Source organism: Drosophila willistoni, assembly GCF_018902025.1.
Source record: "Drosophila willistoni isolate 14030-0811.24 chromosome XL unlocalized genomic scaffold, UCI_dwil_1.1 Seg142, whole genome shotgun sequence".
NCBI lineage: Eukaryota > Metazoa > Arthropoda > Insecta > Diptera > Drosophilidae > Drosophila > Drosophila willistoni.
The window spans coordinates 4,992,436-5,136,614 of NW_025814053.1; the positions used below are offsets into that span (position 1 = coordinate 4,992,436).

General features: G+C 37.0%; 9 protein-coding genes across 12 annotated transcripts; 3 read left to right on the forward strand and 6 right to left on the reverse strand.

Moving 5' to 3' along the window:
* Positions 1-16,245: 16,245 nt before the first annotated feature.
* On the reverse strand, positions 16,246-17,088 carry LOC124460555 (proline-rich proteoglycan 2-like). The gene is made up of 2 exons (XM_047011584.1): positions 16,975-17,088; positions 16,246-16,743 (listed from the first exon to the last, which is right to left on the reverse strand). The coding sequence occupies exons 1-2, from the start codon at positions 17,086-17,088 to the stop codon at positions 16,246-16,248; spliced, it is 612 nt and encodes a 203-aa protein (XP_046867540.1).
* LOC6644800 (Kv channel-interacting protein 1) lies at positions 17,015-90,178 on the reverse strand. Of its 4 annotated transcripts, XM_023177021.2 has the most exons (7): positions 90,109-90,178; positions 83,613-84,002; positions 82,781-82,843; positions 24,729-24,920; positions 21,122-21,195; positions 17,768-17,980; positions 17,015-17,391 (listed from the first exon to the last, which is right to left on the reverse strand). In XM_023177021.2, the coding sequence occupies exons 1-7, from the start codon at positions 90,176-90,178 to the stop codon at positions 17,281-17,283; spliced, it is 1,113 nt and encodes a 370-aa protein (XP_023032789.1). In that variant the 3' UTR covers positions 17,015-17,280. The 4 variants fall into 4 exon arrangements, with proteins under 4 accessions (XP_023032789.1, XP_023032787.1, XP_015033432.1 ...); XM_023177019.2 differs by lacking the exons at positions 82,781-82,843; positions 83,613-84,002; positions 90,109-90,178 and adding exons at positions 31,823-31,864; positions 32,166-33,157; XM_015177946.3 differs by lacking the exons at positions 82,781-82,843; positions 83,613-84,002; positions 90,109-90,178 and adding an exon at positions 32,166-33,157 and having other exon boundaries at positions 24,720-24,920.
* On the forward strand, positions 34,027-34,901 carry LOC124460531 (serine/threonine-protein kinase CBK1). Its single transcript, XM_047011550.1, has one exon. The coding sequence runs from the start codon at positions 34,176-34,178 to the stop codon at positions 34,827-34,829; it is 654 nt and encodes a 217-aa protein (XP_046867506.1). The 5' UTR covers positions 34,027-34,175; the 3' UTR covers positions 34,830-34,901.
* An 8,071-nt stretch (positions 90,179-98,249) lies between the features above and the next one.
* Positions 98,250-100,185, reverse strand: LOC6644796. Its single transcript, XM_002067561.2, has 2 exons — positions 99,470-100,185; positions 98,250-99,387 (listed from the first exon to the last, which is right to left on the reverse strand). Exons 1-2 carry the CDS (start codon positions 100,183-100,185, stop codon positions 98,250-98,252), a joined length of 1,854 nt encoding a protein of 617 aa, XP_002067597.2.
* Positions 100,186-103,008: 2,823 nt separating this feature from the next.
* Positions 103,009-103,886, reverse strand: LOC6644795 (protein sisterless A). Its single transcript, XM_023177024.2, has one exon. It carries the CDS (start codon positions 103,817-103,819, stop codon positions 103,160-103,162), a length of 660 nt encoding a protein of 219 aa, XP_023032792.1. The 5' UTR covers positions 103,820-103,886; the 3' UTR covers positions 103,009-103,159.
* Positions 103,887-106,767: 2,881 nt separating this feature from the next.
* LOC6644743 (protein BUD31 homolog) lies at positions 106,768-107,642 on the reverse strand. Its single transcript, XM_002067558.4, has 2 exons — positions 107,419-107,642; positions 106,768-107,352 (listed from the first exon to the last, which is right to left on the reverse strand). Exons 1-2 carry the CDS (start codon positions 107,510-107,512, stop codon positions 107,012-107,014), a joined length of 435 nt encoding a protein of 144 aa, XP_002067594.1. The 5' UTR covers positions 107,513-107,642; the 3' UTR covers positions 106,768-107,011.
* A 287-nt stretch (positions 107,643-107,929) lies between these two features.
* On the forward strand, positions 107,930-115,941 carry LOC6644742 (receptor-mediated endocytosis protein 6 homolog). Its single transcript, XM_023177119.2, has 7 exons — positions 107,930-108,040; positions 109,540-109,707; positions 109,770-109,916; positions 110,433-114,520; positions 114,592-115,440; positions 115,512-115,608; positions 115,673-115,941. The coding sequence occupies exons 2-7, from the start codon at positions 109,558-109,560 to the stop codon at positions 115,811-115,813; spliced, it is 5,472 nt and encodes a 1,823-aa protein (XP_023032887.1). The 5' UTR covers positions 107,930-108,040; positions 109,540-109,557; the 3' UTR covers positions 115,814-115,941.
* A 788-nt stretch (positions 115,942-116,729) lies between these two features.
* Positions 116,730-121,140, reverse strand: LOC6644741 (DNA topoisomerase 2-binding protein 1-A). The gene has a single exon (XM_002067556.4). The coding sequence runs from the start codon at positions 121,018-121,020 to the stop codon at positions 116,824-116,826; it is 4,197 nt and encodes a 1,398-aa protein (XP_002067592.1). The 5' UTR covers positions 121,021-121,140; the 3' UTR covers positions 116,730-116,823.
* Positions 121,141-125,466: 4,326 nt separating this feature from the next.
* On the forward strand, positions 125,467-127,434 carry LOC6644740 (stress response protein nst1). The gene is made up of 2 exons (XM_047011585.1): positions 125,467-125,823; positions 125,917-127,434. Exons 1-2 carry the CDS (start codon positions 125,467-125,469, stop codon positions 127,432-127,434), a joined length of 1,875 nt encoding a protein of 624 aa, XP_046867541.1.
* The last annotated feature ends 16,745 nt before the right edge of the window (positions 127,435-144,179 follow it).

The following is a 144,179-nucleotide window of genomic DNA, read 5'->3' on the forward strand; positions in this document are numbered from 1 at the left end:
AGATAGCTTTCGAAGAGTACAGACGTGTGCTTAAATATATGTCCACTACTGTATTGGCAACACTCATAAGTCAATCGATGAATGCTGAGAAACAACTGCTTACAAATTAACTTTAAAGGTGAATCTAACGTTATGAAATGGGTGGATTCCTGCCCGCAAAGTATGCAATAAACGGGGAATGACCATATAAAAGTATATATATTCTTGATCAGCACGACGAGACGAGTTCAAATAGCCATGTCCGTCTGTCCGTCCGTCTGGATCAACGCAAACTCCTCCTAGACCGTTAAAGCTACAGAAATTTTGCATGTAGGCTTGTATATACTGCAGGCGTTGTATATCTCGGATTCAGCCGGATCGGATCACTATATCATATATAGCTCCCATACAAATGGCAAAGTCACGAACAGTGACTTTTCTTAATAACTTCGTTATTTTCTAAGCTATGATCATAAAATTTAATATTGTTGAGTTAATTACACATATAAACGACTATGCCAAATTTGATCAAGACCGGGTGACTATATCATATAGATCCCAAAGGAACGATCTTTCGCAAGCAGTGACTTTTGTCAATAACTTCGTTACTTTTGACGCGATTGCTTTCAAATTAAACATTTGTTAGTTTAATATATCTGTTAATGACTGTGCCAAATTTGATAAAGCTCCCATAGGAACGATCGGTGGAAAACAGTGACTTTGATTAATATTTTCGTTATTTCCTATGTAGGCCGTTGTTTCGGAAACATTAGCCTTTTTAGCTTAAACGTTTTTCCACTTTGATGGCTATAGGTAAGGAAAGAGTTACCTAAAAAAATGGCAAGGGTATACAAACTTTGACGCGGTCGAAGTTAGCCCCGGCCCTCTGGTTTTTTAAACAAATTTGTAATTTTTCACTTTTTACACTCTTTAGGAATACTTTATAAATAATGTTTGCTTTTAGGAAAATTCATAATCCACTGAACATTTCAAAATTGATCCAAAACGGCATAAAGATTCTATATTGCATAGGCCGAACAATATTATATTTAACTCTCCATACATTAGCTTCTTGTGAGTTTTTAAATAATTATTTACAATGTCTTTTGGAATTGCCAAAAAACTTTGCATAGTTTAATTTGATTTGAAAGTCTTCTGGCCATTTGCCACCTTGACGTGTTGAGGTGTCGAATCACGGCACGCCTTGTGGTTGAGCTAATTTATTATTGTTGTCTTGAATTTTGGCATTCACAGATAAATTGAAACCTGTTGAAATTTCCATTAAAGTGTTAATGGATGTGGGTAGATTGGCAAATTGAATTGGATTTTTGTGTTGGGCAATTGGTTACGTTAACCTTTCAGTCATCAGTCCATCAGCTTAGCAGTTTATCTACCTCGTATCTAAATCAACATTATTCAGGAAAGTTTCACCTCATTAAAGAGACTTTGTATTTACATATCTCGGCCATATCCATGGCCATGTTGCCATGGGTGTCATCCGGATAACCTAGTTCAGTTCATACCCAAATCCGCTTAAGCCAAAACAGAGAAATAGAAAAAAAAGAAAACACACACAAACTTTCCACAAAAACTCAGTAGATTGAAGACATGGGCTGCTATCAGATGGAATCCACTTGACGCCATTTTCCATGTCCATGACCCTTATATGCAAATATCCACCCCGCATATCCGTGTGTGGTTCTCTGTGTGTGTGTGTGTGTGTGTGTATAAATCCTGTACATCTTTTGCTCTGACGCTCTCAAGTGCCTACAAAAGTTGTCCTCTATCCTTTTGTGTGTGTGTGTATCCTGGAAAAAATATTCGAGTAGAAAAAAGTTTTGTTAGTTGCCACCTCTTCAGTTAGCCCCAATCCTAAAAAAGAGTACAAAAAAAAAACTGCACTTTGTATCTGGCAAACATTTACGGTTGGCCATTAGTGTTTTCGTAATTTTGACCCAACTCTGCGTCGTTTTTCTGTTGTTTTCTCGTTTTGTTTTAGAAGAAGAAGTTTTAATGATATAATTTGTCGTATAACAACAAAGCACTTCACCCTGCTCTTTACCCTTTATGTGCACAACTATTTTTGGAACTGAAAACTATGCCAAAAATTTATGAAAATAGCTCGAAGGACCATTGGCTGTATGTGTGAGTGTGGGAGCGATATGTGCGATTGTGTGTGTAAGGGACTGAAATCACCTTTACTCTACTTTTACCTTTCGCTGAACTATATATAGATAGTAAAATATTTAGTTAACGACTAATCTAAAAAGCATCCCAAATTCCTATCAGACCTTACAAATGGTAAATGTCTTTTACATTGAACTGATCTAAGGAAACTAATAAACTAGTCAAACGATATTAAATAACAACGATAAACAAGACTGAAAACACCTTAAAAATGTTAATTTTGAATATTAATTGTAATTTAAACTTTCCACTTAAAAGTTCTTATGTGGCACAGTGGGCAAAATGTAGGTAACAATTTTAAAAATATCGAAATCGGCTAATAATCGTAATGCTTTCCATATACTCTTACAATAATCTTCACATCTAAATATATACGGATATCAACATTGCGTATGAGTAATATTTAAAAAGAATTTCTTTATATGTGTTAATTTTAGGATATTCTCATAAATAAAACAGAATGAGAGACATTCTTATAAACATAGGATTATAAATAAACTAGGCTATTTGAGTAAACATAGAAAATTGTTCACTTCAATTCAAATTTTAAAAAAAGAAATATAAACTTTGAATATTACCTCTGAGTACCGATTATATGGAAGGGTATACACAATTCATGATGACAAACAATTGACCTGTGTCTCTGTTGTTCCAATATGGTTTTTTTTTCTTTCTTTTTCGCCCTTTCTTTTTATATATTTGTGTGTGTGGATTTCTTTTTTTTTTCTTTTCTGACTCTATGGTCCATTGGGGAATTACATTCATGTGCGTGTACATATTTGTCAGTGTGTGTGTGTGTATTCAAGTCCAACTTTACGCCCTGACTCTATTCCCCAACTACAGTTTAGTGTATTAAAGGCGTAACGGCTTAAAGTCTAAAACGATTTTTGGTTTCATCTGGTTATACCATACACTCAGAGGATGAAATGGTATGTTAAAATTTCCAAAATGTATGTAACCCATCAGTGGCAGATCTTTAGGAGGGAATGAGGGAAATATTTACCCCTCAAAATAGAAATTTGACATATAAAACATGTCAATTTACTCCCCAAATATCCCATCCCAAAGGTGATGAGGTTAATCTTCCACTGTTAACAGGTATTAGAGTGAGCCAGATAGCAAATAGCAAGTGGTGCATGGTATGCCAAAGTCGGTGCCGTGACTTACTTTGTTTTCTGTTTTTTGTTTTTTTATTCATTTTTCTCTCTTGTGTTTGTATATTTTTATTTCTCCAAGGAACACGGCTATTTTTGATGATTGGGTCCTTTAAATATAATATAGAAATTCATTCAGTGTTGGATCTGGTTTCATTTCGTACAATCATTATTTTTTTTCTATTTTAATTTAAAGAAACACAAAACCATTCTTTGACTATATGTGAAGCATAATGGAAGCAGAATTTGTTTCCCTATTTTTGTATATATATGTAGTATATATTTTAGACAATTCCACCTGCAGTTGGCAGTTCGTTTGTGTTCTCATCTTCTCCTTCTGTCTCTCTCTCTCACTCTTTCTCTCTCTTTCTCATTAACTCACATTCATATGCAAAAATGTGGCAAGAAAAATGCGCGAAATTACGCAAATGAAATTTACATAAGCAAATTGCTTAAAATAAACATAGACAACGCAAATCCTATGCATGAAATATGCATACATATATACACATACATATATATGTATGTATGTGTTAAATTATATATGTGTTTGTGAGTGTATATGGGTAAGTGGGTACACGCATTATAATTATGTTGACTCATTTCTGTTTAATTAACTGCATGGTCATCGTATTTATAGACAATGTGCTGGGAAACATTTAGATACATACATATAAACTAAATGTATATACATACATATATATATATGAAAGTACATACCTATGTACAATCAGTGAATTAGAATAGAAATCGTAATGGAACAATTGTCAATGATTGAATTATGATTCAGTTTTGTAATTTTATGATTCACTTTGATTTGATTGTAATTGCATGTATGTTCATTTGATTTAATAACCTTAGATGCGTTTTGTTTTGCTAATTAGCATCGATTGCATTGGGCAAAACTAATTCTGCACATATTAGACAATTCTGAATGGTGTTTTACCCACAGTGCAGTGTATAAACTAAACACTCACTGTGTAATTAGCTCGTCTTTTACTGCATAGCCTTAGGTTGCTCATGTTACGCCACGACTTGTCTGTGCTACTCTATCCACTTTCACTTTGCCATTTAAGTCAAGATCATCCTCGTTCTTTCCTCGTAATGCATTTTAATTCGTTTGACTGCATACTGCATTTCACTACGATTTCAAAGGGGGTATATACATATAAACATATATCCTGTGACCTGTGTAGGAACTTGCCAAGAGTATACAGAAAAATCTCTAAAGATTTTGGTTACAATTTTGTGTACCCTCTTAAAAGAGATGATGAGGGGGTCTGAGTATATATTACAAGGGCATTCATCAATAAGCATCTTGTTGCTCAGTAGCAGCAATTACATTGATATCGGCAGACCGTTAGACCAAGAGAGAGATGTGGAGAGAACCAGTGAGAAATGTCAATTGATTTGCCACTTAACACGTTCAACTACTACTACTACCATTTCCCTTGCTCGAATGTGTCTGAGTCAGCATGATAGATTGAATTGCTAACTTGGCTAATTTCAATAAATTTTCTTACCGCTTTCGCTACGTCAATCAGCTAAAGAAGGCGAAATTGCAAAAACGAAGGGGCAAAAAAACAAAGTCATTTCAAGCTTCAATCAAACGTGAAATTGTGTTTAGTGCATTAAATGTCGAAACGAATTCCAAATACAATTCTTAAGTATTCGATTATCGACTTGGCATTTCCCTTTGATGCTTAAAAACATTTGATTTGAGTTCGAAACCTCTTGAGATTCTTAACTTCGGTTTGCTTGTGAAATTCGACATGTTTCATTATATTTTCATATCACATTTTAGATAAAATTGCTGGATCAAAGTTAAAGTTTATGGATCTGCAAAATGTTTTTTTTCTCGTTTATTTACATTTACCAATTGCTTGACTTGGCTTAGAGGGTATAAACACACACAAAACAAAAGAAATCGACAAATCATCGTACTCATATCTTCATCAAATATTGATATATTGCCCCCAAAACACACAAACACACGCACACACTAACACTCATACAGATATTAAGGGAAAACGTAATAAGTCAAAATCAATTGCATACCATTAGGAACCCAGCCACCACCCAAAATGATCGATGTGGCATTAAAATATGCCTGGCATTTGGTCTCGGCAATTTATATAAGTATTTTTTTTTACCCTACACCCCCCCATGACCCACACATAATTCCCCTCCCTTGGCAGCATATTTATTTCCGATATTTGTTCGGCTTGTTACATAAATTTGAAATGGACTTGCCACAATTTACTTCAACTACTTTGGGGTGGGGCATCCTAATGGACCACAACAATGAAATTTGCCATCAAATTGTGGTGGAGATTTCATCAAATCTTTCGTGAATGGAATCGGTCTCTCGACAATTCGATAAATAATATCGGCATCGATTCCGAGTGTTAGTCTTATTAATCTTGGCTATAAAATCAGACATTTTCCAGCAAAAAAACCGTAAATAAGTGGTTAAAGAAATGAGTTAAATTACAATAGATAAAAGTTGAAATGCAATTGAAAAGTTCACCCAACACGAAAGGCAAATGGTGGGAATGTGTCCTAAGGCAGCCACAAGGAATGCCATAAATGTCCAGTCAATGTTACCCACTCCCTACACCCTTCGGCGGGAGGGTCACAGAGGGCGAATGTATGTAGATAGATTCTCATATGAAAAACTTTATTGGGGTGCAGAAAGTGGAGTGGGGAGGTGGCGTGGAAACAACTGCATCAAGTGCAATAGTAACAAATTAGTTAGCTTCAGGCTTCTAACCACATGGTTTGTATTTTTGGGGGGGTATCTCCCCTGCTGGAGGGGTAAAGCTGGCACGAGCCAAAAACTTTTGTCGGACAAGTTGAACAAAAGTCTTAACATATTTTGTAATGCAAAAGTTTTTAGCACAAATGCGACTTAATTGTTGGTAACCGCCAGCGCATTGTCTTCCTCCCTCCCCACCCCAGCACAGCTGCCAGCTTCGTATTGTTCTTCTTGGGCAGTTCAGTTCTGTTTTTTGTACATAAACAGCAGTCACATTCAAGTATTTGCAGTTGTTAACAAGATATTTAGTGATAAGCCAACTAAAATTATGCTCTGAATAATATCATTTCATTTAGCTGATCAGAGGCGGTTGCAGGATAGGGAAATGGAAGAAAAGTAGTCAAGTACTCATCTATCTAAGTAGCAGATTCTTGGCTTCATATATCCATTATATTGGTCTTTGAATCTTTAGTCGTTTAGTTCTTTTGGTCTTTCATTTTCATCTCTTCGCTTTGAAAATTGTACTTTGCTTTTCTTTCATTACTGTCCGTTTCATTTGGGGCTATTGTTAAGACTATAATTGAATTTTCAGTATTTCATTTTCACTTTGATTCGTTTCTTTTGGTCTTGCTTTACGTATTTCCCTACCTTTTGTTTGAGATTTCTTTACTCTGAGATTTCTTTCTCTCTATTGGCTTGGATTTTGTCCTCATATATGATCTCTTTTACGGAGCAGCCTTACTATTTGAGATGAAGGCAGAAATTGAGGTAATACCTAATCCAAATCCGTTTTAAGTATTCAGTTTGCCTTTGACATAAAGTCGGTTATGATCTGAAATTGTAATGCCTATATACTCTTTGGTTTGATTGTTGCAAAATAAGGTAAAACTAAAATTTCAATCTTCAGTTTCAACTTTAATTAACCAGCATCACTTGAGTGGCAATTTTCCAAGGTCATCATATATCCCTTTGGAGAAATCTCTTATCAACACTCACAGGCGGACAGATTCACCCACACCAATGTACACACACACACACTCACACACACACACCTTCAACAATGTTTCAGTGGTTTCCTCTTAATATGAGGAAAACGAAAGGAAAAAGGAAAAGAGAAGTGTTCCATTTCAATTTTGGTTTTGGTTTCGGCTTTGGCTTGGACTCAACTCAACTCAACTCAACCCAAACTTGACTCGAGTTGACTTGTTGTAAGTGGTTTGTCGACCATTCCATTTCATTCATTTCCTTCAATTCCCCCGCCGACGATGTCCTTCTTCGGCTCCACCTAGTCCTAGTCCTAGTCTTAGTCGCAGTCCCAGTCCTTGTCCTTGTCCTGGCCAAATCAATAAGTGTGTGTGACATTTGTGTCACATTTATGTCGAAATTTGTGGCGTTAATGTCTTCAGCATCTTCTTCTTCTTCTATGTCTACGGTTTATGGTGCGTTGTTCTTGTTGTTGTTATTTCTATGGCCATAATGTCCGTATTTATTACAACATATCAACAACGTAACAATGTAACAATGTTTATGCCCATCCTCCCAAAAACTAAGAATGGGTACCCATATTTGGTGTTAAATAGATACAGACATTTTCACTGATTTGTTGAAATGAAGACATAAATAAAAATGCGAACAACTTTTAGTTGAAATCTATTTTCTTTCTTTTTTTGCTGTCCCTTTTGATTTTGATTAAAGACAAAATCAATAACAACTTTACCACAGAGTTTCGGCAAAACGAGTTCTCACAAAAGTTAAGAGCACTTCAAACAGATTTTCATTTATTCATCATTCAATCAAATTTAAATCTCTGTCCATTTAGAATCATATTTCATAGGTATATGAAATATTTGTTAAATCGAAATTTGATTCATTCCAATAAACTGTTCTCGGCCATAAAGTTAAGGGTACTCCGCTCAAAAGGTCCCTGGTTAACCTTTTTTTACGATCATTTGTATGTATTTTCTTTTGATTATAAAGTGCTACTTTGTTTTTTTTTTTGCCATAGGGTATATAATTATGACAAGGAAACTCACTTAATTGTTTCCTCAATGTAATCGTTAATTAAATCACGTTGGTGCGGAAATGAAGTTATTGACAAGCGCACATACAAGGCATACGAGAGAGTGTATAGGGTCCGAACCGTGACGGGACGTGGTCTAATTGCTGGACCTCGACCTGAACGTGTCTGCCTGAGTGTATCCATGCCATGTGCATGTATCGCCTCCATGTGCCATTAAAACCGAACAGGCGAACGTAACGCAACTTTTCAATTTGTTTCAATGTCAAAACTCCAAGTGGCAGCCTGCACACGTGCAGCCAATATCGTGTGGGCCAAATGAGGGCAACAGAGGATAACAGGGCACAAGACATGGGTCAAATGGAGGCGTCAGGGATTAGAACACGAGCCATAAAGCCGCAGCCTGTGCCATGGAAGAATCGTAAAAGTGTTCGAAGCGCGTTTAAGACAAAAAATTTAATACCCTACAGATAGAAGTTAAGCTTCTTCTTAATTACTCGCCAAAAAAAAGAAAGAAAAGGGTGCACAAGGCATAACTTGTATCAAGTTAATAGCAGCAATTAAATTAATGAAAAAGAAAACCTGGTAAAGCAAAGAAAACGTATCAGCCAACATAGCGTATACGTTATTTTGAAGTCTCTATGCATTCTCAACAAAATTTTGAAACTGAATCTGAAATAAAGTAACTCTTTTTGTTTTCTTGTTTACTCACTGATTTCCTGTGGTGCTTTTGGATCTTTTGAGTGATTTTGGATGCAGTCTCTTCTTACAGACTTCTATTAACTAAACTTCTTCTATTGACTCATTGTCAGTGAAATTAGTCGGCACATGCTAGACTTTTTAGGAATAACATCAAAGATTAAGAATCTTATTTTTCAACTAAGAACTCTTTTGGGGTCCTTTGCTCTGATTGCAACATTTGCTATCATCATCGAGTTCACAAACAAACACTTTTCTGTTCCATTTACCTTGTTGTAAGCTGTATTTAATATAATTTTCATATATTTTTAACCGGTTTTCGCTCATTTGGAAGATCCAAGGGAAATTGCGCCATCAGGACTTTAGGGTCAACAACATTTTAAAATATTTTAACTTTTTATTACCCAATTCACATCATTCCAATAGCAAATAATACGAAATATATTGGTAAATTTTATATTGTTTTTATTTTTTTTTTTTTTTAATTTTTTTGTTCTTTTTATTATTTTTTCTTTTGTTTGTAGTTTGTTGATTTTATACATAAGTATTTTTTAACTTCACAAAAAAATCATCATCATTCCGTTTAAATGAAAGTTGATCTGCTTATTTATTTGTTGTTTTTTGTTCTTTATTTTTGGTTCATGCAGTTTGCATTTAAACGGTTTCTTCTTCATTTTGTTTGTTGTTGTTGTTCGTTTTTTTTTGTTAGTTTTAAAACTTTTATTGCACGACCAGTTTTTTTTTCTGTTCTGTTCGTATTGTTTGTTTTCTTCTTTTTTTTTGTTTTTTGTTAAAATGTACACCAAAAAAGATCAGCTAGGCATTACAACTAACGTATATATATATATATATACTTGTGTATATATATTTTAAATATTTGTTTTTATTTTGGTTTTATCAATTTGCAATTGTATTTATAACATTTTGTTTTTCATTTACTCCACTAAACTGGGTTTTCATTTGTTTTTCTGCCATTTCTTCGTTTTCTAGGAAAGTAAAGAGTGAACATTTACATTGATCAATTTGTAATACTTAAAATTCTCGTTTGTTTTGTTTTTTGTTTTTGCGGTTTATTTGATAAAAGTTTCATTTTCCTTGCTCATTTTCCTATATGATTATAATTATTTATATACTTTTTTTTTGTGGGCTCTGCTCCTATTTTTTTTTGTATTTATATTTTTGTATTTCTTTTACTGACAACAATAAAGTTTTGATATATGGTTTTTTATATATTTTGTTTTTCGTTCTTCATATTATTTTTTGTTTTGTAATAAATATTTTCAAGTTCGATTTCATTTTCATTTGCTCGATTTTGCTTAGAATCTAAATGCTACATATGACATGTATTTTCTCCACTAACGAAATCATTTTTTTTTTTTGGTTTTTGTTTTTAAGCACTTAACAAAATACACAAAAAATCATTTATGAAGTTCTCTAAAACGAGATTCTAAAAATACCTTCTAATGACCATTTATCCATTTAGTTTGATTTTAAAAAGCAAACAAAGCCAAAGATAGAGGCTAACTTCGGCCAAGCCGAAATTTCTATACCCTTGAAAAAAGCAACCAAAAACGATCGGTCTCTAGGCAAAACAAATATAGATTCTATATACATATAGCGAATTTTTACAGTTTATTTGTAAAAAGTCATCATAATAAAAGTATTGAACAAACCGTAAACTTGGCCACAGCATTTCATGCCCTTTGAAAAGGAATTCCGTCCAATCTCTATGGTATCCTGAATTGGGTCTCATTCAAGTATCATCAATTTATGCGGGTTTGCGATTAATCAATAAGGTTTTGTTTTATTTCCATTTTCCAACATATTTTATCTACTAGATTTTTTGGTTTGGGTATTGACTGATCGTTTTTAATAGAAACCATAAACGAAGAACCTTTGACTCATTCAAGAATCGAGTAGCTTGGCCTTTGCAAGGGTATTCAAACATATTCGCATATGTTTCTCTTATATTTATGTACATTTATTTTTTTAGCCTTTTTTTATCTTTAGCTCATTTCAAATCAAATGATTTAAAAAAAAGGAAAAATAGTAAACAATAATAAAACCAAGAAAATTGAGTCAAAAGATTATATATATATATATTTTTTTTTTTGTTGGGATTTTTGTTTTTAATTTCAGTACGAAAATTTGACACCTTTTTTTGAAATTTTACAATATTTGATAATTGCTTCGTTTTGTTCTTTGTTTTGACAGTCATGTACAACATTGATAATAACCGTTACTTAGCAGATGATTTTATATGTATATATATATATTTGCGTTTTCTTGTTTTTATTGGTGATAATCTGGTTCATTCAAGAATCTTGATTTGCGACCCCTAGCAATATGTGGATGAGATGTGATCTAAGAAAATAGATCGCATTATCTAATCATATGCAATTTTGACTAGCAACTCGCTAACTGATTGTTCGTGACCATTTTCCAGTACAATTAATCCAAAATGGGAATTAAATTAAATGTTTAAGAAAGTTATTCAATCAGAATTAATGGATTCTCATTAACTTAAATGAATTGTTAGGCAAAAATCTGGGTCACTTGATACAGAACTTTTGGGATATTGCTGTTTGAACTGTTTGTAATTGATTTTAAAACAATTTCCATGTGTTGAAATGTTTTCAATCTATATATTTGGATGTGTAGATATATAATTGTTGTTGTTATTATATTTGTGTGTTTTTCAGTTGTAAAGGGGTCGGGGTGGGTCAGAGTTATTTGTGGGTGAAGAATCTATACAAATGTAGGTAGGTACATATTGCATTTCCATATTGATTTGGCATTATATTGTCGGGCCAGAAGCAGAACACATTCGATCAGAGTGCACACATTCGATCGCATCAGTTTGAAGTTTATCGAAATGTTTATCTGTTCATGGTACGCCTAATTTACGGTAAGGTAAGTAATATATGGTATTTTATATATAGTTTAGTATAGAGGAAACCAATATTTCGAAGGAGTAACGTTTTTTTTTGATTTTTTTCTTTCGTTTTCTTGGGGTTTTTGGTTTTTATATTCTTTCACTTCTTCTTCTTCTTTAATTTAGTAACAATAGATAGAGCTAATTGTAAGATTCAAAGTTGAGTTAGTTGAGTTTAGTTTAGTTTAGTTTTGAGTTGAGTTTTAGAGTGTGTTTAGATAGAAATTTTAATTGCAATTGTGTGTTTTTTTGGTTGTTGGTTTGTTTCATTGTTGTTGCTTGGAATTTTCATTTAACATTTATCTAAAAATAATGCAGTTTTTTGTTTTTGTTTTTTTTTTTTTTGTGTTTCTTCTTCATTATGATATTTAACGGTTTGTTATTTGATATTACAACATTTATTGTATTTCCTTTTACACCTTAATGCAATTTGTTTTTGTTATTCTTAGTTAATTTGTGTTTGATTTTGTTTTTGCAATTGTATTTGTGTTTTGAGTTTGTATTATTTATTTTTGTTGGACACCAAATTGTTTTTGAGTTTTAACTATTTATTAAAGAAAAAGTTTGTATTTCTATTATTTATTTTTTATTTTTTTGTGGGGGGGGGGGGGGTTAGTTAATTGGTGTTTGGTTTTTATTAATCTCCATCTTCATTCAGAGTTTCGGTAGATTTTATTTATTGTTGAATTTTACTTCATTTTGAATTCTTGTTCAATTCTGCTTGTAAAGTTGAAAGCTTTCGTTTTTAGGTGTTTCAGCCAAGGTACAAATTTGCTACAGGTTTAAATATATATATACATCTATATATTTTCTGTTTTTTTTCTCTAAGTATAAGTGGAATTAGTTTTGCAATCTTTTGTTTTTCATTTTGTGTTTTCGTTTTTTTTTTTTTTTGGAAGACTACAGCTAAGTACGCAGCTATATATACATATATATAAACGATTTATATATATACGAGTATATAGAGAGATTCAAATGTTCTCAAAATGCAACAATTTTCATTCTGGATTTTACTTATTTTTTTTTTTTTTTGAAACAGACTGAGAATATTATCTAGAGTTTAGATAGATAGAGAAAAGGAGAGAGAGAGAGAGGGACAGAGAGAAAGCGGTTGGTGGAGAGAGAAAGACTTAGAGAAAGGAAGATTGAAATAGTTTAAAAAACACACACATTGAACTAAATATATACATAATTTATTAATTTATTGTTATAATAATTTTCTTGTTCTTATTTCGTTTCTTTTGTTTACTTTTTATGCCTAATAGTTTTGTGTGTAACTTACTTTGCTAGCTACAAAAAATTACAATACACCAAATATATATAAATATTTGTAGTCGTTTCCGTTTCTCGCTATATATAAACTAACATATTCATATAGATATATATATATATATATATGTATATACACATATTTGCGTGTATACATATCTTTATGTAGTATATGCTTTTAGTTTTTTTCGCTTTGGTTTTTTTCCTTTATTTTTATGGTCCAATTTCTGATTCAAAAGTGTTTTTTTTTCTGTTTACTTTTTTATTTTGCTTTTCATTTGATTTTCTTTGATATTTATTTATGAATTGAAATAGATACAATAGCAACAGCAAAATACAATTTCCTATTTAACTTTGTTTCAGTTTGTATGTTTGTTTTGGGTTTTTGTTAGTTTTTGTTCTTCGTTCAAAAATGACAACAGGGCTAATCCATAGTGTGATTCTATTTGACCAATTTCTGAAAAACCCTTTTGGTCAAATTGTATACCTGTATGTTTATATTTTAGTTTGTTTTGGTCAATAATTGATGGACTGACCAGATGCGCCTCTAAATAAAAGCTTTTCGCATCCTTTCTCGTTAAGCGATCCATCACACCAGAAAATTACTTTCAGAAAGTAGTTTAATTATTGTTTCAAGGTGTGTCATGGTTTTCATGCAACCCAATTGGTAAATGGCCCTAAGAACAGATGCCCGAGAAACAGGCAACTTTTTGTCACCCATGCAGTTTCTAGCCCAGAAAAGTATGCTACAAAAACCGACTGGCTAAAGTTTGTAGTTAATCGAAAACCTTTTGATCGGTTCTCAAAATGTGTTAATCAATCGATCTAATCGTAAAGAATCACACTATGAAAATTTATTGTGAAAACAAGCATTTAGCTTTCCATTTACCATTTTTTCCTCTTCGGCTTTGTTTTTTTTTGTATAAATATAGTACTTTGTTTAATTACACAGTTTCGTTTTTTGTTTTGTTTCGATTCTGCTAGATTAATTTCTCTAATTCTTTTTCTTCTTTATATATATATGTTTTTTGTTTTTAAGTATTTTTAGTTTCTTTGTGTAAAGCTTTCGTTTTTTATCGCGTGCCATGGCATGACTTTTTTTCCATCAAGTGGGTAGACTACGAGACGAAGACTGGGATGGGAATCGGGACTGTTTAGTCACCTAGTGACCACAAATAGTACTTACATCATTGTTAATGAAGGGGATAGGGGGAGGCGGTAGAAGAAAACTCAAGTTCAAAGTCATCGAATTGTAGAATTATCCATAGACACTATATATTTTTCATAACATGCTTTGTCCTGTGGCATGTTTTAGTTGCTTGTTTCGTTTGTGTGTTGTTGCTGTGGAACCTTTCACATTTTCATTTTTATATACATTTGTGTATTTTTTGTTGTTCATCAGTATTAATGTCTATGTTGATCATTTGCAAATTTCATGCGTCTTTGGTGATTTCTTCTTCTTACATACTTGTTGAGCCGATCTGGTTCTTATATTGTTTCTTAAGGCAGCCAGAAATTTATGTTTTTTTTTTGTTTTTAAGGAATTTCAATTCAGTTTCCAATGCAGATCGGACAATTGTATCATAAGTTTGTATATGTATATATAGGCAGCTGTCATGGGCACAATCAGATCATCATTATTTTTGGTTTGGTTTTCGTTTTTGTTACTTTAAATTTTCTTATTAATTTGGCAATTGCCTATTTAAGCGTATGTGTGTATGTGTGTGTGTGTGTGTATGTGTGAGCCAGCAGCAGCATTAATGACAGCAACAGAGAGAGAGAGAGACAGAAAGAGAAAGAGAAAAAAAGAGAGAGAGAGAAAGAAGAAAAAGCACAAAATTTAATTGCCATTAACAAATTTCAATTCCCATGCGTTTGTATTTCATAATTTTGTGTTTTCTTGTGTAAGTAGCTTTATGTATCTGTGTGTCGTGTATTTGTCTGTCTGTGTGTGTGTGTGTGTCTAAGGTGACCAAAAATAACAAGAACAACATCAACAAGAGAACAGCAAAAGCAAAGTCCAAATTTTGATCACTTGAAACTGGATAAACTCATGTTAACAAAATCTGAAAGAAAAATTTCCAAAATGTTTTGTTCCAACTTTTTATGTTTTCATTCAACTGTTTTCATTGAAAAATTGCCTAAATGCAATTTCAGTTAGGTATTTATAAGAAGACATTTTTGATTTTTTATCTAATTTTAAAGCTAAATACGAATTTGTCTATATCCAACTTATACATATAGATAGAAATGCATTCAATCGATTGATTTTATATTTCAAAGTGATCTATAATGTTTTGGCATTGCATTTAGGCATTTTCTACTAAATATTAAACTAATACATAGTCATACACTCTCGCACACACACACGTACATACATTTAAATATAGAAACTTACGCACTTGGCATGCATTTTGTTTTTGTTTTTTTGGTTTTTGAGCAAACTTAAGCCAATTCTATAAATTATTTTAATCGTTTTTTTCCTTTTGGTTTTGTTTTTTAGTTTTTTGTTTTTAAGAGATTTCATCACAGCTAACGTCAAGTTTTTAACACTAATTGTAAGACATTTATAATACAATAAGATTTTTATTCATTTTCTTAATATGTTTATAGTATTTCTTTTGGGGTTTTGGTTTTTTATTTTTTGGGGGTTGAATACAAAAAATGTTTTCATTAGATTTTCCTAAAGATTTCACTTTTTGTTTTCGTTAACGATTTCGAATATATTTTAATAGTTTCGAATGGTTCCATTTTGTTTTTTGTTATATTGTATATATATATCTATGTATATATATATATATATATATTTTCGATTACAACTATAACACATTTTACATTACACAGAGAATTTGATTTTTGGTCTTAAGCTAATCTAATGCAAAAAACCAAAAGAATGTATGAAAACAATTTCCAACGAAAAAAGTATTTAACAAGACATCATTGAAAAAGAAATGAAAAATGAATGACAAAAAATTTAAGAATACGTAATAATATTTATTTAGAAAAACAAACAACAACAACACACACATACATACATACATTTTAATTATTATTTAAATATATATATATATATATATATTCGGACTTATGACAATTTGATTTAAATTTAATAGAGGTTTTTGTTTATTTTTGTTCATATTGATTTTTATTTACTTTTTTGGTTTTCATTATTCATACTCACTAAGGAAGGGGAACGGGTCGTGGGCGTGGGCGTGGTCGTGGTCGAGGATTTAGATGTGGTTAAATTTTAGCAGGAGACACCCTGCTTAGCCACCGTATACCAAGTACTGACAGTTACCAATGACGGAGAATCGGGAGTGCTGGGAAGGAGCTCCCCTTCGTGGGGCGGTGGTGGCACATCAATGCCTAAGGGTGGCAACGGTGGTGCCGGTGGTGCTAGTGGTGGTGCTAGTGGTGGTGGTGGTGGTGGTGGAGGTGGTGGTGGTGCAGCTGCTGGCGGTGCTCTTGCTGGTAATGCTGGTGGTTTTTCCAAGGATTTCACTCGGCTTTGCTGCTGCTGCTGCTGATGCTTTCTCTTTGGCTGACGTTGACGTTGACATTGATTTCTTGGTTTGCCCTTGCTTTTTATTGCCGCTGCTGCATGATGCTGTTGTATCTGTGGCTGCGGCTGCAACTGTGGCAGATGTGGCAACTGTTGCGGATGATGAAAGTGCATTGGCTGTGGTGTGGGCAGATCACCACGGCCCACCTGCGGTCCAACTTGTGGACAGCGAAAGCGTATGGCCTGCTCATTGGCCACATTCAATTCCGGCCAACGTGAACGTGGCTTGCTTTTGTTGTGGTTGTTGTTGCTGTTGCTGGCATTGTTGTTGTTGTTGCAACGTTTACGTGACCTCGATTTTGAGTGCTGCCTTTGGTTTCGACCGTGTGGTCGACAGTGTTTACAGCTTTCCACATCATCATCATCATCTGCATCTCCATCATCTTCATCATCATCATCATCATCGTCGTCGACATCGTCATCCTCTTCATCATTTCGATCCTCATCATCATCTTCATCATCATCTTCATTATCATTCCAATTAATTGTGATTGCTGTTGCTGTGGTACTTGAACTTGCCCTATCCATATCAATGACATGAAGATGTTTGGCAGATGACTGTTGCCTCTGTCTAGAGCTACGTTGTTTGTTGCTTGTCTCTTGTTGTCTGTTCTTCATCATCATCATCTTGTGATTGGACTTACGTTTCTCAGTATCCATCAGCTGATGCCGCCGCTGTTTGCGCGCCGTATACTCATCACCCTTGTCGGTCGGATATGGTCAGAATGCTGATTCAAATACGGACATCGATCTCGATATTGCCTCATCATTCCGACATGCCTCTAAAAATTCCTCCAAAGTCACAACCCCATCACGATTGATGTCCATTTTCTGCACAACACACACAAAAAAAATCCAAAAACGAAATTCATATAATAGTTAAATAAATGAAAGTAAATTTGTCTTTTATGGTTAAAGCATTAAATGACGAGATTCTTGATAAATAATTATGGTAGTTCCAAGGCCAGGGGAAAGAACAAAAGCGGAAAGGGCAAACCTGCCCTGCGTGTTCCGGCAACTCAATTAGCCAAGAGCGAGACAGTGAGACCGCCCCGTTCTCTTCTCTCTCACGCTGTCTGTTTGAATAACTGATGAGTAATTTGATTTGCATAAAGAGCACGAAAGTTTTTTACGTTTTCAATTGGAAAAACCAACCTAATTAGCATTAACATTAACAATTATGATTATGGATGAATGAATTGTGTACCTGAAATATGTGCTCCACCTTGCCCTTGATTTTCTCCTCTTCGGGACACTCGTCCGGTAAACGGCCCATCAGTTCATATATGGCAGTCACAATGTCAGTCATTTCCTCGGGCGTAATGAAGCCATCGCCATTGATGTCATATAGCGAGAAGGTCCAACGCAGTTTCTCCTCCACAGAGCCACGCGATAATATCGAAAGTCCTTGCACGAAATCCTAAAAACGGAAACATAACGATAGAACAAATAAAGTCGGCAATAAATTTTTATCTTTCTTTTAACTTTTTGCTTTGAAATCAAATCTCCTCTCAATCTTATGACACCTTTAACTTTCTCTAGATGCCAGTAATAAATGCATTTAGATAAGAACTTTTCCACAAAGAAGGAAAGGAAAAAGATGACAAAGAGAACTTTCTAACATTTGGCTAGATGGTTGGGTTGGTTGCCTGGTTGGGTTGCCGAAAAAAACCTGCCGCGTGGCAATTATGTAAGTTTAAATTTTTAACCAAGCAGCTGGCAATTTTGTGAAACTTTTACAATTTAACTGCCAGCCAGACCCCTCGTCACCTCCATTCCTCTGCCACACCCCCTATACGTTGGTTTTGGCCATTATTATTAGATTTATACACTGTTGTTGTGCCCATTGGCAATTTAATAATGAACGCGACTGTCATGCAAATCGCGCATAAAGTACCTTGCAACAATATGTGTCAGAAACGGAAGTCCTCCACTTAGTCGTTTTGCACCCCATACACACACACACACACACACACACACACACACACACACACACACACACACACACACACACACACACACACACAGCCGTACTGGGTGTGAATTCGAGATGGGGCTTGCCTTGTTTCAAAAAGGAGCATGTACGTGCCCTATAGTCATTACGATTTCTTTACAGGGGTCATTATTTAAGAACGGTAAATGTCGAGTTGGCGAAAAAACAAAAAAATGAAAGATAAGCCAAAAGGCGTCAATTGCCAGCGAGTGCGTGTGTGTGTGTGTATGCCAGGTGGATGGCAAGAAAAAGGAACCTCAAGATGAGTGCGTGTTGAGCGACATTTGGTAATATTGTTAGAAAAAACAACAAAACTTCAAAAATCACAATTCTGTAAAGTCTTTAAGAGCGGAAGGCTTAAATTCTTGTCTCTTCTTCAATCTTACAATTAGTGCCACCCTGGAAGTATGCAACAAAAAGTTAGAGTCCCATCTTTAATTTGTCTATCGTCTGTCTTTGTTACTTCAAAAATTTGAAATTTGAACCTAAACTCATACAGATAGCAAAGCTAGTGCTCTTAATTGAGAATAATTGAGCGCTTTCGTGTTAAGCGACTTTACACGCAACCATCTCTATTTTGCCTTTGCCTTTGCTGGAAAATTCCTTTTTCACATTGCATGGCTCATACGTATTTTGTTATTATTTGGTTTGTGAACCTTTTGTGCTTTTGCCTTTGCTGGTTTTTTGTTTTTTATCGCGCGACTCAGTTGTGTGTGCCTTCGACAGTGTCTTGGCGTTAAAATCTCCATAATTCATCGTTTCGAATGGCACACGAACGAACCAACCAGCAAACGAACAAACGAACAAACAGTGGCGCATTCTATCTTGCATGGGCATCCAAGGCGTGGCCGGACCGGAAATGAAGTTCATGTTCGGACATTGCAAAGGCAGTCACAGGACAGGCGAACAAATTTGTTATTGCCCTAACCGCGCGCACGATGTTTTTTCACTCTGCTTCAATTCCTTGACTCCTTCTTCTTATTTTTTTTTGACTCTTCTTTGTTTCGTTGTTGTTTTTGCTGTTTCCGTTTTGTAGACAATACAAATTGTATTTTGTTCTTTTTGTGCTGACACTAAAAGAGTAAGAATGCAGTTTATTTTTGATTTTCAGATAGTTGACTTGACTTGAAAGCGAATCTCTAGATGGAAGTCGAAACTGAGAAGGGTTTCACTTGGATAAAGGAATTTTACCATAAGATTCAAGGCAGGCGAAAATCGAAAGTGAAACTCCAACTTCTGATACTAATTATCTGCATAAAATTGGCAAACAATTGAGTTTAACTGGGGGACTCTTCTTCATAATGTTAGCTTTATCTATATACATACTTTTAACAATTAAGAAAATTGTTGCTACAAATCTTTAACCGAAGCATCAGAACGTTGCTGGCAGCAAGTTTAAGAAGCTTCTTGGTCTCTACATCTACTTTAGCTACATTATGAACTTAATGTCAACCCAAAGCCCAAAAAAAGAAACAAAAGTGGAAGAGTGTAAGGAGGTGCATTTAATAGAGCGTTAAAAAACATCTATAGAGGTTGAGTCTAATGAGAAAGGACTTTCATCTCCTTGTTTTTCTCTGTTTAATGCTCTGCACTTTGCTTTTCGCTGTCACTAATAAACCGTAACTAAATGCGCTTACGGCTAAAGAAATTTTCCTCTTGTTGGCTTCTATATATAAAATATATATATTTAATGCTCGATATACTGTTTTGGGGGCTGCGTAAGCCGTCATCATCTCCCCTTCCCGGCCTCAACGATTGACCAACTTTTACTTATACTTTTGATACCCTTGCTTAGAAAGAGCAAAGGGAAATATAGGAATTCAATGTTATCTTATATTTTTTAGTTTCTTCAATGCCTTATTCTTGATTGATAAAGAAAGATGACTTCGCAAGGGTGAACACAATTCGCCATGTCCGAAATTGGCTTGGCCGTCCCCTTTGGTAACTCATTCCAATTCGTTGTTAGCGAAACTCAACGTAACTGTCGGACATATTTTATACTTAAAATGTCTAAAGTAATTTCATTGTACTTAGGGGTCCAGCTTTTGGGTGGAGCTTTTCCCTTGCTTCTTCTTCTTTTTCTTCGTATTTTGTTTATATCAAAAAATTGTTGCCTTACTGCTTCGGGACATCCCCCTGCCCCCACTCACATAAATGTTGGACTTAAGTAAGTAAATTAAATTGCGTAATATTAGGCGTTTTTCCGTCGGCCACTCGCCGCGACTATATTAAAACGGTCGTCGAGACGTTATTTTTCATTGTTTAAATAAATCAAACATAAATCAAATTGCTGACAATTATCGACATAGTAATGCCATTGAATAAGCAATTACTTTTATTCCTTTAACAAAACTGTATTTTAGCTACATGAATTTAAGGAGAAAACGAACTCGAGACTATATATAACTATATAAGTTTGCCAAGTTGTTGTTTCTATTTGTCACTCAATTAAGCTGGAGCTTAAATATGACAAATATATGGGCCATGGCATTGCAGTAAGTTTTTCAAATGAATTTCAGTTTAGTTAGCCAACTTGGCAGATTGGTTTTTAATGGTTTTGGTACTCACCTCAAAGCTAACAATGCCGCTGTGATCCTGATCCAGTGTGTTGAATACATAATGTGCATATAAAGTTGGATTCGCTGTTGTTTTTTGGTTTTTTTTTTTCGGTAAATGAAAAGAAGACAAGACATTTAATGCAAATATTATTTCTCATTTATTTCAAGAGTTTTAAATGTTAAGTGTTTCAACACACACACACACAGAAAGAACATACTCCACAAGCAAAGAGTGTTCTAGCTGAATATCTAAAAGCGATTCTTATTCATGTTAGATATGCCAGCATAAGTATACAATATGAATGTTATTTGGAGCAAGGTCAAAACTTTTATGGGGGTCGTCAGACAACAACAACAACAACAACTACATATATAAAACACACACAAAAAGTTAAACATTAAAAAAAAAACGAAACCAACAGTAACAACAACAACAGAAACCAAGAAACAAAAATGGAGGATTCTAAAAAACTTGCAACAAAACTTTTGCTTTGCTTTTCAGTTTTTGTCAGCCGCAAAAGTTTTCTGTTTATCACTGGGAAAAAGTCAACTTTGCAGCTAATTATGCGTCCGTCTCTTTCTGTTACCCTGTTTGCTACATTTCCATCTTTCATCTCTGTCGCTCTCTGCTCTGGCTGCCGCTGCTGCTGCTGCTGTTGATGATAAGCCCAAGGCAACAAAAGTGTTGCCTACTTATGTGGTTGGGAAAGAGTTGACAATTAACTTTCTTTCGACTTTCATTTCCTCTACCTCAGTCCCACAGTAAGCGATGAAAAATTTCTTTATTACCATTATAGCCTAAAGTAGGCGTTGGTAATGTTGAAAATATGGGCTAAAGAGGCGGGGCTTTCAGAGGAGAAGGCGTCGTGGTTTATGTTTATGACGTCTCCCAAATTCATTCGTTATTTTTTTCGACTTCTGTTTTCTTACTTTAGGGTTTGCTTTATTTTCTTTTTTCCGACCCATTTTATGAGCGCTTACAACATTTACACCTCTTTGAAAAGTTAAAAAAAAAGTCCATAAAAAAGGGGCCGAGCTATGGAGCAAAGCAAAAATCTTTCAAAAACCGTGAAAATATCATTTGTGTTGCTCTGATTTGTTGCTTGTCATGCAAAAGAGCATACAAATTATGCTACAAGCCGTCTTTTTTTCGCTTTGTTTTGCCAATAGAAGAGATGTTCTTGCCCTTTAAAAGAGAAATTATTTCGCCAAACTGAATACGTGCAGACAAGTTATAGTAATGCATCATTCTGCACATAATTCAAAACATAATTGCTCAAAACAAAGAAGAAAAAAAAGAAAACGAAAATTTCATTCATTTTTTCCTTTTGTTTCTTACCCGAAAATAAATCACACGCATACACACACTCACACATACAAAAAATGTGTATTTGTCAAAATTTATTGTCGCCGTTTGATGCTTAATGTATTTTTATGACGCATGACGTACACACACACACACACACGCACACAGACACATTAAGGTCAAAGCTCAAAGGCAACGGATAGCATCTGCTCAGCCGCTGTACACACACACGCACTCTCATTGTGTATGTGTGTGTGTGTGTGTGGAGGTTATTTGTGTACCCTGCATGGACCTATAAGGATTAACTAGACCAACATTTCTCATCATCTCAATGATCCATCAACATCAACCTTGTATAATCCTAAGCCTGTCTCTCCTCTATCCGTTACATACAATGCAAACTTGTTAAAGGGTATTTGTATAGTCGACTTGATTTGAAGCATATTTTTTCTTTCTCATTTCGAGCAAATCAAAAATGACTGCAAATGTGCCATGTAAAAATTGTTATAAAATTTGAGCAAAATTTTTCTTGGCCAAAATACAAGAAACAAGGGGAAAGTCTTGGGGAAAGCAAAACAAAAAAAAACAAGCTGGGGGAATAGCAAGCAAGCAGAAATTCTGAAGATGAAGATGCCTAGAGGGTGAGGAGGGGGATAAAAGTGATAAATCACCAGCTTTGATGATGATTTTTTTTTGCCTTTTTTTTGGAGTTTTCCCATATACATACGTATGTATGTATGTACGTATACGCATGTATGTATGTATGTGTGTGTGTTTGTGTATACTTTTGCTTGCCATTGCGTATTAGGTTTTTGTTTTTAATACCCTGCAACGCATAGGAAATGGAAATTAAGCCGCTTTCATATTTCGGCCAACTATTGCTACCTCAAATTGACTTATACTGCCCCCTTTCACGCCCTATTTAACAGCATTGATCATCCAAATCTAATATTTACCTATCACAGTTTCGCCTAGATAATTCGATCATAAAATAGGGTATCACAATTGTGACACCTCGTCTCGCTTTTGTGGCGTTTTGGTCTGGTTTTTTTGTCATGTGTCTGTTGAGAGTAGGAAAAGCGGCTTATCAAAATAAAAAATGCTTTCATTATTTATTTTTCATCAGATAACCGACGAAGAAGAAAGTTGAAGCATTTCTCGCATGTTGCATGTCTTCTGCTTTCTGTCTATCGGCAACTGCTTTTGCTATGCGTTGCCGCCTTTTGCTTTTGTTGTTGTGGAAAGATTGTGCAGAAACATTTTCCTGCCAGGCAAAATAAGTTTATTATAATAATTTAGTGGCAAACATGTGTAGCAATATATTTTGCTGCCTCTGGGATTAGTTTCATTACAGGACAGGCAGGCAGGAAAAATGTACGCACACACATACACAACAGTCTGGGAGACAATCAGACAGACAGACAGGCTAGGGAGTCAGACGATCATGTGTGTTTTAAGTAGAATTTATTGATGGAAATTAAAGTCAATTCTATTTTCAGCAGTTGCAGTTGATGAAAAGGCAAAGTTAAAGGGCAATGAGGTCAAGTGGGCGACCACGAACGGGTCCGGGACTGAGAATGGGACTGGGACCAGCCCCCATTTCCTTTTCCCCCTTTAGTGTACCGACTTTTGAAACATGATTTTGCTTTTTATGCTTTGCTTCTCTTTTGTTGCCTTTTGCTCATTTTTTGTTGGTTGTACTTTTGCGCTAATTTACTCTGTGCATTTCATTTTTACAAGCCAACTGGGCTCTTCCCCTGTTTGGCATCTTTTGAATTAGACCAACAGCGTCATCATCATCATCTCTCACCATCATCAACATCGTCCCCATCGTCATTATGATTAACTCTGCTGAAGCCTTTAGGTTGCCTTTCATTCAGTTTACTTTGCCTTTGCTAAGTAGCTGTACAACATTTTACATCAAACATTTGGTAGACAATATGTAAAACATATTAGTTGGCCAGTTTAAGACTGAGATAATAGTGCTCGATCTTTGATATAAAGATCACCCTTTAATCTTATCCCTAACCTGATTACCCCGACACGAATATATCTTAATCTATCTTTGATTACTTATCCATAAGAGTAAAATTAAGAAGAAAAACAACAGAAACACAACAACAGTTAGGATAAACAAATGAATACAACCAACTACTGATTAAAACACACTGCAAATGATTAACTAAAACAAATTGGAAATGCTTTCATTATCAAAGCTAAATGAATATAAATACAAGCGTTAAAGTAACTATCATTCACGAGCTCAAGTCACAAAATGTTAACGAAACGAATTATACTGTACCGCACGAACCTCCCTGTGGAAAGAATTGTGAATAGATCACTTTAAAAGTGTCCTCCTTGACAACGCCCGTGGGGCATTCGGCCTTAAAACCGCGATAAATTCGTTTGATTTCGTCCTCAGTGAAACGTGTGGCACGACTTAAAGCGCTTAGCGAGTCGGGTCTATAGCGGGCCGGTGTCTCAAATTCTTCTAATTCGGAATCTGTAAAAAAATGAAAAAGAGAAGAAATTTACTAGTAGAAACAAGTCAAGTTTATAATTTTCGATTATATATTCCAAGTTGTAGTCATTGTTGTAGTCAGTTCAGTTGGTTCAATTGTAAATTTATTTCGACTTGGAAAGAAATTAGTTTCTAAAAGGATATTCCTATGTATGTGCGGGTCAGAAAGAATTCAATGTAAAGCGAACACTGAATGGGTGGTGAGTGGTTGGTTGGGTGGTTGATAATGGGAGCAGCTGCTGTTGGGGAAAGTCGAAAGCAAAGCCAATGCAGCAAACGACTAACACTCTCTCTCTGTGTCAGCAGTTGTCGTTGGCTTTGCTCTAAGTTTTTCATTTGCCAGCTGGCTTATGCAACACACACACAGACACATTCACGCACACATACACGCACAGTGATATACATACATATGTTTATTCTTTCATTTGTTAGCACTTTCACAAAAAAACAAAAAAGAAAGAAAACATAAATATGGCAAAAGTGTAAATAACTTTAATAAATGTGCTGGGTACACAAAGCTACTGCTTGGTCTAGCAAATTTATGGAATATGCTTGAAGATTTATTCAAAGATCAAGCCAACCAAGAAATTATTGACCAATTTCAAACCTATTCAAAAGATTCAACAACGTCTTAAAGAATTTTGGTTTTTTCTTTTCAAAGGCCATGAAGAGGGACAAATATTAGAAATCTATAGAAATAATAAAGCTTGTTTTTTGTAGAATATTCGAAATTCATACTTTTGGAGATTCTCTAGCATGAAGCAAATCATATTAAATTTACCAACTACTCGTATACGTGATATATTTTTCTATAGCATACTTTTTAGGTAAATTGCATTGCAGCCAAATAGTGGCTTATCATGGTTAGAAATGATAAGAAACTAGAAATTAATGTCTTTTGCAGATTAATGATACGCCCAGTTGGAGCTGTTGATTTCTATTAATTAAAATTTGCTTGATTGCTTACTAGGAGCTCTGACTAAAGACTTTAGATCTAAATCTTATGACTTCAACTCTATTTCCATTGTTCTATAATATGATATATTGTATTATAAATGTATTATATATGTAGATAGAGGATAATAGTTTCGGCTTATATTTTTGAACTGATAACTGATATTTATGACAATTAAAGTGGATTCATGAGTTTCTTGCTGGAAGAAGGGTATTCACCATTTGTGATAAATATCTTTGGCTTCTCTTCTTGGTAAGAAATAATGCTGCTGCCTAAAAGTGATACCAAAATTGATGTCAAATTTTGGGGAATGGAGCTTGGGAGGCAACTGATTAAAGAGACATTCTATGATTGCAAACGTTTGGTTCCTAATGGGGCGACTTTCGGAGGATGAGTTTAAGTTATGCATTGCGATAGATGGGTAGATACATATCTTCTGTCGGTATACACCCCCCCAGCCGCCCCCCTTTTGGATTCTGGGTAGCAGAGGAACGACACACGCATATGGAAAAACATGCAGTGGCAATTGCTGTGTGCCCCATTTGTAGCATGAGTACGCATAATAAGTTGCTGTTTATCTCGATTCAGTTTATGTTTATGTTTGGCTATAGCAGCAGCACCACCATCACCACCACCACCATTACCACCAGCAACAACAACATAACTCTTTGTATATATATGTGTGTGTGTTTGTTGGCGCAGGTGTCATGTTTCCGCATCCGCTGTTGCTGCTGCTGCTGCCGCTGCATCTGCCACTCAAGTGCAAATATTTTGCTCGCAACCGCAGCAGCAGCTGCTACCTCTGTTGATGTTGCAGTCGGCGTTGGCGGTGACGTTGACGCCGACGTCGAAGTTGGCCCCCGCTTCCAACCTCTGACATTGCTTTTTATTAGGTTCTGTGTTTCTACCTCAAACTGCAGGCAGGCAGTAAAAATATTTACTTTCGTTCAATTTCAAGTATATGAGTGTGTATATGTGTGAGTGTGTGTGTGTGTGTGTGTGTGTATGTGCGTGTATCGGTGTATGTTTCGATAAGTGCAACCGCATGCAATTTTCGATTTCGTTTTTCATTCTTTTTGCTTCTTTTTGTTCTTGTGTTTGTGTGGGTAAAATGTTGACTATCCATTCTGCATCCATCTCACTTACATCATCTGTCTCCCCCTCTCTCTCTCTCCCTTTCTCACTCTTCCCCTCTTTTGTTGCCTTTTCTGCTTACTTCTGGCTATAAAAGTGCAAATTAATAAAAAAAATATATTTATTTGGAGCCTTTGAAGAAGTGCACTCAATCGAAGCGTACACACACACACACACACATACAGAGGGATAACCACATGCAAATGTCTTTGGTAGTGCACATTTTATTATTTTTTATATCCTTGGGTATTTCAATTTCGTCACAATTCGTTGCAAAAATGTATGTTTGCATCCCATAATCGCTGCAGTCTCTGTATATTGAAATACAGGGTGCTTCTAGATGAAATTAAAAAAAAATGCAATAGATAACTTTACTTCCCTATAATTAAAGCATTACTTTTCATAATACAAACTTTTTACATCAACTACAATAAAAGAATGAAATTAAAAAATAATTTGTTAAATTCAAAACAAAGCTAAAAGTAAAAAGTCTTGAAACGTTTTGTTGTTGGCTCTTAAAAAGGTTGGAAATCAAATGAGTTAACTCGAAATAACCATCTTAAATAATATATATAAGGGCTTGGAAGATGTGTGAAGAAAACTTGGCTATATCCTCCGTATAAGCTATAAGCCATTACGGCTTATGGTCAACTTAACTCGGCACACAAAAATGCACAAGTTAAATCCCATCCATATCATTTTTAACGATTTGAGCAACACTTTTGCAACACTTTAGTCGTTTAATGATGACTAAATGGTTCTGGGCTCTGCTTCCTCTGAAGTTTACCAGCTTTAACTTTATATAGATTATGCCACACACACACACACACACCCCAAACAGACACACATCCTGTATCAGTGGCAACAAATTGAGAACGAACTAAATATATATATATGAGAAAAGTCGACCATTCTATACTCTTTTTGTTCTTCACAGAGTAACTTACATACAAAAATTTCTTTCTTTTCCAAGCGCTTACACATTACTGAGAAATTTGTAAACACTCTACGAAAGTGTGTATAATAAAAAGTAGGTACTTGGATAGCAATGCCACTATGTATGTATGTATGTATGTATGTGTGGTACACCCTTAGTCTTACTCACCCCCTCACCCTGACACTCTGTGGCCCTGATGCTCTGAGACAATGCTGCAACACTTATCTCATTTAATTTCGTATGTGCAACATTTTGTGAAAAGAAAAGGCAAGCGGCCAACTTTGTTGCAATTGTTTTTTTTTATTGTTTTTTCTTCGTTTTTTCGTTTTGTGTTTTGACTTGTTTAATGAAAAAACTTTTTGCAGCTAGTGGCTCTGCCCTTTTGTCTTGTTAGTTGCAATTGTTGGATTTGATTTAAGGGTAACGGCAAATTGGGGGCACACGTTGAAGGAGAAGTGATGTGGATAAAATCAGACGCACACACACACGTACAAAATGCAAGTGCAACTTAATGGCGGCGCGCAGGGGAACAGCGTGTCGAGTTGCTTCCAAAAAAATGAAAAAACCAGAGGGCCGGGGCTAACTTTGACCGCGTCAAAGTTTGTATACCCTTGCAAGTTTTTTGAGTAAAAGGTCTAATATTTGCGAACGAACGGCTTAGGAAATAACGAAGTTATTGATCAAAACCACTGTTCACCACCGATTGTTCCTATGGGAGCTATATGATATAGTCGCCCGATCTTAATCAAATTTGGCACAGTCATTAATAGTTATGCTAAACTGACAAATATAAATGTTTATGACAATTGCTTCAAAAGTAACGAAGTAATTGACAAAAGTCACTGTTTTCGAAAGATCGTTCCTATGGGAGCTATATGATATAGACACCCGATCTTGATCAAATTTTGCATAGTCGTTTATATGTGTAATTAACTCACCAATATTAAATTTCACGACAATAGCTCAAAAAATAACGAAGTTATTAAGAAAAGTCACTGTTCGTGACTTTGGCGTTTGTATGGGAGCTATATGATATAGTGATCCGATCCGGCTGAATCCGAGATATACAACGCCTGCAGTATATACAAGCCTATATGCAAAATTTCAGCTCTGTAGCTCTTACGGTCTAGGAGGAATTTGCGTTGATCCAGACGGACGGACGGACGGACGGACGGACGGACATGGCTATTTGAACTCGTCTCGTCGTGCTGATCAAGAATATATATACTTTATATGGTCGGAGATGCTTCCTTCTATGCGTTGCACACTTCTGACCAAAATTAATATACCCTTTTTGCAAGGGTATAAAAATTAAGAGCGGGGAGTAAAAAAACACACACACACATGGTGTAAAAGCCGAAATGCACTTAACTCATTTTGCAGACCGGACACGCTTAAATAAATTAAAATGTGGCAGACCCTGACACACACACACACACAGATATTCGCTTACAAAAGAAGAGAGAAATGTAAAAGCAATTTGATGCAATTTAATGCACACCCTGTAAAAGTGTACATAAAATTAAGAATAAATGTGAGCGCGAAATCATTGCATACTTTTAGGCATTACTCTGAAAGGGTTAAGAAATTTCCTCAACAATGCATTTATTGTGTGTTTTGAATGAAAAATTATAAATATTTATATTTTAGCATAGAAAAAGGTTTAATAAACTTTACTAAAATGTTGTTTTTCACTCACAGTGGGACAATTTTGAATCTATTTGCTATTTTTTTAAACCTTCTGGTAAGTCGTTTCTTTCAATTTGTACACCCAACCAATATGCCCGTCCTGATATCCAAGGATATTACAACTAAAATGTCCTGAAACTCATGTTTGCTGCCATATTCGCTTGAATGCCTATGAAAGGTGAGAAAGTGTGGCGAACAGCGAGACAAGTAATCACTAGGCAGATGCATGCAGATGTCGAGGACAAAAGAAAATAAAAGAAAAGGGGGAAAGCAAAAGCAAAAAGGATTTCACTCGCTTGTCGTGTTGGGGTCGTCCGTTGAGACTCAAAGGTGCAGGGGGGGGGGGACTCCTTTGGTCCTTTCAAGCAAGAAGAAAAACAAAAAACACATCAAGCGGTAAACATTAAAAATTATACCCAGCAAACAACAAATAATGAAATTATAATTGAAAAGAAAGAGGAAAGGAAAAGGAAAAAATACAACAAGAGAGAGAGAGAGACAGAAAGGGAAAAAGTGAAAAATGTTAAAAAATGAAGACGCCAAGAGCCGACCCTCAAGTGCACACAAAATAAAAGTGGAAAGCGACCACAAAATGCAGACACCAGAAGTCAATTACAACCAGAGCATGTGGGCGTGGCATAATGAAGAAATTATCAAGTGCAATAAAGTAAAGATGAAGATGAACGAATCTATGTATATATGAAAAGCAAAGCAGCAGCAGCAGCAGCTAAAAAGCAAAGCACACAAAGAGAGATGACCTAAGGAGATGAGCCAAGAGAAGATGAATTGTGATTGAGCTGCCTTAAGGCTGCTTAAACACAAAGACAACGACTACGTGGATAGAATGAAAGCAGAGATTGTGGGCGGAGTTTTCCATCTCTTCTGCCAAACGACAGGACAATAAAATGCAGCCAACAAGCACACAAAACGACAAAGAAAAAAAGCAAAAACCAAAAAAAAAAAAAAATGAAAAGGAGTAGTCAACAGGGTCACAGGCCAGGGACAGGGATAGGGATAGGGGCAAGGGCACTGAAAACACAACTACTACTATCAATTTGAGTTGAAACGAAAAGCGAGAGAACGGAGAGAGAATAAGCCAATTGGCAAAAAGCAAATGCTACCAACAACAACAGCAGCATCCGAGGCAAGTTCAATTTATTTTATTACATCTCATCTCTTCACATTTCATCTCTTTGTGTTCTGTCTAGTAACTCTTTGTTCAAGTTGAATTTTACTGTTCGTAAGGACTAGATAAAATCAAAAATTTTGGGTACTTTCTGTAACTTTTGAATTATATGCAAATTTTATGTACTCGAAGTGCCATGTCATTTATTATCCACGCTCTCACACACTACATATATATCCATATATATAATTTGCTCTAAAGTCGGCTAACTTGTCATTCATCAAACTTTTTCAATAAAACTTTCTTTTTTTTTTTTTGTTGGTTTTTTGTTCTTTGTCTGCATTGTCTCTTGTCATTTCGGTCAAACTGAAAATCCGTTGCTCATTTCAAGTCGCTCTTTCCCGTGATCTCCGCGTTGAAATTGGTCACTGAAGCAGTGAAAATGCAAAAGTTTGCCATTTGTTGGATTTGTTATAAATTATTGTTTTTTTTTTAGGGCTGACAAGTAATATTAATTACTTAACGAGGAGCGTCTGAAAAGTCTAAGCTTCATATCTAAGAAATTGAATGCTTCAGAAGTGTTTTGATTTATTAACGAACAAAGGTTTTAAGTTCATTAAGAACGAGCTTTAAAGTTGCTAACTGTGTCTAGCTCTTTTCGTGTCTTTTAATTGTAATTCTCAACTAGTTTTAACGTTTGAGTAATGGTCTGCTAATGGTATAAGCATTAGGAAAATGCATTTGATGTACATGTTTTTGAGCCACACCTCGTAGTTGTCTATGAATGATGTTTGAAGATAAACGATTGGATTTAATAAAAAACTAAAATGATGTTGAATGTTGGCATAACAAAACTTTCCATGGAAATGTATTTTAAAAGCCAATCAAATTATTAACCTTCTTAACTTCAGTTCAAAACCCTTAAGAACAAGGGAATTAAATGTGTCATTTTTGGGTGAACACTCAAAGGATATATTCTCCTTTCAATATGTTGTGGATGATTAGTGGGGGAGCGAATGGCTTAGAGAAGTGGCTTTGCTTACGCTTGGAGAGACAGCCCCAGGACACCAGTAAAGTTGTCAAGGCTATAAAAACGAAGAATAAAAAAAAAACAAGAAAAAGAGAAATACAAATTTAAATACACACAAACAAAAAGAAGGTAAGAAAACAAATGATAAAAGAAATGAAAGGGAATAATTAGTAAAGAATGCAATGAAAACAAAACTTGTAGTCTCAACTGTATAAAAAATAGTGAAAGAGTAAAAAACTTGTCTCGGTCCAATCTGGTCGTAGGTACAGTTGAGGCAACTTTAGGTTACGATTAGTTTTTGGTTTTTCTTTTTTTGGGAGGGGAAATCGTTTATCGGAAATCAATCATCTTCTTACCATTCTGAGCGGCACTGCCTTGAAAGAGATTGCGTAAATAGGTTATGAGTCGTCGATGCAAGGGTCGATGACGATGTCGCGATGATTTTCGCACTGTTTCTTGGCCACCTTCGCCGCCGCCGCCGCCCTGCTCGATATCATCTTTAGGCGTTGCGGATCCGGCTTGCACATCCTTGCCACATTGTGTGGCATCCACAATGATCTCAATGCTACGCTGTGTATTGGACTTTTTGAGCAAATGCTGCTGCTGCTGCTGTAGCTGTTGTCCACTTGTCATGGCAAACGCCGTTGCACCATTATTGCCGCCGACGCCGCCGCCTCCTCCGCTACTACTTCCAGATACTCCCGCACTGGTCGCAATGGTTCCAATTAAACCATCAGCACTGGGACAAGCAGATCCATGCTGTTGATATTGTTGCTGCTGCTGATGGCGATGCTGATGCTGTTGATGCTGATGGAATTGTTGTTGGCGAGACAACTGACCCCCCAAGGGGGGCATCTCATTAACTGTGCCATTGCTATGACTGCCGCGATAGATCAGTTCCGTCTCGTTGGACACCTGACGCAAGGCATGCAGTCCTGTGTGGGAGGCACTGCTTGCCATGCCCGCGGATGCATTTCCGTTTCCGCTGCCATTGACACCCGTGTAATAGGCGCTATTGGGTCGCTGTGTATGCTGTACTTGCGGTCCGGCCATGATCGATGGTCTATGTCTCTCTCTCTCTTTCGCAACCTCTTTCTCTCTCTCTCTCTCGTACTCTCTCCCTCTCTATTTATGGCTTAGTCTTTTTCCGGTGGTTGCTTCTACTTCTGGCTGGGATTTTCTTATTAGTAGTAGTATTAGCAATTGCATTCTGATGGGATTTACATAATTGAAGTTTTCCAGCGTTAGAGTGTAAGCAGGTTAAAAGGCAATTTGTTATTAAATGGTTAAATACGCATTGGCAATTGGCTATTGGCGATTATTGTGGTTGTTGTCATTGTTGTTGTTGTTGTTGTTGTTGTGTGGAGGGGAAAAGAAAGAGAATAATAATACACAGAAATGTCAGTAGTTATAAATACAAACATACAAACACATATACACAAAACTATTTTACAATGCTTTAATTTAATTTGCCAGCAGCCAGCACCGATTGCATATTGATGGGTGTAAGTGTGTGTGAGTATCCATGTGTCTGTGTGTGCGTGCGTGTGTGTGTGTATGTGTATATGTGTGAGTTAAAATGTCTGTTGAACTTTTCAAATATATAAATTGACTAACTACTTTCCACTATTTGTTGTTATTGGCAAGACAATTAATATTAGTAAATTCTTACAGTGAGCGACACATTTCTAGAGTCACCTTATATTGAAAACAGTAAATCATATTTTAAGTTTTATATTTTCTTTTGATTGCCAGGAAGGAATCCTTGATCCCAAGGAATTTCTTTTTGTGGAATGAACAATGAAAAGTTTTCCAATTGTAATGATTATAAGATCATGGCCAGCTATATTTTGAAAATATTACATTTTCTTAAGAATAAAAGAGTTATATGGACTCTCTACCCACAGAGTGAATCAATTTATAATCAAAGAAGACAACATGGACAAGTATAAGTCAAGTTGCTTAAGGGGATAAATGTGTATAAACTAATGAAACAAATTAATCAATCAGTTGATTTTGTCACTCGAATTTCAAATAGAATTAGATTATTTCAACAAAATAGTCCTAGTTCTTTATTCTCTTCTTCATTCTAGTCCATAGCTTTCATATCTATTAAAACTGAATAACACAAATATATATGAAATTTTTTGATTTGATTTGCTATCTTGGTGTGCCATGACTTTAGTTCTCATGGAACATTCAGGCATTGGCATGGAACTGACTTTAGTTTTCAGTTTTGGGGCTAACCTCACACCGAACAGATCACAGTACAAAATTTTCGGTTAAATAAATTTATTTTTATTTTTCCTGTTCCTCCTTTTCGTTTCGGCCCCTCGGTCTTCGTCCTTTTGGCAATTTAAACCGAGATGCCTTGCAACGACGATGGCGATAAACCCTTCAATCCCTTCTACATTGGACCACATCCCAGCAAGGCCTGTGCCACAGCCGAACCGCCAGGCCAGAAGTGCTCACCGTGCTCTCCGAGTAGTGGTCAACAGAAGCAGGCAGCCGGTGCCAACACAGAGCCAACTACGACAGGAGCAGGAGGGCCAGGAACCTCAGCTGTGGGCTCAGGACCAGCAGTAGGCGGCGCCAACGATGATCCAACGTGTCAGCTGAACAAGCCAGTAAGTGCGAACGAATCAGGGACTACAAGCTTAACGCATGAGAATAATCATGGAGTGGCAGGAGGAATCGGAGCCGGAGCTGGAATCGGCGCTTCTATGGCTGGTAGCTCCAATGTGGCTGGCGGTCTTTTAATTGTTGGCATGGCTGGGCCAACAGGCGGTGTCGCTACCATTTATAGCACTGGTCAAATACCAATCGGATCAGCAATGCCGACGAATGCTCTCGCTCCATCCAATGACCCGGCCCAACCAATGCAAGCGGCACAGGCGAAAAAACCAACAAAAGACGATTCCCAATCCCAACAAAAACAGCAGCAACAACAGGGTGAACAGAAACCCTGCCGCACATATCCATGTATGGAGAGGAGTGGCCAACGCGATGGAGGATGCTAAAAATTTTGCAGTACCCTACACAGTACAACACCACACAAAATAGCCCCAAAATAAAACACATTTTTATTTAAATAGTTTTTCTTGAGGTAAGTTGGGGAGGTTACAATCTAAATGTTTACCCCTGGACAGGTAAATGCAAAATTCGTTATACTAAATGAAATATAGACTCATAGGCTCATGGAATTGGATTTGAAGACTCATAGAATCAACTGAGGAAAGAATTAAGACAAGAACCTTTTTTTCCGATTATCAAACGTCTTAACCAAATTAGTATTTCATTTCTTGTCATTAGAAACGGTTCATTCTCGATAAATGTTCAAAAGAAATCGATTTTCCTGCAAAACCTGTTCAAATAATCGACTAATATGTTAACTAAGTGCATGTCCAAGAATCGTTCCCAATAGTTTTATCCAGTTTCTTGGCCTTTTCACAAGGTCAGTTAATAACTTATAATTTTATGTTTTATTTCGTGCTTCAAGTAATGAAAATAATTGCTATAGAAATGTGGTTGCTCTAGAAAACTTGTCCTACAAGTATTTTTTGTAATTTAAACTGGAAGTTGGTGTGCATTTCGTTGAACTCTATTCTTATTCTTTTTCGGGCTATTTGGCAGAGAGAACTCTTGTTACGATAAATTCCCGTAAGTGCATCTTTTATGCGCCAAAGGCAAAGGAAAATGCATCAGAAGAAGCAACAGCAAAACCATGTACCAGGTAGCATGCAGCATCGACAACCGTATTTCAGTTTCAGCTTTTGCTTCACCCACGGTTGAGTCTCCATCTCCATCGCCATCTTCTCGTATCCGTTTCGGGCACCGGTAACGGCACCGGCAACGTATTCAGGTTCAGCTTTCAGCTGCACCTCCTTTCGAGCGTATTGCTTTTGCAAATTCAATGAAGTACAAATTTATTATTTATTGATAGACTTATACAAGTGCACGACGGCATCATCAGTAAACAGGAGAAGCAGGTGAAGCAGCAGCGACTGAAAATGAAGGTAAATTCCTCATTGTGCCTCGCACAAGGATAGGTAGTATATACACACATACGTCGCGTATCCTGAAAACGTGGCCAAAATGGTTGTCGATGTGTAGAGAAACTATTTTTCTTTTCTTTGCACCCTCCCTCTCTCCCATCGTCCCATCTTACTCTCTGTTAACGTGTGCACCTGTTTACCAAATATTATTTATGCATTTCACCCATTTTCATCTGCCAACAACACCAACAACAGTTTTGAGCATTTAATGTGATTTTCTTGTTAAGAAACAACAACCAACAAAAAAAAAAGCGAAGAAAAATCAGAAATGTGTATGGAACAAAACGTAAACTCGCTGCCGCAGCACTTTGCTGGGCTCTTTTCCGCTGTCACTTTTAATTTCCACCTAAATGTCTGACGTTTACTGTGAAGAGTCTGCCTTAAACCCAAAGCCCGGAAGGGGCCCGCCCCCCTTCACATACCCACAACCGCAGACAACCCACCGCCATCACCACTCACCCCTCACCCCTCACCCTTCCCAACCATTTAATGTTAAGCTTTTAAGCTCTTGTTTGTCTCGATAACGAGTTGTATAAAATGATTTTCATTCGTTAACGTTGATACCACAAAATATTTGTGGCAATTGCTGGCAAATGTCTGTGTGTAGGTGCTGGATGTGGCTGGCTGGTTGTGTGTGTGGTTTTCTCACACGAAATTGTTTGAAGTTTATCCTAAATGCTATGAAAATCGTTAACTATCAATGTGCAAAGAATGTTAAGCAGGCCAAATTTTATTTCTGATGCTTTAAATTTGATAAATGTCCTCAACTGCATTCCGAATTTGAATTTCTTGTATGCCCATTACAAAAAAGGTTTCAGGGAGTATGAATTGAAAGAAATTTGCCCCCCAAAGTATGCAATAGACATTATGAATGGTTGCAGGTAATGGAAAACTAAATAGAATTTGTGACGAATCGTTCATAAATGAGATTGTCTGCAAAGTTTTCAAATCATTTTGCTAGCAAATCGTTTTCATTGACAGTCAATCCGTTGGATATATAACAAGTAATTTAATTGAATTGAATGGAATTCAAAGACGACACAAGCATTGATTCATAACAAATGAATGAAATGGAAGATAAAATGTTGGTAAATAGAATAAAAAGAATTTCATTTGTTTGGCTTTATAATTAAAATTAAATTTGACTGTTAAAATAGACTTAATAGGCACAGATAGTGAGGGTATCTGAGAGCTGCTGACTCATCATCTCGTCCCTACAATATGCTTCGTTTCTTACTATCTTCACTTTGCCTCCACGAACCATGATTTACACAATTTCCATTTATCAAGAGGAAGGCTCAGTCATCCACCCCCAGGCCCCCAAGCCCCCAAGCCAACCTACTTGATATCTAGTTCATTTACCATTGTCAACGTATAAGGAGAAGAAAAGTGAAAAGTTTATTTATTGAAATGTCGGAAATGTAAGGCATTAAAAGTGCCGCAAAAAAAAAAAAACACAAAAAACAAAAGCGAATGCAAAAACAAAACATAAATATCTATTAAAATGAGATTGAAATAAATTACTGTTGGCACACACACACACACACACACACAAAGATGGAAAACTGGAAAATGTATCTTTACCTCTCAGTCTCTCGTAGTCTCAGTCTCTATCTGTGTGTGTGTGTTGTGGGAAATGGCCGACAAGAGAGAAGGAAATGGAGGATGAGGATATGGGCTTGGTGGTGGAATGGAAGTGAAGGTCAGGTGGTTACATACATATGTATATGTCTATACAAACATAGATTTCATAACCTAAAGCTGGTCGAGCATTTGGAGTGCAAGACAAACACACTAAACACTTCGATATGAGCCAAAGGAGGAAAATCAACGATGTGAACAGGGGAAATTAAGTGCAAGGCAACCGACAACGACAACGACAACGAGAACGACAACGCCGGCTACAACAACAACGATGATGACGATGATAATGATGATGATGAAGACGACAATGATGATGATGACGATGACGATGACGATGATGAAGATGACAAGCATGCGAGAAACACAACAAAGGAAATCAACTCTGGCATACTCGTTGTTCCTCATCCTTCTTGAAAGCAAAATGAAATAAGTAAGAAAAATAAAGAGAAGAAGAAGAAAAAGCAAAAAGGAAAAGACCTAACGAGTGGGAATGGCACAATGGCAGGCTAAGGAAATGAAGCTGAACTATAAGTATTATAACAATATCCAACAATTTAATCGTCTACGACTTCAATTCCATATGGCGGAAACCTTGAAAACAGGATAATCAACAACAACAACAACAACAAAAGCAAGTCAAATCGATGGATTATGAAGACCAAAAATTACTGGGAAAACCTCAGCTTTTCTTTAACTCATCATTAATGAGGAAGGAATAAACTTTCAAAACAATTTCCAATGGGATAAACATTATTGGAAAAAATAATTAAATATAAAATGAATGTTTTTCCATGTAAATTTAAAGTAAATTTAAGTATTTGCTCTGTCAGTGTATAAAAATTTATCCAGAATCTGAATCGTTCGTTTCGTTTTTTTTTTGTTGTTTGTCATAAATTTGGTTTTTTGTGGTTTAAAGTCTAGATGATCAAGAGAGAGTTTATACACTTTTGCTTGGCAATAAACATTTTGATGGCCATTGCCATTTTTCAGTGACATTTTGCTGGCCAACAGAGTACAGGGTACTAAAAGAAAACTAGAGCATATACTAAAATGAACTGAACTAGCTGCGGTTGGTTCTACTAGCTCTAACTTAAGCGTGCCATCGGGCAAGTCCCAGTGAAATGTCAAGTGCACTTCCTTAACTCCCCTTTCACGGTGCTCTACCACTTCCCCTCCCTCCCCAGGCTCCAATTTTCTTACTACTTATATAGGTATGTGTATATGTACGCATATAAAAACGAATCGAGCTTTTACTTGTGCTTCGCGTATCTATAAAGTATGCGCAATATGCAAACGGGAAGGTAAAAGGAAATTGGATTTTTGTTGACATTATTTTACAAATATCCGGGCACACCACCCAACCACACACACACACACACACACAGAGAGACACACTCACACAATGGACGATAAGCAGAAACGGGCTTTACTTTTGGTCAGTCTTTTTATTATGAGTAGTAATATGAGGGCTGAGGGCTGAAGGCTGAAGGGTGGCTTGTGGCACAGAAGAAGTCGTAAGTGCTTCTCTTCAATTTTTTTCTTTATTTTCTCCTGCTTTTTTTATATTTTTGCTAGAGCCAATCGACAAAAACGAACTTATCTTCTGGCAGCTTCTTTTTGCTGTTCTTTATGTGTTGCACGGAACGCTGATAGAAAGCATATTTTGTTTTCCTATATTTCTTTTGCTTTTCTTTTCTTTTCTTGTGATTTTGCATAATAAATTTTTTGTGGCAATAACGGTGGCATCGAGGGTGGGGGGAAAGATTGACAGAGAAAGAATTCTAGATAGGTCTTTGCATTTTCCTGCGTTTCTCAAGTTATGGTAAAATATGTAAAATAAATCGCATGCTATAAAACTGATAGATACAAGAAATTCCAAAGATATCTGCAAATATGCATATATATATGTACATATCTATATCTGTATGCGAATTAAGTGAATACAAAACCTGTGAAAGTAAGTTTTTTTTTAGTCTTGTGAGACGATATACTTAAATTTCAAGAGATTAGAAGTCATGATGGTGTGGAAAACTAAAACTTTTCATAGAAAAATATTTAGAATATATTAAATTAAAGAGTTGAAGGCAAAATTAAAATGATTAAAGAAATATTAATCATAGCTTTAACTAGGATTTCTATTTGAATATGAATAAATTGTGGCTTACGTTTAATAAACATAAACTCCCAATTAAACTTGAACAACCTTCAAAGAATATAATGTTTAGTTACTTAATGTTTCAAACTGACAATTTGGTAATTAGTAAAAGCAACTAACGGCATTTTCCATAAAGAATTCGAATCCATTTGGTACAGGACATTCACTCGACTCGGCCTTCAATTTTGGCAATTTTATAGTTTTGTTTTTTTTTTGTTGGCGGGAAAGTTGTTTTGAGAAAGTGGAACAAATAAAATGGCTGCCGGGGAAATAAGCTCGATTTATGCTCCTCGGGAATATGCATATGTATGTATATGCATGTGTGTGTGTGTGTGTTAGTGCGCTTGCAGCAGTGGAAAACCAATCAAAATTTGCATGTTTGATTCATTTGATGAAAAATGTTTTGCTGCATGTTGTGTATGTGTGTGCGAGTGTGTGTATATTTTCCCCCTGGTGTGGCTTTATTTTTTCTTTGGTTGCTTGACAAATTGTGTGTCTAAAACAGAATATTTAAACACAAAATGGTCGCAGGTAATTTTCAAGCAAGTTTCAAACCACAGAAACACACAGACACACACACACACACACACACAGAAAGAGTTAAAAAGGATGAAGATACACACATTACACTCATCCTAATTGAGTCGTCTTACACAAGGATACATTTGCAGTTCTAAGCCCTAAGGATTATTGCCAGAACATAGGCGATAAACTTGACCCCACCCCCTCAAAAAACTGCCTTCAAAAAAGAAAATCAAAGTCAGAAACCAAAAGAAACAATTTGTGCAAATATTTTACAAGCGCAAGCCATTTTAGTCAGCATTTTCCCATTGTCTATGTATGTGAGAGAGAGTGTGTGTGTGTGTGCGTGTGTGTGCGTGGGGTTGAGGGTTTGAGTGGTTGGAGTGGTGAAGTGGGGGTCATGTATGTAGGTGGTTCAGTTTGGGGTCGCACATCTGTCAAAGTGCAAAATATCAGGCTCAAGCATCATCGGGATGTGCAGCACGTGAGCTTCAGCAATCTGTGGCACACTTTTCGCCCCCTTCCCCACCCCCCCATCAAAAACGAGAGAACAAAGAACAGAAAAAAACCCCCCAACTTTTCGTGTTGTTGCAAATGATTTGTTGCGGTTAGGTAGTAGACGATTGCCACACAGAGACACAAAAAAAAAAAACGGGGTCACCTGCCATCTGTCATCTGATTTGTCAAACTAAATGGCAACACGCGAGGGCTCAATTGGTTTTCTTTCTCTTCCATTCAATTAAACTTGTCTCAGAGATGTGTTTTGCAATCTTTTGCAGGTTTTAAGAGAGTGTATCAATTAGCCCACGTAACTCTGCAATTTCGTGGGGCAGAAAACAAAGAACTCAATCAGGTTGCCTTTTCCTCTCCCTCTCTCTATCTCTGTCCCTGTCGCTTTCTCCCTTCAAATTGCCACCCAACTATTCGTATTTATGAGTTTGCACGTGTTTCCTGTCTACGCTGTCGCCATTGCCACTATGTGGCAACTTGAGCATCTCTTTTTCGAGCTCTAGCAGGGCACAGAGATACAGAGACGTGGAGAATGGTGGAGCAGAAAAAATACTGCCAAGTGGGTTTTCATTTTCAAGTGTGCAACTGTTTATGTGTGTGTGTGTGTGCCGAGAGGTAAACGTTTATTTTTCAGCTGTTGCTGTTGTTGCACATTCATATATGTTGGTATGTATGTGTGTATGTGTGCCATGACATGGACACCTACAAAACGTTTGGCCTGTCAACAACAGAACCACACACCGAACCCATTCCCCATGCCAATTTCCTCCTCTCCACGACATTTATTTACTGCCCAAAAGACAACTTTTGAAAAAACACAAACTGAAAAACCACTGCATTTAATTGCCTCGGCAAAAAATTGGCAAAAAAGTTTATCAATCAATGTGTGTGTGTGTGTGTGTGTGCATATCATGTCAGAAGTATACTCGTCGAGCCAAAGATGTGTCCTTGTCAACTCCTGGTTGACAATCGCAATGGCAAGAAGCGAGCATTTCTACTTTTCTCATGTCCTCACAAGGTGAGCACAAAATGAAACCAAAACTAGTCGTTTCATTTGCATATAAGCATTTACATTCATTTGTTAAGCAAACATTAAGAAAAGATTTCAATTTAAGAATGAATGAAATGAAAGAAACTGAAAAGATTTCATCTATCTGCCAAAGTTTCCAGGTTTCAGGTTTCCCAGCAAAAACTTCGGTTTGTGCAAACGCAAATCACATCAGCGATCAGCCCGAAAGTATGCCACAAAAAATGTAGTAGAAATTCAGTTGAAATTCAACAAAACAATTGTAAATTTACATTAATGACCTTCTATTTGCTGAAGGCAATACTCAACGATTGCAAATATGTATACATGCCACTTGTATTTGATTTAGTATCGGTTTATACCTATTTTAATAAGGGTTTAGCGCTTAAGGTTCAATTTGTGTGCAAAGCTCGTAAATTAATTATACCCTTTAGGCAAAACAAAGTTAACGAGTATATAGTAGGACAAATTTAGTTTACTTCAGAGCAACAATAAATGAACAATTCTCTCTCACTCTCTCTCTCTCTCTCTGTCTCTCACAATTCCCTTACGTTGTGTGTAGAGGGCATCAAAAAGTCGCTTTTTGTATATATTTTTGTGTCGATATCCCTCTCAATTACTTTCGCCAGTCGATACGTCCAGATGTATACTCTCAGGCACACATTCAATGCATACTAATGAGTTGGACGTACTAAGAATCAGCAATCCTTCCCCATGTAAGCTTAGTAACACTTTAATTGCCTAGCAAAGTTATAAAGGCCATAGTAATAAAATTTATATGGCCCAGTCCGAAGTTCAGACTGCCGATTGCCAAGAATATACATATATAGTGTTGAACAGAAAACGATAAACGATTTTTGGCAACTTGTTAACAACACAAAATCCGGCCTCAAACTTTCGATTTGAGTTTGCTTTAGTAGTGATGATGCTTCTATTTTTTTTTCCTTCTCCACATTAGCTGTAAATGTGGCTAACAATTTAAGTTAAAACAAAACTTTGCGGTTTGCTTTGGGCTTAAGCAAATGTGTTAATAAAGACACCCACACACACAAACACTACTTGGAGGTGCTGGAGTGGGGAGGCGTCGGGGGTGGGGGGGACTTTCCTTTCTCGTGCTACTTTGCATAAATGTAAACGCGCTGCCACAGCTGCTTACATTTAGCAGACATCATTCTGCCTTTCTGTCGTTTCCCTTCTTTGCTTTTATGGAAAGCATTTGAATTAATTATAGTGAAAGTTGTGAAAATAGAAAATGTTTTGCACCTGATGTCTGAGACTGATAGCCAAGAAATAAAACAGAGGATAGCGAGAGGGAGAGAGAAAGAAGGAAAAGAAGAGCATTCGTCCTTAGGGGGGTTTATGTATATATGAGTGTGTCCGTGTTCGTGTGTGTGAGACTCTCTTTCTCCTTTTCTCAACTGAAATTTAATGCGAAAATACATAAAATAAATGGGCCTGGCTAACATCAGTAATACATAAAATTCTCTTTGTGGGCACGCATACAAGTAAATGTATATGTATGTGTGTACCTTTATATGCATGTATATGTTATGTTCAACTGATTAATAGCAAGTGTGCAACTTTATTGTTACAATTGAAGCATTCAAAGTAAGTATACAAGCAGAAAGAGTGTTCACTGTCCATGTAAAATAAATACGACAAGGATTATTCCCTCAAGTGAGCAACTTAGTGTACTGTTTAATCGGATTGTATATAAATATTCATGTTGAATCGTTTTTTGAATAGACAAAATTTGACTAAAAGTTAGTTCTCTCAACTTGTTTGCTATCGTGGTTTTAAATTCTAACATTTTTGTTTGTTTGACTATTTATTTGAGATGCAGGTCTGATTTTCAGGCACAAAACAACTTGAGAATCACAAGATAATGAAGTGAAAGGAATTAGTTTTTAATTCATAAAACTTTAAGCTTTATTATTAGTATTAAGTAAGGAGTTTTGGGTTCTCTATTTATGAAAAATCTTTGGGAAACTATTCGAAAATAAGCAAAACGTTAGAGAGTAAGTTACTAATCAAATATTAAAAATAGTTGGATTAGTTCATAGCATGACAAATAATAGCTAATCTTATATGGGCTCTCCTTTAGAGAACAAGCTACATAGTTCTTGAAAAATTTGAGCAATTTTAAAAGAGAAATTGATTTTATATTTTGCCAGTTTATATCAGCAAACAAGAAATGAAATGAAAACGAAAAAAGTTGCCAACCAGTTGCAGGTGACACAATCAAATTACACTCAAGTTGCTTTCAATCATGAGTTGTGTCAGTCATCGTCTTGTCTTTTAGAGGTCTTGGAAATTGAATGAAATTTGTTTACCCTCCCCTCCTTTCTCAAAATGAGAAAAGAATGAGTGAATGAGAGGGAAGGGGAATGGGATTGAAAGAAAATGCAGATAAACCAAAAATAAAGAAAGATATAAGAAGAAAAGGGGAAAATTAAATTTAAGAGATGGAAACAAACAACAAGAGCATCATCAGCAATAGGAATAACAACTAGAGCAGCGAAGCCAAAAAAAAAAAGAAAAAAAAAACAAGAAGAAGGTTGGGCGGGTTAAAGAGCGAAACCCAATCGCAATCCTAGAGACCCGCACAACATGTTGTTGCTCTGACAATGGACGATGACGACAACGACGACGACGACGACGATGTTGATGAGGATGGCAAATGGCGATGCCGAATGGCTGGCCCACTGGTCCATTGCCGTTGACAGCATTTACAATGAAGGGTGGATGAGATTGAGATGGCATGGAATGATGATCATCACAATGTTGATGATGATGGCATGATGGTGATGGTGTGGAGGGTTCCATATGCCTCCGGTTGTGCCTCCAACAATTTGAATGATGCAAAAAATGAACGAACCAACTGACTAAAACCGAGTTACGGAGGGAGAGACGCAAAGAGGAGTAATGAGAAGAAGGACAGCTTTGGCCTGTCCTTGTTGAGTTTTTATTGCCAACGGCAAATGGCGCCTACAAAATGAAAACATGAAACCGAATTAACAACGAACACACGAACACGAGACGAGAGATGTACAAAATGGCAAACGGAATGGTAAAAACCGGAGACTCGGAAACGTATGGCAATGGCCTCAAGACTTTGGTAATTATCACCGTCGCCCTCGTCTTTATCCTGACTCTGGCTTTGGCTCTTACCATCATCATGCCCTTTGCCAGAGAGAGAGAGAGAGAGAGAGAAAGAGCGAGTGTGTGTCTCTCTATGCCATAGTAAAGTAAATGCTTCGTCATGTGGCCAGGAGCCATCTCCTTTCCCCCACCCCATTACACTCCATTCCATTCCATCCTAATGTCGTTTGGCGTTCGTTGATGGATTTGTGTTATTTCTTTATGCTGTCTGCCATTTGGGGCATCGCCCCCCATCATAAATTGAAGTTGGATTTAATTACAGGCTGCCCCTCTGGTCTGCCTGTGCCTCTTCAGGACGCCCACTTCAGGCGTCAGCTGCGTTTTGCAATGTGAATTTGAAGGCCTGCGTACAGTGGGCTAAGCTCACAACGTATGAATATGAATAATATAAACTACTATATTTGCCCCACTGTGCACGCATTCGCAGCGACCCTCAATTTAAGCCTTTTGTTGCTTTTTTGCCTTCGACAATTATTCAAACCAGAAGCAAAAGCAGAACCAGAACCAGAGCAAGAGCCACAGCCCGACCCAGAGTTTTGCCACTCAGCCGTCCCGCAGCCACAGCCACACCCACATAACACTTAGTCAGGTCAGGTGTAAATGTGTGAGTGTGGAACTTGTCATACCCTATACTCTATTCCGCCTAGATTTTAATCGTCCTTTAGTTGATCCCCTTTTGTATCTTTCTGATCTTAATTAGAACGAAAGTTTAACTTTTTATCTGGAGTCTATAGCAATTGTTTTACCTGGAACGGATTCTGGAAGTGAACTCTAATTTTACTGCAAATATCAGTTTGGATTACTGCAAATACTAACTCAAAAAATCTCTGATACAATTCCATTATAATGGGCAAATGATATATGTATAATAATATGACGAAATGACTTAGTTGAATAGATGGCAAATAGTAAAGGGTATTGGAAAGTCGGTTCAGTGGATCACTTGTGTGTGGGTGTGTGTGTGCGTTTTTTTTTCCTTCTTCCAAGCCACAAGAATGTTGTAATTTCTAATTTCATCTGCAGCTGCGATTTTAATTTTTGTTTTTTTGGTTTTTTTTGCGCTTATTAAAATCACATTTCAGTTCTACCACAATTATTGTGTTCACTTTCTCATAAGTTTGTGTGTTGTTGTTGTTGCTGTAGCTGATGCAAATTGTGCAATTTATTTCCTTTATACCGACGACTTAAACTTTAATCGCTTGGATAATTTGGGTTAAAGCTAATTAGATTTGTCAGAGATGTGAACGTGACTCCATTTATCGCCAGTTAAGCTAAAGCTAATCGATGGCCATTGGCTAAAACCGAGGACTTCCAACAACGGCAACACAAAACTCATAAATTTGGCCACGCGAGCAATTAAAATTTTCTATTTTTCACTTTGCCAACAAATTGCAGTTGTCACGTGTTCGTTTTTCTTCACTTTGCTGCTCTCTCTCTCTCTCTCTTTCTCTTTCCCTCTTTCTCACACTTTCTTTCTGGCACCTTTTTAATTACTTAATTGGCTATTAGCTAAATGGTTACACAGAGTCCAACAGGCGTGGGCGAAAAGCATGTGGGCGTGGCAAATGCTAAACTGCAATGCAAAAAAAAAAAAAAAATAAGAAAAAAAGGAAATAAAATAGCAATTTGCCTTGAAAAGAAAACAAAAAGAATGAAGTACAGATGATAAGGTTACGAGAATGGTATGATCCAACATTTTGGCTCTTGAAGAGATATTTCTGATGCCAGATCGAAGCGCTACAAGAGGGAATTTGCAAGAAACATTATGAAAATGCAAAAATTGTATGCTTTTTACTACATTTTTTCCATTATACTCCAAAAATTCAGTGAAACAAAAGTTCTGGATTGTTGTTTGAGTTGTTTAACTAATTGTGCTGTTGTGCTTAAATAAGTCCGTAATTTAAATCTCATTTGAGTATAAAAATATTTCTGTAGATTTAAAAAAAAACAAAACAAATTTGCAAACCAAGAATAAATTTTAATGAGATTTTGATAACTACCACAAACAGTGAGTAGTCTAAAACTTTTAGTTTAGTTTTTCTTTTTTGATGCTAATGAAATTCCATGCAAAAAGCGAGTCCCACAATGGCCACAATTAGATAAACATTTAGCAAATTAAACTTTTTTAGCATTTTCTGACTGGACTAAGCATATGGACAAAAGTTATTGCATACTTTGTGGGTGTATATTTCTAATCTAATGACAAATTGTTGCCAAATTTAGGTCATATGCAGCTAATTTACTGATTAACCATTGAATCTAATTTAGCCAAGAAACCAATCATACCTGGCCAGACCTTCTACTTATCTTGCTTGGCCATTTTCATTGCATTCATTCATTGTCTCTCTCTCTCTGTGTTTGGTTGGCAATGGCTAGAAGCTGCAGTTGCTGCAGCTGCAGCTGCTGCCTCGATGCTGCAGCTGCAGCTGCTGCCTCGATGCTGCTTAAGGCAATTAAATTTAATTAATATTGTAATTAAGTGCGGACAGCAGAAAGGAAGCAGACACACAGATGCATATGTATATGTATATGCATGGAGTTTTATGTATACAACATGGAATTGTATTCACCTTGTGGCCTCTCATGTGCTCTTTGTGTGTGTTTCATTTGCATTCAACATTTCTGCAACTGAAAATTGCATAAATATGCCATTGAACGAAAAGGACGTTTTAGTAACATTAAAGCAAACATATAACCAATTACTAGATAAAGTGCCATATGCTAAGATATGCAAATAAATTGCCAAAGCCAATACCAAACATGAATAATGAAATTTTGAAATATTTGTAGAGAATGCTTAATCAATTTCGTTTGCTTTAAAATGAAAATCAAATTTTGTCTATAGATGATCAAAACATCGAAAGAATACAGTTTTGAAATGATTTCATTGATTTGTTTCGAAAACCATTGATGAGATATATTAATGATCAATCGTCGTCATGTTTAAGCTTTATGGTGTTGGCTTTAGAGTTACACATTCTGACAACAAATAACCCTAAATAGATAATAGATTCTTTATTTTTGTTTTTTGTTAGTTAATGATAAGAAAAAACTAAAAGCAAAACAAATGACAAATCGACACAATTCGCAATGCTTTAATGAGAGAATCAAGTACAAAAGAAATTGACCCACAACATGCATGACATGTTTAGCTCTTCGCGTTGCTCCACCCGTGCCGTCTCATTCCATATTTTGTTGTTATTGTTGTTGTTGTTGATGGGCAACAGTTTTGCAGAATTTTCTGCGTGGTAGCTAATTACAAGTCACTTCAGTACGTTTCTCTGTTTGGTTTGGTGAAATTGACAGCTAATTGGCATTTGATTAACTCAAACTTAATTAGCTACAAAAACGTACAAAGAAGATTGATATACATACATATATCCCATTTGTGTTTGTTTCTTTTTTTTTTGCCTTTCGTTTTTGTTCACGCTAATTGAATGCAATCCATTAAAAAATATTTTCATAATGCACCCAGAAAAGAAGAACAATAACAAAAAATGCATAGAACGTTCAGCACTCCAAAAATTGTCCTTCAAATTTGACCATGTAAACTCAATTAGAAATGACGACAACTTGGCGACAGTACGAAGGCGACAATGCATAGACAGCAAAGCAAGAGGGAGAGAGAGAGAGAGAGGGGGAGAGAGAGATAGAGAGCGGAAGAGAGGGAGCAAAAAAGGAAGAGATGTGTTAAGCAAAAAGTTTGCGTACATTTTGAACAAAGTTGAAACTTAATTTGAAATCAATTTTAAATAATTCAAAGCATATGGCAAAGCTCTCAAAGTTAATTTTGATTTAAATATTCTTTAAGAAAATACACAAAAAAAAAAAAATATAACTATATTTGCAGTGAGTTGATTCGATAACAAATAAATATGTTTTGCTTATTTTTGTAACCCACAAATGTATGCTAAAAAAAAAATAGCATAACTAGCTTCTAAGTTTTTGACTTGAATTTAATTTAGTAAAATGTATCCAAGCGAAGAATATTTCATATGCGTTTTATTTGCCGCCATGCTCTAACGCCCATTTTTTGTTTTGTTACTGACCCTAGACAATGCCAGGATACACACAGACACACACACACACACACACACCAACAGCAACTGATTAGAACAGCTTAAATATGCTATAGGCTTTCTCTCGCTCTGCCTTTGGACTAGTATTTCGACATTAATCAAATGAGCTAAGCAGACTTAAAAGTCGCTTGGCGATGCGTGAAAGCGCCTTTTGGGCTCTACCTCCGCCTGCTTGATTCATTCAACCATCCATCCATTCATTTATCCAACCACCTATATATATGTACATACATACATACACCAAAAGCTTACCTACCCAGACGAACCATTTGAGTTGCTCCGTCCGCCGTCCTTATAATCCTGATTACTAAATCCTGTGCGTAACTCAATTTGACTGAACGAAGCGACTCATTTGAAATTAATAAATTGCAGAGCCAAGACGCCCAAAATGAAGCCAACAACATCAACTTGAATTAATTATTTGAATTTATTGATTACAGCAAGCCAAAACTGTTTATATAATCATCAAGGCAATTAATAATGAAAATCATTATCATTTCCATTCAAATTCTAATTAGCTCTCTCTATTCAATGCAACAACTATTGATGGATCTATAAGAATCTATGTATTTTGTCTAAAGCTTTTCTCTTTGATTGTAATTAAATGAATTTCCCTGCTATTTCCATTTGCTCTACGCCTCAGTTTTAGTCTTTGTATCTGGTTTGGCAATTGTGTTGCCTATAGAGGGATAAAGCGAAACAATGGCTTCCTTTTTAAAGCTCATTTGGGCAAAATTTGCTTGAGCGGTCTATTATATTCATATTTGTATATGTGTAACAATATAGAAAACAAAAGCATTTATATATACACACACACACACACTCATAATTCCCTTTAGACTCATTCCTAGCAAACAATTGTAGACTTTACCACTTAGTAAAGTGAGTGAAGTATTGCGAAAAATAGATTAAAACAAAAAAGATCTGTTTATCCGACTTCCATATGAATTTGCAAATCAGGTAAGCTTATTCCAGTTATTGACCAAGACAAAAGTGTGGGACCAAGTCGAATTTGTTTAGGTTCATAATGCTAATTAAGCCTATCTAATCGATCGAAATTCCATTGGAATCATTGATTTCAAATTGAATGTATGCCAAAGCCCTTTAAACGTGCCTAGACCAATAGACATTTATCATGTAATCGCAGTGGGTAGATAGCCATATGTGTATCTAAATAGTTCGTTTTTGTCCTTTGACCGTATTTTTTGCTCCTCTGTAAATTATTAAAATTCTACATATGTTTAGTTGAATAGGCATCCAACCCAACCCAAGCCAACCCGAGCCAAGCCAAACCCTAACCAAGACTGAAAAGAAAAACGTGCAACTCGGCGTACCGACATGAACAAACGTATTTACGAGGCAAAAACTTTTACTCCAACTGCTTGAAAGTCTGGTTCTTAAAATGAGTGAGTGCAAAAAGCAAAGAGTGAGCGAGCGAGCGAGAGAGAGAGAGGGATATTGTGTGTGTGTGTGTGTGAGTGAGAGAATAAGCGCTCACATCATCAGGAACATGAATATGCATAAAGCGTAAGGTGGGTAGCCACATGAATTAGTTAAAAGGTTATGAGGCAATGCTCAAAGAAGCCCTTATACTACCATCCTCGTCCACGTCCTCATCTTCGTCTTCGTCGTCATCGTCGTCGTCCTTCTTCTTTATTTTCCTTCCATTATAAAGGTCTTAATAAAATTAAAAAGCAAAGGGAATAGGAAAAAAAGGACGCAAAAACACAACCAAAAAAAGAAAATAGAAAAACAACTTAAGTTTCGTTTGGAAATTGTTTCTTTTGCATACTAGTAGTAGGTATTCAATCTGTCTCTCTTACACTTTATGCCTTGTTTGATATGCAAAATGTTGTCGTAAATGTATATATATATTTATGGAAGAGAAAAAAAACAACATCAAGAATGGACCTTGAAACAGTCTGACAGACTGACTGTCTGTCTGTCTGTCTGTCTGTCTGTTTGTCATTCCCGTCAGCGTGAAGAGTGAATAGTAGAATGAGGTTTGTGTGTTTGTTTTTTTTTTTTGTTTGTTTATTATTTTTCAAGTGGCTCTCATAACATAACTATAATGTTCAACACAATAAATACAAGCAAACAATCAATAAATTTATATACAGATATGACACACATGCGTGAACACAATCAAGAATTGCAACCAATATGCAAAACTAACTTATTGCCCTTATCATGGAGATTGTTCATTTAGAGCTCAAAAAAAAATGAAGTAAGTAAGTCGTCTCGCCGACTTAGGTATACCATACACCAGTAAAGCAAATATTTCAACTTTATTAAACAAATGCATTTTCACATGCTTAGCATAGCTAAGTATCTCGCTCACTCAATCATACGAGCACCCTAGCGCCCCCACCAGCCAACGGCCAACTCCGGCCTTATGGGAAAAACGTTTATATGCATAACTCGACTGTTTTTTGTCCGATTTTGATCAAATTTGGTATTTTGCTAGATATTAGTATTAAATTTAAGTGTGCCAAATTTGATTGCATAAGGTAAAAAAATACGGGAGATAATTAAGTTTTTCAAATTACGCGGGCGGAAAAAGGCGTGGCAAAATTTTTATACATACAAAATGTGTGCATTTACTAAGCGAATATACATACCAAATATGGTGTCTCTAGCTGGAATAGTTTATGAGATAAACGTTTTTTTTAAATTGCGGGGGCGGAAAGGGGCGTGTCAAAAATTTGAAATAAACTTGATCACTCTACATACTATACGAGTCTACATACCAAATTTGGTGGCTCTAGCTCTTACAGTCTCCGAGATCTAGGTGTTCATACGGACAGACGGACACACGGACAGACGGACGGACGGACAGACGGACAGACGGACGGACAGACGGACATGGCTAGATCGACTCGGTTGTTGATCCTGATCAAGAATATATATACTTTGTGGGGTCGGAGATGCTTCCTTCTGCCTGTTACATACATTTTGGCGACTTTAATATACCATTTCACCCTATGGGTGTATGGTATAAAAAAGGGAAACCAAAATGTCAATGCGTTAACTAAATGGGCATTCCTCTACTTATGCATAGCATACTTTGAGCTACCTTATACCTAGTTAGCCCGGCCTTTAGTTAGCTTGTGATCTTGATTTGTCTCGTTTGAGCTACTATAACGAAGGCTATCCTAGGAGTTTAAAGATAGTCTCTCTTTAGCTCTACTAGAGTCTCCAAATGAACTTTCTTAATAGAAATATAAGAAAGTTAATGGCCACTTAATGGAAACCATTTAAACCAAAGTCCATTCATCAGGATGTACATAGAGTGTTGTGATTGCTCGATCGAGCATGAAATGCATTTGATTGATTCGACTAATTAAGTAGACACAAAGCCAAATGTTAAATAAAAACAAAAAAAACATTACAGCAGCCTTCTTAAAAAGTGACATGAAAAATGCATTTGTCTACTTTGTCGCGTTGGTTTTTATCCTCTTTTCGCTCTGTTTCTATCTCGCTCTCTCTCTCTCTCTCTTCATCTCTCTCACTCTCTCTCTCTCTCTCAAAGAAACAACAAAGCTGTAAAAATTTTTGGCCCAATTTGTCCCTGAAGTCAAAAAAAAAGAGAAAAAAAATAATAAAAAAAAACAAATGAAAGAAAGGAAGAGTGAGAAGAAGGGTTTGGTGGGGGTAAGGTAAATAGGAAAGGCACTAATACTCGTCCTCATTTCATTCTCTTTCTTGGGTAAAAGTTTCTCAGGGCCAAGCATGAACGGCGGGGAAGAGAATGGAAAAAAGCGACATAAGCTTATTAAATTCCATAAGGATTTCCACATATTACGACAGCTACTTACGGCAAGGATTAAGCGAACATGCCGAGTGTACAAAGTTTACACACACGACCCCACACACACATACACACGCACGCACGTACACCCAGCCACGAAGAGAAATATTTCAGTTACGGTCATTGTCGGAGGATTTTCACAGAGCCACGCAAAAACTTACAACTTTTCGTTTCGCGTGAACATTTTGTGTTTTAGATTTTGAAAATCATTTTCCAAATTTATTTTAAAAGCCATTAAATTTTAAAAATACTCAGAGCTAACGACATCTGCATTAGTACATGTAAGTTTTTAAAAAGTAAAGAACAGAATGAAAGAATACGTCTAATATTTGCTTTTATCAATCTATTTAATTGTAATTCTCAACTGGTTTTAGCCACTGGTTCTACCATGCCACACGCAGTCCGCCAAACGAATTGTCTTGATATAATTCGATTTTAAATGGGTGTTTTATCGGTTAGTTAATGCCTACAAATATTGATAGTTGTTATATCTGTGGGATTATTTTTCCAATTCCATTTCACTTTGCATGTGCTAAACAATTGAATTTGTACATAATGAATGAACATATGGCAGGCATACGTTGCTCACGATGAGAATTCTCACAGCAGTTCCGTAAGAGGAACACGAAGAGTAGTCTGGATTTTAATGGGTAAGCTAAACCACCCGTAATCGAGGTTGACACCAAGCCATTCTTTGGCCTTCACACACACACACACACACACACACAGAGAGAGAGGTGGAAAGAGAAAAGAAGACAGCCGCTCAGTAGGAGGTCAATTTCACATTCCTCTACTGCCATCGCCCACCCTCAGGGGACTGGAAATGGAACTGGGTCTGGGACTGCGCAAAGCCTTTAAATGTTGACCAAGTCGTTGACACACATGCGACAGTAACCCTATACACCATGGCTCATCCTCATCCCCATCCTCATTCTACCATACTCATTTCTTGACGCCAACGTGGCCCTTGTGCTTATCTTCGTTTCCATCTACCTATGAGCTCAGTGCACTTAGCATGTGTGCTAGTAAATATATGGTAGTAGCACTTACTTAACTCAACTGTACTGCATCTACTAACAATTCAAATTTGACAAAAAAGAGTAAAGAAAAGAAGGATTACTTAATCTAAAAAATAAATGGAAATTTTTGTGGGTTTTTTTTCGCACAGAAAGCTTAACAAAGGAAAAGAGAGGCTTTCGTTAATATTGACAATACATTAAACCAATTGGGGCAATGGTTTAATTAACAAAGTCTCTAGCACGTAAAAATGTTTCATTTCTTAGTGGCTCTCCAGAGATAGACTAGAATGATTCGACTTAATTTCCAACATTGTATCATACCTGAAACACTCACACACACACACACACACACACATAAATACATATAAAAATTATTTATGACACATTTGACGGGCCAATAATTCAAGTTTATAATGGCAAGGCAAACACACAGTGGCAGAGCCAGCGGCAGAGACAGAAAGCTGACGTGCCAGGAGCCTGTCTAATTACTCACACCGCTTAAGAAAAGGAAAAGAAGAAGCAAACCAAAGCAAAGGAAGAAAGTCCCTACAGCGAACCACAAAAACCTTTAAATGAGACAACATAAATTTTGGTCAAGCTATAATTTTTAATATACCCTAGATACGTTTTTCAACTTTGTCAAACTGAAACTCAACTGAACGACAGTTTTGAAGTTTTTGGAACAATTGCCTTGACAGATTTCTCTCTTTTTTATACGTTTTCATTTATCAAGTGTCAGCATATTGCATATACCCCGCCTACACTCGTTTAGGGGTAGGGTATAAAAAGAATGAGCCAAAACTTTTTAGCATTTAATTAAAAGAAATTGTCGAAAGTCCCCAACAGAAGAGCCTGCCAGTCAAGTGTTGGGTAGGGTAGGGTAGGGTAGGGCGAGGTAGAGACGACAGAGTTGACCGAGTTGGGGGCATGGAGTAGGCTGAGCTTGTGTCACGGACTCTTGACTGGCTTTTGCATTTTTCAAAAATTTAGTCACATTCGCGCTATCTCTCTCTCTCTCAGTCACTCCCTCTCTTATGTCGTCCCACTGACTGTCTATAATGGGTTAACAATCGTGACGCTATGCGTTCATCTGCCACCATTTCCGTTTCCTCATCATTGGCATCACCATGGCCATCGTCATTCCATTGCTATGTCATATATATATATACATTAAACAGCTTGATGGCTTGATTTGTCAGATCTCTGGTAAAGCGTGTCACAAGCCTGTCACAATGCAAGACAAGTGACCAACTTGTTTCATTTCAAATTGTTGTGAATATAATTTTTGTGAAATTAATTTATTTTTAATGAATGTTTCTTTTGATTCTCGATTCTTGATTTGATCTGATGAATATATATTTTAACTTTTGGATTGAAGCAATTACCTATTTAATTTTCATAAGCTTTCTCCATCTGTTTACCCGTTAAGCATCTCCATTTCCGTTGCTGACAATCCCCATGCAAAAATTGCCATCCTCCTGCCGCGCCCCCCTTGGCTTCTTTCCGTTGTTTCCCCTTGCGAACACTTTGGGCCACTATCGTGTTGGCCCAGCAGAGCAAAAGCTGTGGCAACATGGCAATTGTTTGGCCCTTGCACAATACAAAAAAAGTTTTCTTATTTTCGCGGCTGTTACATACACTCGTGCTCCATATGTATGTATTGCCCGCTTACCCACCCCTCCGGCCCCACAAGGGTGCTTTATTACAATTTAACTTTACTTTTATTGCAACATTCCTGCTCAATGTTGGCTTTCTGCATTCGTTTGTGCCTGCGGCCAACCAAGAAGAGACCCCAAAGCAAAAAGCAAAAATAAAGAGAGAGAAAAAGAAGAAAAACTCCAAGCCCAAACCCAAACGCAAGCGTAAACCTCAAAGCCAAAGACTGAACAGGATGCTCGAGGGTATTAGCTGGGCCACTACCCACTGCCTGCTAAAGACAGAGACAGACACAGATACAGAGACAGCGGCAGAGACAGACATGGGTTCTGATTATATGTTATATATGTGTGAGGCATAATCGTGTATAGATTCAACCGCAGCTCATTATATCGTACAAAGGTGTTTACTAATGTGGCATAATATAGACTTTCAAATGGATTATAAATAGAAGCCAGTTTTGTGGTCTCAACTCGTTTCATGCATTTCATTACAGGCCACATAAAAAATACAATACCTTGGCCCCGAAATCTAGTAGGTAATTTTACTTAATTTTCCCACATAAGGTCGAAATTTCCAAGCTAATCTAGCTTAAACATATCATATTTATTTTCTAAACTTCAAACCCTTTCAATTTGAAATGTCTATTGAATTTGAGTGGTAGAATATATTAAAATTACTGAATATATTCAAAGTGTAGAAACCATCTGAATGATCATTAGGATACAATTCAAACTGAATGAATGAACGAACACTCGAAAGATTGTGAAGAGTATATATATTTCGGTTTTTGATTTTAATTTGGTTGTTTTCCTGAATATATTTTTTCATATTATTTTTGGACCATTCTGTTATTTTATACGTATCTAACTTCATTTTGCTGTTGTGTTCCTTCTCCGTTTGCCTTTGTCCCTGTCCCTGTCCCTGCCAGTGTCCGTGTCCGTGTCCCTCTGTTCGGTTTTCCTTCTTCATCTTCTACTTGGCTCATGCATATTTGAAATTCCCTTAAAGGCACTTCAGTTCTTTATGCTTTGTTGTGTAGTTGTTGTTGTTGTTCTTGCGGCTGCGCTTTGTGTGTGTTAGTGTGTTGGTGTGTGTGTGTGTGTGTGTGTGCAAAAAGAAGGAAGGAAAAGAAAAATACGCCGACGGCTGTTCAGTGCCATACTTCTCCATCTTATGTCCCCTTCTGGCATATCATTCTCTTATCATCATCAAGCGTTGACGGGCCTCGCCATTGTGGCGACCTTAATGGTCAAATAAGTGTAAGTGTGTGTGTGTGTGTGGGTGTGTGAGTGAGTGTGTGTAGGTGTGCATGGGTGTTTAGTGTATGCTTAAAGTGCAATTCATGCCTGCTCCTGCAATTGTGATGATGGCGCATTTTTATTACCCACCAAAAACTGTATCGAGTTTATAACATTATCTTTTTCTTCTTGACTTTGTCCCAAAACGGTGTGTATAAGTGTGTGTGTTTGTGTGTAGATATGGCCACTTCCGACAACGTGCTTCTTAGCTCTATTAGTAATAATTGCACTACTGAGCAAATTTAGTTGTCTTTTTCATCATCATCAAACCAAATCCGACTTAATATTGCTTCGCGTCCTTGGGCTCTTTCAAGTTTTCCCTGTTTCCTCGTGCCTTGTGCCTTATGCCATCATCTTGTCTTCGTTTCTTTTTCTTGTGTTGGCAAGCAACCACTTAACTTTTACAATAACAGTCAGGTCCTTGTCTCTTAGGACCTGCATTTACCAAGCAATTTTCGGTTACAATAATCTTTCTTAACGAGTTCACAAAAAAGTTAATCGTATACCAAATCAATAAATGATCAAATACATAATAGTAATAATAATTTTATCTTTTCCCATTCAATATTAGAATTTCAATACACATTACTGGAACAAAATCAATGGGAGCACTTTATTAGAACTTTCTGCAGTGCCAGAGACGTGTTCATGCAACAAGACAAAAGAAGACAAAGGAAAGGAAACACCAGGTCCCGACTTAATTACAACACCCAAAATGACCACCTGGAAAAATGTGCTATAAGAAAACCAATTTATTTCTATCACAAAATAAAAATAAATCATTGATAAAGCCAGGACAAGGATAAGATTAAAATTAGTATAGACCAATTTAACAGATTCTCACTAACATCTTAATTTCGTAGTCAGTAGGTGATTAATTAAACCACTAACTGAACTTAAAGTGGTTTATATATATCAAGTAGTTTGTGTGTTCTTTGAAATAATGCAAATCTTAAAGGAAAACAACCAAAGAACAAAACACTCAAGGGCATGAAATGGGATATATGATTGATCAGTGATTTCTATGGTCGTCGCTCCGTAGAAAATTCTTGTCAATTTGCATAAATTTTTAATGTCCTTACTCGAGGCAGTGTCTTTCCTTCTTTTGTATTTTGTTATGCCAATGTGATGCGTTCAAAATGGGTCTCAAATTATTAATTTAATGTTCATAAATTTCATTTAAATGGTGCAAAAGGTTGGCGGAAAAACGACATCTTATGCCATTTGTTGTTGTTGATTTACAATTTGCATTCGTATTCGCATTCGCATTCGTGTTGTTGTTGTTGTTGTTTTCACATTTTTCAGTCAGCAATTTAAAGGTATTTATGTTCACCTGCTTTGCGGTTATCCGCAATTGGTACGCAGACACAACGAATAAAAATGTGCAGAAGGGGAAACAAAAACAAATTTTAATTTCCGCAAAAGGATCAACAAGGATAATGTGCATGTCATGCAGCACAGCGTCATAAATTATGATTGGCAAATTATGAACCGCACGAACAAAGAATACACGAGAGAGAGAGAGAGAGAGAGATAGAGGGAGAAGAAAAATGCAATAATTATTATTATAATACCCTTGCATATCTGGGGTATTATAAATCGACTCAGTTGCTGGGAATAAAAATAATTGATCAGCATTCGATATCAAAGGAAATTTTTCATGTAAAATCCTTGAGAATTTCTGTAGTTAAATAAATGGATTGAATTATCTGAAGAGTAAATTGGAAATTGAAGCGACGGCAGAATGTTAATTTGGTTTAATTCAATATTTTATTATCTTCATATTCATTCTTAGATCCTCATAAGAAGCTCCATTTCACTGTCATTGAGCCTATTCATTCTCGATTCACTACCTGTCAATAATAGTATCCAAAAAGTTGTTTCACAATTAGCAATTGCCTAAAAAAATTAAGTTTAAACAGTTGTGAAAATGGCAAAGAAAAATGCAAATTGCTAAGCCATTTAATAAGGCGCTTAATGTAATTAAAGCAAAAAATTGTTGGGGAGTCTGAGTCTGAGAGGAGGGGACGGCGACAAGGAGGGTAGAGAGGATGGTGTCTATGCATAATAAAACAATGCCAAAGTGGCAAGATAAAAACAGATATAGAACACAAAAATGAAATAAAGGAAAAGGCAACAAAAAAAAAAAAAAACCAAGAACGAAAGAGAAAAATTTGAAAAGGCAAACAATGAAAATGCCGCCGGCTGTGCAGGAGCAAGAAGAGAAGCTTTTCCAAAATGAATGAAAACGCTAAATGAGCAAAATGAAGAAGCGACCTCAGACGCACACACACACACCACCGACACACAGGACCAAGGGGAGCAGAGAAGAGGAAAAAATATGTATACAGGCTCCAAAAGCATAACATAAAATGTTTAAATATTGTTACTTTTTCCCACTCCCAGGCAACGCTTAGTTTGTTGTTTTTCTTTTCCTTCTTCTTCTTCTTCTTCTTGGCTTATTGTTTGGTGAGTTGAGTTTATCAAATGCTTTTGATCTCTCAACTCGTCGCGCCTTGTCGTGGTCAGTGGAAGGCAATTCCTTGGCACGCGTCCTTGACGCCATTATCAACAATTTCACTTCATCTTGGTGGCTTCTTTTTTCCTTTTTCTTTTTCTTGTTTTTCTTGTCCAGACATCGAGGTTTATCGTTTGAAAGAGAGAGACAAATAAAAATGGTCTCTTGTCTTGCCTTTTTTGTTGTTTGGAGAACATTTATCGTTTTGTTTGCATCTATTGGCTGACATTTTTTGTTTGTCAATTTGTTTCAACATCTTGTTGTGGCTTAACCCTTGGCTAACAAGCAAGAATATTTCTCAACATAAAACTGCAAGTTATTAGTAAATTAAGCTGAGTCCCCTTTCGATCCACCTGATAAGCCTTTATCTTTTCTTTGCTTCCTCTGGCTAGTTTCCCTTTAAATTGAATGAAAATCTACAAATATTTTTTGGAAAATAGGTTTGGTTTCAAATTCGTTTTTAAGCTCAATACTTTACTAAATGCTTTAATTTATAATATTTAATAAAACTTTGCAATGCGCTAAATTGATCCGCTTCTTTTGTTCATCTGATTTATTCCACTATAAAACACTTAACCCGATTCTCTCTTCTCTTCTCTGCATTCTCTCTTCTCTTCTCTTCTGTATGGAGGATGGTTAAATGAATAACGATATTCGTGGCGCAACTTTTTAGTGAGTTTTTGTGTGTTTAAATGCAAAAGCACTAAATATGCAAATTTAAAAAAAAAAAAAAAAATGAATGAAAATTTCAATTATTTTTCATTTGCATTTATATAGTGTATGTATATTTTAACGGTCTTTAAAAATTTTCGCCTATTATTCAAGAAGAAGTTAGACCATTCTAATTCTCTCTCCCTCATTGTGGTGTGTCTGTGTGTGTGTGTGTGAGTTAATGTTCTCTACAATATGCTTCTCAGTGCCTTGGGAGTTGAACGTCGCGTTGCCATTGCCACTGCCACTGCCATTGCCATCGTCATCTCCTTTTCCATCTACTTTCCGAATGATTTTATTATATGTTGTGTTCCAGTTTAGTAAAAGTTTTTTTCTTTCTTGTTTTTGTTGCTTTTTGCTATTTTATTTTTATTTTATTTCTGTCCCCAATGGTTTTCTAGCCCCCTCCCCCAATAAAAGCAAAAAAAAATAAGAAAAAACGTTTTCTCTTCCCCTAAACGCGTCCTAGTCCTCGCTCCCTCTCTCTCTCTCTCCCACACACTTGCCTTTCATAAGTTTATTATTTATAATCCTCATTCGAGTGCGACACTTTTATGTATTTGTGTGTGTGTTTGTATATTTGATTGTGTGTGTGTGTGTGTGTGTGTGTCTGTGTGTTACCAGTTACCCAAAGCTTTTATATCGTCCAAATGGTTTATTAACAATTTGCTGTGCAGCCTAAAAGCAGGCATCAACAAATTTCTACATTTTTATTTCTCTTTAAGAGAAAAACACTTGCAGAAACTCACATATACAGTAAATATTATACATACACATTGTATTTTGATACACAGTGGAAGACTAACTTTAACTAGTTCCGATTAAGTGGAACTAGCTCTGCCTAGACATATATAAAATTAATCCTATTCATATTAGGCAACTAGCTAATCTAAGCTAAGCTTAAGTCGTCAAATTTTGAAATTTATTAAAACTTAATTTACTCAATAATTCAATAAAATTCAGACCTTAGGTTAAATTTTTTGGTTCCCTAAATATGCATATATATATTTATTATATGAGCAATGTATCTAATGCCAGTCGCAGATTAGGGAGAGAGAAAGAGAGAGAGAGAGAGAGAGAAAGAGATGGAGACTGGCTTAGCTATTGTTTCGAAACGTTTTTACCTTTTTTTTCTTTCTATTTTTGTGTGGCAGGATTCTCTTTTTCTTTTCTATAAATAAAATTGGACAAATATTGCGTGTGGCTCTTATGAAGCCAAAATTTCACCCCTCGGTGGCAAAAGAACATGATTATTTCATGTAAAAGGTAATCTAATTGCTTATCGTCAAAGTCCACAAAGCTTCAATTGGACCGAAAACAAAAAAAAAAAGTAAAAATAGCCCAAGTATACAGAAGAATGCCCTTTACTTTCGTATGAACGGAAATATGATCACGGAAATGTCTTGTGAAAGAGAAAAACAAAGCAGAGTCATTGAAATTGAATTGAGCATGAAGATGATTTTCAATTAAAAATCTCACTTCAGGTGTCGTGTCAAAGATTTTGTTCCATTTAGTCAGTGAAACCAAATTCTTTCTCATTTAGTATGAGAAAGTTTTCCATTGGTCGTATAAAAGTTTTGCCAGCAACATACAGACATAGGTACATAAAAATAGATATTGCTTTAGGAATTATATTAATTAGTGTAAGTTACTTGGCCAAGGCGGATACGGCTTGACCTCTATCTCATCCTTGGTTGTCGTTCTCAGCTTCAATGCTCTTTGGCTTTACATTATTTTTTTTTTTTTTTGTTTTTTCGCCCCATTTTCGCATTAAGTTAATGAGCAAAGCAAAAAGTAAGAAAAAGAGAAAAAAATAAAACAAGAGGAGGCAGGGGGATTGGGGCAAACGGGAATTTACTTTTAATTATGTTGTAATAAAGTTATTTTCTTTCTCTCTTGCTCTCTCTCTCTCTCTCGCCCTTGCGTCTGTTTTCTGTCTCTGTCTTGGGGGTTCTTTCTTTCTTTCATTCTGTGTTTCTGCTGCTTTTTCTCCCATTCAACGATAAAAATACTGCAGCATACTTAACAGCGCACACCGAGAACAAAAGAACGCGAAATCAGCGCGTCGGGTCAAAGCGTTGAGCATTTATTAATTGACTGGCTCAATTAAAGCAAGTAGCGTAAAAAGCACAAAAGTTAACAAACCAAAAAAGCAGCGAAATAAAAAAAAATCAAAAATTTTAATAAAGTTCCTCGGCGCAAGGTGAAAATGCAGCAGATGGCAAAAATGAGGGCAACAAATCGAAAATTATTAGCAGCAAGCAGAAAGAGAGAGACAGAGAGAGGGCAAAGTCAAGTTAAATAATTATTGCTAGTCGAATGGGTTTTTAATTTTTTTCCCCGCCGTTGCCAAATGTTGGACAAAAACTCATAGTTGTGGAAAAAATTGATTATGAATTCAGTTGCATCTCTCCATCGCTCGCCCTATTGGACCAAATCGACCGAATTTGCCCGATACGAACATAGATGAGCGAACATTTATCGCGGAATAGTTTTCACGTTTTTTTCCATTTTTGTGCTTCCTACTTTGGTTTCACTTCATCGGAATTGAATACCCAGCATTTTTTTTTCTCTCTCTCTCTCTATTGTTTTTTGTTTGCCGTGTTCTATTTTCTAATTGACTTGTTTGCTTTCGTCTATTCAATATTTCATGGCGTGGTCAAACGGTTTTTGTTTTTTTCTGTTGGCTATTTCTCTGTGTCTCTCGTTTTCTCTGTTGGGGTGTGATGGGATGCTACGGGCACCACCTACAACCGCCACATACAAAACTTTGACCTTGCCTCATAATTTATGCAACCACAGAAACCACAACACTGCAATTTGTTAACGAACCGCCACAGCTGCATAGCCCTGAATGAATGGAGTGAAATGTTTCTCCATATTGAGCAACACAACCAATGAAGTGACTTAATCAACCAAAATGACCAAAGACTTATCTTAAATATCTCACAATGCCAAAAAATCCCCATAGTGCCAAGTGTAACTGTCTAATTCAAAAAATCATTATTGATATATAGCTCTCTACATGTGTGTGTGTGTGTGTGTGTGTACTTATTGATGAAAAGTTATTGCAAAATGGTTTTTGTCTCTTCTGATTGGAATTTATGTTGAACCTTGTTGAAACTATCAAAGCAAAATGCAAAAAGGGAAAATGGAAAATGGCGATAATGCCAAAGATGAAAATGCTAATGCAGTAACATCATTTTTCTCAACCACACACACACGCGTACACACACAATCGCACACATAATGTAATTTGAGGGGCGCAAAAAAAGAAAAAAGAAAAAAAAAACTGAGAACAACAAAGGAAAATTTCTCTATCATCTCATTTGGAAAGAAGTGTGAGGAGAAGGGGCTCACACCCTCGAGCTCGTGCTAATGGCAGAAGCCAAATTAATGGAAAATTATATGCAAACGATTTTTCGTTGTCGTTGTTTTTATCCTTGGCTTAATCATATCCTTCCTATGTAAACAGCATACATATCTATATCGACAAATGCTCTTAGGCCATAAGTGCCTGGGTAACTGAAAGGGCGTTAAGATCGAGAAGGCGTTTTTACTCTGACTGACTTTGACATTGTAATCTTTTAAATCGTAATTAAAGGTTAAATCTTAATTAAATGTGCTTTGATGATGACAATGATAATGATGATGATGCTTTCCTTTAGCTGGAGGCTCGACAATGGGGTGTAGCCATCTCATTCTTTTTTTTTGCACTACTCCTCACACACACACACACACATACAAACCGACACCCCGACAGACAGTCTCTTTGACTTTGTATATAAATCCAAAAACTTATCTGCAGCAATAAATCAGTTTTAATGCCTCGTTTCTCCATTCTTTGCAAAGCTTCAGCCCAAGGACACAAAAAAAAAACTACTATTCGGTGGGTGAGCGGGGAGGGGGGAGATTCTCGACAAACGAGAAAAGAGTCAACTCAACGGATTTTCATCGATATTTATTGGAAATAGGATAAAAGACAACAACAAAAGAAAGAAAAGTGTCGATGCAATTTGATATCTGAATAATTTACAAGCGATAAATATTGCTTACATTGATAAATAAGCCGCTGAGTTTTGTCTTATAAAAATTACAAGAATTTCCTCCTCTCTTTTTCACCCTCTCTCTCTCTCTCTGAAATAAAATGCAATAAAAACGCTACAAGAATAATATTTGCATTATTTCGCTACGCACTGCATAATGTAGTCAAAGGGATTTCCATAAAATTTGCAGAAAAACAAAAATGAAAAGCAAATATTTTTCTCACAAAGGAAATAGAATACATATTGCAAAAACAGAAAGTTAAATTTCAACATTTTTTCATCACATCAAACTCTGCAATAGTTAAATAAAAATAACAGACGACAAAACTTTGCAAATATTAGAACAAAAGTTGAAAGCCAAGAAAGAAAAACGAAAAGGTTTAAGCCAACTGTGGTCATCCAGAAGTTTGTATACCCTTTTGTTCCCGAAAGGGCGGAGTAACGCGAAGTAGGTTTCTTTTTTTATTTCTGAACAAGAATCTATATACTAAATATGGTCGGTCCAAATGAAAAGCGAGAAAAGTTATAATGTTCTATAGATGGCAGCATCGACATCCTTTTCGAGAGACTCATGGGGATTCTATGTCAATTAGGCCAGATTTTTCCAAGGGCCAGACAGGGTCATGGTCCAGGGTCCAGGGTCAATATACATTATTGCAAATTATTCTTCTTGAGGGCAAGTTTCAAATACTTTGCCCAATAAGCGGCAAATGGTGCTAGATTTTCATATTATACAAATGTTTTAATTTGAGCTAGCTCAATTTTAATTTGTTCTTACACATCTATATATTATTCTATGTTGTTTAGGTTGTTGTTGTTGTTGTTTTTTGCAAAACTTTTGAAATTTTTATGGTGCAAGTTTATTTTAAACTTTTTCTGCCAGCCGCTGCTATGCCCACAAAAAAAAAAGGAAACCAAAAATTCACAAAACAAAAATGAAAATGAAAATAAAGGAAAAACTTGGCAACTGATTCCCGCGGGCGTGTGCGACAGAGACAAAGAGCAACAGAGATGGCTATATATGGAAGGACCGAGATGGAGATGGAGACGGCAATGGAGCAGAAGTTGGAGATATGGTGAGACTAAAACTTCAGACTCAGCAAGGAGAAATTTGTTTTGCGTATTCCCATTGTTTTGCAGTTGATTTTTTGACGCACTTCGTCGTTGCTTATTATGTGGCACACATGCCCAAAAGTGAGCCAAGTATTAGGAGAACAAGTGGGGAGAAACAAGTGAGTGAAAAGTGGCACAAGGTGGGCGACAGTGGGCAGTGGGCGGGTTGGAGTGGTAAACTTTTTTAATTAAGGTAGGAATTCACACTGAGCTTGCTGCTGTCCCAGAAGCACTTGAAATCGATTTGACTTGAGTTTACTCTTACCAAATTCCCCAGAGTTCCCGCAAAGTCCATACATATTTGATGTCTTGCAAGTTTGCCAAGAAACTTTACTGCTTTAGTTAGCCAAATCCTTTTAAATGTATATGTCTACACATTTTTTTCTTTCGTTTCCCCATGACATTTATGCAAACTATTTAAATTGCCACCTTATCTCAACCAACTAAAAGAAAATTCATTTCTCTCTCGAAACTAGTCACAGAAAAATGATGAAAATTTTGAAATGAAACCTTTGCCTAGGTCAATGTTTGTTTTAGTTTTAGTATTGCAATTTAAATTGTGAAAACTGTTAAACTACTGATGGCCATGACAATTATTGCTATCTAGTTAAGCAAAAAAAAGAAAATAAAGCTGCCACAAAAAATAAAAAAATATATATAACTAAAGCTAGAGAAAGCTCTGATAATGACTACAAAGTCGTCGACATGGTTTTATGAGCGGAAAGATACGCGAATGACACGCAGCATATTGTGTAGTTTTTACAACCCAACAGAGAGAGAAAGAGAGAGAGAGAGAGAGAGAGATAGACTAGAAGACGCTAGCTACATAGATATGTGTATCTCTCTCTCTTTCTCTCTCACCCTGTCTCCCCCTCCCACCCCATTCGCGCGCCCACTCAGTAAACTTGACAACAGATTGACGCCAAGCCAAAAAATGGGTTTCGTGTCTATTTTTAGAATTTTTCCCTCTCTGACAAAGCAAAAGGAAAAGTGAGGGAAAAAGGACTTTATCCTGAATATGTAATTTAACGGCCCAGGTTTTTGCTGGTTTTTCTCTTATTTTTTGTCATTTTTTGTTTTCGTTTTTATTTTTTCCTTTTTTTGGTTTTTTGTGCGTGTGTGGACCATAAAAATGAAAATAGAAGAGAGGACACATTAAAGTTTTTGTCAAGTAGATCAGAAACTAAACTTGAACCAAACTAACTTAAAGACTTTCAAGTAGACTTTTTCGACTCACTTTTCACTAGTTCTCCATCTCCACTCTCTCCCTCTCTCTCTCGTTGCCTCTCTGTGTGTCTCGCAGTCTTAGCCGCAGTCCTTACACTCTCTAATTAACTGCGTTGCGAACTTTGCCAGTCGTTTTGGGGCAAATATGTTTGCCTTACTTGTCCTCTGCTGTGTTCTGTGTGTGTGTGTGTGTGTGTGTGTGTGTGTGTGTATTTTTGCAGAAGAGGCCAAAGCGCACTCGAGTGCAACTAACAGCTAACAGCTAAGTAATTTCAATTTGAAGCGCTCAACGTCAGCTTTGCCACACCACCCAGCAGGAGCAGGAGCAGCAGCAGGAGCAAGAGGAACTTGAGGAGAAGCAAAAGTAGGCCCATCAGCTCAGCTCAACCAACCAGCCAACTTGTACGTACACGTACCGACTACGTACTATGTACTACGACGAGTATGTGTATCTGTATCTCTGCCGCGCAATGCCTGCATATTAAAATGCTGTCAAAATTGCACGGCTAAATGTCATTTCATTTGGCATTGCTTGCTCTCGTTTTCCATTTGACTCCCATTGCCATGCCATGCCACGCCATGCCATCCCAAGCCACGCCCCTCCTTATACTCGCATTTCCCATATGCATCCAACCATACATACATGTATGTATGTATGTGTATGTGTGTCGTATGCTTCGCTCCATTTGTCGGCTATTTAGTCCCTTAGTTTATATTTCATTCACATTTGAAGGATTCTCCAATAAATCTATATAACCACAAATTTGAATTCGTGAATCGTAAATTGAGTAAATCAACAAATTATTTTCAAAAATTTAACAACGATGACAAGTTTTTCAGTGAGATTAAGGACAATTTGGCGAACCGTTTATCAGATTTGATAAATTCTTTGCCATTTAATCAGATGTAATTGATTTAATTGAACTGATTTTAATAAATTAAAATTTATAATATTTTTAATGTCATTTAATTTTTATTTGCCAATTGATTTTAAACAAAATATTTTACAAAATTTTCTTGTAAATATTGTTGATGGTGCTTGCCATCGTTTGACCCAGTTTGGTTTCCAAAAAAAATAATGAAGAATTCACCTCAAGCCGGCTTAAAAGTCTGTATCTATCTAAACCTAAGTTTTTATGTTTATTTAGACTGAAAAACGTTTAAGAAAACTTAAGTAAAATTGCATTAATTGATCCCTTAATCTTATAAAACATTTAACTTTTTCTACTCTATTAGACAATTTCCTATAAATATTGAGACTATTTAATTAAATATCTTTCAAACTTGTAAATACATTTCCTTTCAAGCTAATTCAAACACAATTGACTGAACTTTGAGTTAAACAAATTTGAAAATGGTTTGTTGCTCGCCAAAAATAGAAATCCTTTCAATATTTCATACTACTAAGTCTTTTGAATCGTTCTTAATGGTCAAACAACAGCGCTATGCATATCGAAATGATACTCAAAGGACATTAATCTACACAGGAGCCTGTCAAATGAGGCCAAATGAGAAGGGATATATATTATTGAAATCAGCCAGCAGAGCCACCAGAAATACCACTCTTCGTTTCTCCCCCCGAAAGCATCCAATAGACATTTCCGTAGATGTCTGCTTCCGCCGAATCCAAGTGAATGAATTCTCCTATTTTCTGGCTTCTTGCTGGTTACAATGTGAACGAACTCAATCACTTAATAATTAACAAGTCCATTTACTTACATCCCATCCAAATTCAAGAACTTTTGCTCTGTAGTCGAACGAAAAAAAAACCCATATACATATATATATATATATAAACAGTTCATTGTAAAAGCTCAAATTTATCGATTTTCGATTTCTCATTCCATCTCTCCGCTGGTTTCTCTCTCTCTCTGTCTTTCTTTCTCCCCCTCTCTCGCATACACATGCTCTCTAATTCAAATTTGTGGCAACACATGTCGCTACATTCCACAGCCAAGATACGGAGGGCGTCTGGTAAGGCAAATGTCAAAGGGGAATCAAGGCTACAACAAAAAAAAAAACATACTAAAGGAGGAAAAACGAAACGCAAACGAAAAGGGAGAAAAAGAACGAAGGAAAAATAGCAGACAACAACGAAAAAAAAAAAGAGACGACGACGTTGAAAAAAGGACAATACGCTCGGCAGCCTGTTGAATGTCGAAAGTAACAACTGACTGACAATGAAAGCCATAATAACGTGTCTGTGTATACATGCGAGAGGTTTTGCCTGCGTGAGTGTGGGGGTGTGTGTGTATAAGTGCGTGCGTCTGTGTGGGCGCCAATGTATAGCCTACTTTTTTGGGCCAAATAGTACACCATTCGATTTGCTCTAATGATTGCATTGCTGGGATCAAACAGACATTCATCCACACACACACAGACACACTAATTGACTTTCAATGGCAGCCTGAGGGGCCTGTTGGCCTGTTGTGTTTGTGTGTTAGAACAATTATGCTGCTTAACTTTGCTTATGCATATGATTTGCCTCATTGCCAACAATAATGATTATAATGGACCAGCAACAGTAACAATTAACAGGCCTTTTTTTTTTCTTTAGGTACACAGGTACATACATGTGTACGTGTGTGCTGTGTGTTTGTGTGTGTGTGTGTGCAAAGCGATGAATAAAAAAGCCCTTCTAAGCCGCAATATTTGCTGTGTCGGCTGCAACAAAAACTTATACAAAATGGGAACAAAACCAAAAGATGATCGACCCTAAACATTACCTTTGAACTGATAACAATCTGACACCTAAACCATTTCTATTTGTTATATTAAACTATTTACAAGACAGAAAATAGATAATGTGTGTTAGATCTCAATTTTTTTTTCGATTTTTTCACCCTTTAACAGAAAGAAAACTTAAACTTTTTTCACATACATCAGTTTTTTGCAATTTCCTTAAAGTTCTTATAGCCTTTCGTTCTGGTTAGAGGGTATCTATTCAAAAAAAAAAAAAGGAAGTGAAAAGAAGAGAAAAAAGAACCGACAACAACAAAAAACACACAAAAACAAACGAAAAGGGATGCTGCTGTGTGAGAAACTACACCAAACAACAGAGAAAGCAACATGATAAAGGCACAAAAATCAATTTTTTGTGTACATTTCTTTTTCTCGCTTGGTTTTTTTTTTTTTTTGCGTTCCAATTTTGTGTACTGCGTGTGAAAGTAACAACAAAAGGCGAGGAACAACACACAAAAAAATGCGTGCGGTTGCGGATTCTTCAAGTTACATACATAGCACAAAAAAAGTAGAAAGAAAACTAAAACCAAAAAACAAATCCACGAAATAAACTTTGACGGAGTTGAAGTTGATATACACTTGCAGTTCCTAATAAACTCTGAGAAAAAGGACAAACAGCTGATAAAGAAGTCGGATCTACTTGATGCCAATTTAAAATAGAAAATCTTATGATAAGCCCCCAAAAAAGATCCGATACTAAATTCTTAAATACTCTATTTTTGTTGTCTTCCAAATCGTATAAACTTCGAAATGTACATATTTATATGCCTTTTGCACATTGTCGATATACCCATTGCAGTTAGGGTAGGCAAACGAACAAGAATTTGCACTAAATATTTTGCATTTTTCAAAGCATTCGCCTGGAAATGAATACTTTTTTGCCTGGTCACCAACAAGTTGACTCAACGTTTATTTAAAATCTAGACTGAACAAAATAGATAAATTGACAAAAATTTAGTCTGACTCTAAAATCCGTAACTTGGGAAAATTTTTAACCAATTTTCCAAAGTGATATGTCATATTTATTTACCCATTAAAATTCAATTTCAAAATTGAAATGTTAGTTATTATACCATACACCCATAGGGTGAAATGGTATATTAAAGTCGCCAAAATGTATGTAACAGGCAGAAGGAAGCATCTCCGACCCCACAAAGTATATATATTCTTGATCAGGATCAAAAACTGAGTCGATCTAGCCATGTCCGTCTGTCCGTCCGTCCGTCCGTCCGTCCGTCCGTCCGTCCGTCCGTCCGTATGAACACCTAGATCTCGGAGACTATAAGAGCTACAGCCACCAAATTTGGTATGCAGTCTCGTGTAGTATGTACGCTTATCGAGTTTGTTTCAAATTTTTGCCACGCCCCCTTCCGCCCCCAGAATTTACATAAAACTGTTTTTCTTAAAAAGTATAGCAGATAGAAACATCAAATTTGGTTTATATACTCGGTTAGTTAGCGCGCAGAAAATAATTGTTCCAACTTTTTGCCACGCCCCCTTCCGCCCCCGAAATTTACATAACTCTGATTTTCTTAAAAACTATGAAAGCTACCGACATTAAATTTGGTATGTAAGTTAGCTTAATAGACGCGCAGATATTGACTATTTCAAAATTTTGCCACACCCATTTCCGCCCCCGAAAATTAAACAAAACTGATTTTCTCGAAAACTAACAAAGCTAAACTCACCAAATTTAGTATGTATATTGGCTTAGTATGCGCGCAGAATACATATATTTTAATATGTTGCCACGCCCACTTCCGCCTCCAAAATTTAGAAAAAACCGATTGGCTCTTGCAATTTTTTGACCATCGTAATCAAATTTGGCAGACTAGTAAATCTTATCTATTTCTATCAAACTACCGAATTTGATTGAAATCGGACTAGAAACACACAAAATATACGTATGAACGTATTTTGCTACGCGATCCATAAGGGCAGAATTGGCCGTTGGCTAGTGGCGGCGCTAGAGTGCTTGTGTGTTTGTAGAGTGAGCGAGATAGCAAATGGTATGAGGCATGTTAAAACAATTTAGTAGACATACATTTGGTTTTCGAAATTTTAAATATTTGTTTCACCTGGTGTATGGTATACCCAAGTCGGCGAGACGACTTACTTACTTCATTTTCTTTAAATATAACACAGTCCAAATTAATTGAGATATAACCGTGTAAAATGGGTTGGAAATCGTCGAAAATACTGTCGGACGAAGACAGCAGATAAACTAAAAACGTAGCTTTCAAAATTTTAATAATTTTGAATAATATATTGCCTCAACATCAGTTTGATTTCTTCAATTATTTATTTAGTTTTAAATATTTAAGCCAGTTTTCTAACACAATCCAAAATTTTCTGTTATTTGATCATTAGTTTTAAAACCATTTTTTTTAGGATTTACCCTGCAAATCATATTGACTTTTCACATTACCAAAAAAGATTTTTTTAAGGGTATCTAAAAGTCGATATTTGCTTATTTTACACAGAATCTATTTTATTTTGTCTAGTGCTTTGATTTTGATTATTTTAGAGCAATGCACAGACACTTTCTGGTTTTGATTTCTTCTTCCTTCTCTCTTCATGTGCTAGCGGGGGCCACTCATTTCCCTTCCCCCCTTTTGTTTTTACCCCCTCTATTGTGCCGTTTAAAAGGCAAAATGAAATTTATGCCGACATTGCCTATATTTATAGACGCCTTCCACCTGTCTTGCCAAAAATCACTTACGAAATTAAATTTCATGCCGCCGCGGCCTGTCGCTTTCAGTTTCTACACTTTCCTGCTCTTTGTTGTTTTGTCATTTCTCTTGCTCTCTCTCTCTCCCTCTCTCTCTCTCTCTCTCTCTCTTTTTCCGCCTATCATTTGTACTAATCAACACCAAACATTTTATTCAAATTACAAACACATTCAATATTATTGCTAATGTTTTTTAGCATCTTTCACATAAAATATATTTCCATTTGTGTGTGTTTGTGTGTGTGCGTGTGCATGTTTTTCCGATTAATCAGATTCTAATCTGCATTGAGTAGATTTTCCAAAATTAAAATAAACAAAAAACTAACAAACCAGTCTAAAATTAAATTAATTGAACACACAAGTTTATGCAAATGGCTTTTTAAATTGAAACTTATATTGACTTGTTAGCTAGTTTAGATCAATTTTGGTTGATTTCAAAATGCAATTATATACCCTAGGCACAAAAAAACAGTCACTATAGTTCTATAAGCATTAGAAATATTGAGAATATTTTGAATATTTGGTATTAATTGAGTGTATTCATTGTTGACGTATCAACCACTTGGGAATTTTAAGTGTAAAGCTTCAAAAAAAGCCTTTCTTACTTATCAAATGCAGGCATCTATTCAATATTTATAAACAATATATGCATAGAAGAATGAATTCATAAGGCTGGACCAATGAATTCCACTTCAGGCAAAACTGCCTGCGGGAATGGCTTTGCCCTCCACTGGCCACGGTGTCATGCAATCTCCCAAAGACCTATTCTAAATGTATTTTATATTCAAATGTAGAGTATAGAAATCTACTCTCCTTTTTAGTCACAAACTCTAACTAGTTTCCATACATAAAACATGTAATATAACTAAATAAAATTAATATACTTTATAGATTTAACTTTGTGTGCTCTGTTCTAACAGTTTGTTTCATTCTGATGTGAGGGGATAATTATGTTTGCAAGGCTCACAGGAGTCCCAATTTTTGCTTAGTCAACTAAAGTCAGCAACAGAAATGAGAAAGACAGAAAGAAAAAAATTGTCTTGTTTTCGCTTTTATTTCCTTTTTGTTTTTTAATTTAATTTGAATAATGTAATTTCTTCATTTCATCAGAATCAACATCCTGAGAGAGATTTGTAATTCAGTTGTATTGCCTTTTAAATACCCTTAAAAATAATTTAGATATTTAACTTAGCCAAAATAACTGCCCCGAAAAGTAGGCAGCAAATCAAATCAAAATCATAAGCACGAAAATTTAAAAATAGTCAAAATTTGTTCCCATCTGATCGAATATATATACATACGTATGTACATACATATAGTGGCAAACTGCTCACAAAAATGTATATACCCATTTGACTGAAACCGAAATGTAAAGTAAACGAAAAAACAAACAATTTTATTTCAATAAAATGCTTTCTGGCAATGCCAACAAATTTAAATTTCAAGAAATTAGTCAAAAAACAAATGGCAACAACATGTTAGAAAGCAAATACTTGCAATGTATATACAATGAAAATGAAATAATTAATTAAAAGAGGCCAAGATACACAGACTTGTATGTACACACATACATACAAATGTCTGTCGAAATGGGAACGACAAATGGAGGAATTGCCACCGAGACCACTCAAAACATAAGTGCATTATTTAATGTAATTTATTAATGCACATACATTTAATAACAAGTTTAAGTTCCATCATCATCTTAAAGTTTGAAATAGCAAAACAAATCCAAATTTCTTTCCAAATGTGTGAAATTCCCCAGAGAAATGTTTACATATTTTCGGAAATGTAATTGAAATTGAACGGAAGAAGCAAAAAAACAAGCAAATTTTAGATTACTCACTTTGCATCAAGAGTAATAAGTAATAAAAAATAGAGAGAAAGAGAGAGAGGAGTTAGTCTTAAATACATTTTTAATACAACTTAAATGTAGTTTGATTTTATGCCCAATCATCTAAGCTAAAATTAACTACAAGCCTAATATAAGATGAACTTAGAGGCGGATCTTCTTCCTCCCCAAGAACCAAGTTTTCCTATGAAAATGATTAAACTTCGATCGATCCAAGAAGAAAACGGTCTTTAAAGGAGACTTGATCGATAACATGATTCTTCTTTGTAAATCTAAAGTGAGTAAATGCTAAACAGTTGTGAAGCCAATTCGGAGACAGAGGAGAAGCCGCTTTATGTTATGCTCGCCATTGTAGAGTCCTGTGACCAATTTGAACTTCTTTTTTGTGGAGATCACGCCTTGTGAATCCCCGAAAACGGACGATAAGATATATTATGATCTCACTCCATTCTCGCTTCTCTCTAACGCTCAATTAAGGGAACTTACTTTGAAGGACCAAGGCGAGAATGGCTTTCATTTTGAGTGCCTCTTTTTTCTATCTCACTCCATTCCAAGGACATCATTACAAGGAGACAGCAACTTTGTTCGATGGAATAAATGACAAGCTCTCGTCAACTTGGGTGACACTTCTCGTTGCCCTGTTCACCACGCCCCCCAACCATCTTCTTGTAATGGCTTTTGTGAAATTTCTCTATCTTAAAATTGGTTTTCAATTAATTTGATTTAAAAGCAAAGCAGGGCATACAAATTCGATGGATACCCTGTACCTGTAGTATAATAAATCTAATTAAAGTTGCCAATGATTCAACTACTTAAAACAAATCAGACAATTATCTAATATATAGTGACTACTAGGTATATATAGCCAGCCTCGTTTCGTCTAAATCCAAGCTTAAAATGTATACAAAATGTCACCAAATCTTTTGTTATTGTTTTTAGTTGTGGGTGATTAATGTAATGTTATTTTGTGTTGTTTTGTTTTTTGTGTTGTTCTTTGTTTGTTGTTGGGTTTTTTATTCGGTTTGGCTTTTATTGTTTTGATGCACTCGCTAGCTGTAGTAGTATATATATATATACATATATGTATGTATATGTGTGTGTATGTAGTTGGCTTTCATTTTGTTTATATTGCACACACATGGATCATTAATTATTTATTTGTTTGGCTACTCACCGACAGTTGTTGTGGCCGCAAATCAATCAAATTGCTGGAAGGTTGATTTTACTTTTTTTTCTTGTTCGTTTTTCGATTTTATTTTCTGTTGTGTTTTCTCTCTCTTTCTCTCTCTCTCTCTCTCGCTCTCTTTTCTTTTATTTATTTTTTTTTTTTTTGGTATATTATGTTTTGTTTTTAGGTTCTTTCACTTGTCGATTTGATCAATTCTTTTAGGTTTTGTTGCTGTGATTTATGGGCAAGTGAGTTTATTTATTTAATTTTCTATTGGCATTTTTTTTTTATGTGTGCATTATTCATTTGATTTAGTAATTAATTATATAAATTGCCAATTGTGATTTACGTGAAACGAAATAATAAAATACCAAAAAATAACAAACATTGCAAAATATTGGCATTTTATATTGACCCTAATAACTAAATAATTTAAAGAAATTGAAATCTCTCTTAAGTCCTCATTATATAGGCAATTTTCATATTAAAATTTATGTCTTTCTAAACTAGTTAGAAATTTGTAAAAATTTCATAGTGAATATTAATGCTCTCTACGAAAAATGTAAAAGTTTGTTTAGTTTATTGTATCTATAGACAGAAAGCATCACAGATCTTATCTAGTAGTATATATCTCTTTGATCAGGAATAAATTTGTATTTAATGGCGCTATAGGAGAATCAGTTTAGATGGCTTTATATCTAAATTTCAATCGATGGAATTCATTTTTCCTGGAGTTGATGGGATATATAGATTTTAGAGATTCTAAATTTAACAGTTTTTGGAGCCTTTCTTTACGGTCATCTATCTTTGATGCTTTAAAGATATGAATACGATCACAAAGGGTTGTTACCCAGTTTCGATTGCATTTTAGGCTTATCTCAATATCCTCGCCCAAGAATCCTCTACTGTTATCATGCAGATAAAAATGTTTGAGTCAAAACAGAGAAAAGTTTTCATTAAACTGCGATATGTTTGGTAATCATTTGTTTCAGTTGTCTATAATTTTAATTAAATAAAAATGATGCCAATGCAATGCAAGCAAATTTGAGAAATATAAACTGCAATGTGCCAATGGCAGGGCATATCAACGTCATTGTCAACGTCATCGTAAACGTCATCGCCATCGTCATCATTATCATTGAAATTGGTAAGCAAATTTCTCTTTGTATTTATGAACATAAATATTGGCGAGAAATTGCCATATGTGGCCACCTTACAATTTTACACATTACACAAATTACACATTTAATTTTCATTTCATTTTTCGTTCGAAAAGCGTCTGAAAATCAATTTGTTTATGCCCATAAAGTCCATAAGAAATGTACCATTTAGAGAACTCTGTCTTAATGAATGAAACGTTCCGAAAGTGTATATGTATGGGTGTGTGTGTAGGTGGGTGGAATTGTGTATTGTTGTTTGTACGTATCAAACACATGATAAAAATCACCGAAAAATTAATGTTTATTGATTGCATAAGGTAATCATCATTTTAAGGTGGCAATTTTATATTTCAATGTGGTATTGTGTTTTGATTTTCTTTTGTGTTTTTTTTTTTTAATGGGCTCTCCGAGTAGTCATCAGCCATCTGTCTCTGAGGCTGTGAGTGTGAGTGCTTTGAATTGGGGCTATAATGCGAAATGGGTTTATTTTTCTTTCTTGTCTTACAGCAAATCTATAAATTGCTTGAAATGCTGTAAAATTCACCATTACGTCGATAATTATTGACTTTCTAAAAGGGGAATCCTAGCAAATTTGGGAACAAACAGTAAATTAAATTAAAGTTTTCTATAATTACGACTCATCCACTTGGCTTTACCACTCAATGAAAATAGAACCTAACTGGAAGCTGATATCTTCATCTTATTCCAGTATTCTAGAATTCTAAAATGACCTTGAGAATGCTCAAGCGAAAGTTTCATGTATAGTTTTAATTCAATAAAAAGTAGGGGAAAAATTCCAAAATTTTAATAGTCTCTCATTAAATTGCATTTTCTTTATTATAATGTGATATGAAGACCATGTGGCGTATACGTAATATCGCTATGATAGAATAAATCAAAGGCTGCTGTTTCCTCTGCCCACTTGTTTAGTTTTTAGTTTTTTGTTTTCGTAGAACTAAACCGGAATTTTTATTTCCCTTAAATTAAATTCTTATGTTGTTTTTCTTTAATATAATTATTGCAACAACATGGCAAATTGCAATTAAATGTTTGCAAATGTATATGAATGTAGGTGGCTATGGGTATGTGACTGTGTGTGTGTGTGTCTATGGGTGTGCCTGGTTCTTTCTTTCGTTATTTACTTGTTTTGTTTTTTAATTAAAAATTGAAACCGAAGCGCCCATGCAGCTTAAATATTTAAGCAGGGAAACAACAGCGGACAGACACAGGCCCCACATTTACACACACACACACACCGACACACACGCACACACACATGGACAAGAAGCGAAGTTTGGAAGGACGCAAAGGCAACATTAAAGAAAAGTCTGTGGTATATATGAGGTTTCCATTTGGCCATTCGCATTTCTACATTCCTAGATTTTTAGGTCTTTATTTTCGAGTCAATCGTAGTCCTAGTATTTTTTTGGTTGTTGTTATTAGTGCTGATCCTTTACGATCGGAATGATCATTGTGTTGCTATTCAGGCCATTAACAGTTTGAGCAATGATCAAGGATGTCTACATATACATACATACATACAGTAGGTACTTTATCTAGTCGGTGATGCTTTCTTGGTCTGAGCGAGTACACAAAAATGCTTAATTAAATATGCACAGCAATTTGCGTTATCTTCGGTGAGGTTGTGGTGGATGGGGGGAGGGAAAAGAGGTGTTGCCTCTCACTCTCATTCTTTTTCACATTCACTTTGCTACTTTTATTCTATTTGTTTTTGGGTTTCTTTCGTCTTATTATTTTTTTTTTTTTTTGAAACCAAACAAAGGCAAAACATAATAAAGTCTCCGCACACTCACGCACACACACACACACACACAAATAAGCACATGAGTGTAAGTTTAGGTGTTAGCAAATGGATTAAACATTGGGGAATTAACACTTAAAGCCCGAATGGACAACATCCAAGCAAATGCCTATCCAAATTGCGCGACGCTCAAAAGTATGCTATATAAAATCTGAAGTTTTTATTTCTCATAGTCAAATCATTTTAGTTTTTGACTTGAAAACTATTTTATGAATATTATTATTAACATTTCACTTGTCTATCTAGTCCAAACTTGAAATTTTAATTATAGTTTAAATTTTCATCACTTTGATGCACTTTTCAAGCACTTAATAGAAAAAAAAATTGAAACTTACACCATAAACAATTTTAATATAATCTGTTGTTAAAAATTTATTTCCTTCTCCTGAATTAATTTGTATTTCTCATATAATTAATTTTTTTCATATATATTTTTTTTAATTCATTAATTTTCATAATTTTTGCATAATTTTGTAATATGTATTTTTTTCGAATTTCTTTGTTTGATAATTTTTTGCTAGAGATTTTTTAAGAGCCGCGCCAAAAAAAAGACACCACCAAAAAAAAAAAGTTTGGAACAACAAACACGTTGTGCTGTCGGCAAAGCTGAACGAGAACTGAAATCAGTTTCGAGCAGCGGCAATGAGACGACAACTTTTTCGGTTTCAGTTTCGGTTTCGGGTTTTTATATTGCCAGCTGCTGCTTCTGCTGCTGCTGCTGCTTTCCTGTGTGTGCTGTCTGTCGGTGCATTTCGTATCCATGTCGTTCTTCATTTTATCGCATGAGAGAAATGACCGAGCCACAAAGATGCGTTGGGGGAAATTTTCCCTAAGCAGTCGACCGACAAGGAAAATTTCCCAACGACTTGTCGCAGCAGCGACGGGACACAACCGCCGAACAGCTGCCTGGGGGCCTCAATTTGATGAAAAGAGAAAGAGTGAGAGAGACCCAGAGAGAGAGAGAGAGAGGAAGAACGTGTGTGCGATAAAGAGAGAAATATCAGCAAAATCTACAGCCACAGCGTAAAAATGGCAACGAAATTGTGGGCCTACCTGTTGCTTAGCAACTGAGCCAAGAGTAAGAAAATGAAAGTGGAAGTTGTAGTGGGAGATGGAGATGGAGAGGGGAGGGCGAGCGCGAGTGGGAGTGGGAGTGGGAGAGAGAAAGCTGTAGCAATGAAGCATCATTATAATGCCCAAAAATAAGAAAATACTGAAAAGAAGCCAACACACACACACAAGTTATGCATAAATGAGAAAGGGCCAAAATGGCAAAACTGGCAGAAATATATCAAAGATGGCGCACAATTGTCATTTCCACAAAAACGGTTGGACAATTTGTCAACTATTTACATAAATACGCTTGATTTACTTTGAAGAGGGTTAAATTAAATAAATGCCATAAGCCCCTACCACCCCTTGCCACTGTCTCTCTCTCCCTTCCTCCCTTTCCCTGGTTTTCATTGTAGCATATTATCCATTTAATTTTTTATTTATTTTTCTTTAATGCTTACAATTGTTTGTAATGACAAAAAGGCAACAAATGACAAAAATCAGATAATTTACAAATAATTATACCTATAATTTAAATAAATTTGCCCTACAATACGTAAGCTAAATATAAGAATATAAATTATATAAATAAATACACATTGTTGTCTATCCAAAGTTATATTTGTCTGGTATGATTTAAATAGGTTTTTGAGAATGAATCAAGAGTGTGAGTGTGATAAATCAATTGCAAATCATATTAATGATTTGATAAGTTTTTATTTTTGAATTGAGGTTGATGCCTATTTCCCGGGCATTTGATTGAAAGATGGGCGGATTGTCTATATAAAGCTATCAGCAATATATATTGCCAACAAAAAATCAAATATTTATATAGAGAAACAAACTAGTTACTTTTTAGAGTTGGAAACAAACTAGTTTATTTTTGCTCTAACACTCAAAATTGTCTGCAGACTATTTTGAAAGAAAGATTCTTAAGAATGATTCAGTAGTTTGATATTTAATCCCATAAATAAACAATTCGATAAGAAATATTTATTGTATTTCAATTGAGAATTTTACGTATTGATTAAATTGTTATATATTTTGGTTTCCTTTTTTTATAAATTAATTTTGGTTACTAAGAATTTTGTAGTCTCTAAAGAGTATTAAAAAGTCAGTGGACTTGAATTGCAATTTAGAAAAAACTTTTTAGTGGCAACAAGTTGGTATTGGATGACGAGTCAAATGTTTAATTAAACAATTATTGAAATTCTATTTCGTATGTATTTTTGCTTTCTTTTTTGTTTTTTTTTTTGTTAACTCAGCTCCTTGTTATTTTCCATGTTTGAATTTGAAAGGAGACTGAGTACTACCGGAATGGCGAATGCCACTCGAAATGGCAAATACAAACAAACACACACAGCACACGCACACAAAGAATCAGAAGCGGAATTCCGAATAGCGAAAAGGTGAACTAAGTGAAAGAGAGAGGGACAGAATGTTAGTAAATGGGAGAAGGACGAGACAGAGTCAAAGGCATCCTTCGATGTCGTACTTGAATTTGTTGGCAAGTGGGTGAGCAAGTGTAAACAGGAAACGTGATATTTGACAGATGAGTGTAGATATTTAGATACCAACATAAATACTACTTATGCCTGCTGCTGCCATCCTTATGCCTTCTCCTTTTCCCCCCGCTTTTTCTCTCTCTCTCTGCCCCTCACCATTCGACCCAAACTTTCTCTGGCTTTCTCTCCCGCATTCATTGTATTCATGTCTCCCCGGTGTCTTATTGATTTTCTGCTATAGCTTTCACTTTTTGCCCAACGCACACACATACGCACACAAACACACACATACACACACACACACACATCGAGAACGAAGTGAACAAAATGAGATGGATACCAAGTCAGAGACAAAAAAGAATTTAAGGGTGCAAAAGAATCGAAATAAGCAAATATTTTGATGGATTAATGCTTTTTGTTTTTTTCTCCCTTTTTTTTTTGTATTTTCCTCCTTTGTTATTGTTGTTGCTATTGTTTTGCATTTTTGGTTGACTAACAGCAAACAAAACTAAAAGTGTGTGGAAATATTTCCTTACTCGAATAATATTTTTGCAATTTATTTTCTATTTATGTATCCAAGTTGTATGTTTCATATTGGTCATAAGGGTCAACAGGGCGTATGAATGATATTAACAACAGCTCAATTGTCGACATGAAAGCCACACACATACACACACACACATACACAATACACACAGTATCAATCTCTCTCTCTCTCTCTCTCTCTCAAGTGATTTCAGTAGTAAGTCAAAACAAATTTTGTAATATCCTTTGCAAGGTTAAAAGAAATGAAGTAAGTAAGTCGTCTCGCCGACTTTGGTATACCATACACCAGTAAAGCAAATATTTCAAGCATTTTCACATGCTTCTTACAAGCATATCTTAGTATCTCGCTCACTCAATCATACGAGCACCCTAGCGCCCCCACCAGCCAACGGCCAACTCCGGCATTATGGAAAAACGTTTATATGCATAACTCGACTGTTTTTATCCGATGTTGATCAAATTTGGTATTTTGCTAGATATTAGTATTAAATTGAAGTGTGCCAAATTTGATTGCATGAGGTAAAAAAATACGGGAGATAATCAAGTTTTTCCAATTACGGGGGCGGAAAAGGGCGTGGCAAAATTTTTATACATACAAAATGTGTGCATTTACTAAGCGAATATACATACCAAATATGGTGTCTCTAGCTGGAATAGTTTTTGAGATAAACGCTTTTTTTAAATTGCGGGGGCGGAAAGGGGCGTGGCAAAAATTTGAAATAAACTTGATCACTCTACATACTACACGAGTCTACGTACCAAATTTGGTGGCTCTAGCTCTTACAGTCTCCGAGATCTAGGTGTTCATACGGACAGACGGACGGACGGACGGACGGACAGACGGACAGACGGACGGACAGACGGACATGGCTAGATCGACTCGGTTGTTGATCCTGATCAAGAATATATATACTTTGTGGGGTCGGAGAAGCTTCCTTCTGCCTGTTACATACATTTTGGCGACTTTAATATACCATTTCACCCTATGGGTGTATGGTATAAAAAAAACAAAACACACAATTTTCTCTTCACACGCAAATATTTTGCTTTAAGCCAAATTTTAAACAAATATTGAAGTGAAATTATTACACACACACACCCAATTAATTCTCAAGTCGAGCAACATCTAACTTCAATTACAAATACAATTAAAATCAATTGTTAAATGAAGAAATATCAAATTTATTACGTATACGTATTTTGACAATTAGATAAATATCTGAAAATTAGTAATTCAAAGTGGAATACATTGAATCTAATTAGGCAAAAAACAGAAGAAGAGAGGGGGATAGTGTGGGCCAGACTGTATGCCAATTGATACAATATGAATATTATATAAATCGAGTCACCAAGATTTCCATTTTTCTATTTAGAACTTATCAAGTTTTGGCCTTAATATGAGATGAGAGTAACGTCTCTAGTTTGTCTCATTACAGAAAAGATTGGCAAAGTTTTCTTAAGCATTATCCCATTGCAAAATAGTTGTTAAGCAAATCGCTTTGTTGGGTTTAGTATTTCCATTGCAGAATTCTTGTTCACCTTCAATTTTCCTTTCACCTCTTTCCACACTTTTCTCAAGCTTAAGTTTTCATTAATTCACTTGGCATTGTGAGATGCATTTAAGTAAAAGCAGAAAAAAATACCCATAAAAACCACAGTCAGAGATTTGAGGAGAGAAAAAGGTAAATCCATTTTCCCTTTAATTTCCTCGAATGTCACGCAAAATAGTTTTTCTTTTCTCGTTTGCTTCCCATACATTTTCTTAATAATACTTATGGATTAAGGGAAAATTGTCTAATGCAAATTAGTTTTCTTTTTTCTATTCGTTTTACTCACAATCATAATAGTCATATCGATCCGCTTCGCTGGGATTATTGCTTCCCATGATTATGCCAAAAACTGCAAAAATTTTGACAAATGATAAAAGAAAATGGTAAAATATGTAAACAATTTAATAAAGCATTGAACAAAGCAAATGAAAACAAAAAAAAGAAAAAAAAAAGAAAAAATGAAAATGAAATTAAATAAAAACATAAATAAAATCAAAGCAACTCAATGAACATTTCGGTCAGAGAAGAACAAAAAAAAAACTGAAATGAAAATAGACGCTAAAAGGGTTAAATGGAAATCCGATCAAAACAAAAATAGAAAGAATGAAAAAAACAACAACAAAAAGAACCCCCAACATTGCCACAGATAAATTGAGTTTAAATTGAAGCGAATTGAGTGGGACTAAGAGTGGGTGGCAAAAGGTGCGAGTTGGAGCCTGAAGGTCGATGGTTGAGGTTGTTTCTGTGGGCGGGCAAAATAAGGGAAAATAATTTAACTGGAATCAATCAAAGAGCTGGCAAATGCAAATTGTTTATACCCCCTCAAAAGCAGTCATTCAGTTTCTGTTTGGTAAGTGTATGCACGAAAAAAAAAAAACACAAAACACACAAACTTTTTCCCCTCAATTATAGCTTTTCCATATTATTGTATGGGATTCTTTTTTGTTTTTGTTTTGGTTTTATCTAGAGAGTGAAAGCTTTTCTTGTGTTTTGATCGCATACGGCTTAAGATAGGTTCGAAAAAATCAGGATACCACAAAATGCTATCGAAACTTGAACTCGGAATGAAAAAGAAGTCACAAAAAACAAAAAGCAAATTAGCAAAATGTGGTTCTTACATTTGGCAAAACTTCGACGAATCCGATGATAACACGCACGATAGCGGGACAATTGCTGTTGCTCCTGTTGCTCGATGTGTAGGGAGACGTTTTGTATGCAAATTATTGGAGCCAATGGAGCAATGCGGCACCGGCTATGACTGCGACTGCGACGGCGACGTTCCAGCAATGGAATGGCCACAAAGTTACTTTGCTCAACTTGATGTTTTGGACTGGCTGGAACGATTTGTGATTGTGTTTGTGTTTCCGATGATGATGTATCAATGTTGATGGTGCTATTGTTATTGTTGTTGTTGTTGTTGTTGTTGCTATTGTTGGTGTTATCGGTGGTGTTGTTGTTGTTGTTGTTGTTACTAAAAATGGTAACAACATTGACCATGCCAGGCGTGGCTGTAAAATAAACAAAAGTTAATTAGTTTAAACAAGTCCAAAACTTCTTTACGTAAGACCAACAAAAAAAACTAAATGAACCTTGTTTAGGAGAGTAAAAACTCCATGACTTCAACTCCATGATATTGAAGTACTTATAGTATAGTGAAAGCAAAGGAATTCTCTCTCCAAAATCTGTCAGAGATACAGCCCAATGAACTTGCAAGCTTAAGCTTTGTTTTCATTTTGGCTTCTACTTTGCTGTGATTCTCAAGTTGTTTTAACACTCAATAAATGCAATATTAAAGTCTTTGTGTAAAGAGTGTGTAAGGCAAGCAACTTGCTTACCTTTTGACGAATTAGAGAAAAATAAACGTAAGCATTCCATAAACTTTAAAAAGCCATCAATTAAATTTTAAGAGTTGCTTCATTAGTTATACAAAAATTAAATCTTAAGCCATAAACAAAGAATTTAGCACCCACTTATGACCCCAAAATGCAACACATTTGATTTATTCATTCGACATTTATTTTTCGCCACATTGCTCTGCCATGAGAGCAATTTAAGATGTCGATTTGTAGATGCCCTGTAGCAAAAACTAATCCGTTTTCTAGCCACTTCTAAACATTCAATGCTTCTTATCTCAATGGCACTCAACGGATCAATAAGCCAGATGCACTATCGGCCTAGAATCAATTTAGATGACCACTTATTGAGAGCTCCTAAAACGGTTTGCTTAGAAAGGGTATAAATATTTGTATTGCTGGCATTTGGCCCTTCTTGGCCAAAAAAAGCATTGGCTAATTTCACACTGGCATGGTGCCAAACCTCAACAGCAAACTGCAAACTGCAACTAGCAAAGGCGACGACGACTGTTGTCGTCTTCTGGTTCTGGTGTCTTGTTTGTGGTTGGTGTAATCTTTTTTGTTCTTGGTAATGTTTATTTGTTGCATATTTTGTTGCTGGGGCCAGAACCGACGTTCTAATGCTCTCGAAATTCTAGTTGTAAGTGCAAAGTCAACAATTGCATTGTAAGATAAATTACAAGAGGTGGTCAAATTTCGATATTTTTTTCGATAGCTTTGATAGTTTGTTTAGCCATTTTCATTATTGAAAATAAAACTGTTTAAAACGTTTTTTAAATTGCTTATCAACGTACTCTCTTTTTGGCAAGGGCATGATCATACAAAAAAAAAGAATCATAGAAGCTTAACATGCCAGAAAGTTATGTTGCACATGTATATGTATGTGTGTATCTATACATACATATACATGAATTGAGATTCAACCGCCTGTTGCCCATCAGATTCCAAATTTTTCTGATTCATAATTTATGAAAATTCTCAAGTGGCATTTGAAATGTTTACATCGTGTATTTTTCCCCAAATAATCAAAATAAATATTTTGTTTATAAACCTTTTTTTTCAATTTTGATTTTCTTTTGTTGAGTTAGTTTTTTTTTTTTTTCTTTTCGTTTGTGTTCTTTTCTTTTTTTTTTTTTTTTGAAGTAATTTATTTAATTGTATTGTGGTCATTGGGCAGGGACAAAGCAAATTATTTCCATCGTCTTTTGTACTTATATTTATTATATGTTTACTTTGTTTTGTGCTTTCAATTTTACGCTTTTGCTGGCAGCAGCAATTGGTTATTAAAACAAACGGCTTTAGTTTTAGGATTTTACGCACAATTTCCGGGGCCGAAAAATGAAAGCCATATGAAAGCGGTTTCTGTTGCCCCACCCGGGTAGCGAGGGGGAGGGAGAACACGCACATACACTCGTATGTAGAGCAAAAAGTGAAAACGGCAAAAGGGAAATGGCAAATGGGGCGAAAATGCAATGCAACATTTGGGCCAACATCCATTTACTTAGTAGCAAATTGTGTATATTCAGACATTTTCATAAATATTGTACAAATATGGAATGTTGGAATGGCTGTATATACATATGTATGTGTGTGTGTGTGTGTATGTCAAACAAACAAACACATTGTTGACTAAAATAAAAATAAAGCCATACAATTTCTAAATACATATATTATATTATATAAACGTTAAATGTTTACGCTGGCTCAAGAAATTCAATAATAACAAATTGCAAAAACTTGAATCCAACATTTGACTCTTTGATTTAGAATAGAAAGCCAAACTTTTGAAGTCGTTACTTCTCTATCCCTATCCCTATCCCTATCTCTCTCTCTCTCTCTCTCTCTCTCTCTCTATCTATCTCTCTCCTCTCTCTAGGGTTATTGGTATCTCACTCCAGTCAAACACTTTGCTTAAATAAACCAGTTCAGTCTTGCAGTCTTTGTTTTGTTATTTATTCACTTACTACCCACTACTCATTGTTGATTGATTCAGTTATTCGCTCGCTTACTTAGTTCTACACACTAACAACAGGAATTTATTATGATTATGATTGAAATGGTTGGCAATTTCTGATTATTGTGTTACACATTTATGATGAAGTCATCCAAACAGATCAGTTTCTACTCACATGCGGTAAAAAACTAAGAGCCTTCTTTTTCTTTCTACAAAAACCGATTACCGATCAAGCAACAACTGAACGAGTGAGTCGTTTGAGTGAATTGAGAGGAAATTCAGTTACTTAATGAAAGGAGTTGCTTACACTTGGCAATGGATTTTCATATATCTTACTTTTGTTGGGTCCGAAATTTACTTTTCTTTTCTATTTGATATTTGGGCCATATTTGTTTTTAACTTATTGCCTCATCCTGAGCAGGCAGTTTACTATGTCGAATGTCGCGTTTGATGCTTTTTCTGTTTTGATCTAAGTAAATCATTTATTATTCAAAATGTATGTTTGTGTGTGTGTGTGTGTGCGTGAGTGTATTGTTGTCGCAACACTGCGCACATGAAACTCATTTGCACTCAAGTGCTGAGGCAGCTAATTTACGCCCCATTAAATGTTAGACAGCAAAAGCCTTAAATGAGCCCGACAATGAGCTGAGAGAATAACATTGTCAACGACATTAAATGGGCTAATTGTTATTTTCTTTTTATTATTTTTCATTTGTTTTCTTAACACTTGTATGCGCGTATGTATACATACATACATACATACATATGTATGTGCTTGTGTGTGTGTGTGTGTGTGTGTGTGTGCACCTAAAAGTATGCTAGATATATTCGTTTAGTTCCATTTGAATTGTTTTTTGTAGTTAACACAGTCATTAAATTATTCAATTCAATTATTAAAAACGCCTGCCCAATGTTCTGCAACGCTAAACATTTGATTTTTCATTTTATTCTCTAACTTATTGTTATTGTTATAGTCTTTGTTGTTTATACCCTTGCAGCAGAAGGTATACCAACATTTGTATATATGTATCTATTCTTGATCAGCCTCAAATTGGTTTTCAAGAATTCGCAAGAGTATATAAAATTTTTGTATAGTTTTGTGGTTTTTTTCTGTTTTCATTTTTAAATTCAAAATTATCTTTCTATTCTAAACAAAAAAAAAAAAAAAATTTAAAATTTCAGCAGAAATTTACCCATTACAAAAATCGCATAAAATTCGCCTACAAACGAAGGCCAGAATACAAAATATTTATATTAATGAAAAACTGTAAACTGCCATACGAGTATATAGCTTTCAGTTCCAGATCAGATTAGTTGGAATGGGTTGAGATGAGATGATCCCAAAATATGTATAAACAAAAGAAATAAGACAAAACAAAACAAAACATCAACAACAGCAACAAGAAAACAAAAGAATCCATTTTTGTATGCATTAGAGAACATTTTCCAGATATTGTTTAGATTTTGAGAGACTTTTGCTACGTCTGCTTGAATGTTCGATGTTTAACCTTTCAATTGCAATTTGATTGGTCATAAACATTTCCGATTCATCAAAAACCAAAGAAAAACAACACAAACTGTTTCAAATGGCAAGTCAAAAATGGAAAACAGTTTGTTAATCATTTACAATTTAACAGCCAAGTTAATTACTTATTAAGTTTATCTATAATTGTCCATTCAATATATAAATTAAGCATCTAGATACGCTCTCGGAAACAAGTGTTTAGGCTAAGAATATTAAAACTGATCATATACAAATCTATTTTGAAACCAGTTTCTGATTAACATAAATGATTATTCTTTGTCGAAAGAAAATGTAAACCCAGTCACGACTCTTCTCGTTTGATCAACTTCGAGTCTTATCAGAGTCGTCTTTTTAGTAATTTTTTGCCTTCTTTTAAAAAAAAATCATTTTTAAATCAAAGAGAGGTATAAAAAGCCACAATTACTTTTCTTTTTTAAACGACAACACAGAACTCAGAATCAAAACTTATCCGTCTAGACAAATCTAACATTTTTTTCCATTGAATCTATGGAAATTTAACCTTAAATACGCTTAGTCATCTTAGTGACTATTTTGATATAAGAAATTTCTTAAATTTTTTCAATAAAATTTGTTGATAATTTTAATTAAAATTTCTCGGTGTATTCCCCCATGGAAAAAACACCGAAACCATATTCACATTTATGAATGTTATAAAAAAATGCGCCAAAGTTTATGGGAAAATATTGCGAATAACAGGAAGAAAAACCAACACATGTGTTCGAAATGAAGAATGCCCAATTAATTGGTCACGAAAAGAGCATAGAGAATGTTCGGCTTATTCAGGGGGAGGGGTAATGGGATTTGTTTGGAATATCCCATATAAATAGTTGAATGATAAACGACACTCACTCACTCACAAAAGTTGCGTCATAAATGAACCATTTCATTTGAATGGTCATAATAAAAAGGCCCAACTTCTCCTGCTTCATCTATTAACAATTTTTGTACGATTTCCATTTCCAGAGGTCTAATATTCTTGCTGTTGTACAGACGCTTTGTTCACTCACTGTACTAATTAGTTCATATTATTAAGACCCATTTTACTCATCGAAGTCATATGAAAGCAAACATTATCATCACCTAGATAGACACATACGGAATCGGCTATAAACAATAACAAACAATTTTCGTTTTTTCCCTTTTCTTTTCATTTTATTTTATTTTTTTTTTTTTTTTTGTTGTGTGGAAAACAAATAAAGATTTGCCAATTTCCGTTGCAATTTCAACCAAAAAAAACTGCAAAGAGGGGGCAAAGAAGTCGTTAAAAAATTTTTCGAAATCTAGTAAAGACAAAAAAAATTTCAAATGAAATTCCATTGCCTTCAAGTCGCCTGCTCAATACTCTAACAAAGAGACTCAATACGTTTGAGTTAAATAGTTGCCTTAGTTAAAGATTTTAATGTTAATCATTTTCAGACAAGTTCTACATCCGCTGAGAATCGGACATGGCCGGGACGACGGGATGACGATTTGGCAGGTGTATACAAAAAGAAGGCAAGGGTATTTTATAGACCAAAGAAACATACCATATGTTTAACCTACATACATATGTAAAATAGGTTTTTGGGATTATGGAAAATTTCATGATTGTTTATTTATTTTATCAAATTATATGGATATATACAATATATTATTGCCTACTCATACAATATACATATAAATATATATATATATTATTGAAATTGCCTTTAGGCCATGAGGCCATGTGGCGGTTAAATGCGAAATCAATGGCCCCCGCTGCCGCCATGGGTGGCCGGCCTATACTTAAAACGGAAAAGGGGAATTCCTTTTCGCTCTCTCTCTCTTTAGACTCCAAAAAAAGAACAGACAAAAAAATAACAAATAGCTATATAAACATAAACTATACAAAGCAAACCCAAACATACAACAAACAACAACAAAATGTTTTTGAACTTTTTATTAAATTGTTTATCATTCAATGCATATTTATGTACCTATATGAAGTTGGTAAATGAAGATCAAGAAATCTAAAACGATACAATTTCCTATATATGTACATATGTATATGTGTTTGAATTTGAACAAACGAATCGAATGAAATTGATAGATTAAAAGGGCTAAGTCATCTTTTGTTTTGTTTCGTTTGTTTTTTTTGCTTTGCGCATTTCTGAAATAGAGTCAACTGCGCAGTTGAAAATTAATTTATTAAGCTACAACAATTTGGCCATAATTTCAATTTGGCTACTTCAATTTGAGTTAAGCAGATAACTCAAATCAATTAAAGAGAATTATTTACTTACACATTTCCACAATTTCAGCAGGAACTGTCTCCTCCATTTCCATTTCCATGACATTTAATATTTCAGGCATTATTATTATAATTGTTATTTGTTTAAATTTGCATATTTATGTGCATATTTCAGATACATTTATATATATATATATAGATATATAGGTATATATTTAATATATATCGAGCTACATTTTCCGCATGCAATTTGACTGCATTTCACTGGCTAAATTTAGCCCAGCGAAAACAAAAAAAAGAAGAAAATACATAAAAATAAACACATACACACACACACACCATCAAGTATTTAGGTACTAGTAGTAAACAAACTATTAAAATCCAGAACAAAAAAAAAAAACGATTGCAAATTTTTGGTCAGTTTTCTTTTCAAATTTCACAGATGATCTTTATATAGAAATAGATCCTTTGTTTTTGGACACTTTCTAGAGGATTGTTTGGTTCCAACTTCTTGGTAGTATATTTAATTTTTTGTTTGCCTCCGGCGATTTTGGCTATATCCCGAACAACCAGACGTCTGTTTGCTTTGACGGCGCTCCGGTCAATGTTTTTTTTTGAGATCTTTTACTTTCCATTTCGTGCTTCAGCGCACCTACACAGTTGCTCTCAAACTGTTGTCCATAAGAGAGATAGACAGAGAGGGAGAGTGAGTGAGAGAGAGAGACAGAGAGAGAGAGAGATCAGGTGAAACTATAAAATGATCTTATGATACATATAAAGAGCAAATAAGAATGAGAGTGCATTGGTTCCAGATTTGCCTAAATGCAAATATGTAATTTTTGGCTCACAGAACTGGCAATTTAGCCATTTTATGGACTGCTCTCTGTATTTCAACACAAAATTAGATGTTTCCCCCTTCGTTTCGTGCCTTACAAAACATTAAGATCATATTATTCGATAGGTTTTTTTGTATTACATCCGATTGTTCTTGTCCAGTCGTGACTATCGTGCTCAACTCAAGTGTCACCACCAACAACAAACTTTTGGAATATATTCAATTCATTACTAGAACATTAGTGGTCATTGCTGAGTATATGCCTTATAGAAATCTGTGAAATGGGGGAAATTTATACGCAATAAGCAGTTCAAGAATTCACTTTTTTAAGTACAGTAGAATCCGGTTATAACGACTCCGCTTATAACGTCCATCGGGTTATAGCGACTAAAGTTCGATGAGTGATTGGTTGGTCCCAATACAAACTTTTATGCAAGGGCCTCCGGTTAGTACGTCTTCCGGATATAACGACGAAAATCGTCGGTCTCTTGAGCGTCGTTATAGCCGTATTCTACTGTATATATACAAATTTTAGAATGTCCCAAGGATAAAGTACAATTGTCGAACCAATCGTTGTTTATAGACAATTTTTAAGTTACATTGAATAATTTTCCAGTCCATCGCATATTTTTAGGGGCAGCAAAAATTCTTGAGCTTTAAACTTCTTAAAACTCGTTAAAATTCACATCAAATCTCTGGCTTGAGGTCAAACTTAGCATGGTTTTTCAAAAGTATTGTGTATTTACCGAAATATTTGTTGCTTCTGTTGGTGGCCATTCGATCTGTAAATAGATCGTATTCATTCTTGACATTCATTCATTCATCATATATTTTGGATGTTCATTTATCACAATGCACAATATATCATTTCAGCAGAATCATTAGTTATTTCAACTAAAATTTAATGAAATAATTAATGAGCTAAAATAAATTTGAAAAATATTCGTTCCAGATTTTACTTGTCACTTCAAGCATTAACAGCAATCGGATCACAACCCACGCAAGAGTATGTACCCCACACACACACACACACACACGCACACACAGACGGAGTCATCATCACCGACATTAGGTCGGAACTAGTATATCCCCAGCGATTAATTTGGAAACGAATGAGGCAAGAATTAAAGACATTGCTGAATATTAGTGAATATTTCAAATGGCAATGCGAGGTCATTGCGGCGGCAATGCAAACAAACAAATCAACAAAACGGTTTCGGCTCGTTTCTGACGCCACCGAACTAAACTGAATAACTAATTGAAAATTTTTATTCTCCTGCGACGTCACAAATATCGATGATGATACCCAGTAGAATAGCCTAAGTAGAGTTGATGTGATCCAAAGTTCTCCCAAAAGTTTTATTGCCTACTTTTAGGCACGTAAAAAGCGAATCAAATAAGATCAAAACCAATCCATAAACTAAAATAATCTAGTTGATCTTTCTTAAGAAAACTAAATGAGTTTCAGTTAAAGAATTTAATACTAAAGAGTATCAAGTGCTTCGATCATACCCGACGATTCGTATATAAAACCAAATTTCAATTACCATTTAACGCAAATGCAGGCCACAATAAATGAACATAATTTTTCACTATCATGGAATAATAAAATTTTTTTTTGGGTGCTCCGTATTATTCAACGTTGCGTGTGTGTGTGTGTGTGTGTGTGTGTAGGCCGATATGTATTTGTACATACATATAAACTATATTTTAAAAATAGACAATCCAAATGAAAATTCAACAAAGTAAAAAAACCAAAAAAAAAAAAATTCAGGTGTCGACTTTAAAATACCCTTAACATAAAACTAAATAAAAAAGAAACTGTTTTAATGGTGACCCCGATGTAAAAACTGTTTTTACACAATGCTTTACCATGGTCATTAGTTTATCGACAATAAAAAATCTTTTATGACTTGAGCCACTTTCAAGCATTTTCATTTAGTGGGTATATCAAAATGTAGAAAATATATATATATATATTTAGACATATATACTCACCGCAAAAACAATAACAAAGTACAAATGAAACGCAAAAAACAAAAAAGAAAAACCAAAACAACAATGGACAACAATTATTTGATATATGCCTTAATTTATTGCCCCTTTTTCCGAATTGTCCAAAATGTGCAAAATGCGTTGGCAAAAATTGGCAATACGCTTGACACTTTTTTTTTCACTTTTATTCTTTATTGTTTGGTATTTTTATTATTTTTATTTTTATTTGGTGGTGCCTTTTGTATTGGATGGGTGAATTTTAAGCCACAGAAAAGCAATTAACAAATGCAAATTGTTTTCACTCTTTTTTTAGTTATGGCCAAAACACGCGCTTCGCGTACCGATCGCTGGCAAACTGAATGACCAACAAACAAAAAATTTTTAATCAAATTATTTAGCGATGCTGCAGCCGCACAAAATTCACAAAAAGAAAGAAAGAAGAAAAAAACAGATGAAATATCTTCTCATTTATGCCACGCGCGCGCAATATTAAATTGAATAAAATCACTTAAAAAAAAAAAAAAGCGAATCTTTTGCGTTTTTGTTTTTTATTATCATTAGTTTTTGGGTCTTTTAGTCAGTGTTTCGTACTGTTCTGTTTTTGGGGGTTTTCCTAGTCTGGTTTTTGCTTAAATTCTTTTACGGTTTTTTTTTCAGATTTTTCTTTGTGTGTGCTTCTGTGTGTGTGAGTGGAAGAGTGTGTGTTGTTTTCCCGAACACGGACAAAGACAGTGCAATACTGAAGAAGGCATCGCTTCAAGCACAATCAGAAGCTGGACCAACACCAACACCAACGCCATCAACAGCCAACAGCAACAACATCTCCCTCAACAAAAAGAAAAGAACAACAACAAAATTCTTAAGAATGTTTCTTCTAAACTTTCTCGACTTATGCATACCCTGCATAAATATATACACCAGACAGGTGTTCATAACTTCCCAGGTACATCTTAATGTAAGTAAAAAATTTCTAAATTTAGCATAAACTCTTAACTGTAAATATTAGTCTCACAAATCAAATAAATTTAACTAGTTCAACTCCATAAATCAAGGGTGGCCACGGAAATTTAACTTGGGAGCCGGCTCTTTACCGGCAGAGGCTGGGCAGAGAAAAAGGTCACTTTTGCGAGTCGACGCACACAAAAATTTGTGTGCCTCGAGTTTTATGGCGGGTCATAAAACGACCTTTTTTGGGTCGAGCGAGCGATCGTCGTCGAACTTGTAGGCAGAGAGACGGACAAGTCCTGAATTTGGCGGGGAGGGGGAAAAAGGTCGCGATCTCGAGCTCGCAACTTGATCAAAAATCTCTATTCATTGCCTATCGCATACTTTAAGGGGCAAAGTTGCCCCATTAAAAAATCTTAAAACCGTCTGTGGGTGTAGTCAAGTTGAAACCTCGACATCTAACTTCTAGATTTCTGCAGTTAAGGCTAATTATACAGTCTATGCCAAATTTATAGGTTCACCGTAGTTAACAATATCTTTCTTTTTACTGTATAGGTAAAAACTGTTCTATTTTGAAGTTAAAATTTAACAATAACGATAAAGAAGGAATTAACGAAAGTGTGACAAAATTTAAGGTTATGATATTTCTCTCTCTTTTCCCTCCCTTTCTCTCTCTCACACTCTCTATTTATTAAAAAATCTCGATCTCGATCTAAGAATACTAATAAGAAAAGCGAAAAATACTAAACTATATACTTCAGTTCACTAAACACTAGATTGACTAGTTCTAATATTAAGCCAAGTGAAGTAGTTTGTTATCTAAATATACATATATCTACAATTGGTTTCTTTCATTCTTTGTAGGGGGTCTCCCCCTCCCCTACCCAACATTACATTAATGTATCGACAAATATACCCTTCTCGCATTGTGCATGAACACAGGGTATAAAGATAAACAAAAGTTATGAGTTGGAAATAAACTAAAAATTTTGATGTTGCGGCACGAAAGGCGTGCGCCGCCGTTCGCCTATTTCTTTCTCATTTCTTAGTCTTCATTTGGTTTAATTATTTGTTGTTTTTCTATTTCGTTTCATTTCGTTTCTGCCACTCTACACGCATGTTTCATGTTTCGGCTACAAATTCTTCTTGTTGGGTGGCCTTTTGATTTTATTTATTTTTTTTTTTTTTTGTATTTTTGTTTTTGCCTTTCATTCGTTTCAATTGCATTTTGTGTTCACGGAAAATTGAATGCAGAATTAATTGAGTGCAGATTTTCTCCCCTTTTTGGTTGGATAATTGCATTCGCGCTTAACACAGTGAAGCGAGACGAGAGCAAAAGAGATAGACACAGAAGGAGGGAAAGAGAAAGCCCAATAATAAATTATATTAGCCAATTTAAATAGTTAGTTTCTTTGCATAGAGATTTAAATTCAATTGTCTAAAATATGCATTAATTTAATTGAAATTCGTAATAATTTTAATTGAAATTTTCATTTCACACGCCTAAAATTCAAATAGATTATTAAATATTTAACCATATCAGTGATTTATTAAATAAAATGTACATATTTCTTTTTTTAACAAAGTGACCTATTCTCAAAAATTCTAGGAATAAAATTGTGACATTATACGAATTCTTTGTATGGTATTATTTTATTTGGGTTTTCTTTTAGAGATTTCTTGAATTATTGGCCTCTTCTTGTACATACGTATGAACATATATTGGTATGGGGTATGAGAGGGAGGCACCCATCGAGAATCCAATAAACATATATCCATATTATCAAAATATAAGCAAAGTTCAATCAAAACCAAATTTTCTTTAATCTCTTACCCCCTGAATTTTATTTTTTTCGTTTGTCGGGGGCCACTTGACAGCTCATCATTGCCCCATGATGATGATGATGATGATGATAATGGTGATGATGATGACGATGACGATGGGGAACCAGTGGAAAGGAATCCAGAATGTAGATGACGGCAAAAAGGGGCCTCCTTTAAGGCCTAAGAAGCAAATATTTTGCACTCGGTCACATTTAGACGTGACGAGCATGCTGATGAGACTGAAAGCCAATACTGAATTCAGAATGAATGGAAACCAAGAGAAAGACAAAACAACGATTTTGTTGTGTCAATGTCAATTTGATTATCTCGTTAAATGGAAAATTGAAAATCATGTGCTCCCCATCACATTTATGAGGTGCGTTCTAATATATTTGTGCGATATTTTGATTTTTGTTTTGTTTCTGTTTTCAATTTACAGTGTTAGAAATGTCTTCAAATTTAATATGTCAAATACTAAAGAAGAGTCTATCCTCAATGCCGAGTTCTTTTACAGAATTTGATTATCCTACTGATGATCTATTTGAAGATGTTTTCACTTTTTTCAATTCTTTTATTTGCTTTCGAATCGTTTCAAATCTAAGCATTGAGCACGGGAATGCATTTTAGCCATGAAATTACCAGAGTGTGAATAATACCATCAGCTCCTAGCCAACCCAACCCAATCCCAGTAATTTGCAAATTTATCAATTCGTTAGCAATCCCTTTAGCCAAAAACCATGTCCGTTTTTAGCTAGCTTTAAATTTTGATTCAATTGTGTCATGTAAGCGAAAAATGGCAAATCCATTCACGCCTAAAAGCATGCAATGCAAATGCAGAAAAATACATGACTATGTGGCACTATATAGCACCACTTTATACCACTATATATGTATGTATGTGTGTGTGTGTGTACCAAAGGCGGTTGTAATTTCTAAGTTTTGCCCCTAAAGTATGCTATAGGCGATAGAAGAAATCTTTTTTCTTTAGAACAAAAATCATTTTCGTGTTATAGCTTTTAAAGAGTGTATTTGTGGTCCGTTGCATACTTTATGGGGCAATAGTCTCCCCATTTCACATTGTTAGATGCGCCACTGGTTTGCCTGAATGTACATACAAACATTTCTCTATGTATATTCATCGAGTGCAATGGGCGCTTCAACGGAGCAGCTGGGTTTATATAATTTAGCAATGTTTAACAATGGATATATACACCAAGGCAATCGAATTGGAAGTCACCAAAATTTTGCAGTTTGTGTATGTGGGCTGTCTCTTGCCACACCCCCTCGCCACCTCCTCCCCAACCATTCACACCCCGTTCAAAATGTTCATTACAAAATCCCACAAATTGTCTACAGTCTTCATTGACTAAACAAACCAATAAGAAGTTTTGCATAGACATACAATACAAGTGAGGGGACACAATGAAGAACGTAGAGTTTGTTTAACTTGTTGGTTTTTAAAGGAAGTCAAATCAAATGCTAATCACTGGGTCATTCCACTAAGGTATTGACTGTAGTTCCTTCTTGCCATAGTTCTCGCACACGAAATGACAATTAAATCAGCCAGAATGCCAGGCAATGGCAACGACAACGGCAACTCATTTAAACATTCAAATGCGCATTGCGAATGGAGGATGGGGAATGGAGGATGGAAAACGGAGGATGGAAAACGAAGGATGGAGAATGGCGAATGGCGAATGGCGAATTGCGAATGGCACATACAAACACACACATAAACAATGAATTGCAGAAGCCTTTCGTGACTGGCAGCATCAACTGGGATGTCTGAGTAACTGGGGAATGTGACATTTTGGTTGCAATTTCGACACTCCCCCGTCCCTCGCCCAAAATCAAATGCTTAACTCATTTGCAAGTGGGATGATTATTTAAGCAGCAGCAATGTAAATTTAACAACATTATCAATGAAGCATTCATTGTTTCAATTAAATGTCAATGCACATAAACAGCTATTAGATAAATCATCACACATAAATATATGTTTTCGTTTTTCAAATCGAGTCCAAATTTATTTTGAAGTGACAAAAGCCATTCAATTGAGATATTTCTTTTTGAAATCATTTAGAAATCGACCAATATCTCTATAATTCTTAAAAACTCGTAACTTTGCGAATCTGTAATTCTAGCATTTCTTGAACGATTTCAAAAAGTTTTGTCCTTAAATTTGTACACCTCCAACTATGACAATAAATCAAATCTATTGATCAAGCGCGACTAAAGTAGAGTCATTATAAATTAAGTCATTTATTATCTTTACATATTAATTAAGTCTTAATTTAATCTGAGTTTATTTCAAAAGAATAAGTTTAAGGTTTATTAGAATTAAAAGTTTACGGAAATTCGTATCAAGATTTTTGTCTTTTATTCTTTATTACTTTAGAAAATTAAATTTTAGAATATTGATTTAGTTACTTTATTTTAGGAACTTATTATGTGGAACTTACTAAGTCTCTTCAGCCTCAAATCTGGCAGACCAACTTGCTATAGGTACACATATTTTTGATGTCGTTTTACATCAGTTCATAAACTTCTTAGTTTCTCCAGGCATTTGCTAAAGGACTCTTCTGAAAGGTGGTTCAATCGACCAAAGGTCGAGTACTTGATGTGGGGTATCTAAAAGTCGTTGCCTTCACCTTCACGGTGATGCGCTGCCAGGCATGTTCTAGCAGAAATCCCAATAGGCCAAACAGATTGCCACACACCACCACATAGAAGGCCAATTGCAGATCCTCGATAGTTAGGACTCGCACAACATTGTCATCGGCATCGGCTTCGGTCATTTTGCCACGCATCTCAATATCTACTTGAGACTTTTGATCCTTTATCCATTTGGCGATGATGCCAGCACTGAGGAGACGCAGAAGCAAAGCGTTTATTGCATCCTCCCAAGGTGCGTCCCGTGGCATAACATACGAGATGGTGTAATATTTCGGACACTCGGGTACTATCCAAATGCGACGCATTAGCATATAGTGCGATGACTCGAGCATCAGGGATAGATAACGGGATACTCCCGCCTTGCCGCCATGCCGTGCCACATCGTCTATGACATCCGCATGGAGATCACGATTCCATGATAGCTTCTTATTCAGACTGGCATAAAGTGGCGATGTCTCGCTAAAAAATAGATCATCCGCCATTGAGGTATACTTATATACCACCTTGAGGCCGCTGTCATCGAGATCCTGCAGCGTAACAATGTCACGATAATGCAGCGGATGTATATAGACAGTGGCCAGACTTGATTCGAATATGGCACCAAATATGACACTGACCAAGCACAATGAGCCAATAAACATGCGTTCCGCATAACTCTCCGGCAATTGGGACAAATTTACACGCACCCAAACGACCCAAGTGTCGACCACAATGGCCAGAGCCTGCTGAAATAGCCGTTTGCCATGGACTCTGACAATATTTAGCTGCAGATTGATTATGCGCAACACTAGCCAAATTAGGGCACAGACAAAGGCCGATAAAATGAAACCCAACCAAATGTCATAGCCAACGGCAAAGATCGGCAATATCGATTGGGGTATACGGCTCGCCTTGGGCACATAAATGCACAATTCATCATCGTAAACGGCCACCGTAAAGTCCATAAACTGCTGCACCAAATAGTCCTTGACAAAGAATCCCGTTAGGCAAATATCCAAACCATCTCGTATAATTGAACCAATTGCTCCATTATAGCTGCCATTTGCACTGCGTTCACTAGATAAAAAGGGAAAATAAATATACTTTGGTTGCCCCTTAAAGTATGCCACAGACAGTCAGGATAGGTTATTAAGCATACCCAAAATAATTCTTATCCGGCTGTTGCAGCACCATGGTGAAATTCAATCTCTCCTGCAGCATTTGAGCCACCAACCAATCGAGTCCAGTGACACGAACCAGCAAACCAGTCTCCTTGTCTATTTCGGGTCGAGCATACACCGACTTGAACATCTGGACACGCAAAGGATAACCGCGCATATCGTGAAACAGTAGAGTGGGTAAGATCTCATCTCCTGCATAGGATACAAGTCGACCGAATCCATTGTCTATGCGGCCGAATGGATCGTAAAACCAGATGCCATATGTAGTTAGAATATAACGATTATAGATCTTATGCTGGGTCCATTGCAAACGGCAACTTTGCTCCAATAGCATCAGCTCATTCGGCGAGAGATCCGCACCAGTTTCTTCGAGTATATTGAAATAGATGCCGGCCCGACTAGTCGGCATTGGCGTACTGATGAATTCCGTTAGACTTGTGACCATGGCTATGTTTAAACGATTATCTGGATTCTGTTCTGGTTCTAGGTCTTGATCCTGCTCCTGCTCCTTGTTAGCCAACCGATTTTGTTCGTTTAGCTGCCATTCCTGTCCCATTTGCACAATAATAGGCAATTGCGAGTGATTTAGAAACCATTGCACATATATATTTGAGGCATCTGCATTGGTGCGTAGACGTACATGCAATTGGAGGACATCTCGAGTGGGCATAATCATTAAATCATTCAATTCCATCAAAGTAAACCGAGATGAACTTTCACTCCATGGGAAACCAAGAATTAGCAGCAATATTGAGTGGAGAGTGGACATGCTCTTACAACAGTTACAACTTCATAAATGAATCAGAAACAGAGCACCCTCAACAGAGGTCGCAGTCAAATGGAAAGGGCCCCACTCTTCCCCTCTTCTCTGTTCCAGCAATCCACCTTGTGTGTATTTTGACACCTGCAATTTGGCTTGAATTTGTGTTTACTTGAGCGTAATCAGAGACTCGTTATGTGTCAGGAGGTCAGAAGGTCTTTGAGGTCTCTCAGCTCCTAAATAAACATCCCATTGTGGCATATGAAATTGTGCGCATTCGTTTTGTCAATTGTCATTGCTAAATCAATACACACACACCCACACACACCCACACACACTCACCCACACATACACCCACAAGTGCCATTTTTCCCCCTTATCCATATATATTTTAATGTAAACACACACACACACACCTCACAAGAACTTCTCTAAGCCATAATGATGGGGAAATTCATGGGAATTCAATTTTTAAAACTCATAACATTTCCCCATCCCATAAAACTGACTTGTTATTATCACAGTTTATTTATTTTTATTAATAATATTAAAAACAAGACTTTTTTCTAGTCCAGAAGGTTTTGACGCCTTTTAAAATAAGTTTACTTATTGCAGCTTCTTTGGGTGTGCGAGATGTGTTTATAAAGTATGTAAAATATTGCCAAAAAGATATTCACTCTTTTGAGTCTACTTATCATTTTTAGTTAACTTAATTATCATCTTATTTTGTCTTCTATTTAACTAAACCTTCCATGTTCAATTCACATCAAAAGATATCGTTAAAGTGAAAAACATCTCTTACTAACTAAACGAATTGCACACACCTGGAAAGTTTCTGTTCTGCTTAAATTACTATATATATTTTCAGGTAAGTTAAACTAGCAATGCAACAAAGATCTCTTGATATTTGATACTTAAAGTTGACATTTTTCACGTAGCTGAAAGTGAGTGCGCTTCGCATGAAGTGCTCTTACCAATGATGTTGCCCTTGTTGCCATTGTCATTGCACATTGCCCGTGGCATCATAATATTAACTGACAAAAGAAAAAACTTCAATTTGATTTTATCGTTGGGTCATAAAACCTTTGGGCACGCCCATCATTTCTTTGATGCACTTCATGGTTAAAACTTTTGCCATTGAAAAAGATTCCGTGCATCAAATTGCATCCTATATATATATATATATACATATATATATATACCCACACCTGCTAATATATTTGCCATATATTTTCTCTTTCTTTTGCTAGGGCACACCTGACGATTAAGGTAGGCGAAGGGCGGGGGGCAAACCAAGTGAAGAGAAGAGAAAAGAAAAACCTTCAACTTATAGTCATGGTGGCCAGAGTCTGAGCAGCTTCTAATGCGATGAATTGCTTTTTCAATTTTCCAATTTATTTTTCATTTGGAAAAACATACACACACACACAGACACACACTGTGGTCCACACAGACAATGTGAATTGAAAAGAAAAGTGTAGACATTGGAGTTTATTGATGGTTTTCGCTATTGCACTTAACATTGCTGATCGAAGGATGGCACACAATATGACCACAAATTGGGCAACACGAAAGTGAAGACAACAACAATGTATCAGCATGAGGCCCATAGCTTAAATCCATGCTAGACATCGACACATTAGATACCCTAAGGGTCAACTTAAATGTTTAAAATTAGATCCAAGTCGAATCTTAAATAGGTCACCAATAAATAATAATTGACTCACCTCACGATTACTGGCAACGGAAGTCACTTCACCACGTTATGGATACGCTATACAGAGATTATCTGCTTCTAATAGTTTCGCATTGCATATAACGAGATTTTATTCGATACTGCTTAAGGGATGCAGTGGGATGGCATGGCTTCGGGGTTGCGGGTAGAGGGAGGTCTGGGGGAATGCGATGCAAAAATAAGTAAATACTTAATAAGCGCGAGATACAATCATGCTGGATTTGTGCACGGCATCTGCACCTAGGCAACGTAATGCAACGCCAGCTCAACGCAAATGAACTGAACTTAAACCCTCTTAAGCCCCATCAACATTTGTTGCTCCTGCTCCTGCTTTTGCTCTTGCTCCTGCCTAGCTTATTGTAGCTGGCCTTCTATGGGATTATAAGTATATATGTGTATGCATATTTTATATATATATATGTATGTATATATATTTATTCAATACACAAACGTCGAGCACATAGGTCATCAGCTAAGTAATTGATAAATGGATAAAACGGAATAAACCACATATTATTATAAGCACTGTCCATAATGATAAAAACGTGTAGATTGAAAATGATCAGACAATGAGAAGCATTATTACTTATACAAATAAATTTGAAACCTTGACACCATCAGCAGCCTTTTATTTTGTTCTTTTCTTGCATCATTTCATCAGCCATCACGTATACGCACGGTCAGCCAACTAAACTAATAATGCTCCGAATTTTACTTATATATTTGGATGACCGTTAACGAGTGTTGAAAACATGCGAAATCTGCATTTCCACTCAATAATAAGATTCATCGTATTTTACACAATTCTTATTACTTGAGAAACAAATATTTCGATGTAAAAAGAATATTCGTCAAGGAATTTCCCATTTTTGGCGTGAATAGGAATAATGAATAAATCATATCCCTAATGTACAGAAGGGTTTAGCTTCTATAGTCGATTTATGGACAATTTATTGACCTTTGTTTTGATTGATAAAATCTTTTCAATGTTATTTTCAAATTGTATTTATTTGTTTTTGGTTTTATCAAGTTTTGTTTTTTCTTTAATACTTTACAAACTATGCATAAAATGTAATCAACAATAAAATAAAAAAAAATATATATAAACTATATAGTTAGAAAAACAGACTGAATTTCTTGTTTTGGTTTCGTTTAAACTGGTTGAACGGTGGCTCACTGGTCCATTATATCCGCTGAGCCGTTGCACTGATTCACTCCAAAAGTCTGACGCATGCGTTCCAAGGCCACTCGATTGAAGCCTCGTGCCAGGAGCTGTGTCTCCGCCTGGGCAATCACCTCTCGCATGTAATCCAAGACTCCGGCGCTTTCGTTCAATTGACTGCAAACGAACTTGTGACGGAAACGTAATTTGGCCTTTTTGATTTTGTTATTGTAGCGGGATTTGCGACAGGATTCCGCCCGCTGACGCTGTGCATCATCGCGGGAGCCATGTGATCTGCTTTTCTGTGCCGTGGGTATACTGGTCGCGGATGGGCTGCTGACCACAGCTGGTGATCGTCGTTCCACTACCACTGGATTTTCAATTAACATTTGATCCACATAGCGTTGCTCCTCGTCGGCGTAGTGCGTCTTTAGATGCTGCAATTCCAGGGCCACCAATTGATCGATTTGCTCCGGCTTGTCATGATGTTGGGTATGCTGCTGCTGCTGATGTAGATGATGATGTTGTTGATAATACCGATGATGTGGCATTGTCTTCTCCGTGCGATGGTCAGCAAAAGTCGAACCAGATGCCAGCTGTGTATAGAAATTCGGTAGATAAAGATTTGCACTCTGTTCCATCTTGTTATCGCTTTGACGTATGTCGACCATCTGATGAGCATTCAACGAATGCTTTCTACTTTTATACAAACTAACCTAGGCCTAGTTCAGGTCAGGTCACTTGTATTATACATTTAGGTAGATTAGCTTCTTAGGTAGCCGACCCCTTTTTTGTGAATCAAGTTTTATGATCTTGTTTGTGCCCACATATGTATGTATGTGACATACCTATCGTCCTATAGGGTGGCTGGGTGTCCTGGTTTTTCCCAATGCAAGATGTAAACAAATGGATTAGCGACAGGTAAGATTATCCAAGAGGGCATAATATGACAATTGATCTTAGTTACTAATGAAACACTTCTTCTTGTAGACCACTAACTAACATAAACACAAATTGAACTGACGAATTGATTACGAATTAATGTTCGCAAGCATGTCCCGACATGTCAACAAATCCTTTGGCAGTTATTATCAACCAGGACCTCAAAAGAATTATGTTTGCGTTTTGTTTTTAAAGTTTTGCTGATGATTCAGCATGAAAATCAGTTTCCAAACAAACAAACTTTAGTGTTTTCTATAATAATTACCACTGGCTCTCCGCTCGATTCATTCAATGTTGAAAATATTCACAATAGTTGTGATAATATCTTCTAAACGATGCACTTTTCTTTCGAATATATGTATAACCCACAGATTCCAAGGGAAGATATAGCCTCTTATTGGCCATAATAACTTTAGCCTGTCAAACTCCACGATTATCACATTTGGAGATGTTGGATCTGTTACCTAGTTGTGTATATTAAAACATCTGCCAATTGACCATTTATCCTAAAGACCTGCTTTCTTGCCAGATGTTTGTTAAAGATTGAAAACATGACAACTAGAATTTCCGGCAAACTGTTTATTTATTTCTACTGACCTACTGTAATCCAATAATTTACCTCTTATAGCAAAGGTTTACTGACCTGCTATAATCTGTTAATTTACCCTTTTTATTGGTGGACAAATCCCTTTTCCGGAGGCAGTTAATTTAATGGTTCAAGTCCCTGGATTAGGTAAACAAGACATAACATGCATGATAAATATCCAAAATGACTATATGACTACCTGTTCGACCCATGCTTTGGGTTGAGCCCCTAAACCGATTTTTAGTTTAAGGTACAGTTTGAAATACAATTGCCTTATCATTTCAAAAGGTTTCGAGTTTTCTTATCGTTTCAGAAGACTTCGCGGCGGGGAAGCTGAAAACTCAAATAACTGTGAGTTGGATTAAACTTGAAAATGTACAAGTGTAAATAGTTACTTACTATTGTCTCAGTTTCCTCTCACTCTATCAAATAAACACTACGAGGGCCGCACAGAAAGTTAGAAGATTTTTTTAAGAATATATTATAATAACATTTCAAATGAATTCAATAACCTTTTTACAGTAGAATTGAGATAAAACGAAATCCGAGAACATGGTAATACCAAAGAAGCACACATTGGATCGTCTAGAATGGGTTCTCCAAAGTCAATCTAACCTCACAAAAGTGTCAACTGATCTTCAAAGTGAATCTAACCTCACAAGAGTGAGATGAATGAATTCCCAAGTGACCTATCTTAAAAACGTTTGAAACCAAATCAATTAGCGGTCGATTTTGAGATTCTAAAAAGCATTTGAACCCTATATAGAAAACATCACATCACATTCAGAGTGTCCAAAAAGATCTTGAAAATGATATAAAAACTTAGGAATAACAGAACTTCGAAGAAACTCCTTGTTTAGAAATTCGAGTTACCTTTGTTTTCAATAATTTTCAAACAAATCAGTTTGCCATTGAAAAAAATGTATCCAAGTTGGTTACGAAGATTTCTTCAAGTTTGTTATAACAAAATTATACTTCGTATGGGATATATGTAGTCAATGATCTTGTATATTTTATAGTTTTATTTTTTGACTATATATATTTATATATTTTGGATACATATATATAATAATGGTGCTCCGACGAGATAACCCATCCAGTTCCAGATTGAAGAAGTCCTCGCCAACGGTACCGTCATCTAAGCTTAACCCTAAGCAGTTATTGAATATAAAATTGATTAACTTATATGGTCGCTATGAGTGCCTATGGGATATTGATCATAAGAATTTCTTAGTCGGTGCCGCAAAGATGAGGATTTGGTCCGACATTGCACACAAACTGGATCCACATGGCGGCATTTCTACGGGCTTTTGCCGCCTTCGTATGCAGGAGTTACGCCAATATTATAACTATTTGAATTTGCAGAAATTACGCACTTTCAAGCGACGCCCATCATCGCAATTCACTCCTCTCTGTCTTGGTCACTGTCCACCTGCTGAAAGACCCTTGTATCTGTCATTAGCGAATGAGGGTCGTGATGTAGCCATGTCGGGATGCAAATACGATGCGAAGCATTCTGAAGAGCTATTGCCAATGGATTGGTGGGAGTTTGCCTTTAGCTTTCTAGACAAGAACTCTAAAAAACATGCAAACGAAGACGTTGACCGCAATATCAGATACAAGGGAGAGTAAGGTGTCTTGTTAGTTAGTTTCTATATGGTTAACATGTGAATCGAAAATATATATTTTTAACATTAAGACATTGATTTTGTATATAGGGCTAAGTTGCTGAGGGACCACGTCCTCAATTAGGCAAAAGAAATTGATTTTCTTTCATTAAAATATGTGTATGTATTGAATTGTAGTTAAGAACTTCAATCTTTAGCGTTGACCAATTTGTACGTCATCACATTATATAAAGGTTCTTTCAAGAGCACTTCTCTTCACATTGAAAACCTGTCATTGGCAGAATATTTTCGTTCGTTTCAAATTCGTTTATACAAAAATTCATTAACAACGGTCAATTGAAGTGGCATCGAGTGCCAGGACAAAAATAAACATCCAGTTGACAATTTATTGCGACGACATTGATATACCCTCTATTAGTACTGCTATGGAAGCGGCGTATGGGTTATAAAAAGAATATTACACTTTAAGTAGACTCCCATTTGCTGGTAGTTTATTATATTTACATACTCTTAGGAAGCCACGATCTTAAAATTCGATGTACAAAAAAAAATAGAGAATAAATGAAGTAAAAGTCAATAACAAAAGTCATTGTTTGTGTGTGTGTGTGTGTGTGTACCTAAAATCTATATGCTATAATGGATATATTGGGGTTAGAACAGCAAAAGTTCTTGTTTTTTGTTTTGGCTCTCATTCTCGATATCCAATATTAGCCGGAACAACCCCGACATCCACAATGTACGCACTCCACGATGCGTCCTTCTTCCAGTTTTGACTTGGGCACACGGCAGATGCAGTTGGTGCCAAAATTTGTATCACGTGTTTGTATGCAACGCAAACAGCATAGACTCTCATAGCCAGATTTCTTCCACTTGGCTATCAGATTGCCATCTGCAATCTTCTCCTTTAGACAGTAATCATATAACTCCCGACTGATGGCCTTGCGGCGATAAAATAGATCATAGATGTAACGTGTCTTTTGATGATGAATTTTGAAGATTGGCCACAACGATTCTGTTATACGTTTGCCCTCGTGCGGCTCTGTTTCGGCTAGAAAATTAAAATGTAAACGTTTAATATTAATATTGTGGCATCATTCATTTCCCATTTACTTACCTTCTCGCATTTTCTGCTCCAATTCCTCGAGCGTTGGTTCAATCAGCTCCCAGCCATCTGGAGGTGGTTTACGGCTACGACGCACTTTCGGCATTTTGTTTAAATTGTTGAATTATTATGTACTTCAAACAAAAAAGTTGATTTCAGAAAAAGAAAAAGCAAAACGAAGCACAGCTACAAAACAGCTGTCGCTAGCGTTGTGAGTTTGCCGAAACTAGTGACGGACGATATTCTAGTGACTGCGATAACAAAGTCACAACAATTATATCGAAATACATATGGGCCAATTTTTTTATTTTGTCTTAATTTAAATTTCACTGACATCTGTCAATAAAAACAAGCAGGAATAACAATTGTTGTTAATTATTTATAAAACATTTCGTGCAATTTTTAAATAAAAACAACCAGCACAGAGTTGCATTTATTATACAATTCAATTGCATGGTTGCGATTTTAATATTCGCTGACTATGGTCACACTGTGCGTTATAATTTATTGCCTTCTTTTTTTTGTTGTAATTAGTTTAGTTTGTTAAGGTCTTTAATTTGTTAAAAGTGGGAAAGGGGCACATTAGTTTTGTAAAATACGATAAAAGCGAATTAACAAAAATAACGGGGCCAATGTAAGTGAATTCAAATAAATGTGTAACAACTATGTGATAGTGCTCCAGGCGCATTTACTCGCCTCATTCATTCATTCATAAGTCTGCGGCTTTCACAACACAACGACAGCGACAACAATTTGGCCTTCGCGTACAGTGACAATCGCCCACACGCTTAAGTGTTTTGGTGGGTGTGGGGGAGGGGGATGTGATTGTTGGGGAGAACTACGCTTGCAATTTTCCCAATAATAATTTCAACCATTACCCCTCCACACACACACACACACATCTGCATCACTTTGATAGATTAGAAAACAACAATGAGGAAGAGGAACTAGGAAAGGGGAAACTAGGGAGATAGCCCTCCCCCCATTTATTTGGCATATATATATATATATATGTGTGTGTATATGTAGGGTGTGTTTGTGTGTGTGTGTAATGAGCGCAACAAATCAGTTTTTGTGTTTGTTGTTATTTTGCACATTCCTCACTTTTGTGTGTTTCAATTGTTTCAATCCGAATCCGAATCCCTCACATCTCACGTACCGTACCATCATTTATTCATTGTGTGTTCAACTATACTATATATCCCAGTTCCCTCTGAAAACCGTCAACCCAAGGTATGACCCATTATTGTACTTGGTTTTTATCTGTTAAACGCCTGCTTAAGGCGCTGATATCAATACCTGATAATAATAAAAATAAAATTTAAACATTTACTTGTGTTTAGTTAAAATTGAACTTCAATTCAAGTTCTTCTACCTCTTTTAAGCCATCTCCACCTCCTACAACACTCGCAGCCCTTACAAAGTAACAAGTGAGCGTTAATTTCAGTTCAAATATTGATGGAAATCGAGAATTTCCCTTGTTACCTGAGATAAAACACAAGTTTTGTTGGTTATACTATGCATATACAAGACAGAGGTCTACAACTGATATCGGTTGTGGCGGGGTATATACCCTTCTATATGGTCATGGCATGTGGTATTAAGATTTTAGCAAGCAAAACCGTTTATTAATTATGAGGGTATTGTAAAGTCGGCTTGCTAGACTCTCCCCATTTTCCATACTACAATGTACTCATGTCATTCGTATTCTTTGTTTAAATAATTTTACAACAAAAAGCAAAAACATTAAGTGTTACCCGCACAACAATTACGTATACGCCAAAGTGTCTTTTTGTTGGCAACCTCTAAACTGGGGGAATCTCTCTTGAGTTCCAGTCTCGCTTTGATCGTTAGCCGAGTATAGTTCACTTTGTCATCAATTACCTTCCCATTCGACGCCCCCTCTAAATTCTAATTGTTGTTAACCAATAAACAAATCAATTTAACAAAATGTCAAAGCTCCGATTTCATGTGACGACACCCACAAATAAATTTTTGAAAACTAATATTATTATTAAATTGCTCCATTTGATATGCTGCGGGGGTCAATTCACTTAACCCAGTTAAAAATGCAAAATTGTTGCTAATATTTATATGCTTCTTCGTTGTTGTTCTTTGTGTGTATTTATGTAGCCAGCAATCGGCTGCATTATGGAGCCCACTGGAGCTGCTGATAATCTGCTAGAGATTATGGATCTGGCACGAACCTTAAGACAGGAGCAGCTCTTTATACAGCATGAACAGGCAGCCTTTGCCCAGCTGACTGGAGCACTGGAAACGAATGCCGGGACCATAACCAAGGTGAATATCCTTATTTAGCCCATAGAAAGATCATTCGTTAATATTGTTTATTTGCATTACAGTTGGCCTATATCTGTGCTCAGCAGAGACAAAATTTGCATGATCTACTGCTGACACGTACAGATCATGATCCGTTTCAATGTTGCCGACGTGCAAGTGCCTATGATAATGTAGCCTTTATGGATGCGAAACAGGTCTTACCCTATGAGGTGAGTGTACATACAAAATGTATGAAAAATGATCGCAAAATATTCAACAAATTGTTGATGAGGATGATTCAGCTCATTAATCTAAACAAACATATGACGTATAAATCAAACAGAAACTGAGATAGTTGCTAAGTAACTTGATAGGAGAGAGATACCCCACCCACACACACACATATAAACACCGATTAAAAGTAAACATATTTTTATGTCTGGCTCAATCATGAATAAACAAATATTATTGTTATTTTAACAATAATTTGTATGTGTAAACAACAATTTCCCACAATTATCTGCTCAATTAGATCATCAATTGGTTGTATCTCTCAAATATACTTTCGAATGAATGTTTGATATTATTTTTCAACCTAATGACTTTGTCTTTTTTTTATCGGGGCAAAATCAAGACAGAACGATATTGCATTATATCACATACCTCAAAAGAAACTTGATATTTTGCCAAGTCTTTTGAGCTTCTTATATCATCATAATTATATGTTACTTTCATTTCTATTACAGCATGCTCTGGCATACGAAGATCTATTCAATTATCTATATAACTCACCATATTTGCTGGCATTGTCACTGGCCACAGCAGATCGTTTGACCCTGCTATCGACCAGTCAATTGAGTCAGATTGTCAATATCATTGGGACGGGTCTGTATGGCAATGCCATCAATACAAAGGACGTTGAGTTGCTATTGAAATTATTGCGAGAACTGATCGAAATACAATTGGTTAGCAGTGAGCAGCCACGTCGTTTGCTGCGCACAAACAGCAGCTCCTTTGCCCGGCTCTATCACAGACTGGTGGAGTCTTTGTTTTCGGCACGAATATTCCTAACCGCCGCCCTGCATGGCCCCCTGATGGGTGTATTGAGTGAGCATGAGATATGGCTAGATCTCGATCCAAATAAATTAATGCTTAGCTTTAGTCAAGCGGAAAGACAACGAAGATTCGGAGATGATGCTCGCGATGCCGATCAGCCGAATGAACAGTATCAAAGGAATGTGGCTAGATTCCATGCCGAAACACTGGGTAAACTGCATTCGCATTGTCAGGAGTTTGTAAAGAGTTTACAACAAAGCTGGGCTCTATTTCCCAGCTCATTGCGCTGGCTACTCCAAACTCTTGCCCACCAACTGCGGCAGACGCAACGATACCAAGAATTGGAGATAAAGGAACTGCTCACCGATCTGGTATTCACACATTTCATTTGCCCGGCCATAGTCAGCGCCGATCTAATGGGCATTATCGATGTGAATGTCAGTGAACAGATGCGTCATAATCTTAATCAGATTGTCCAATTGATTCAACGTCTGGCCCTAAGTGAAGAGGCCGGCGGCAGTGATTTGGCCCAATTAATTGAGCTCTTGATGTTGGGTCAAACAGGAGAAGATGAGGATGTTGTAGCCATATTGCCGCAACAGAGTGACTTTGAGCGCAATCAATTGGCGATTAATCAACGTGAGCTTGGACAATTTGTGGACTTCTTTCGTTTGCTACTCAGCCAGGATGAAGTCTATGTCATCTCAGTCGATGATAGGCAGAGATTGCAACGTATTTTGGGACGAATACCGAAACAGCAACCGCAGCCGGACATTGCGACCACCGCAGAGAGAAGCATTTCAACAAGTCCAGAGAAATCCAGTGGGAAACGTTCAAACTCAACGAGTAATGGTGGCCTAATGCGTCTGGGCAAGGCCACAAAAAAGAAAATTGCCAAAGGCATGAGTTTCTCCACCTCTCACAATCCAACACCAGTTTCCGTTCCGGTTACTGTGGCTGTGGCTCCTCCCACACCGCTTCCGATTCCAATTCCATCCAGCACAAACAACGATTCTAGTGCTGGCAACCTTGGAGTGTCGCTATCCTCGAACGGTGATATGGAGCAATTATCTTCTCATAGTGGCAGCAATACCAGCCTCAGCTCGTGCGGAGTCAGTGGCGGAGGGGCAGCAGTTCCTATCGATTCCGTAAACGATCATTTGCCCGATGAGCCAGTGCTAATGTTCAGTATTTACAATGCCTCGGCAAAGAGTAAACTAAAGCCATTAACCGAGGAGGAGGTATTGAAAATGAACTCTATTGGACCGTCGGCTGAGGTTGGACTGGATCAGTTGTTGCCAGCTAATGTGGCTACGGCCGCGTTGGCTCCATCTTCATCGAACAATGATGATGTTAGCAGCTTGGAGGCCATGCGAAGGCCGCAAATCAATGATGATGCCTCGATTGGTATGTCCGATAATCTGGAGGCAATTAGCGAGGCTGCCCATTCGGTGGCCAGTTCATTGGATCTGGAGGAGCAACAAGATCATGATCACGATCCCGAAAATGAGGACAATCTCTCCGACATGGTATCGGCCAATGTTTCGGGAAGAGGCACACCCAACATAAGTGGACGGGATACGCCCTCATCGCAGGTTACCGAAGGTGATGGCGGCGGTGGCAGCAGTGTTGGTGGTGGCGGCGGTGGCGGAGGCGGCGGCGGTGGAGTCGCTGGCCAAATTAGCCGTAGCCTTGCCGTGGCCAACCCTCAAATGCAAAAGATGCTGCTCTCAAAGGCGCGATCAGATATCGAGGATAAATTTTGTAAATTTGAATTGAAAAAATTTGAAGGCGATGAAAATGTGAGCATTATATCGGACACCTGGTCGACAGATGTATTGGCCAGTGACTCGGAGAATACCCTCGATGCCCATGAGCGACAGGATCGGGATCGAGATCGCGATCGCGATCGGGATCGTGATCGCAATTTCTCCACTCCTCTGATACCGTCTGCAGTCATTCTGCCAGGTGATCACAATTTTGTGGTCGAAGTTCTGGCCCGTGCCAGTGGGGATCAGCGCTCGGAGAGCAATTGGAGCACCGATGTCCTGGCAAGCGATTCGGAAAAGTTGGCCGAAATCGATACGGATGATAATGTAAGCATAACAGCCAAATCGACGCCAGCTGCCAATGGAGAAGATGACGATGATGATGATGACAATGACATTGACGAGGAGGAGGAGACCCCGGGCAGTGGCAGCGGCGGTGAAGGGGAACGCAGTCAAGAGGATTCGGCATTTTTTGATGCTGTCAATCTTTATGATGATGCCCACCAGCAGCATCATCATCATCATCACCACCATCACCATCATCACTATCAGGGGGCATCATCGTTGGCCAGGAGTTCAGTGCGCACCAGTTACCATGTCCTTGGAGGCGATAATAACTTCCAGCAGCAATACAAATGCAGTGCAGCCGAAGCGAGTGGACGCAAAACCACACCCTTGATGGGCACCTCATGTATGCGGAGGCAGACATCTGCCGAGAGCAGCATAAGTAATCAGAGCCTAAATCTGGATGAGTTGCCAGCAGCGCCGCCAAAGCATCATCATAAGAATCATCATCATAAGACGCATCATCATAAGAATCAGCATCATCAACGAAAGAAGAAGCAGCAACAGCAGCAACAACAACAACATCGAGATCTCATTGATTTTAGTGATTGCAGCGAGGACAAGGAGCAGGAGGAAGAAGAGTTGGAGGAGGGAGAGGATGGACATGTTAAAGAAGATGATGAGCAGCCGCCCGGTTTGGTTCAACAATTGCTTGATGTCATTGGTCTTGAATGCGAGTCGTCAGGTGGTAATTCATCCAATGCCCCAGTCGAGCATCGTCGCATCTCAATGGAGCAGCGTACAGCCATTGTGGATGGGCGACGTAACGGCATATTGGCTGGCAGTGGCAATGGATCTGCGACACGACGTCATCAAAGTTTAAACTATGAGAATCACGAGATTATGCTTAATTCAATGATATCCAAAACGGATGATGATAAGCAAGAGCATCAAAAGAAACAGCTGCAGCAACAGAAAGAGAAACAATTGCGACAGCAGCAGCAAGATGAAATCAAAATTCTCTGTTCGCAAACACAGCAGATGCAATTGAATCAAGTGGATCAGGATCAGCAGGCGGCGTCAACATCCACATCGGCAGCGGCATCGACGTCAACAGCAGCAGCAGCAACAACATCAACAACAGCAGCAGCAGCAACATCAACAGCAGAGACAACAACAACAATTATTGCCAGCAATTCATCATCATTGTTTAAGCTACCAATTAAACAAACTGGAGCTATACCAAAAAGCATTAGTTTCGATGCCAGTGCCGATAAGGATAATGCCCAATTACAGCAGCGACAACGTGAGCGTGATAGAGATCGCGAGAGAGACAGAGATAGGGATAGAGACAGAGACAGAGATAGAGACAATCATGGTGCTGGCATATTTAATAAACTTAAATTGGGTATCTTTAAGAATCGTCGTGGCAACACTAGCAAATCGAGCACTTCCACCTCGGCCAATGCCAATGCCAACATCAATCGCATATCAAGCATTGATAGCAGCCGCAGCGTTAGCTTTGATCCCAATGCCGCCTGTGTTAGCTTTGCCACACACAACTACTGTGATAGCAACGAGGATATTCTAGCCAAATATAGGCGTAAAGTGAGCAGTTCCAGTGAGGCAACCAATTCTGATTCCACTGGCAATGGCCATGGCATGGCGCCCAATGGTGTTGTAATTCCAGTGACCAGTGCCCTAAACAATCACATCAATGGCTGGTAAGTTTTGTTTACTGCTCTCAATCATAGATTATAGGCAATCAAATTTGACAACTTCTCTTCTATTGTAGTCAAAATCCTGGCATCGGTTTCAGTACGATGAAGCTCAAACTTCGCACAGTTCTATCCAAAACTGATCTTCATAGTGGGGACTTCCGACAGGCGACTCTGCGCTCTTTGGATGCCACACCATTGCAGACATATCTGCAGATACAATTGGCCCAGTGCATCAGTTTGCAGCGATTGCCCCAAATCTCCCATGTGTCGGAAGCCCTGCGTTGTTTGGCCCAATTGGAACGCTGCCAGCATGCCCAGTTGTTGGCCGAACTGCAACGTGATCTGCAGCGTAGGCAAAGCTATTTGCAATATCTGATGCGTCATCGCCAGCAATTGCTGCTGCGTACAGAACAGCTGGATCAGCTGGAGGATCGTTTGCGTGGCGAGGCTAGAAGTTGTCAGCGTTCTCTACTGCAATCGTTGGTACGTCTTCATTTGGCTCGGTCGCGACAGCAGGACAAATTGCAGTCCTTCCTCACCGAATTCACCAAACTGAGCGCCATTAGCGATGAGCGTCTCGAACTGGTCGAGGAGTTTGTCGATAATTTGCTGCAGGAATTGCTAGTGAGTGCTCAGCTTCAGGACGATTGGCAACGGGATGCGGCACGTTCGGCCATCGAGAGATTGGTGCTGGAGCAAATGTACGATCAGGTGATGTTCCCCAACGAAGAGATGGATCTGTCTCGCGATGCTGTGCTTTCGGCCCACATTGGCAAACTGCAGCGAGTCGTTCATCCAGCCCATCCGGCTCTCTGCATTGCCCAGGAATATCTCGGCGAGGCTCCATGGACATTCCCTCAGCAGCAGTTGTGTCACATGGCTGCCTACAAGACGCCGCGTGAGAAGCTCCAGTGTATTATCAAGTAGGTCCACATGAGAGAGATAGAATCGAGAGAATTGATTGACTAAAATCACATATTAATTGCCATTCCAGTTGCATCTCCAGCATAATGAGCCTGTTGCGGATGTCCAGTGGCCGAGTGCCTGCTGCTGATGATCTGCTCCCTGTGCTCATCTATGTAGTCATTATGGTAAACTATTTAAATCGTATTATAATTTGGTATTTTACTATATTGGTATTTTACTATTTTACAGGCTAATCCTCCCTGTTTGCTCTCCACTGTGGAATATATCAGCTGTTTTCTGGGTAAAAAACTTGATGGCGAAGATGAATTCTATTGGACATTATTTGGCTCTGTTGTGAAATTTATCAAGACTATGGACTATTTAGAATAGATTTATTCACCTTCTCCCTTTATCATGTTCTCTTCTTCTTCTTCTGTCTATCTATGATATTTGTTTAGGTTTAAGTTTAAAGAGAAATATTTGTAAAATATGTTAAAAAAAAAAAAGAAAAAAACCAATCCCGTTTTATCTTATACTATTTATATACATACATACATACATACATACATATATGCCGTATACTATTATCATTATTATTATTATTATTATTTATTCCGAAATGCTCCCCCCCCTTACTTCCCTTCTAAATACATGTGTTTTTGTATGTACGATATTAATGTGAAGAATGAAATTGAAATAAGAAACAAATTGTTACATTTTTTTTTGTTAATTTAAGTCACAAGAAGAAGCTCCCTTCCAAAATTATCCTACGGCAGTTCAGATATATATTAGAATGTGTATATATATGCATATATCTCTATATAGAAAGAGCAAATAAATCTATTCTTATACCACTTATATACATATATATATAAATATATGCATGTATCACACACACTGTTTAGCTTCACTTTATAAGCATGTGTCTTTTCTTTTTTTTTTATTATTATTATTATTAATATATACTTTTTTATTTGTATTTTCAAATATAGGAAGAAAAACGAAACTAAAATTATTCCTTATTGTGTCGACACAAAAAAAATAAAGTTGAAATAAGAACAAAAATCTATATAAATCTTCAATCCGTCTATGACTGGTGGGAGATAATTCTGAAATATTTTAACAATCGCATTCGCATTTAAATTGCCTTTTGCAAGAAATTTCTTAGAGGAAACTACTAAGCTGGACAAATTCCGGACATGGTGGACAGGAGTAGCCTAGATTATGGACTACCAAAGGTTAAGCAAAAGAAAATTAAACATTTTTATCCATAAATTTGAAATGCTTCTTTTTTGGATTTTATTTAGAACATTAAACAAAAAAAAATAAAACGAAAAATCTAGATATGCATAGTTCAGAATTGATATAGATGTAGATATTGTCTGTACAATGTGTTCACTTCACTTGAGAAGATATTTCTCAAAGCTGGTTTCCTTGCCAGTCATGAGATATGCATTGATGGCCAATTGGTTCATAATGGGTATTTTACGTTCATGCAAATATTGATAGTCCCGGCTGTCCAGGGGGGCCTTCTTCATATCGACAAAGCAATGAGTGGCTGTGCCGGCCACCGGATCATCGGCAAAGGGTGAATGTGGCTGTACGATTGCAGCTCCGCCGGCGCGGAGAACATTCATCAGGGCGCCCATTTGTTGGCTGGCCAGACTGAGAATGATTCGATAATTATTGAAGGCATTACCGCCAGACGAACGGGAACGATGTATGGCCACAGCAATGTTTTGCTCCTCGGGTACAAGTTGGGGCAAATTATGGGCACTCGGATTACCCCACTCGAAGAGGTTTTCGTCTAGGAATTTGCCTGCGGCATGGCAATGATCGATGTATTGAATGTGCAGGATCCATTTGCCGGCTGCCAGACAGCCAAGCATTTTCTCACCGCGATTGGGACGCTCACAAATGAGATGAGTGCAGGTGGGATCATAGTTGATTAGATTCTCGCATATTTCGCCGCCCAGATTACGAATGCGATCCATTAGTTGATTTCGCTGGTCGTCATCAGCTCCGCAGGAGATGCTGAAGCGGTGCAAAGTTGGTGCAAGGCTAGAACTAGAGGACATGGACGAACGTCTCTGCTTGCTGGCATTAAATTCAGCTGGATCACGCCACTCCACCACGTTATCCTCCGAGTTGAGGGCAAAACCCTCGGACTCAAAGGGCTGTACGAAATGCGCCGACTCCGATTCCTGGGATGCCAGATGAGAGCCATGACTACGCTTGAGACTATTGCGGCGTAGATAATCAGTTAACTGCTTGACTTCTGGCGAATTTGATGTGTCCATGGGTTTGCCAGCAGCAGACACGGATACAGAAACTGGTGCTGGAATCGGTGCGGCTGTCTCCTCGAAGCTAATCTTGTCGAAATCAATGGTGCTCCCATTGGGACTCTGTGTGGCTGGAACGAATTGCTGTTGATTTCTGCTGGTGTTGCCACCGATGCTCGAACGGGAACGCAGAGTGGGCGAATCAAAGTTCAATCTGTTGGTCATTTTACCTCTTGCTCTGGTTTGGGGCGTTTGCCTGGGCTCAACTTCAGCCGACTGCTCTTCATGGCCATCGTAGGGTATGCCCAGAGTCTCGCACGTAATCCGCAGTACCCTTTGCCGAATCACTGACAACGGCGTGTCGGGTTGGATTTTCTTAACAGGCAGACGCCAGCGTCGCTCAAAATCATCGGCCATGCGTTGCTGGAACTCGGGCGTTAGGCAAAAGTCGGGAATACCGGTGGATGGACGTGGTCTTGAGACCGGGGTGCACACCTGTCGCCGTATACGCTCCAGTTCGGGTGTCTGATTGGAGCGCATCTCTTGGATTATCTGGCGAACGCAATCCTTCTCCTCGTTGGTGTCCAAACGTTCGATGAACTGCTCCAGGAAACTGAAATTATAGCCACTCTGTGTTTGCGACTGGCCGATGGGAGTACGCGGCGAGCTGGAGGACGGTGGAGTTGCTGAATTGGCAGAGACCGGACGAGGATTGTGGCCAGCCAATTCGGAGACACGAGGATTACGCAACGGCGTCAATTCAACTGGCGGTGGAGCCATTATGGGTTGATTCTCCGCCTCTTCCTCCATTGTCTGTTCGTTAAGATTTGTTTTCGGCCCATCCGAGCGAGTCGATTGTTCACCTTGATTGTTTCGCTCCTTCAGCTTGGGGGATTTGGGGAAATCTTCGGTACTTTTGCCCACCAGATATTTTGTATAGGGCACTTTTTCACCAAGGTTGGCGCATTCTACAAGCCAAGCCGAAGTAACAATTGGAAATTTCCATTTAATGGCTCCCCCATATTTGGAACCTTCGGCTGTTGGGCACACCAATAGAGGCTGCTCCCTTTTAATAAACGTCTTGTTCACTTTGGCGCCCATCAGTTCAGCAATCGAATTGATGAAATCTCTCTCCAGACCAGCATAGATAGAGATAACAATGGTCATGCCCTCCAAAGGTTCCCGTTCCACTTTAGCCGGCATAGGCAGATGATAGTATTCAATGGGCACCAGCTTGTTCTGTTTCATGCAACTCTCCACAAACAATTCGGTGACCACATGACGTGCCTGAATGGGCAAGCTCTCTGGATGAAAGGCCACTTCGAAGCTAACGATGGCATAGTCAACTGCATCCGTGAAACTATTGGACACCAGAATACCCTGGGCCGATTCGCACTCACTCAGTATTTGGTTATAGAACTCGGCATTAAACGAATCCTTGTGCACATACACAGAGATGCCCGAGAAATAGTCAAGCTTATCAAAATCAATGGATAAAGTGCTGGCACTCAGCTCTGGCAATGGCAAACCAGATACAGATGCTGCCGATGCAGCTGCTGCCAATGGAGCAAGCTTCACTGGCAACTGCGTGGAACTTGCTGCCGGCAATGGAACAGCCGGTTCATGATCCATCGAATATTGACCTAGCAGGGCACCAACTGCTGCTTCCTCTTCTTGTTCCTCTTGCTCTCGGCTTGGAGGATCCACGGAAAAGAGTTTCTTTTTAATTGGAACAGCTGGGGCGGGCTGTTTGAACGAATGATTCATGGTGCGCAATGTTCGCTTGCTGGCTGGTGAGGCAATATCCGCTGCTGCGGCTGCAGCCTCATCTGGTGGTGGCCATGACACACGATAGTTAACCTCGTCGACCATACGACCAGCTTTGATGCTATCCAATAACCAATCGAGTTGCACAACATGTCCGGTAATATTATTCCGCTGCCATTGCTGCATTTCCGCCTCATCCAATTGACCGACAATAATGTGAGAGATGCCATCATTTATCTCATCAAAACGCGTAGCTCCGCCCGTGTTGAGAACACGATTCAATTTCTCTCGCTCCTCCATGCGGAATCCACTCAAATAGACACAACATCCATCCAGAAAAGTGCCCGCCTGTTTGGCCTGACGGGGACATATTTCGGAAAGTACAGAAATGTAATTCTTGTTTGCGTTTATTGCCTTTTTAAGGAGATCAACTTTGGCCGGGGAACTGTAGCTATTGCTGGGCAGGCTGCTTAGTGTCTCATTCACAGTGGTCACATCGCTGAGCATGCGACGCGTGGATGGTCCGGAGACGAAACTAATTCTCGATATATCCGAGAGTTGAGTCTGATCTGCTGCTGCGGCGGTTGCGCGACTCTGCTTGGTCGGTGTGGACACCTTTTTGCCAGCACGCACTTCATACTTCTTGGTCGGCAGGGCATAACCACGCGCGGCACTGTCGTAGATCCATTCGGGTGATAGTACGTCCTTTTTGAAACGCACTGCCGCCTTATATTTATCCGTATCCGTCTTGGATTGATCGGTGATGACAATATCCACGACTTGGGAACGAAATGCACGATGATAGATGCCGCCATTATCATTGACCAGACGCATTACCTTGTCCTTGCGTGTTGAATCCAAGCCGCTGCACGTTATATTGGCTCCAAAGAATGTGGGCAAACGATAGGATTCGAATTCATCGTCACTGGCCTGTAGGAACTCCTTGCCTTTGCGTCTGCTGCGATCCCAGACGCACTTCACCCAATCGATATGCATCACAGGGATTCCATTTAAAGTGGCCTGCTCGTATTTATTCGACTTAATGGTGTTCGATATCAAGTGTGTAATGCGGGAACCAAAACTCTGAAAATAGACGCCACCCATGTACTGGATCAGTTTGCTTAGCTCCTCCTTTTCTGAGGGCGAAATGCCAGTGGCCGAAATTTGCAGATCCCGCATAGCTGTCGTGTAGATGACGTTGCTGCCCATGGGAATGGGCTCATCACGGCGCAAGCATCCCACCAGGCATGGTGGACCCAAAATCAATGCCTTTGTCATGGACAACTGCTCGAAGAACTCCCCTTCGAAGTGGACCAAGACAAAGACATCCTTCTTAGTTAGATTACCACTGGCTATCAATGGATAGCCCTCGCTGGGCTTTATCTCTCGTATCTGTGTCTCGGCCAGCTGTTGCCGCATCAGCTCCAGGGCAACATTAAACTGATCCACTAGCTCAGTCGATGCAGAGGCTGTGGAATCATTGGCACTGGATTTCCCGGCCTTCAAATTGTTCACGAAGTAAGCACATATGGTCTCATCCAGGCTCATGTTGAACTTATTCGCTGAATATTTTTCTCCGTTGGCCAATTGAACAAATAATACAGATATCTCTTTTTTTGTTGTTATTTTACATATTTTGGCGCGTCCCCTAGTTGATAGTGATGGGAAGTTAGCGACTTATCGATAAGTATCGATTAAAGTATAAAGCTTTTGTGGTTTAATTTTTTTTTTGTAGTTAATTTTTAAGCACAAGTTTTTCTAGACTTTATTTTTTTGGTTTTTGACACATTTAGCACGGGGCTACATTTCAAAAATTGATTGAGAGACAGCTAAATCTAACTGCGCAACGATAACAGCAATGTGTTGCCAGATGTTTAGAATTAAATTTGTTTATTTTATTAATTGTTTTTAGCTTACCATCTATATTGTTAAAACAAAAAATAAAAAATATATAAATATACATAATTAAATAAGTACGTGGATTTAAAATATTTCACCAAAATCAACGTTCTTTTTGCCACACTCTGGCAACGTCATTTTCAAGTCCTTGTGTCGTTTACCAGCACTGGACTTTTTAAATTCTTAACGATCAATTTTGAAATTGCAGTAGCAAACAAGTAACCGTCTTTATAACTGCATTGATTGGCCTAAGCCGCCATTTTGTATGTTCATATGCACCTATAACTGCAGCATCCAAAGTCATACACAAACACACACACACACACACCTACAGAGATGGGCAGACTGCATTTGGATTGGCTTGCAGTTATATACATACATATGAAAAACTAGTTTATTTATACGTCTTTATAAATGTATGTTTATCAAAATAAAAATCTATAATTCTTCAACACTGCTAAAAAGTTTGATGGGGGAAACAGCTATTCTTTTGTAAATATATAAAAGAAATATTACTTATGTTAAGATATGTTATATAAAACGATGAACAAGATGCTTATGAGTCCTTAGACGAAGGACTTATCAGCTGTTTAAGAATTTTATTAAATTTTACACTTTTCGATAAATATTTTTTAAATGTTTCTGCAAATATAATTATTTAAATTAGAAATATAAGGTTTTGTTCTACTGCTTTTCTTTCTGTGCGTTTGAAATAAAAGAAACAAAACAACTGTTAAACGATTAACAGTTAATTTTGACACATTCCGCAAATATTTCTCATTATCATCATTATTGTCAACAGCAACATCATCATCATAATCTTCGTTGTCGTCGTCGTTTTGGCCATCATGAATATCATTAAAAACAACTCTCACATATGACTTATTGATTATATTGCTGATTATATACAGCAAAAGGCAAAAAAAAGAAGACACATTTTTTTGTTTCTTCTTTTTTTGTGTTTAACCAAAAATTTAATGCACGAATTAATTATAAATTCCGTTGGTGCCCCGCTACGATGCGAAAGTGGCCAACATAAGCAGCAGCAGCTATTTAGGATGACAACAACAACAACAACAACAAAAGCTAATTTCCTACGTTTGGGTCAACTTTTCCAATTTTATTTTCATAAATTGTTAAATTGTTGATAATTAATTTTAATTTTTTTTCCTTTGGGTTTTGACTTGAGCCAAAAATTGAAATTGTATTTGTTCCTTAAACTAAATGCATTTAAAGCTGATAAAGAAAGTCTTTCACACTCAGATTCAGACTCATACTCACCTGCAATGCAAATTAGATGAAATTAATGTATGTATGTATTTGTTACATTCAAAGAGCCCCGCCTCCGTCACCTCCCACTACCAACAAACATACAAACATTGTGCGTGTAGTTTTTTATTATAATTTAATTCTAATTGCGTATTTATGGACTTTCTTGGTGCGTGCGTCAATTTCTATTAGAGATCGAGCAACGAGACCACTTTTCCTCCACATCAGACCGCCCTCTCTGCCACCCCCGTCCATCCATCCATTCATCCATCCAAACGTCCATCCATCGCATGCGAGTACTAATGAACAGTTAGTACCAAACAATTACGTACGGCGAGCTATTCAAGAAACTGAGAAAAGGAGACACAAAAATGGAACGATCCAATATGAAACTTTCGTGTTTCTATAGATTAAAAATTATTTCCCCCTTTTTATTACTATGTGGAATTTAGGATCTACCCTTTTGAAGGTCTACTTCTAGCATAGCTTTTGATTACTGAATCAGTAATTTCAATTAATCCATATTTCCATATTAATTCATTTTCTAGCATAATGTTCCATTATAAAGAAAACTTTCAGCACTAAAACTTAAATATTGTAAATAATTTTGATAAGAAATCTTCTTTGTTACTTGACTTGAGAGAGATTAAGCTTAAACTAGAATTATTTTTAAGATATATGTATTTTAAGAAATAAGGTCAAATTTGAAAATTGTTTTGAAATAGCTAAATTGAAAAGGCAAGTTCAAAGACTTTTATAGCCTTTTTATATTTTGCTTAATGGATTACAATTAAGATTGAAGTTGATATATAAATTCTAAGTCGATTCGAATAAGTAAGCATAGGCGTACAATTTCTTCACTCACTGTGCGGCAATCACGATTTGTGTCATATTTGGACAATTCTTTGGCAATGTACATATGTATGTAGTTGATGATGATGATGATGATGGTGATGATGATGTTGGAGCCCATTCCCCCGTCGACCCTTCAGAGGCGGGACAAACCGGGAGGGGGATAGGTACAATTGGATACGATACGATCGCCGCAAAGTGATGGAGAAACAGTGCTTGATGGTGCCTGATTTGTGCTCTGTCTGTGTGTTTGGGGATTTCTGTGTGTTGCATGTCTGCACGCGCAGCAACTACCACGACGACGACGACGACGACGACGATGATGGAGTCGATTGCCTCTTGCCCCAGCCTTCAGTGGTCAGAAACCTGCTACTGGCTTGTAAAAACCCGGAGAAAGAGAGAGAGAGAGAGGAAGATGGAGTTGCTGGGGAGTGGGAGTTGACTGACGATCAGAGCGACACCTTTTCCATACAAATGTTCTGTGGACTTTATCCAAATAGCTGAGCTGAGCTGAAGCTGCCTGCCCCAACAAGATGTTTGTGTAATTTAATGGCCCTTTTATTTATTTATTTTGTGTCTCTCTCCCTCTATTTCTCTCTATCTCTCTCTCTCTCTGTCTTTGATTTTGGCTTTAATCTTTCATTGCTTCATTTTGTTCTTTTCTTTTCTTTTCAATTATTATTCAAGTGTGCGCCACATTTCTCTCTGTCAATTTTGATCTTCGGTTAAGATTCCTCTTGACTCCTCCAACTATTCAGTTTGTTGTTGTTGTTATTTTACAAAATTTATGATGTATCATTAGCATGCAGAAAGAGTGAACAATGTCGCCCCGTCTTGCCCCAATCCCCGTCCCCCTTCGCCAACCTTAGACACCTGAGACCCATCAAAACGCCCTTTTATGGGCTTTGCTTGTGGAGAGATTTGACATTTAGCACTGACTAAATTAAATCAAGCAACCAAATCCGTAGTCCGGGGTCAAGCGTTCAGTTTTCGTATGCAAAATAATAATAAATTTATTTTATTTTCGGTTTTTGTGGACTGTCTCATTCATTTTGGCCATGTCAATAAAAATTTCTTTTCGTTTCTATGTCTTTGTTTTTGGACAAAGGTCAATTTCGTTTTTAAAAACGAAAAAAAAATAGGAGTATCAGACTCTACAAAAAGCATTAATATAGTCAGCATTTGGATTACTTTTGCGATTTTTCTATATATCACTTAAATTTGTTATAAATTATTATTGTTTTCTTCGGTTTTTTTTTTGTTTTTTAATTTCTCCTTCCTGTTTTCAAAAAATTTTTTTGCTCTCCAACTGATTTGCATATTTCTAGACCGATTAGTAACCAATGGCTATAAATATTATTTGGCTAATGATTTATGGCCAACATATTTATCATTACATATAAAGATCAAGATTCTATTCTCAACTTTATAACATAACTTTCTCAATTCGTAGTGAAACTTTCCCCGTTTACCCCGCTATAAAAAGGGCCTTATCGATTCATAAATGACCCCAAAAGCAAAAAAATAACTATCTAGCCAAATGTATCTATGAATATATGTATATGAACGAGGCCCTTTTTTGACCACTAACAACAACAAGAACAAGCAGAGACGGGCTTTCTTAGCTGTGAGGTTACATTTGGGTTATTAATGATGCTTAGCCAAAAAGAAAAAAAAAAACCATTGACCTCTTGGCGAAAACGAGTTTGATCAGAAATATAGAAATCGCACGGATGAAAAGAAAGCAAAAGAGTCTCTCAATGCGGGGATTGCGATGAATAATTCAGAATTCGAGGAAACCGTTTTTTGTTTCTCTCTCTCTATCTCTGATTCTCTCTTTCTTTTCATCTCTATTTTTGGCAATTAACTTTGGGTCAATAGGTCTGATCTGTGGTCTAGAGCTCGCTGGCCAGCGAGCTAATATAAGTTGGTGCTTGAACCTAAAATCATGTCAGTTTAGTTTAGTTAGTCGCGATGAGGAATACTTGGTGCGTCGCATTGACGCTAATCGGTTTGGTGGTCTATCTGAGTGTGGCCTCGGCAGAGACCAGGATCGAGGTGGATGAGAATGGCGATGAGTATGAGGTGAAACGTTTCTTTATCCAGGGCAGGCAACTGGCTGGCGAGGGCAGTCAGGGTCAGTGTGTGGTGACAAGACGTAAGCGTTCTAGTCGTTCCATGGCTTTGCCCTCCAATGTGGCGGTCAGTTCGCAGCAATTGAAGGTCTCGGCTCTGCCAGTGGTCGGTCAATCATCAAGTGATCAAGTCGGAGTGGAACATCGTGAGGGTTTGCTTCAATTGACCGAATTGGATCAGAACAAACATCGTTATGTGACTGTCAAATTGGCTGATGTTGCTGAAGACGACGACGACGACGACGACGACGAGGATGATGATGCTGATGCTGATGATGATATGGAGGAGGCGTCCAATGATGACGCTGATAATGATGACGAGCAGGAGGATGATGACGATGAGACTGACAATGTTGATGTAGTGCCCGGTCAGGTGGCCAAGGCTCAGACATATGTGCCAGCTGCTTTGGCCCTGCCTCTATCGCAGACCAGTGCGTCGGCCCATCTGCCACAGGGAGTCAGTGTGGTGGCCAATGGCGCTTCTCAGGCCAATGTTGTGGCCGGAGATGCTGGCATTGTGGTTGTCCAGTCGCATCAGCCGCCCAAGGTCAATCCCGATACTCATGCCGTATTCGAATTGAAGCCAGTCCGTCAATCCGAATTGCAATCGAGTGTGCCAGCTTATCCGTATCCGTTTGTTCCCAATTGGCCAGGCGACGACGATGGGGATGACGACGACGAGGATAATTTTGATGAGGAGTATGTGGATGATTACTATTATCATCGTGGTGATCTACTGGCTGATCCTTTGGGTGAGTATGAAGCTGAAATCTATACCGAAGAGAAACCCACTACAACTTCGGCCATTTGGAGCACAGATGGCGATGAGGACTATGTGCCGGCTAATAATAATCAGCGGCCCATAAGGAATAAGCAAAAGACTAAGAAGAAGAAGCAGCAGCAAAAGAACAAGCGCAAGCAAAATCAAAAAGAGAATCAAAAGAGAAGGAGGACACAGCAAAACAAGAGGAAACAGGATGCGCCCATGAAAGAGGATACTCAAATGAATGAGAATGGAATGGAACCAGTTCAAGAGCAGCAGATCAAGAAGAAGAAGACCCAGCAGCAGCAGCAGCAACAACAAGAGCAGGAAATCTCACAGGATGAGCACGAAACTAAGCCATCAAAGAAGCCAACTAGTTCCAGTTCCAGCGTGGAGCCAACTAAAAAGCCAAAGAAACCTCGTCCCTCCAGCAGCAGCAGCAGCAGCAGCAGCAGCTCCTCCTCTTCATCTTCCTCTTCCATTAATAAGCGCAAGCCAAAACCGCAGCAGCAGCAGCAGCAACAGAAAAAGAAACGCAAGTCTCGCCCCAGCAGCGGCAGCAGCAGCAACAGCAGCGTCAATAAGCGACGTCGCCGTCCTAGCTCCAGCTCCAGTTCCATTTCCGGTTCCAGTTCATCACGTCCCATTGGCGGCTATCGACGTCGCCGTCCTTCGTATCAATCATCTCAGTCGACTTCACAGCAGCAGCGTCGCCGCCGCCAAAAGCAACGCAAGCAGGATGAGAAACGCCGCCGCCAACAGCAGCGACGCCGCCGTCTTCGCAAGCAGCAGCAGCAGCAGAATAACCGTAATCGCCAATTCTATGGCAATGAGCCCATCATCAATTGCATTTACATCAACAAGGACTCACCCACCACCACCACCACTCAGCGTCCCTTCTGGAACATTCTGGGCCGCGAGGCGGGCCAGAAGGGCGTCGATCCGGTGGCCCAACAGGCTGCCCTTCAGGCCATCCGCCGTAATGGCGGCGGCAGTGCCGATTTCGGTCATCGCAAGCGCACCAATCTGAGATTCGTGGCCTAAAAGTAGCAACGAACGATCTTAGTTTAAATATTTATTGTCCTATTTATTTGCATTTTTTTTTTGTCATACATATTTTTTTTTTTTTCTCTGAATTAATTCAATTAAATATATTTATTTATTTTTGTTTTGTGGTATTAAGTTTTGTTGTTGTTGTTGTTGCATATTTTTGGGGGCTGTACAGGTGAGTGTAACTTGAATCTCTTCTCTTGCCACCAACTAACACTCCCAATTCCCATTGTCACGTGTCCTGTAGCCACCCCCTTAACAACAAAAAATAAAGGAGACGGACTAGTTTCTCCGGATGTATGCCTGACTGCACACAGTTGCCTCTGCTTGGGTGTGAGTGTGTGTGTGTGTGTGTGTGTGTCTGTGTGTGTGTGGGAGGGTCATCAAGAGAATGTGTGGGAAAGAGAAAGAGTTGAAATGGAGATGGACATTCTATATTGTATGTAGTTAGTAGTCGAAAGCCTGACCCTAAGGCATTTCCTTGCCAAGTTGCATACTTTTGCGACTCACTGTCGACTCCATCGATCGATATTCCAGCCATGTCCAGGGCCCAGCAGCCTTTTCGTTTCGTGCCAATTGCGGTGGGGTAAAATACAACAAGAAAAAAAGTATCTAAAAGATACACACAAACTGCCAACAAATTTCACATTTGGTTTGCTTCACGTCTTTGCCCAACGGACAACAAAAAAAAAACCAAAGTCTAAATTGTCATGGAATAAAAATAACTTGGCCATTGTTATGTAATCGTAATTTACTTTGATTTCTCTTACCCCCAAAGTCCTTTTTCCTGCTGGTGACTAAGTTAAAGACATGACATCTTATTTAAATGTTAGATTAAGAGAATAGTACTTATAAACTTTGTTGCCATAGAAATGTTTTGGTTATTGTTTTTAAATATTCAATCAATTGTTACAAACTTTTTCTATTCTCCCCTGCTCCTTGTCACTTCTCTTTAATTCAGGGGCAAAACTAGAGTAAATTTGCTTTTTGTTTGGAGGGTGGTTAGGACATACATATACTTATATCTAGTCATCGGATACCGTGTGACAATTTTTTGCGTTCTTATTCTCTTATTGATTCCTGCAAATGTTTGGACAGCTCTCTAACGGGTCCTTGAACTCTTCCAAGAAGATTTAAATGGGTCCTGTGTCTCGTGGCTCGTCACAGCTGGCACATCGTTTGGAGGAGTTAACAGATCTTAATTTGTTTCTGCGGACTCCCTTCTGTTGTTATCTCGCGCTCTCCTTAAGAAGTGTGCCCCACTTTAGTATTGACTTACCCTGTCCCTCTCCCTCTCCCTCTCCCTCTTTCTCATTCTCTCTCCCTTGTGCTAACTGATTTATGACCTGGCCAGTTAGCCAGTTGTCCAGGATCGTCAGTTTTAAAGGATCTCTGGCAACCCTTGATATGTGGTACGAGGTGCAGCAGATGTTTTTTGTCTTCTTTTTTGTTGTTCCTTGCCCTAGTTACGCAATGATTTCATATACAGATCCTTTTGCCACATTTTCAAAATTGTTGTGGGTGTGTGCTCGTAAAAATAAAAAACCAAAACTAAACGAAACGAATAAGAGGGAGAAAAAAAGGTGCGTCTATTTAGTTCTAATTGGCTTAGATAATTGAACACGATCGATCGGCTGTTTGGGAAAGGGAGTGGAGGGGAAACTAAAGGTGTTGAGAACATTTACTTTAAGAGATTTTTCGTTTTTAATAGATTCACAGCTGTCTGACAGAATCGTTTCGATTCGATTTTTTTTGGATGCTGGACTCAAAAAAATAATAACCAAAAAGAGAACCCCGTTCATCAAGTTAATTATAAAGCGGCACACGACTTGGACTTGGACTTTGACTTGGACTTGGCAGTTGAGCGGGGATCCTCTTTGTGATACTCAGCTGTTCCTGTTGCCCCTAACTTGGCGCTAAATTGGAGTCAACTGTGTCTGGGCACGAGCCACACGAAAAAAAAAAGAACAAGAAACGAACTAACCGCAGAACTGTGCAGCTTGCATCTGGGGCAGGTAACCGGGCATCACTTGAAAACATCCTACACACACATATCATCCTCATCCTTGACTGCTCAACAGCTCAACATGATGTTGCATCGCTGCGGATCGCATCGCATCGCATCGCTGCGATCCGACCAACAGATGCAAAAACGGGGCACGTGCCCCTGTTTCTGTTTTTGTTTTCGAGCCCTATATTCCTATATAAATACCTGTTCCTTTGCTCCCTCGTAGAAGCCTCTCGCTAACTATTCCTGTTTCTCCTTTGCTCAATTTACGACACTTCATGATCATGTTGCCAAAGATGCATTCGCGTGAGGGAACTCGCATCTCCTTTTTTTTCCTGCGATGCACCTGTTTCTTCTCCATTCTTTCTTGTTATTTTTAAGGATTGTAACAAAACGGACAAAAGGACAGGTTCAATGCACTAGGGAGAGAACTACCTACAGGCAGTGGCAGCAGCATCTTTTATCGATCTCAGATAGAAACCGGTCAACGAGAAGACATTAAAGGGAAGTTCTGCTAATTCTTGACATGATATCCTTTAGTTTGGCTTGGAGGATATCTGATACACTCTTCCCACTTTCTGTATTTAAATGATAGACCTATGAATTCTATTTTAATCTAAACTCATATAACGTTGTCAAGTAAATCTACTTGTAAATACATATTTAAGTAGATTTAAACAAAAATCAATTAGTCCATTTGTTAGCTTAAGGCCTAGTAGCTATAGCTAGTAAGAAGATTGGCTTTAATTTACAATCACTGCCCAATCACAGTATAAATAAATAAATAAATAAATAAATCTATCTATAGAAAACTTCTGTAATCATTGCTTTGAGTTCGAGTTGGAGTAGTTATTATGATAAGCAAACATAAATACTGAAAATTCGCTTCCTTCGCTTGTAATTCGCAACTAGTTTAAGGGTTACTGATTAGTAGCCAACTTTGTCTAGTAATCAAACTAAACTACTAACTACCTGATAAGAGCAAATTGTGTTGTATCTAGAGAGGATCTTTAGTAGAATTTTCGGTGGTAACTATGTGTGTCCAACTGACGTTATTTTTAGGGCCAAAAGAGGAAAGACATGTGCATGACTGCTTAATCTAATTTAACTGCATTGTCGGGGACGAGAAAACAAAGAAGCAACAAAAATTGAAAGAGAAAATGCAATAAAAAACAAAAACCACAAAAGAAGCGAAAGAAGAAAAATAAAGGAAAAACCTGCGGGAATGCAACTGCGACTGCAGGACAAGATAGACCCGCAATGCAATTAAACAAAGTGATCATCATGATGATCAAGATGATGATCATAATGATGATGATGAGGGTGAAGAAGAGCGGGAACATTCAACCGCAGTGCACCACCGGAAGTGCAGATAAAGATAGAGAGGGAAAGGGAGAGAGAGAGAGAGCGAGCAGCCGAGACAACAGGGCAATGAAGAATTCAAGTTGGCCAAGTCAATTTGGGCGCCCCCGAGATCAGGCCAAAAAGACACGGACAACAACGTCGGCGCATCTTCATTTTGTTGCTGCTGCTGCTGCTTCTGCTGCTGATGTTGCATTTCGCGCTTGAGAGGGCACGTGCCCCTGTGCAGTCGACGAATGAACCCACATGACATTTACCTTACGTTTTTTTTTCGTCTTCTTCCTCTCTTACTCTTTCTATCTATCTTCTCGCGTTTTCTTCATTCCTTATGTCTGCCTTTTGCCTGTGCCCCTGGACGTGGTCATGGACTTGGGACTACTGCCACATAAACTATCCAAAGTACACTATACAAAATACAATTAAGCATATGCCCTCAAAAGTGCATCATTACATCCATCATTACAATGAATAACAACTTTGGATCGAAAGATATATTCAAAAGATATTTGCAAAATTCCTTAAACTTTGACTAGTTTTTGATGATAAATTCCATAGTTTTTACCAGATCTATTTCCATATCTTACGATTCCAATGCAGAATAGATAAGAGATATTGGAAAGAGATGAACCTGACTATGTAGGGTCTGTTTTTGTCTTCTATTTCTTAGACGGATGATCGAAAAAGTTTTACTTGAACTTAAGACAACTAACTAACTGATTGTAAGGGTATATATTTTGTTATAGCTTGTGATGCAGGGGATATCATCATGATGATCATGATCACGATCAGTACTTTTTGCGAGAGCTTGGGCCAGGTGTGCCGGGGCTTCTTGCGGATCTAATCAACTTACCACGGAGGACAAACAGACAGTCAGACAGAAAGACAGAAAAAGTGAAGTGAAGTCTTATAGGGTAGAAATTGTATGCCACCTCCCCCGACATAAACAAAAAAAAAAAAAAAAACTAAGAAAGAATCCACATGCAATGTCAACAACAACAACAACAACAACGACAATTGTGTTTATCAAGATGACACCGACGCCTTACCAGAAATGGAAATGGGAAAATAACAACAAAAACAACAACACTTTTCGGTGCAGCTGGTCAATTTTTTTCTTCTGTTTGCCGAGGTGGTAATTTGTAGCGCTTCTTCTTCTTCTTCTTCTTGTAGAGCAACGCTTCAGCAATTCAGTTGATATGTCCTCAATGTAATCTCTGGCCTAGGCCATACGCATGCCTAACGTCAGCTGGAAGAGTTAGGAACTGGAGCTGGAGAAATGTGGTGACACGAAACGTAACGAAACGCAGCGATCCTGCAGTTAATAAGCCACCAGCCATTCAACCAGCCGAGGGCCAGCAGCGGGTGTCTTGGGCCGTTACATGCCGCGACTATGGCTTATCATTTTGAAGAGACACCAAGAAAGAGAAAGAGAGACCTTTTCGGGCTGTCTTTGGAGACGGCTGTCGTCTTTGCTCGCTTCGCTGAGCAAATGGCGGGAAAAGCGTCAAAATATCCGCACCTGGGCTACACACGCTCTTATCAGCGTTTAGGAGGAAGAGTTGACTGTCGGCCAATCAGTCAGCCACTCAGTCAGTCAGTCAGTCAGTCAGTCAGGCAGCCAGTGCAAAGCTTATATGCGGGTGCGTAAAGCTTCGAAAAGGGAATAATTTAAATGAAATATTCTAATATCAGTCGACGACTTGAAAAATAGCCTAGACTAGCCCTTAAGCGCTGTAGCCTCATCACTTCCTCTTTGTGATGGCGACCCTAGCTTTTAGGGCTTACAGGGTATTAAATGAGAGTAAAAAAGGCGATAAGCTTTGACTTCCAGTTGATCGTGGGAACATTTGTACTTGACTTAGTTATCAGAAGGTGGGAAACAAAAGCAAAAATAAATAATTTAAAACAACATTTTTCCTAGCATCTAACTAACATAAAGACCAAAAGGTATATACATACATATACATATATGTAACTCTAAAGATCTGATGAAAATCAGTCAAATTTTATGACCTAAATTGTTCTTCAATCCAATTTAGATTGGTTAACTAACTAATTAGCAACAAATTTGTATCTATCAAAATGAAGAAAACTCACTTATTAAAACATTGAAAACGTTAAATTCCAAAGTTAAACCTAATCATTTCTATACTTTTACATTTAGATTTAAATAATTATTATTGGATAGCTGAAAACTCAATTTAATCTAATATTTTCATGAAACAATTCCATGACGTTTATATGGTTATTTATTAGTTAGTTATCATCAGGTTCAGATTAATTGCATTCCAATTAGCATATCATGGCATTTCATTTGATCAATCACCTCACATTAGGGAAATTCTGAATGTACCCCAGCAGTGACCTTTGACCCTTGAATGTTGGCTCTTTAATGCTTCATTTTTTTCATATTTAATTACTTAATTTTTCATGCAGTTTCATCAGGCCAAGCCCAAGAGGCGAGAACACACCCCCTTTAATAAAAAAAATGTGTGGATTGAGATGAGACTAACCAAAAGTCAAACAGACCAAACAGAATTCGGAAAATGATGGGAAATGGGAAATCATGTGGCGGGTGATGATGACTTTTAATGCAATGCCACAGGGGGGAGATGGGAGCGAGGGTTAAGCAAATGTTTGGCATTTTATGGGGTGGACACAATGCCGGATTGAGTCAGTGCGGGAACTGGGCCCAAATATTAGAGTACGTTGTCTTAATACAAGTTAGAAGATCCTTTTTCATATGTGAAAGTTAGAACATGAATAAAAATTTATCGAAAACTGGAAAACCTACAAAGATAATTTTAATTATAGGTAAACACAAATTTTTGATTCAGCTTTATTTTAATACTTTGCTATTCCTTGGCATCTTTTGTCTCACTTAGAAAGATAACTTAATAAATAAATTGACTAGCATTTCAATATAAAATTGAATCTAAAAGCATTGAAATAAGAAAATCACTTTAAAAAATTGTTTAAAATTTGTTAAAATTGCAAAATCGTAAATTTAGGAGTTTTTTAGAATTTTTCAGAATTTTTTCAACTTAAATAAATGAAAAATAAATCAACTTTTCAGTGATCGAAAATCTTTTTACATTTTTTTTGTGCGGAAATTTGCGGAGTCCCTAAAATCAAGTGGTAGTATTCATAACCCTGCTATATGGCTGATCCAGCACTGGATGGACAACAACAACAATACCAACAAAAAGGTGTGCCATGACCTGGCACACCCACAACTCATCCTCCCTCATCCCTGCTCCATAATAAGCAAACAGCAGATTAAAAAGCATCTGCACTAACAGTTTCCCTGTCCATGGGTTGGGTCCTTCCTTCGAAAGGATAATCCCAAAGGTTTTGACATTTAAATGCAGACGCTAGTAAATTGCATTTGGCACGCAAAAACCCGCAGGATGACTTTGTCTCCCAAAGACAAAGAATGACATTTCAAGAAGCACCAAAAAAAGAAAAAATACGTAAAAGGCTATGACTTTACATCACTTTTGTAGGTGCTGCATAAATGGGATTATTACTTCACTCACTCTCTACAAAATATTTAGTTCACAATTTTTTATGCAAGCGTCTAAGCAATTATTTAAGCCATGAAAAAAAAAACAAAAAAAAAATCGTGAGTAAAGTAAAGCAATAAGAAAGGAGAAAGAGTGGCGAACAAAAATGTAAAAGGCATCAGTAATAAGTAAATTATCTTATGACATGAAATGCTTTAGACACAAAGAGATATAAACATCAGTGTGGAAAGATATATATCTAAATACTTTCAATTTCAATAGACAACAAGCAAAAGATAAAGCTAACAAAACTAAATGTTTGCCAATGAACAACTCTAAGAGAGAAAGAGACTTAAGACTCATGGAACATCTTTGATACTAAAACAAGTTGAGACTTACAATGAGAGTTGCAACTTATACCAAAGGCAAAAATAACTAATAATTAAAAGCTGCATGGAAAAAAGTTAAAAATTCGAAGAAAAAAAAAACCAAAAAGGAAACTAACAACAGCTGGTACCGTGTGATTGCCGCGAAATATGTTTATCCTACTTGAAAAAGGGAACTAGTTTTCCGTTAGAGAACAGAAAACAGGACATGAGAGAGAGCTTTATTCTACTCTATATAGTATTTGGGGTGTCCTGTCCCATTCGGGGGTTCTGTGTCCTACATGACATAAGAAAACAAAAGACAAATAACAAGACAATGGACCAAAGCAAAAGAAATCCACACACACACAGAGACACAAGAAGGCTAGAGAGAAGGAGAAGTGACCAACGGTCAAATTCGATTTCTTCTTTCTCAAAAAAAAAAAGTTCCCATCACCAAACAGGACACTGGTCAAATAGATGAAGGCGCATCCCAACAACAAAAACCAGAGCAGACGCAAGAAGAGCGCGTAAAAAATGCAAATGAGTTCAAAAGTTTTGCCTTTGGTCTTTGAGGGGGGGGAAACTAAATGGCTTGACCATTGTCCATTGCATTAGGGTGGGCCAATCAGCCCAGGCCATGCCAGGCCAGACCTTCTCCTTTACCCTTTCCCCCTTCTCCTACTTTTTAGGTCAATGCAATTTCCTTGTTCCCCTTTGGTCTCTGCTCTTATTGTAATGAGTTGTTTCACCCCGTTTCACCCTATTCAAATGATCCGAAGACGAAGACTTTGAACTAAGATTGCATTTGGTCAGTTGTGATTCTTGTTTTTGCCTTTGCCCCGATTCGTACGGTAAGTAATTTACGGCCCCTTTTTGCTTGATCCGGTCGACCTCATTTGAATATTAGTTGGGTTGGACATCATCCAAATGATCATGAGATGATCATCATGATCTTGGCCTGCCTGTGAAATTGCCCTGACATTCTCACATCCTTAAGTATTACACGCTTGACCAAACGGCCCGCCTGGTCCCGCTAGGCCCTCTAACCCCTCTAACCCTGCATTTTTAGGTCTGAACTCATATTTCATTTTGGTCGAATGGTCGGGTGGTCAGTTTGTAGCAACTTTTTGCGGGACATGCGTATTACAATTTGATCCGGCATCTTTTTTCTTCTTCTTCTTCCTCATCTTCTTCTTAGTTGATTAAAAATTTGTTTTATGACTGCGTAATTTTGTTGCCCCCTACCCCTTGTCCGGTTGCCCTGTTTTTGTTTTTACCTTTCGGGCCGTTAAGACTTTTAATTTATGGGTGCAAATGTTAACCCTTTTTCTTCTCTCGGGTTAATGAGAGTTTGATCTGAACTTTATCTTTGGTTTTTCGCCTTGAATTATCTTCACTGATTGTGAGTGCATATATGTATTTGACTAGCAACTACTTATTTGCCGATTTTTATTGGAATTATATGACTTTATAATGGAATTTCGCTGACAGTTGCAATAAACCTTAAGGGAAACCTTAAAAAGTAAACCGTTAGTCAGTTAGTCAGAGATAAACTAATTTTAGACGATATTTAGCTAAACAACAAAATAAATATATCATATGTTTCTTTCGTTTTCCACATATTAAAAACAAAATATATATCTAAAGGACTTTCTGAAAAATAAGTCAAAAAATATAAGGAATATTATGAAAAATTCCTGTTCAATCTGTTTAATCCTTTCATTCTAAACCTGGCAACGATCTGACTTAAATAGAATTATTTTGAATTAATTTTTGTATATATCTAAGAAAGAGACAAAGAACTCATCTTTATGCTAAAGTTGATGGTTCTCTGTTTTTTTTCAGAAGCAACTCGTTTTCAATTGAAACGAGGTCAGTGACTCAAGTTAAAGGAAGAAAGGCCTCTGGGGAAGGCAGACAGACAGGCAGAACGGGCTAGTTCGAGGACTCGCAGGACCCTTTCTTAAGGCGCGCCGTAACGGTTTTCCATTCAAGCAACCAAAATAAAACGAACAAGCGGACACATCCTGAATAAGATTAGATCAGGCGAAACTCAATCATAGACTACTTGATAAGGATGCCATGGCTTGTCATTGGTCAGCAACTCTGAGAGAGATATTTTTTTTCTGCCATTTTTCAGAGGATTTTCCTTTATTATTTTGCCACCCCAGTTGAAGCATCTCGAAAGATGAATCAACAAATGGGTGAAAAGTTCACCCATTTTGCAGACCATTTTAATGAAATAATTTCCTAAAGATCACGATGGAGATCAGAAAAGCAGAAAAAAAGGTTGAGATCGAGACCGAAAGAAGGTAATTTTTCTCATTTTAATTAAAGGTAAAAAGTTCAGCAAAATGGACAATGGTCAAAAGGGCATGTAGAAACTACCACTGCAACTCGCTTTTTTGGCTGAATCACCCTTAAGACGAGAGTTGAAGGAGCAAGCGAAAATGTATAACAAAGAGGTTAAGCCGCTAAACTGGTTTCATCTGCCTGTTCACCCCTCTCTTGCTTCAGCAAAGGTGAGTCCCAGGGGCGAAAGTAGAGCAAGTCAACGTATTTTTTTGTATCAGACGGGATCATCAGGATCAGCATCCATAGGAATAACATCTTTGATCTATCTCATGCCACCACAAGATGCGTGTTAAAATCCTCTCTCCCTCTCTCTCTCCTTCTCACCCTACCTTTGACCTGTGTCATTTTGAGGGGTGTGGATGAATATCCCGCATAACGATTAATTGTCTAACCTTTCACAAGAGAGATTTCCATGCACATTGTAGGTCAACCAATTAGTCATATGAGTGGACAGCCTCATCTCATCTGATCTGATTTGATGCGATGGGAAGCGATGAGGTGACGAATTCATCTCAGCCTACCTACCTATGCATTTCTTCTTCTACCTCAATATGAAATATTGTCCCTGCATCTAGGCAATCCTTTATTTCTTAACTAGCTCAAGATGTAAAATTGTTTTAATTCCTTTCAGTTGAAGACATCTTGAAGATTTTGCTAACTTAGAATCCTTACAGCATCAATGGACTTATGTATAGTTGTATCTTATCTTACAATTAGTGACTTGGCTATATTATTTCTTCTTGTTGTTGAGAAATGAATGAGGAAATCTTTTTCCTTATGAAGACTGATTTCCCCCTTAAATCACTCGTTTTGTTTGCACAAAGATATAGACTTGAGCACTTTTGACTTAAAGTAATTGATCTTTTGTTTCGAAGAGTAAAACAAGAATCTTAAATTTGTTATATTTATGAAAGAAAATGAAAAGAAAATTGGTTTTAACTGCTGGACAGTGAAAGGGACCCCATTTACACGGCTTAGTAAGTATTATTAGTATTTATTGTCAAGATTGAGTTTCCCCCCATTAAAGTAAAAGATTTTCTCTCAAAATTGTTTGAATTTTATTAAGGATTTTGATTGAAGTTTATTAGCAATAAATCCTGAAGATCTTTAGATTTGTCTGGCTATGAAACATTCGTTTCCAATACCATCAATATTGACTTATGGAAAGTCTTTAAGCCTAGAAGGTCCAGTGTTAACCATAGGCAACATTTTAATAGGCATATTGGCAGACGAAAATCTATGTTGATGGCTTAGTAGATTAGACGATTTGCCTAAACAATCAGTTTGAAATCTTTTGAACTCATTTAGTTTACTTTGACTCATGAGTGAATAAACAAGAGAACTTTGAAATATTCTTGGCTTGGAAACTGTAATGTTTTGTGCCAAGAAGTTCATATACCTGGCTAAATTGCTTAAATGGACAACTTCAAGACACATCTGACACCTAATTAAGTTAGTTTAGTTTAAACACATTTTGATGTTTTTGTTGTTGGGCATAACAAAAACAAAACGAGACAAGCTACAAGTTTGCTCTGGGTACCAAGTTAAAGACGCTTCTTACTTAACGGATATAACTGACAACAACAACAACAACAATACCAACAACAATGATGACCACCGTCCAGTTCGGTCAGCTTTCATCTAAAAAGAAAAAACAAAAAAACTAAAAAACGAAAAAAAAAAATATATGTACGGAAGGTACAATATCTTTTATGACAATAAAACCATATAACGAGTGAATTTTTTTTTGGTGACATGACAGCAATTCTCTCCCTCACTCTCTCTATTTCTCTCTCTCTCTCTCTCTCTCTCTCACTCTCTCTGTGTGTCTGTGTCTAGGTCAAAAGGTGCTGAGAAAGAACCCAAAATGAAACGACCAGCCCGACAAAAAAGATGCTGAAATTTGTTGTGGAAATTTTGGGGAAACTTGTTTGTTAGTTTTTGGTCTTTTGTTGATGGGATTTTTGTATGTTGTTTGGATGTTGAAATCCAAAAAAAAAAAAAAAAACAAAAACAAAAAATGAATTCCATAGCGACTTTTGAGTAATGTGTAACAAGACTTTGTTTTAGTTGTATTCAAAACTTCAGAAAATATCCAGAGAAAATGTTGCTTATGCATGAATGTTGCTAGACAATGATGCTGACAGTCGGACATGTTGCTAGCCGCAAAAAAAGTTGGCTAAAGTTTTTCAAGATGCAGTCTAAATCTAAAATTAATATTGAGTATTATTAACATTTAATCATTGCCATGTTTTATGATAATAATATGACTGAAAAACCAATGACTATACTATATGGCAATATTGCTAGAGAAGTCGATTATGATCTAGAGTATATATTTATATATATTTGTGTATGTAGAGAGGAGAGTTTAGAGGAAATCAAAGAAGATTGTCACAGTTTCCAATTCCAGCTAAAAACGGAAACTCATATAAATTTTCCACAAACATTTCCACCCGGTAGTGATTTAGTAAGTGTTTCTTTCAAACTCGCCCTCCCCATTTTTTTTTTCCATTGTACAAGTATTTGCAATTTCCTCTTAAAAAGCGAGAAGTGGATGCAATTTTTATTATTATTAATAGTTAAACAAGATGCCGGCATTGCAAATCAAAACATGCAATGCAATGCAATGGAAAATGGACGGAACAAACACACACACACACACACACACACAAAAAAAAAATAGTTGCACCATTTTCAATTATGAAATTTAAAAACATTTTGTGTGCCTTGCTGATTATATAAAAGGTGCAGAAGACGAAAAAGCAGAAGAAGAAGAAGAAGAAGAAGCAGCAGCGTAAATCATAAAAAAACTCACCCGAAATGCAAGCGCATCGTTAGTTTTTTTTTTGTTGCAGTTTTTGTTTTTTTTTTACCAGTTTTTTTATATGCCATTTTTATACACTTTTCCATCAAGAGTCCAATCAGATTTCAGCACAATTTGTTTTATTGCTGTGAGAGTTTGATTCTCTACACAAATGTAGAGAATTTTGGAAACTTCAATATTTTTGGAGAGTTTCGAAAAGTTGGAATAACTTTTTGAAGATTTTTGAGGATTATTTAATACTATTGGTAAAGTTGCAGACACTTTTAGAGAGTTTTATACATTTTTTGAAACTATTTTGGAAAGTTTCGACTACATTCAAAGAGTTGTGGAGATTTTTGAGAACTGCTTAGATAACCTGTGATGACCATTCAAGACCTTTAGAGAGTTATGTAAGCATTTGAGTGCTTTTGAAGATCTGTGAAGACCGCTGTGAAGTTCTGAAGATTGTTTGGAAAATTGTAGATACCATTTGGAATGCTGTTAAGATATTTGGCAAGTCCTGGAGACTTTTGTAGTATGTAGAGAGAATGAGACACTAAGTAAGTGTCCATGTTATGAAGATAACTTTTTTGCTTCACTTTAATTCTATTCTAAACTTTAATTTCATTCAACTTTAATTTCATGAATTGTCTCTAATGGTTATGGGGAGACTTTTTCTGAAGTTTTTTGTTTATATTGCAAATTTGAGGGTATTCAAAAAGTTAGCCTAGTCAAGAGGTTTTTTTTTCGTAAATTGCATCGCCGCGCGTGCCGCCAGCCAAACGCCAGTTAAAAACTATTGTTAGCTCATGGCTAAAATTGTGCACTAGTATGTAGATGATGGATGGGAGGGATGGACGAGGAGAAGGCGTTGGAATGGAAGCGAGGCGGACGAGAGGGCTGGTCTTTTGGGCTGGCTGTTGTTTTTATTAATTACACGAACGAGCAGCAGCAGCCGCCGCCGCCGAGACGAGGCGTGGGCGGTGGATAGAGGTGGGTAGAGGTGGTGATGGCGATGGTAGTGCTGGTGCGGGGGCGGGTGCGGGTGCGGGTGGTGCAGTCGTCTTTAAAGTCTTCGCTTCTGTTGGTTGCGCATGCGCCACAAATTTGTTGCATTTACGCGAGATATTTATTATGATTTCGTTTGTTTTGTTGTTATTGTTGTTGTTGTTAGTTGGAAAATTTAAAAAGGAAGATTGCATGTGATGCGGTTGCAGATTTGTGCAAAGAAACTTGAATAAAAGAAACTTGAACAAAGTTTCTACATAGTCTCAGGAAATATGCATAAAGACGAGTAAGAATCGATTTGATTATTCTTTGTTTCTAAGAGGCTTATGACACATTAAAGGTAGATCAATTCGTTGACCCATTTGGTTTGGTGGGGTTTATCAATCTAAGCTACACACACACACACACACACACATACGAAATTTGAACAAAAATTTAACATTTGTATTTACACTTTTTGTTTTTATGAGCATTGTGGGTGCTAAGATAAAGTTTGGTAAATATTGAATTTAACGGAGAACTAGATTCAGAATCAAACAAATCACAGGACTACCTGTCCGTCCGTCTGCCTGCCTGCCTGGACACACGAACACACACACACAGAGACATCATCAAATAACCATCAGCTGCCTGGTCTTTGGTGGGTTCAATTTCTATTTGGATTTCAATTGAGATCGTGTGAAGGTTGTTTCTTTTTTATGTGCGAGTCTATATGGGATCCATGTTATCTTATCAGTTTTTCATATTATTTATGATCTAGAGAATGAGAGAATCATTTGAGTAAACGAAAGTGTTGGAGATTCTCTTTGACTACCATCTCACCTCCAGCTCCCACTATCTCTCTCCGTCTCTCTCGCTTTCTCTCTTTCTCTGTCCTTTTCTTTCTTCTTCTCCCTTGACACGCCTGTCTGGCCTGGCTTGGCTTGGCCTGCCTACCTTTTCATCCGGACGGATGTGTGTATTACTTTTTATGGATATTTATGTAGAGAACGTGACCGTCGAAAAAATAAAAAGCAACACAGAAACAACTAAGAAGCAGAAACCAGAAACCGACGACTATGAAGAAGTCTTTGGAGTTTGCTTTCGGTATTGGGTTTTTTTTTCTTCGATTTTGGTGCGTTTTGAGCTATCGAACGCCCAACGACTATTAATCGATTGATGGCAGAGGCCAGGAAATCCAGCAAACTAATAAAATTAGTAAGCCACCTAGAAGAAATCCGTTTATCTTTATATCGAGATGATAGATTGATCCGAAGCGAAATGCTACACCGTTTTGGGATTTTTGTATCATCCATGGCCAACACACATTTGTGTTCGAGTTCCCCCAATTCCCACCAGAATCAAAGCGACACTACGATGGCCCCTTTCAATCCCTCACCCGATAATCTGATACGCAAGCAAAGCTCAGCATAAAACGAAGTGAAGTGAAGTAAGAAAGAAAAACCCCCCCCCCAAATGGGGTAAGGGCTAAGGAAACATAAGAGGGGCAAACCAGAGATAACAACGAACTCTGGATTCCCTTCTCTCTGGAGATAATTGACTTAAGACTAATGAGATCGAAATGTGAGGAATTTCCCTTGAAGTATAAAATGGACTAGAATAAACTACAAAGTTCTCACTTTACTTTCGTAGCTAACATAGAAGATCAAATAATCTCGAATTGGTTTTCTTTTAGTGTATATGGATCGCAGACCTTGAGGAATGCCTTAAATTTTGCTATGGTATGGAGCAGCTTCCTGGACGTAAGAGTAAACCTCGTATAACTCGGCGCGACTGTCTGGTGCCAGTCCAAAGAGACAGAGACAGAGACAGAGAATGCCATTTGGAAACATGAGTTTGCAGTGACTGTTTCCAGCCACGTGATGTGATCTAAACGTGCATTTCGTCATATATGACATAACTTGGCAAAAAAAAAAATGATTTCAAAAAGAACATCACATTGAAATATCATTTCAATGGAAGGTCCTACAGCTGGTTAGAGCTGGGCCTTGAATAAGCTTTTCTTTGGCACATGCAATGCCAAATAATATGAACATCCGCCACACCCCTCACCCGCCTCTGATGCGGGGATACATTTGTATCCCAAATATCATTGGTAAATGCCTTACCTTACATTTGGCTTACCTTGTATAGAATCAGCCAAGCAGAATCAGAAACAGAAGCAGTCAAGGTGGTTACATCCTCCCTATTTAATTGTTGTATAAATTTTAATTCAATTAAAAACAAAAACAAAACAACACAGCAAATAATAATAATAATATTTATATATATATATATGTATAACCATCATTTGGCAGGGTAGCCGCCACGGCTTATACCTCATATATATGAGATTGTTGTATGGCCAAATAACAATTTGGCCAAGTCGGATATGCCCCACAATGTTTGGGGCCAATTGAAGGGGGTATGGAAAAATCAATGTTGAAATTATTAGAGTGCAAAACGTGAACAAAAAAAAAACAAAAAACGAAGTCATTGCTAAAAAGACAATTCAATTATAAATAAGTAAGACTTCTATAAGACTTTAGTTGATGGGCAACCATAAACAACAACAACCACAAGAACTACAACTACAACACATGGGCCATATTGTTGCTTATTGTTTGGGGCCAACAAACCCATTTAACCCACAACTGGCCAATGTCTCTTTGGTGTCCGTTTAATTATGGAAAATGATCATGAGCATAAGAGCATTTCCTGCTCATATCTCTTTGCCTCTCTCTCTCTCTCTCTCTGTCTCTCTTTCTCTCTGCACTCTTCTCATGTCTTTCACTTGGCTTAAATAATTTCTCCACACTTTGGCGGCAACAAAATGGTTTTTTTTTTTTGTTTTTTTTGTTATGTTGTCTCTTGGGCTTTTTATGTTCGTCGCCTTTTGCCTGTTCGCGGGGGAAACATTTGCTCTTAGAATTTTAAATAGTCTGATCAAATGATTTTCAGACAAAAATCAATTGGCCGCATGCCCAAGAAGATATGAAAATTAGATACATTGTCTCTTTTCACATGGGATATAAATTACAGAAGCAAAAAAAAAACAAAAAACAGACTCGAAAATATGGAACCAAAAATAGTTTTTGAAACATCATTTCGTGATTTATTGAAACTTGAACTGTGTCTTGAAGTTATATCCTTCCCAATATCCTTTACTTAGTGTAAGACTTATTGTTTTCTAGGATGACTTAGACAGACAAATGTTATTGAAAGACAGTTAAAAATTTATGCGTTTTCCCAATAAAGATATGGGACAACAGATCTTTCAATGAACTGCTTCGATTTTATCGGCAATCCTTGGTAAATTGATAATAAAATTTTAGTCTCAGTTGACT

Bases quoted from the DNA above. Each gene is read 5' to 3' on its own strand.
- LOC6644742 (XM_023177119.2), top strand. From the start codon at position 109,558: ATGGAGCCCACTGGAGCTGCTGATAATCTGCTAGAGATTATGGATCTG. The intron at 109,708-109,769 runs GTGAATATCCTT...TTTGCATTACAG, and splicing joins ATGCCGGGACCATAACCAAG to TTGGCCTATATCTGTGCTCA. The intron at 114,521-114,591 runs GTAAGTTTTGTT...CTTCTATTGTAG, and splicing joins AACAATCACATCAATGGCTG to TCAAAATCCTGGCATCGGTT.
- LOC6644740 (XM_047011585.1), top strand. From the start codon at position 125,467: ATGAGGAATACTTGGTGCGTCGCATTGACGCTAATCGGTTTGGTGGTC. The intron at 125,824-125,916 runs GTGACTGTCAAA...GATATGGAGGAG, and splicing joins ATCAGAACAAACATCGTTAT to GCGTCCAATGATGACGCTGA.
- LOC6644743 (XM_002067558.4), bottom strand. From the start codon at position 107,512: ATGCCGAAAGTGCGTCGTAGCCGTAAACCACCTCCAGATGGCTGGGAG. The intron at 107,353-107,418 runs GTAAGTAAATGG...TTAATTTTCTAG, and splicing joins GGAGCAGAAAATGCGAGAAG to CCGAAACAGAGCCGCACGAG.
- LOC6644796 (XM_002067561.2), bottom strand. From the start codon at position 100,185: ATGGAATTGAATGATTTAATGATTATGCCCACTCGAGATGTCCTCCAA. The intron at 99,388-99,469 runs GTATGCTTAATA...CTTTTTATCTAG, and splicing joins CCGGATAAGAATTATTTTGG to TGAACGCAGTGCAAATGGCA.
- LOC124460531 (XM_047011550.1), top strand. From the start codon at position 34,176: ATGCCTTGCAACGACGATGGCGATAAACCCTTCAATCCCTTCTACATT.
- LOC6644795 (XM_023177024.2), bottom strand. From the start codon at position 103,819: ATGGTCGACATACGTCAAAGCGATAACAAGATGGAACAGAGTGCAAAT.
- LOC6644741 (XM_002067556.4), bottom strand. From the start codon at position 121,020: ATGAGCCTGGATGAGACCATATGTGCTTACTTCGTGAACAATTTGAAG.
- LOC124460555 (XM_047011584.1), bottom strand. From the start codon at position 17,088: ATGGATAGGGCAAGTTCAAGTACCACAGCAACAGCAATCACAATTAAT. The intron at 16,744-16,974 runs GTCGACGACGAT...GCCAATGAGCAG, and splicing joins ATGATGAAGAGGATGACGAT to GCCATACGCTTTCGCTGTCC.
- LOC6644800 (XM_023177019.2), bottom strand. From the start codon at position 32,862: ATGGCCGGACCGCAAGTACAGCATACACAGCGACCCAATAGCGCCTAT. The intron at 31,865-32,165 runs GTAAGAAGATGA...TCGTTTTTATAG, and splicing joins AGGCAGTGCCGCTCAGAATG to CCTTGACAACTTTACTGGTG. The intron at 24,921-31,822 runs GTAAGCAAAGCC...ATTTTTTTACAG, and splicing joins CTGGGGCTGTCTCTCCAAGC to ATTCCGAATTAGAAGAATTT.